Source organism: Mobula birostris, chromosome 2 (assembly GCF_030028105.1).
Source record: "Mobula birostris isolate sMobBir1 chromosome 2, sMobBir1.hap1, whole genome shotgun sequence".
Classification (NCBI taxonomy): domain Eukaryota; kingdom Metazoa; phylum Chordata; class Chondrichthyes; order Myliobatiformes; family Myliobatidae; genus Mobula; species Mobula birostris.
Genome location: NC_092371.1, coordinates 92,928,948 through 93,069,519, shown reverse-complemented (window position 1 = coordinate 93,069,519; position 140,572 = coordinate 92,928,948). Strand labels below are relative to the sequence as shown.

General features: G+C 45.2%; 1 protein-coding gene across 1 annotated transcript; it reads left to right on the top strand.

Moving 5' to 3' along the window:
• Positions 1 to 20,442: 20,442 nt before the first annotated feature.
• On the top strand, positions 20,443 to 127,083 carry sxph (saxiphilin). Its single transcript, XM_072279949.1, is given in 17 exon segments — positions 20,443 to 20,641; positions 30,093 to 30,292; positions 36,535 to 36,634; positions 51,803 to 51,979; positions 67,967 to 68,129; positions 75,525 to 75,589; positions 94,579 to 94,736; positions 98,434 to 98,620; positions 101,062 to 101,210; positions 102,942 to 103,032; positions 111,980 to 112,162; positions 114,123 to 114,285; positions 116,153 to 116,162; positions 116,164 to 116,236; positions 116,881 to 117,065; positions 126,760 to 126,946; positions 127,040 to 127,083. Coding segments are annotated over 17 exon segments (2,334 nt in total).
• The last annotated feature ends 13,489 nt before the right edge of the window (positions 127,084 to 140,572 follow it).

Below are 140,572 nucleotides of genomic sequence, written 5' to 3'. Positions count from 1 at the left end.
AGAGTACCAAAAGATACATAAAACCTAATCAAAGCCAGGAGCATCAGAAGACGAAGGAAGCTGGACGCCGAGTGAGGCAATGTGGGAAAATCAGAAACAACAGAGAAGTATATTTTTAAAAATGACAGGAATGTGGAATTTGCTCAAAACTGAAATATAGAGCTCAGCAAAAAAAAGGATGGAGACTCATGAGGAGATCAGTGATGGACAGGCGATTGATGAAACAACACTGACAAAGGCTAAGTGAGAAGATGCAACAGGGTCTGAAGGACCCAGTTCTATAAGGGGTCACATCTGGGATATATGTGATTGGTCCATTATAAGGAACTGGTCAGGTTGAGTATGTGGTTTAAAAGAAAAGCTAATGTTCTGTTGTTGCTGCTGCTTGTGTTGTTCCGTTGTGTCTTGTGTTATCTTGTTGTGTTGAACATGGTAGGCGTGCTATGTTGGTGCTGGAACGTGCACTGACACTTGCGGGCTGCCGCCGGCTAACCCTTGGGTACGTTGGTTGTTGATGCACATGATGCATTTCTCTGTCTGCTTCCATGTACTTGTGATAAATAAATCGGAATCTGGATCGAATGTGATTCTAGGCTTTATAATAGTACAAGAGCAAGGAAGTTACAGGGAACCTCCTCAGAAGAGGGGTTCAGCCATAACTGTTCTACTAGGCCCAGTTCTATGCACGACATGTTAGGCTTAAAGATTTACTAGTATGATTCCAGGAAGAGACTAAACCATGCAAATTCTGAGTCAAATACTCCAGTAAATGCTCCTAGACCCAGGACACAATGGGTAGTTAAGGCAGGATAGTGGGAAAATATGCCCGCTGTGGCTACACTGGATGAACACACGAAAACAGGGACTAAACAAAGAAACAATAAACACTGGAGAAATTCAGCAGGTCAGGCAGCATCTATGGAGGGGAATAAACAGTCCATGGTTCAGGCTGAGACCCTTCATCAGGATTGGAAAGGAAGGAGGAAGACACCAGAATAAGAAGGTGGGGGAGGGGAAGGCGTACAAGCTGGCAGGTGATAGGTGAAACCGGATAAAGTAAAGAGTGTAGATAAGAGCCGACAGTACCTATGACGGGGATATGGGGAAATGCCACCAGACTGGAATAAACCTGAGGTTAAACGGGGAAAGTATTGCAGACTTGAGGTCAAATATCTGCAGACTGATGTTAACCTGGAGAGATACCCACAGATTTGGGTATTACACAGTATGTACCATGGATAAATGGGGTAAGTCACACTGTATAAACCAGGAAACAACCAATGTGTGCTAATAAGGGAAGTGACACTGTGGACAATCAGCAATAGTTTTATATAATGGGGTAGGCTGAATGGCCTTCTCCTGCTTCAGTTGGTAAACTTAGAAAACATTCCCAACCCGAGGCTAAGCTGGGTAAATTCCCCAAGGGGAGGGATAATTTGAGCAAGTACTGTCCAACTGTGTCTTCAGGAGCTCCCTGCCTGCAGCTAGGCTTAAACCTACCCAGACTGGGACTCCTAGGCCTAAATCCACCCAGACTGGGACTCCTAGGCCTAAATCCACCCAGACTGGGACTCCTAGGCCTAAACCCACCCAGACTGGGACTCCTAGGCCTAAATCCACCCAGACTGGGACTCCTAGGCCTAAACCCACCCAGACTGGGACTCCTAGGCCTAAACCAGGGAAAAACACTTGGAGTTATACTCAGCCATTTAATACATCTGGGTGGCAGTGAAATCACAGAATGGTTGAGACAAGAAAGGGGACCATTTGGCCCTTCAAGTCTGATCCAGCAGAATGTAGTAGGAATCCAGCTGAGATCTCTTCTTTCCACAGCCCTCCCAAGTTCTTTCACCTTGGATACGTATCCAGCTTTTCAACACTGCAAGTGAATCTGCCTCCACCCCTACCCTTAGCAGTATGTCCACATCCCCGTCACTCACTCGTGTAAACAAAATTACTCACATCTTTTGTTTGGTTCTTTTCAGTTGTCTTCATTCTCTTCACTGGCTTGACCATTCATTCCACATAACCCCAGTCACACTTCCCTGGAGAAATTTTGGTGACAGGATTGCTGTAACTTGAAATTACATTAATGACTTGTACTAAGGAAAAGTAACCCTGCAGAAGCTACGAAACCAGCAACTGAGCTGACACTGGGCAAGAATGGAATGTCATTATAGAAGATATTGGAAATGTAGTGTTGGATTTGACAACCTGAGTGGTGGGGCATTACTCTTTAGAAAGGTCAAGGTGCCATTGCTGCAGTCTCCATCAAGATTGTGACTCAGACCTACAGTAGTTATTTTAACCATAGAAACCATAGAAAAAAAACTACAGCACAGAAACAGGCCCTTTGGCCCTTCTTGGCTGTGCTGAACCATTTTCTGCCTAGTCCCACTGACCTGCACACAGACCATATCCCTCCATACACCTCCCATCCATGTATCTGTCCAATTTATTCTTAAATGTTAAAAAAGAACCCGCATTTACCACCTCGTCTGGCAGCTCATTCCATACTCCCACCACTCTCTGTGTGAAGAAGCTCCCCCTAATGTTCCCTTTAAACTTTTCCCCCCTCACCCTAAACCCATGTCCTCTGGTTTTTTTCTCCCCTTGCCTCAGTGAAAAAAGCCTGCTTGCATTCACTCTATCAATACCCATCATAATTTTATATACCTCTATCAAATCTCCCCTCATTCTTCTACGCTGCAGGGAATAAAGTCATAACCTATTCAACCTTTCTCTGAGTTTCTCAAGTCCCGGCAACATCCTTGTAAATCTTCTCTGCACTCTTTCAACCTTATTTATATCCTTTCTGTAATTTGGTGACCAAAACTGCACACAATACTCCAGATTCGGCCTCACCAATTCCTTATACAACCTCATCATAACATTCCAGCTCTTATACTCAATACTTTGATTAATAAAGGCCAATGTACCAAAAGCTCTCTTTACGACCCTATCTACCTGTGACACCACTTTTAGGGAATTTTGTATCTGTATTCCCAGATCCCTCTGTTCCACTGCACTCCTCAGTGCCTTACCATTAACCCTGTATGTTCTACATTGGTTTGTCCTTCCAACGTGCAATACCTCACACTTAGCAGTATTAAACTCCATCTGCCATTTTTCAGCCCATTTTTCCAGTTGGTCCAAGTCCCTCTGCAGGCTCTGAAAGCCTTCCTCACTGTCTACTACACCTGCAATCTTTGTATCATCAGCAAACTTGCTGATCCAAGTTACCACATTATCATCCAGATCATTGATATAGATGACAAATAACAATGGACCCAGCACTGATCCCTGTGGCACACCACTAGTCACAGGCCTCCACTCAGAGAAGCAATTCTCTACCACCACTCTCCGGCTTCTTCCATCGAGCCAATGTCTAATCCAATTTACCACCTCTCCATGTATACCTAGCGACTGAATTTTCCTAACTAACCTCCCATGCAGGACCTTGTCAAAGGCCTTACTGAAGTCCATGTAGACAATATCCACTGCCTTCCCTTCATCCACTTTCCTGGTAACCTCTTCGAAAAACTTCAACAGATTGGTCAAACATGACCTACCACGCACAAAGCCATGTTGACTCTCCCTAATAAGCCCCTGTCTATCCAAATGCTTGTAGATTCTGTCTCTTAGTACTCCCTCCAATAACTTACCCGCTACTGACGTTAAACTCACCGGCCTATAATTTCCCGGATTACTTTTCGATCCTTTTTTAAACAACGGAACAACATGAGCCACTCTCCAATCCTCCGGCACTTCACCCGTAGACAGCGACATTTTAAGTATTTCTGCCAGGGCCCCCGCAATTTCATAGAAACATAGGAAATAGGTGCAGGAGTAGGCCATTCGGCCCTTCGAGCCTGCACCGCCATTTATTATGATCATGGCTGATCATCCAACTCAGAACCCAGCACTAGCCTTCCCTCCATATCCCCTGATCCCCGTAGCCACAAGGGCCATATCTAACTCCCTCTTAAATATAGCCAATGAACTGGCCTCAACTGTTTCCTGTGGCAGAGAATTCCACAGATTCACCACTCTCTGTGTGAAGAAGTTTTTCCTAATCTCGGTCCTAAAAGGCTTCCCCTTTATCCTCAAACTGTGACCCCTCGTTCTGGACTTCCCCAACATCGGGAACAATCTTCCTGCATCTAGCCTGTCCAATCCCTTTAGGATTTTATACGTTTCAATCAAATCCCCCCTCAACCTTCTAAATTCCAACAAGTACAAGCCCAGTTCATCCAGTCTTTCTTCATATGAAAGTCCTGCCATCCCAGGAATCAATCTGGTGAACCTTCTTTGTACTCCCCCTATGGCAAAGATGTCTTTCCTCAGATTAGGGGACCAAAACTGCACACAATACTCCAGCTGTGGTCTCACCAAGGCCTTGTACAACTGCAGTAGTACCTCCCTGCTCCTGTACTCGAATCCTCTCGCTATAAATGCCAGCATACCATTCGCCTTTTTCACTGCCTGCTGTACCTGCATGCCCACTTTCAATGACTGGTGTATAATGACACCCAGGTCTCGTTGCACCTCCCCTTTTCCTAATTGGCCACCATTCAGATAATAATCTGTTTTCCTATTTTTGCCACCAAAGTGGATAACTTCACATTTATCCACATTAAATTGCATCTGCCATGAATTTGCCCACTCACCCAACCTATCCAAGTCACTCTGCATCCTCTTAGCATCCTCCTCACAGCTAACACTGCCACCCAGCTTCGACACTAGTCTCCTTCAAGGTCCGAGGGAACACTCTGTCAGGTCCCGGGGATTTATCCACTTTAATTTTCCTCAAGACAGCAAGCACCTCCTCCTTTTCAATCTGTACAGTTTCCATGGTCTCACTACTTGATTCTCTCAATTCCATAAATTTCATGCCAGCTTCCTTAGTAAATACAGACGCAAAAAACCTATTTAAGGTCTCCCCCATTTCCTTTGGTTCCGCATATAGCCAACCACTCTGATCTTCAAGAGGATCAATTTTATCCCTTACAATCCTTTTGCTCTTAATATACTTGTAAAAGCTCTTTGGATTATCCTTCACTTTGACTGCCAAGGCAACCTCATGTCTTCTTTTAGCCCTCCTGATTTCTTTCTTAAGTATTTTCTTGCACTTCTTATACTCCTCAAGCACCTGATTTACCCCCTGTTTCCTATACATTTCATACAACTCCCTCTCCTTCTTTATCAGAGTTGCAATATCCCTTGAGAACCAAGGTTCCTTATTCCTATTCAATTTGGCTTTAATCCTGACAGGAACATACAAACTCTGCACTCTCAAAATTTCCCCTTTGAAGGCTTCCCACCTACCAATCGCATCTTTGCCAGAGAACAACCTGTCCCAATCCACGCTTTTTAGATGCTTTCTCATTTCTTCAAATTTGGCCTTCTTCCAGTTCAGAACCTCAACCCTAGGACCAGATCTATCCTTGTCCATGATCAAATTGAAACTAATGGTGTTATGATCACTGGAACCAAAGTGCTCCCCTACACAGACTTCTGTCACTTGCCCTAATTCGTTTCCTAACAGGAGATCCAATATTGCATCCCCTCTAGTTGGTCCCTCTATATATTGATTTAGAAAACTTTCCTGAACTCATTTTACAAACTCTAAACCATCTAGACCCCTAACAGTATGGGAGTCCCAATCAATGTATGGAAAATTAAAATCCCCTACCACCACAACTTTATGTTTCCTGCAGTTGCCTGCTATCTCTCTGCAGATTTGCTCTTCCAAGTCTCGTTGACTATTGGGTGGTCTGTAATACAATCCTACTAATGTGGCCATACCTTTCCTGTTTCTCAGCTCCACCCATAAGGACTCAGTAGACAAGCCCTCTAATCTGTCCTGCCTGAGCACTGCTGTAATATTTTCCCTAACAAGCCATGCTACTCCCCCACCTTTCATTCCTCTGCCTCGATCACATCTGAAACATCGGAACCCTGGAATAGTAAGCTGCCAGTCCTGCCCCTCCTGTAGCCAAGTTTCACTAATTGCTACAACATCATAATTCCACGTGTCAATCCACGCCCTCAACTCATCAGCCTTTCCCGCAATACTCCTAGCATTGAAATATATACACCTTAAGTTCGTAGGGATGGTTTTAGGAGTTAGAGGTCAGGTTAGGGTTGAGGGACAGTGATATGGGGAAGTTAAAGGTCAAGCCTCAGCTCTTCATTCAAAGTCTAGGGGATGGGTGACAAAGGATGTGCGGAATCGAGGCCTCCGCTCCATGCTCACAGGCCAGTTTCGTGGATGTGAGACGAAGGACATCTGTGGTTGTCAGCTGTTCCAAGCTGCTAGATCCCTGGATGTCTGTCAAGCCAGAGGTGTGAGGAAGCAGGAGGACTTGTCATTCAGCACACCCAGAGTTCAGGGTGCTGTCATTGGCAATTCCGAGGGTCAATAACAAAGCTTGGAGCCTGGAAATCGATTGGAAGTGCGTAAGTCAAAGCCTGATGGCCGGAGGCTGGCAGCCTGTTTTGGAGTTGGAGGACTCTCCGTGTATGGGAGGGAGGCAAGGCTGGGAGGGTGGAAAGGGGGATTGTTCTGTTGTTCATTGTGTTCCTTGTTGTTCTGCTCAGCATCGTAGACATACTTTGCTGTCACTGGAGTTGGAATCTGTGGCAACCCCCAGCACATCCTTGGGGTGTGTCGGTCATTACACAAATGATACATTTCACTATATGTTTCACTGGATGTGATAAATAATTCTGAATCTAATGCTAAATCTAATCTGGAATCCAAGGGCAACAGAGAGACCACCTACGCTTTAAATGAGGGCAGTCGCTAGATGGAAGCACAAAGGGATTTCAGGACATTAGTGAGCATGTTGTTAAGAGCAGATAAAAAAATGTTAATGCTGAACTATATTCCAATTCCAGGGGCATAAATGTCAAAAATGGGGAAGCTGCTTTGAAGTTACAGGTCTTCCCCAGATTACAAGTGTGTTCAGTTGCTGAAAACTGTCTGCAACTTGAACAGTTCACAGATTGGAAACAAGGCAGTCCAGCAATATATGTGAATAAAAACATCAGCCAGCCAAAGGCAGTGTGTAGTTAAACAGAGTGTTTAACTCTACCAGTCAGACATAGCCACAAACTGAGTTCTCACACAGCAGAAGATGCCTGGAACCACCAAATCCACCCCAACATCCCAGTCTCCCAAACACCAGTTCGTACATATCTTCATGCTATATATTAATCAGGTGGTCATTACTTGGGGAGAACCTGTTTAGGAATCCAGCCAGACTTTGCTTTGTATACACAGTCAAGTACTGACTGTAACCTCAACTCCTCATTCCTGACTATACCCACTAACGTTGCAACCCTTTGTTTATCGATACTCCACCTACAAAGCCTTGCTCTGAGCTGATGGTGTTAGTGGAGGGGTGGGAAGGTTGTGTTACTGGTCAATTCTATATACTTCAGCAATGACGCTGAGTTCTATAATGGGGGTCTGTTCTGAACTCTAATGGTTACAGACCTACTCTGTCCCACTGGACAACCAGATATTAGTCTGCCTGGTGTACACGGTGTGGCCCTGCTCCCCATTGTCTGAGAACAAAGTTCAAAGTAAAGTTATTATCAAAGTACACATATCAGCTGAGATTCATTTTCTTGCAGGCATTCACAGTAGAACAAAGGAATAGAATAGAATCAATGAAAAATTACACACAAAAAATGGACAAACAGCGCTAATGAGCAGAAGAAGACAAACTGTGTAAATACAAAAAAAAATAATTATAGATAATAAATAACATTGCGAAGATGAGTTGTCGAGTCCTTGAAAGTTAGTCCATAGGTTGTGGAATCAGTTCAGGGTTGAGGTGAGTGAAGTTATCCGCACTGGTACAGGAGCCTGGTGGTTGAACAGAATGAGCCCAGAGCTGATCATTTGGAAAAGATGGAGCAGAGAGAGAAGAGCTCCTGTGAGAGCAGCTTTAATATGGATTGGACAGGACTGATGAAGAGGGAATATTACTATCTCGGAACACTCCACAACCAGGACCGGAAACCCATGGGATTCTGAAGGGAAAACAGTGGAGTGTTGCTTCTGCTAGAACTGGAAATTACCCTGCTACAGAAAATGGTCAAGGCAAAGGGCTTGCATGCAATTAAAGGGTGAGTTGGTGAGAGAGAAGGAAGCAGAAAATGCTGAAGATACTCAGCAGGCCAGGCAGTGTCAATGGGGGGAGATGACAATAGGTACAGTAAATGTGAATGCACAGCAGTTGGTTGGATGGAATAGTGAGTTAACACCAGCAGGGAAGAGTTAGATCTTGTGTTTCTATTTAGTGTAGAGCAGTGAGGTATAGAGAGCGTTAATCATCTCGTCCCAGTTTCATGACCCTGAGGCCGATAGTGACACAAAGACTGTGACCTGGCTTCAGAAATCACTGTGAAACGTGGCTTTTCTACGTTCTACTCAGTGGAACACATTTCCTAAGCCAACAACCAGAAGAGCTCCACTCAAAACTTCTATAGTTGTACCGTGGTGAGCATTCTGAGAGGCTACATCACTGTCTGGTATGGAGGGGCTACTGCACAGTACCAAAAGAAGCTGCAGAAGGTTGTAAATTTAGTCAGCTCCATCTTAGGTACTAGCCTACAGAGTACCCAGGACATCTTTAGGGAGCAGTGTCTCAGAAAGGCAGCGTCCATTATTAAGGACCTCCAGCACCCAGGGCATCCACTTTTCTCACTGTTACCATCAGGTAGGAGATACAGAAGCCTGAAGGCACACACTCAATGATTCAGGAACAGCTTTTTCCCCTCTGCCATCTGATTCCTAAATGGACATTGAAGCTTTGGACACTACCTCACTTTTTTAATATACAGTATTTCAGTTTTTGCACATTCTTTTAAATCTATTCAATATATGTAATTAAATTACTTGTTTATTATTATGTTTTAATTTTAATTATTATTTTTCTCTCTGCTAGATTATGTATTGCATTAAACTGCTGCTGCTAAGTTAACAAATTTCATGTCACATGCTGGTGATATTAAACGTGATTCTGATGCAGTTCCACCTCCTGTTCACTGACACAAGCTTGGCTCTTCCACTCTGGGGCCCTTGTTGCCTGAAGTGTGGCTGGCTGGCAGACTGTGCTTTTCTTGAGTGAGTAAAGATGGCCACTAGCAGCAAGGTGGGGGTGTTTGCAATGTTTTATGTGCCACCACTGGGCATACTGTGGGACTTCCTGCCATCAGATTGTGTTCCGCAAACTTCCACAACACACAAATCACACAGGTGGGGTGGCTCGGTAGCTAGCGGTCACCGTAACACTACAGGGTTCAGTTTCCACCACCGTCAGGAGCTTGTACATTCTCCCTGTGACCGCGTAGGTCTCCCCCCACGTTCCAAAGATGTACGGGTTAGGGTTACTGAGCTGTGGGCATGCTATGCTGATGCCGGAAGCCTGGTGACACTTGCTGATTTGAGTTGATGCAAACCATACATTTCACTGTATGCTTCAATGTCCGTGTGACAAACGAAGCTCATCTTTCTCTCTTTTTTGGTGGCACAAATAACCCTGTCCTTCTGATAGAGTTTATCTGTTCTCTATACCCACCTGTTGGTTTAATTTTCAACCTCACCGACTGTCTAGCTTTGTTATAAAACCCTCGAATAAACTTCTTGTACAATAGAGATGAGCTCTGGAGCTCTCAGCCACCTCATTGTGTCCCTTGCACTTCATTGTCTACCTGCACCAGACTTTGTTACTGCAGTGAGATAATCTGCATTGTGCGATTTATCCCATTGAACTACCTCGACATGCTGGTGTTCGGAATGATCTATTTGGATAGCATGCAAACAAAATGATTTCCACTGTTTTAAGCTGCGTGTGACAATGAAACCAATTGTCTTGTGTATGAGTGGTGAGGTGTCTAATGTCGGACCTCAGAGGCGAAAGAGCTGGCAAACTGAGCTTTCGTGGTGATGCAGTGGTTATGTGGCCAGGCCTGGGTTCAAGCCCAGCAGTAGAAGCTTTGGAATTTACACTCAGTTAATACTTTGGTGCTTTTATATATTTAAAAAATGAGTAATGATCACAAAGTGATGGGGTAGTCACTAAAAAGCAGCTGACTCACAGATATACTTCAAGACCCAGTCAGACATATTTGTGACTTCATACTCGTCAGCTGGTTTGTTCTTCAAATTACCCAGGTTGCCTCTCTGGTCAATGGGCAGTTAGGGGTGGAAAATAAATGTCAGCAATGCTCAGATTCCAGAAATTAATATATTTAAAAATAAGTTCACTGTGGTTCATTTATCTTCAATTAATCCTACATTTAGTTAAAACAAAAAGGTTACCAGGCAACCTCACAGTTCCCTAAGGAAAGGACATCTATCCAACTTCCCTGCATTCTCTGTCTTTTATCCAAGTTCCTAGCTCAGTCCTTTCTTCAAAAGCTTTGACATTTGCAAGTATATCCCTAATTTGCTTTTGTAAATTGCAATCAAATTTATTTCCTACAGGTCCTGCAGTGTCAAAAGCTTCCCCCGTTCTGATGAAGGGTCTCAGCCTGAAACATCGACTATTGACAGCTGCCTGGCCTGCTGAGTTCCTCCAGCATTGTGTGTGTGTGTGTTGCTTTGGATTTCCAGCTTCTGCAGATTTCCTTGTGATTGTGCTTCCCACTATCCTCTGATCAGTACAAGTATACCCCTTCTCCTTCCTTCTCCTCTTCTTCACATTTTAACTTTAAACCAATGAGCAGAGTGGGGCATTTAGCTTCACACAGAATTCCAGTGCACAAATAAAGCAATATACCAATCTGAGATTTGTTCCTCCGCTTTGGTGCTTCTCTCCTTCTTTGAAGAATGTTTAGTTTTTGTTATATTACTCAAAATAAAGTCACTGGCCAACCCATCTGGACCACTCTTTGCATTTCTGTTTAGTGAGTTGGCTTCCACTTGACTGTGGAGGATGTTACAGCCAAACTTCAACATTGTATAGTGATCAGGGATATGATCTCTGCACATTTTAAAATAGTTTGACCACTTACAGTGTTAGTTTTGTAGGAATTCAGTTCAGGAAATCATGGGCCCGTACTGTCCGATCTTCTGAATTAGAATATGACCTGCATTAACAACTGTGACTGTAATTTCAGAAGAAACTAACGGGCTAACGGAAATTACTGAGCTGATCACTGTCAAAGTGGCAATCTTAAGATGATCTAGGGAGAAGGCAGCACTTGTAAGAGGCAGATCATGTTTGATTTAATTGGATGAATCTATGTTTGAAATAAAAGGAACACTTACTGTATGTGTGTGAATGGATTTTAAGAGAGCATTTGACAGAATCTCATTAACAAAATGATTCACAAAATCAAGTCTTAGGGTGCAGATATCAGTGTTGGCTTGGGTAAAATACTGGCTGAAAGATGGAAAATAGCCAATTGTGGTAAACTGTTGTTTTTTTGACTGGAGATGTTAGCTTGTGGCATTCTCTAATCGGATCTCTGACCATTGCTTTCTTTGTGTACATTAATGACTTGGATGCTGGAATATTTCAAAATTAGCCAAAGGTGCCAAACTTTGTGGAATGGCAAATGGTGAAAATGATATCAGTTAAAGACAACGGTGTGGAACAGGTGAGTGGAATAGAGTTTAGTACAGAGCTATGTCATGATGCATTCAGACAGAAAGAGGGGAAGAGGCGGTCTGGGTGTAAAGAGACTGTGGGGTTCATGTATGTGGACCTCTTGAAGGGCAATAATGTGCAAGCTTGGACCTGAGGTGTTTCTAAAGTGGAACTGCTATGGTGAATCTTGGTAAATTCTGGTTAGGCCACAGCTGTATGATACTATGACCAGCACACGACAGGAAGGATATGGAGGTTCCAGAGGGAGCTCAGAGGAAACCTGATGGTCACAGGGAAAACGCAGGCAGCCCCAGAAATCAGAATTGCATCTAAGTTTTGGGAAGTATTGGGTGGCAGCTCTGCCAGCCGCATCACTATGCCAGCCTTAACAATTAATAGCTTTAATATTCTTTATTTAATATTGAACATACAGGAAAAAAAAACAAATCTCTCAATCACAGATGTGCACAATTAAATCACTTTTTCCAGTGCATGGGCAGGGCCGCGAATCAGAAACAGATTTATTAAATAAAAATGGACTGTAAAAGCTTTTATAGATATGTGAAAAGGAAAAGACTGGTAAAGACAAATGTAGGTCCCCTGCAGACAGAAACAGGTGAATTGATTATGGGGAGCAAGGACATGGCAGACCAATTGAATAATTACTTTGGTTCTGTCTTCACTAAGGAGGACATAAATAATCTTCCAGAAATAGTAGGGGACAGAGGGTCCAGTGAGATGGAGGAACTGAGCGAAATACATGTTAGTAGGGAAGTGGTGTTAGGTAAATTGAAGGGATTGAAGGCAGATAAATCCCCAGGGCCAGATGGTCTGCATCCCAGGGTGCTTAAGGAAGTAGCCCAAGAAATAGTGGATGCATTAGTGATAATTTTTCAAAACTCGTTAGATTCTGGACTAGTTCCTGAGGATTGGAGGGTGGCTAATGTAACTCCACTTTTTAAAAAAGGAGGGAGAGAGAAACCGGGGAATTATAGACCGGTTAGCCTAACGTCAGTGGTGGGGAAACTGCTGGAGTCAGTTATCAAGGATGTGATAACAGCACATTTGGAAAGCGGTGAAATGATCGGACAAAGTCAGCATGGATTTGTGAAAGGAAAATCATGTCTGACGAATCTCATAGAATTTTTTGAGGATTTAACTAGTAGAGTGGATAGGGGAGAACCAGTGGATGTGGTATATTTGGATTTTCAGAAGGCTTTTGACAAGGTCCCACACAGGAGATTAGTGTGCAAACTTAAAGCACACGGTATTGCGGGTAAGGTATTGGTGTGGGTGGAGAGTTGGTTAGCAGACAGGAAGCAAAGAGTGGGAATAAACGGGACCTTTTCAGAATGGCAGGCGGTGACTAGTGGGGTACCGCAAGGCTCAGTGCTGGGACCTCAGTTGTTTACAATATATATTAATGACTTGGATGAGGGAATTAAATGCAGCATCTCCAAGTTTGCGGATGACACGAAGCTGGGTGGCACTGTTAGCTGTGAGGAGGATGCTAAGAGGATGCAGGGTGACTTGGATAGGCTGGGTGAGTGGGCAAATTCATGGCAGATGCAATTTAATGTGGATAAATGTGAAGTTATCCACTTTGGTGGCAAAAATAGGAAAACAGATTATTATCTGAATGGTGGCCGATTAGGAAAAGGGGAAGTGCAACGAGACCTGGGTGTCATTATCCACCAGTCATTGAAAGTGGGCATGCAGGTACAGCAGGCGGTGAAAAAGGCGAATGGTATGCTGGCATTTATAGCGAGAGGATTCGAGTACAGGAGCAGGGAGGTACTACTGCAGTTGTACAAGGCCTTGGTGAGACCACACCTGGAGTATTGTGTGCAGTTTTGGTCCCCTAATCTGAGGAAAGACATCCTTGCCATAGAGGGAGTACAAAGAAGGTTTACCAGATTGATTCCTGGGATGGCAGGACTTTCATATGAAGAAAGACTGGATGAACTGGGCTTGTACTCGTTGGAATTTAGAAGATTGAGGGGGAATCTGATTGAAACGTATAAGATCCTAAAGGGATTGGACAGGCTAGATGCAGGAAGATTGTTCCCGATGTTGGGGAAGTCCAGAACGAGGGGCCACAGTTTGAGGATAGAGGGGAAGCCTTTTAGGACCGAGATTAGGAAAAACTTCTTCACACAGAGAGTGGTGAATCTGTGGAATTCTCTGCCACAGGAAACAGTTGAGGCCAGTTCATTGGCTATATTTAAGAGGGAGTTAGATATGGCCCTTGTGGCTATGGGGGTCAGGGGGTATGGAGGGAAGGCTGGGGCGGGGTTCTGAGTTGGATGATCAGCCATGATCATAATAAATGGTGGTGCAGGCTCGAAGGGCCGAATGGCCTACTCCTGCACCTATTTTCTATGTATGTTTCTATGTAAATCTGACTTATGTTGTGAAATGTGTTGGTTTGCAGCAAATGTCAAGGGATACAGGCCAAGTGAGAGCAACTCGGATGGGCATCTTGGTTGGCAGGTTGAGTCAGGCTGAAGGTCATGTTTCTATGCCATGTTACTCTATAACTGTGAAACATACAATTGGACCCAAAGTTAAGGGACTTTAGCTGAACTGTTATGTTGGACAGCTAGTGTGTTGGCCTTCATTAGTCGGAGGATTAAGTTCAAAAGCCTCAAGGTAATGTTGCAGCCCTATAAAACTCTGGTTAGACCAAACTTGGACTATTGTGTTCAGTTCTGGTCACTTCATTATAGGAAGCTTTATAGAGGATGCAGAGGAAATTTACTTAGGATGCTGCTTGGATTAGAGAGCATGTCTTATGAGGACAGGCTGAGTGAGATAGGGCTTTTTTCTTTGGAGTGAAGGAGGATGGAAGGTGACTTGATAGAGGTGTAAGATAGAGGCATTGATTGAAGGGATAGACTTTCTCCCAGGATGGAAATTGCTAATACAGTGGTGGTGGTGGGGGTGGAGGGTAATTTTAAGGTGATTGGAGGAAAGCATAAGGGGGTTATCAGAGGTAGATTTTTTTATTACACAGAGTGTGGTGAATGTATGGAATGCCCTGACAGGGGTTGGGGTAGAGGCAGAAACATTAAGGACATTTGGAAATTCCTCGATAGGCACAAGGATGATAGAAAATGAAAGGCAATGTACGAGGAAAAGCTTAGATTGATCTTTTTAAAGGTCGGCACAACATCATCGGCCAAAAGACTGTTTTGTTCTATGTTCTATCATGGACAAATCTCCAAAGGTTTAGTTTTGACAGTGCAAATCAATAAAACACACAGAACAGGGTGTGCCCATGTGATCCTGGTCTGGGGATGTGGTAAACCATGTATATAGGTTGTAACTGGGTTACCTGTCTGGACATGCCTGGACACGCCCCTCTGCTGACTGCTCCTGTGGCTCCTCCCACAGACCCCTGAATAAAGGCGATTGTACCACTGCTCCTCCCTCAGTCCAGGACAGACACAGCATGGACGAAGACCCATTTTACTGTTAATAAAAACCTTTCAGTATTTACTCTACTTCCAGTCTTTTGGAGTAATTGATAGTGCATCAGGGGACATCTTTCGTCTCCACCTTACCTCCATCCTCTGACTGATCTCTCCTGCTCATCTGACCCGATTTCTGCTTCAGGGCAGCTGTGCGAATAGAATCCTACATCAACTGGGTATTATGTCCAACCTTCTGATCACAATCTTGGGAAAGAATTCCATATTGAACTTTGTTAATGGTGCATGGATTGGAGTCTCCCACGTGGAAACTTCTGTCTCCTAATGAATTATCAGAGGATTTGTGAATGGTAATTGGTTTAGTATTGTCACATGTACTGAGGTTTAGTGAAAAGCTTTGTTTTGCATACCATCTATACAGATCATTTCACCATATCAGTACATCAATGTGTACAATGGAAAACATTCACAGACTGCAGTGTCACAGTTACAGAGAAAGTGCATTCAGGCACTTGTAAACAAAAAGATGCAAAGCCATAAGAGTTAGATTGTGAGATCAGGAATCCAGCTTATCATACAAGAGTTCAGAATTTCAAAGTAAATTTATTGTCAAAGTACATATATGTCATCATGCACTACCCCGAGATTCATTTTCCTGCAGGCATTCACAGGGACGTAAAGAAATACAATAAGCTTCTGAAAAATATGCATAACAAAGAGCAGCAACAACTAATATGTAAAAAAAAAACAAATTGTTCAAATAAATAAACAAATAATACGACAGCATGAGTTGTCGAGCCTTGAAGTTGAGTCTATAGTTTGTAGAATCAGTTCAGTGAAGTTATCCATGCTGGTTCAGGAGCCTGATGTTTGCATGGTAACAGCTGTTCCTGAACCTGTTGGTGTAGGACCCAGGGATCCTGTACCTTCTTCCTGATGGCAGCAGTGAGAAAAGAGCCTGGCCTGGATGGTGGGGGTCCTTCATGACAGATGCTGCTTTCTTGTGACAATGCTCCTTGTCGATGTGGAGAGCTTTTCCTGTGATGGACTGGGCTACATTCACTATTTTTTGTAGGCTTTTCCATTCAAGGGCACTGGTGTTTCCACACCAGGTCATGATGCAACCAGTCAGAACACTTCCACTGTGCATCTATAGAAGTTTGTCAAAGTTTTAGATGGCATGCAGAATCTGTGCAAACTGCTGTGCCTTCTTTGTAATAGGACTTATGTGCTGGTCCCAGGACAAATCCACTGAAATGATAACGCTGAGGAATTTAAAGTTACTGACTCTCTCCACCTTCGATCTCTTGATGAGGACTGGCTTATGGCCACCCTGTTTCCTCCTCCTGTAGTCAATAAACACCTTTTTGGTTTTGCTGACATTGTTGCTGTGGCACCACTCAGCCAGATTTTCAGTCTCCCTCTTATATGCTGATTCACCACTAGCTTTGGTATCATCAGCAAACTTGAATATGGCATTGGAGCTGTACGTAGCCTTATAGTCACAAGTATAAAGAGAACAGAGCAGGAGGCTAAGCACACAGCCTTGTAGTGATTGTAGAGGAGATGACTGGGGTCTGTAAGTGAGGAAATCAAGGATCGAGTTGCATAAGGTGGTATTGAAGCATAGGACTTAGAGCTTATTGATTGGTTTTGAGGGAATAAGAATGCTGTAGTCAATGAAGGCATCCTGATGTATGTATCTTCACTGTCCAGATGTTCCAGAGCTGAGTGAAGAGCTAATGAAATGCATTCTGCTGTTGAGTTGTTATGACTGTAGGCAAATTGCAGCGGATCCAAGTCACCCCTTGGGCAGAAGTTGATATGTTGCAAGAACAACCTCTCAAAGTACTTCATCACAGTGGATGTAAGTGGGACCGGATGATGGTCATTGAGGCAGGTTACCACGTTCATCTTGGGTACTGGTAGGATTGAAGCCTGCCTGAAGTAGGTGGGGACCTCAGAATGCAAAAGCAAGAGGTTAAAGATATCAGTAAACACTCCAGCCAGTTAATTAATATGGGTCTTCGGTACTCAGACAGGTACAATGTCTGGGTCAGATGCTTTCCGTGGGTTCACTCTCCTGAAGGATGCTCTAATGTCAGCCTCAGAGACCGAAATCACAGAGTCATTGGCGGCTTTGGAGTTCGTGAAGGTGCTTCCATGTTCTGTTGATCAAAGCGAGCATAAAAGACATGAAGCTCATTTGAGAGTGAATCGTTGTTGTCAGTTATGTTACTTGGTTTTGCTTTGTAGGATGTGATGCATTCAAGGCCTGCCACAACTGTTGAGGATCCCTCTATGATTCAAGTTTGGTCCAGAATTTGCACTTCACAAGTGAGATGATTTTGTGGAGAATGTACCTGGGCCTCTTATGCTTTTCTCAATCATCTGACCTGACTACCACCAAACTAGACTTCAGCAGATTATCGATCTCTTGGTTCATCCAGGGCTTCTGGTTAGAGAAGACTCTGAATGATTTTGTGGGGACACACTTGTACGCAAGTATCTTTATAAAGCCTGTGAGAACCCATGCCATATTCGTTCAGACCCTCTGATCCATTCAACAACCAGATAGAAGCTGTCCTTCAGTCTAGTTGTACGTGCTTTCAGGTTTTTGTGTCTTCTGCCTGATGGGAGGGGGAGAAGAGAGAATGTCCAGGCTGGGTGGGGTCTTTGATTATGCTGGTGCTTTACTGAGGCAGCGAGAAGTGTAGACAGGGTTTATGGAAGGAAGACTCATTTCTGTGATGTGTTGAGCTGTGTCCACAGCTCTCTGTCTTTGTGGTAACAGCCTGAGCAGTTGCCATAGGAAGTCATGATGCCTTTGGATAGGGTGCTTTCTGTCGTGAATCTATAAAGGTTTTCAGAAGGTTTGGTGAGTAAAGCTGAGGATTGAAGATGTGAAAGTTTCAAGTAAGTTTATTATCGAAGTACATATATATCACCACATACAACTTTGAGATTCATTTTCTTGTGGAATACTCAACAAATCCATAATAGAATAATGACCATTATAGTATCAATAAAGACCGTACCAAATGGGCGTTCAACCAGTATGCAAAAGACAACAAACTGTGCCAATTAAATAGAAAGAATTAATAATAAGTAAGTAAGCAGTAAATAGAAAGGACATGAGATGAAGAATCCATAGATTGGAACATTTCAGTGATGGGGCAGGTGAACTTTGGTACAATGGTTGAGGGATAATAACTGTTTCTAAACTTGGTGGTGTCAGTCCTGAGGCTCCTGTATCTTCTTCCTGATGGCAACAGCAAGAAGAGGGCATGATTTGGGTGATGGGGGTCCCTGATGATGGATCTGCTTTCCTGCCATAGTGTTTCATGTGGATGTGCTCACTGGAGAGAAGAGCTTCACCCAAGATGCACTGGGTTGTCTCCACTACTTTTTGTAGGATTTTCTGTTCAAGAGCATTGATGTTTCCATACCAGGCTGTGATGCAACCAGTTAAAATACTCTCCACTGCACATCTGTAGAAGTTTGTTAAAATTTTATATATCATGCCAAATCTTTGCAAAGCCCTAAAGAAATAGAGGTGCTTTCTTCATAGTTGCACTTATGTGCTAGACCCAGGACAGGTCCTCTGAAATGGTAACAGCGAGGAATTTAAAGTTGCTGACCTCTCCACCTCTGATCCTCCAGTGAGTACTGGCTCATGAACCTTCGGTTCCCTCCTTCTGAAGTCAATAATCATCTCCTTGGTCTTGCTGACATTGAGTAAGAGGTTGTTGTTTTGGCACTGCTCAGCCAGATTTTCAATCTCCCTCCTATGCTGATTCATCACCACTTTTGATCCAGCCAATGACAGTGGTGTCGTCAGTAAACTTGAATATGGCATTGGAGCTGTGCCTATCCTCGCAGTCATAGGTGTAAAGTGAGTAAATTATGGGACTAAGCACACTGCCTTGTGATGCTCCTGTGCTGATGGAGATTGCGGAGGACATGTTTTTGCCAATCTGAACTGACTGAGGTCTGCAAGTGAGAAAATCGAGGATCTAATTGTATAAGGAGGTTTTGAGACCAAGGCCTTGAAGCTTATTGATTAGTTTTGAGGGAATGATAGTATTGAATGCCAGACTGTAGTTGATAAAGAGCATCCTGATGTTTGCATCCTTGCTGTCCAGGTGTTCCAGGGTTGAGTGAAGAGCCAGTGAGATGTCATTGAGGCAGGTCACCACGTTGTTCTTAAGCACCAGTATAACTGAAGCCTGCTTGATGTAGTGAGGGGTTAAAGATCTCCGTAAGCTCTCCAGTCAGTTGATAAGCACAGGTCTTTAGTACTTGGCCACATACCCCATCTGGGCCAGATGCTTTCCATGTGTTCACCCTTTTGAAGGATGTCCTCATGTCAGAGACTGAAATCACAGGGTCATTGGGGACTGAGGGAGTTTGTGAAGGTTCCTCCATGTTTTGATGGTTGAAGTGAGCAGAAGATTGAGCTCATCTGGAAATGAAGCCCTGTTGTCCCCTATATTGCCTGATTTTACTTTGTAGGAGGTAATAAGAGATACCTTATAAAGATTTCGGCTGAAATTGAGACCTTTGGTGGAACTTTACCTGTCTGATCGCTGGGATTTCATTCCATCTTTACAAGAGAGGAGACTAAAGTGGAGAAGAATTATCTTATTATAATTGTTTGGGGAAAGTGTCATTTCAGTCAGACACCACAATGTATTTGAAAAACAAAATAAAAGCCTGCAGATGCTGTCAATCTGGAATAAATACAGAAGACGCTGGAAATACTCTTAAGGTCTGTGGAGAGAGAAACAGATTGATGAAGTCAGTGTATGGTAGTGTCTCGCTGGCTGATATATGACGAAATTTATGTCAGGGAGTATTGTCTGAATGACTTATGACTGGTTGAGAAGTTCCTGGAGGCATATTTATTTCATTTTCCAAGCACTGGATTGTGTTATAGAGTCATAGAGCACTACAACATAGAAACAGGCCCTTTGGCCCATCTAGTCTATGCCTGGTCCATCCACCTGCACCCTGACTGCTTCCTCATATCTCCCTCATCCATGTGCTCATCCAAACTTCTCTTAAGTGTTGGGGCAAGTGGTAGTGTGACGCCGTTACAGCACCAGTGACCCAGGTTCAATTCCGCCGCTCCCTGTAAGGAGTTTGTAAAGTCTCCCTGTGGCTGCGTGTGTTTTCCTCCAGGTGCTCTATAATGGGATCCATGGGCCGGAGACAGTTAAAGGCTGCAGACCAGAGCACTTGTGAAGCTTTGACAAGTGGATACAAAGCTGCCAGATTCCATTCTGTTAACTTCTGAGAAACATCTGATTATAATACAAGAAGGCAGATAATTGCTTCCACATGAAGACTGTTAATTTCAAACACCAGCAGCTTCCAAATGTCATTTCCCAGCAATGGATGGAGCACAACCTTCCACTGTTGGAGCCAGCGGCTGCCAGGCATTCACTGTGATGTTATCGGTACACTGTCGCTCTCTCACTGATCTCTGCTTGACATCCTTTACTGGAGCTCAGAGTGAAGTGGAGACAAACATTGATAGTCCCACCATGAAGGGAGGAATTGTTCTCGTCTTCTTCATTGCAATAGCTTTGGGTAAGAGTGAAGTTCTCCTCTCGCCAGAGCTGGCCATGTGTAATTTATTGTCAGTTTAGTCGTTTCTGTGTTGTTTAACTATCTCTCTGACTCCAACAGGTATTTCAGCTTATTCATCGACAGAGAACACTGCATCACACCATAGAACCTGTGACCCATGGTGTTATGCCTGTATTTTAACCAGCTCTAAGGTCAATCTAACCCTTCCCTCCAACATCACCCTCTATTTTTCTATCACCCATGTGCCGATCTAAAGTTTCTTAAATGCCCCTAATGTATCTGCCTCTACCATCACACTTAGCAGGACATTCCACACACCCACCCACTGTGTAAAAAAAACTTACCTTTGACATCCTCCCTATACTTTCCTCCAAATACCTTAAAATGATGCCCTCTCATATTGGTCGTTTCTGCCCTGGGATAAAGGTCTCCGGCTGTGAACTCGAACTGTGCCTCTTATCATCTTGTACGCCTCTGTCAATTTGCCACTCATCTTCCTTCACTCCAAGCAGAAAATTCCTCGCTTGCCCAGCCTTTCCTTGCAAGGCATGCTCTCCAATCCCAGCAGCATCGTAATAAACCTCTGCACCCTCTCTAAAAATTACACTTCATTGTTTCATGGCAGATGCAATTTAATGTGGATAAATGTGAAGTTATCCACTTTGGTGGCAAAAATAGGAAAACAGATTATTATCTGAATGGTGGCCGATTAGGAAAAGAGGAGGTGCAACGAGACCTGGGTGTCATTATACACCAGTCATTGAAAGTGGGCATGCAGGTACAGCAGGCGGTGAAAAAGGTGAATGGTATGCTGGCATTTATAGCGAAAGGATTCGAGTACAGGAGCAGGGAGGTACTACTGCAGTTGTACAAGGCCTTGGTGAGACCACACCTGGAGTATTGTGTGCAGTTTTGGTCCCCTAATCTGAGGAAAGACATCCTTGCCATAGAGGGAGTACAAAGAAGGTTCACAAGATTGATTCCTGGGATGGCAGGACTTTCATATGAAGAGAGACTGGATGAACTGGGCTTGTACTCGTTGGAATTTAGAAGATTGAGGGGGGATCTGATTGAAACGTATAAGATCCTAAAGGGATTGGACAGGCTAGATGCAGGAAGATTGTTCCCGATGTTGGGGAAGTCCAGAACGAGGGGCCACAGTTTGAGGATAGAGGGGAAGCCTTTTTGGACCAAGATTAGGAAAAACTTCTTCACACAGAGAGTGGTGAATCTGTGGAATTCTCTGCCACAGGAAACAGTTGAGGCCAGTTCATTGGCTATATTTAAGAGGGAGTTAGATATGGCCCTTGTGGCTACGGGGGTCAGGGGGTATGGAGGGAAGGCTGGGGCGGGGTTCTGAGTTGGATGATCAGCCATGATCATAATAAATGGCAGTGCAGGCTCGAAGGGCCGAATGGCCTACTCCTGCACCTATTTTCTATGTATAATGGAAATTATAACAGTGACTATGTTTCTAAATATTTATAACGAGGTGGAGACATTTGAATGTTGTGTTATGCAGAATATAAATGCACTATTTGTTTCTTACATTGACCTAAAGGGCCGTCTGTTAGAATGATGCAGGGAAAATGAAGATTAATGTGACAGCTTCCACAGACCAGATGTAGCTGGGGGTGTCTGTCCCATCTAGACAGTTTCTGTGTGGTTCTCCTGTAGAACAGAACAGACCAGGAGTGGCTGGGGTTGTCTGTCCCAGTCTGGATAGTTTCTGTGTGATTCTCCTGTGGAACAGAACAGACCAGGAGTGGCTGGGAGTATCTGTCCCAGTCTGGATAGTTTCTGTGTGCTGTCTCCTGTGGTAGAACAGTGACCTGTTCCTCATCATTGAACAACATTGCTGTGGAGCTGAACTGTTTGACCAATTGTGCCAAAAATAGCTCTAGGTAAGAGCCTTTGTGGTTAATCTCAGGCCCACTTCACCATTGCTCCTGGTCAGCTTTCCCTTTTCCCAAAAGTAAACTGTTTACTAAGAAAATATTGGTCATTGCTGTGGTAAGTTAGGTCTCACAAATAGGTCCAGATAATACAAATCCTGCAGTCTTCCATCACTGCAGGACTCACCTATGTTCAGGGTAGACAAATGGGCAGTAAAACCATTGTGGACGCTACCCACCCTGAAAACTGCCTTTTCCAAAAGCTCCCTTCTCGAAAGTGCTAAAGGGTTATTAAAACAGAAACTTTCCTCCCCAAAGCTGCTAATCTGATCAATCATTCTATTTACCCTGCCCATCTATTACCCTCATCACAGCACTGCTCTGTAAACACTTAAAACCACTTTTCATAATATTGTTTATATTGCAAATACATGCTGGTATTTTTAGATTATGAGAACACTCAGTCCTCTTTTATTGTCATTTTCAAATGCATACGTGCATTAAGAAATGAAACAATGTTCCTCCAGAGTGATATCGCAGGTGATATTTATGTATTTATGCATATTTCTGTCCATATCCACACTTTATTTTTATATAATTCTTTATTCTTTATAATCGTTGAATGTTGCTTTTGTTGCATGTTGCACCAACACACCACAGCATATTCCTAATGCCTGTAAATATATATATATATGGTGAATAAAGTTGATCCTTGATTAGGTATATTTGCACTGAGTGTGTGGGTGTACCTTTGTGTGGGTGTGCTCCCCCAGTGCCTTGTACCTCCACCAGGCAAGCACAAGGCACTAGGGAACACCCTGCACTAGTAGCCCCTGGCCCCCTCCCACTCACATTGCTGGTCCTTCACCACTACTGGGTCTGGAATTCCCTGACCTAACAGCACCTTGAGAACTCCTTCACCTTAGGGACTTCAGCAGTTCATGGAAGTGGCTAACTACCCCGTTTTGCAAAGGTAACTCGGAATGGGCAATAACCGATGACCAGATTCAGATGATAGATTGAAAACAAAACCAAGCGCTGATGTCTTCACTTTGCTTCAAACAAAAATCAGTTTGTCTTCTGTGCAAATGTGGAATGGGGGTTTGGATGAGGAAGTAGGAGATGATGCTGTTAGCATTAGTAAAAATCAGCACACTGCAGTAGCATTGTACAGGACAGATGCAGGCCCTTTGGCCCATCTTCTCCATGCTATCATACAGTATCTATGGTAACCCATTTGCCTGCATTTGGCCTGTATCGCTCTGCTCCTTTTCTGTCAAGAACTGTACCTGTCCAAATGCTGTCTAAACACTGTATTTGTACCTCCGTATAAACCTGATTCTGATTTGAAATATTTATTATTTATTTGGAGATAAAGCGTAGTTACAGGCCCTCCTAGCCCAATGAGTCCGCACCACCCAATTACACCCATGTGACCAATTAACCTACTAACCCCATGCCTTTGGACTATGGGTGGAAACCGGAATATCCACAGGAAACCCATGCAGCCACAAGGAGAACGTATAAGCACCTTACAGACAGTAGCGGGAATCGAACTTGTGTCACAGGTGCTGTAATAGTACCATGCCAACCACTACGCTACCATGACACCCTCAATACACGCCACCTGCTCTTGCGGGGAAAAATGCCCCTCAGATATTTAAACTTCTCCCATCTCAACTTAAACTTATGCCCTCTAGTTTTACACTGAGAGGAAGACCTGACTATCTATCCTTTCAATATGCTTCATAATTTTATAAACTGTTCTGTTAATTGGACCCGATCAGATTCTTCCAGAGTTATTCAAAAATGTTGCCGTGTGCTGGATGTCTTCACAATTCCCTCTACAATGAACAGTCCTCACTTTGCTCTAAAATACACTTTGTTCATTTTTGCTCTAAATCCATTTTCTTATAAAACCTGTTTATGATTTGAGTTTAATTGATGCGTTTCTGGTGAATGCTGCTTGTGAGATGCTCTGTGCTTGTGATGTGGCTGCAAGTAAGTTTTTCTTTGCAGCGCGCGTAGGGGAGGGGGTTGTGGCACAGCGGTTGGCCTCGTGCTATGAATCAGAATCAGGTTTAATATCACCGGCATGTGCCGTGAGATTTGTTAACTAGCAGCAGCAGTTCAATGCAATACATAATATAGAAGAAAAAAAACAAAATAAAATAATAATAAATAAATAAATAAAATACAGTGTATGTATATTGAATAGATTAAAAATCATGCAAAAAAACAGAAATAATATATATTCAAAAAAAATGAGGTAGTGCTCACAGGTTCAATGTCCCATTTAGGAATCAGATGGCAGAGGGGAAGAAGCTGTCCCTGAATCACTGAGTGTGTGCCTTCAGGCTTCTGCATCTCCTACCTGATGGTAACAGTGAGAAAAGGGCATGCCCTGGGTGCTGGAAGTCCTTAATAATGGACACTGCCTTTCTGAGACACGGCTACCTGAAGATGTCCTGGGTACTTTGTAGGCTAGACGGAGCCCACTAAATTTACAACACTCTGCAGCTTCTTTCGGTCCTGTGCAGTAGCCCCTCCATACCAGACAGTGATGCAGCCTCTCAAAATGCTCTCCACGGTACAACTATAGAAGTTTTTGAGTGCAATTGTTGACATGCCAAATACCTTCAAACTCCTAATGAAGTATAACCGCTGTCTGTCCTTCTTTATGACTACATTGATATGACAGCGTCAGAAACCTGTGTTCAATTCTGCTGACTGCAAGAAGAATGCACATTCTCCCCACGGCCATGGGGGTTTCCTTGCATGTTCCAAAACATATGAGTTAGTAGGTTAACTAATCACATGGGCATAATTGGGTGCTGCGGGCTCGATTGGCTGGAACTGCCTGTTACTGTGCAGTATCTCGAAATAAAGGGTTTTTAGTTAGATATCCTTTAAAATGCAGGAGGAACTCAGTTGGTCAGGCAGCATCTATGGAGGGAAATAGACAGTCAATATTTTGGACTGAGACACTTCATTAGGACTGGAAAAGAAGGGAGCAGAAACCAGAATAAGATGGTGGAGGGAGGGGGAGAAGTACCAGCTAGCAGGAGATAGAAAGATTTTCTTTCCACCATGCACATGTGTGGTTGTGCGAATGACAACAAACTCAACTTTGACTTTACATGATAGAAATTGTGGGCTCGACTGAGTTAGTGTGCAAGGGACTGGAAGGGGATGAAGTTTATTCTGCCAAGTTGGGCTGGGACTGAAAGGGTACGAAGTTTATTTGGGCAGGTTGGGTTGGGCTGGGACTAGAAGGGAATGAAGTTTATTCTACCAGGCTGGGCTGGGACTGGAAAGGGGTGAAGTTTATTCTACCAGCTGGGCTAGGCAGAGCAGAAGATGGCAGAAGTACAGGGTAGTATCTGCAATGAGGAAATGATCTGAGCACTGCCATTTGTGAAGGAATATTCCCTTTGAGAGATATACGCCTGACAAGGACGGGAAGGATGCTGGTGAGTAACATGATCAACACAGATCAGCAATTTGAAAACTCCCCAAGAGTGGGGACTTCAGTTACACCAGAACTGATGCCCTCATTTATTGGAACCCAGGAGACCATTTGGCCCATTGGAGCTGTACTATTTCTCAGCCCATCAGTCCAGTTGCCCTTCTAAATCCCCTTACCCCTGCACCCAATTCCATCCCACACATCCCCATCAGCTTATCGTTGATTCTCTGCGGCCCCTTGTCTATACATGAGAGACAACTATTCCCCTGCATAATTGCTGCCTGATCTGCGGAGTTCCTCCGGCATTTTGTGTGTGGAGGTACAAGCTGAGATGTGTAAAGGAATCATGTCAACACATACAGAACGTGTTTCTGGGTGGGTTCCCTCTGACGTTGAAGGACCTAAACAACGCAGCTGAAGTGTGGTACGTGTTTGTGGAATAAGGAACTTTCATTTCAATGTTTAATTGTGACAAAATATATTGACAGGAAACTAAGCCTCAAAGACACACTGGCTATAAAGTAGAATAAAAAGGATTTTATATGGCATATTGAGTATCGCAAAGTAAAAGAAAACAACAAGAAACTGCTGGAAACATTCAGATTAGTTATACAGTTATACAGAGAACGGTGTTATTTTGTGTCAATTCAAATCAACATTTGGATCAAAACACAGCATCTTTTCCCAAATGTCACCAAAACTGGTTTGGATGCATAAATAAAAAGATAGCCAGGACCTTTTCCCCCAGCACGGGGAAGTTTAGAACTAGACGACCCAGGTTTAAGGTGAGAGGGGAGAAATTTAAAGATGGTCTGAGTGGTTAATTGGATGAGGTGTCGCTTCACTTCTGGTGTCAATATGGCATGCCACAATTTACCAACCCTAGCCTGTACATCTTTGGAATGTAGGGGGGAAACTGGAGCACTCGGGGAGAATGTACAAACTCCTAACAGACATCAGAAGGAATCAAACCCCGCTGGGTGATTGGTAGCATTGAAAAGTGATTGTGCTAACCGTTCACTACAGTGCTGCCTCGCACAACCAGGCAGCATCTGCCATGAGGAACACAGAGAAGGCATGGGCTCTGGCTTTCCTGACAGTTTCCCAGTGCACCAGTTCCTCCCCGATACACGATGACTCTGAAATAACTGTGTGTGCTGTGGTCAGGAGTGTTATTGGGAGGTAGAGAGGAGGTATTGAAATCAGTCAAGTCCTCCAGCCACCGACACAGCTTCTGGTGGGGCGGGTGGGATTGAACATCATTGAACAGTTCCAGAGCTGTCATATGAGGCGAGGTTAAACAGGTATGCTCTGTATTCACTGGGAGGAGGAGAAGACTTCCTATGCAGCTAGAAAAAAGGCACAACGGCAGCTATATTTCATTAGGAATTTGAGAAGATTTGGTACGTCATCAAAAACACTGGCAAATTTCTACAGATGTACCATGGAGAGCATTCTAACAGATTGCATCTCTGTCTGGTGTGGCAGTGGGGGGGGCGGGGGGCGCGGCCACTTCACTGGATTGAAGTAAGCAGCAGAGAGTTGTAAAATTAGTCAGCTCTATCATGGTCACTAGCCTCCACAGTATCCAGGACAACTTCAAAGAGCGATGCCTCAAAAGGGCTGGGTCAACTCAAAATGCCGAGGGAACTCAGTAGGTCAGGCAGCATCTACAAAAAGGAATAAAGAATGGACATTTCAGGCTCAGGCTCTTCATCAAGACTGGGCATCTCTGCACAAAATATCGACTGTTTATTCCTTTCCATAGTTGCTGCTGGATTCCTCAAGCATTTTGTGTGTGTTACTCTGGCCTTCCAATATCTGCAGAATCTGTTGTATTTGCACATTAGGTGACCATGTGCACGCACTGGGAACTTGGATCAAACAAAGTCTTCCATCAGTTGCCTTTAACATATCAATATCCACAGAGAAAAGCTCCATGCCCAATGCACCAGATGCATGCAACACATTCAAAATGCCGGAGGAATTCAGCAAGCCAGGCAGCAGCCATGAAGGGGAATAAACAGTCAACTTTTTGGTTTTAAATGTCTTTTAAATGTTCTCATTGTACTTGCCTCAACCACTTTCCCAGGTATCTTGTTCCATTTACCCAGTAATCTGTGTGTGGAAAAAAATTGCCCTTCAGGTCCTTTTTAAATCCTTTCCCTTCTCACCTTAAACCCATCTCCTCCAGATTTCGCTTCCCTTTCCCTGGGAAAAAGACCTTACTAATGCATCTCATGATTATATACACTTCTAGTAAGGTCTTCCCTCTGTCTCTTACATTCCAACAAATAAAGTCCAAACCTACCCAGCTTCTCCCTATCTCAGCCCTTCGAGTCTTGGCAGCATCTTTGTAAATCTTCTCCACAGTTTAGTAATGTCTTTCCTAAACAGGATAATCAAAGCTGTCCACAATACTCCAAGTGCAGTCTTAGTAACGCAATGAAGAGGGGTAATAGAGTGCCCCAGTTTCTATGTTCAATATGAACCAGTGTTCTGACAGAATTTAAAAAAGATATGTTATTCATGCATAGAAATGACTGTTGGACCTGGAGATGGTATTGTCCAGAAGATCGTTTGGAAGTCTAGACAGAGATGCAAATCTTGTGGTTACAGCTGTTTATTAGGTGCTCATACAAAGGAAAACACTGATCTCAAACCTCTGCTGCCTTGTGGATCTACCCACAAATGGGAAAGATCTTGGGAGTAAATCCCAAGGAAAAACCTGGAGCTGGAGTCCCCAAGGCAGTCCCACGTTAAATTCAATGTTGACTGGCCACACTTGCGACGCCACTGGTGGCAAAATGTATCAGTCTCTGCTGTTCCTTTGGATTCATCAACTGCATGGAGAGTAGGAGCCTGCTGCATGGGCAACAGCTTGCTCCCGTATTGCATTTGCTCCCTATATCGCATTGCCCTGACGTGTATCAGGTATCAGGTGGCTGGGATGCAACATCCATAGTCTATGCTGACCAATTCAGGCCTCCGACATAACAGAATGACAGTAACCAATGCACTCAGTAAGAACCAGAAGAAAAAGACAAAGTAGTCATGGTCATCTTATACTGAAAACTCGTTTAAATTAGACAGATAAGGAAATTCTTTGACAAGAACCCCCTTTGAGACAGTTCGATTTAAGGTGTGACGCAGGCTGAAGGCAAAGATGCTACAAAAAAAAAACAGAACCAGCTGTGCTACAATTTACTAAAATTCCAAATGTTTATAGACGAACAGATTATAAACATAAAAAAATTAAGCTACAAGAAAAATAAGAATTTAGACCCAAGTCCAACATGGCTGATGCTGTTTAATTGAGGCTTCCATTTTCTGTGTCCTCTAACTCCATCTCCAGCTGTATCTTTCCAGGTCCCCATTCCATCACTTCTCTTCTTCCCACACTGTCTTTTCTCTGCAACTTAAAACTTCTGCGATTTCTAATTTTTCCCATTTCCGATGCAAGGCCATCAACATGCAACATTAACTCAGTTCCCCTCTCCACAGATGCTGCCTGACCTGCTGCGTACTTCCAGCATTCTCCAAAGTAATTATGCAAATTCAATGTTAATGCTTTTGATTTGCATTGGTCACCATGTGGAAAGGGGGCATTCAGCCCTTGAACCAGCTATGACCTAGTTCTTGTCACTCTCCAGTTCCAATGTACTGAGAGAAACTGTGGTTGCAGAGGAATGGTCAGTGGCGATGCGGGGCGGGGATGTAGACTGCGAGTAGCAGAAGGAACAGTTTCTTCAGAAAAGGTGAGGAGAATGTGTCTGGTGGTGGACTTTCAGAGATAGCACTGAATTGTGGCAGCACCGAAATTCAGCTGGTAGAGCTGCACCATTACAACTCCAGGCTCCTGACCTTGGACACCCCGTTTCCGTGGAGTTTGAAAGTTCTTTGTGAATACATAGCTTCCTCCTGGATGCTTCAGTTTCCTCTCACATCCCAAAGGCGTCCAGGTAGGTAGCTGGCAGCTTAAAAATGACCCTCGGTGCAAGTGGGTGATAGGAGAAAGGGCTGGGGTGTGGGGGATGGAGAAATGAGTGGAGAATGAGACAGATAGGATGTTGTGCATTTTGAGCAGAGTTCCCTAGTTACAATCCCCTTTCTGAAATTGCAGCAAAGAAGTTCAGATGGTGTAATATATCAGACATGGAACAGAGGAAGTGTGCCAAACTCTCCAAGGCTCTCCAGACAGTGCTGACTCCCAGAGCAAGGAACTCCCTCACCAAGCTGTCCTGCATCAAAGCACATAATGTCGAGGACTGCATCAAGAAGATACGGGTAAGGAAGCAAAGGTCAAGGAAAGGCCCTTGAGCATATCCTGTTAGAGAAATGAACCTGTTTGCATCTGATGCTCCCACTATACCCCTCGTGGTGCTCCATCATTGTAGCAGGCTGTTGATCAGGGCGGCTCACTTGGAGAATTGTGAACGGTTCTGGGCCCCTCATCTATGAAAAGATGTGCTGGCATTGGAGATGGTCCAGAGGAGGTTCACAAGTGCGATCCTGGGTGTGAAAGTGTTAACATACAAGGAACATTTGATGGCTGTGGGCCTGTACTCACTGACGTTTAGAGGAATGAGGTGGGGAGGAGATCTCATTGAAACATCAAATATTGAAAGGACCAGATAGACCGAACATTGAGAGGATGTTTCCAATAGTGGAGAAGTCTAGGACCACATGGCACAGCCTCGGAGTACAAGGGCGTTCATTTAGAACAGAACTGAGGAGGAATTTCTTTAGCCTGAGGGTGGAAAATCTATGGATTTCATTGCCACCGATGGCTGTGGAGACCAACGACAGGGTAAGTGGAGGCTGATGGGTTCTTGACATAGGTTCAAGGGCATCAAAGGTTACCAGGTAAAGGCAGGAGAATGGGGTCGAGAGGAAAAATAAATCCCATGATAGAATGGACGAGCAGATTAAATGGACCAAATTGCTTAGTTCTATTCCTTTGTCTTAAGATCTTATGGAATGCACAACTGCTGAAGGGGTCCCAGAGAGTGTGGAGGTACTCTGCATTGGGCAGGAGTTTTTTAGTTTGTTCCTCCTCAAGTTGTTGAAGTCACTCAATGGCAGGATTTATTGTCCGCCCCAATTCCTCCTCGAGTAGTCACTGAGATAGATATGGGTGGGCAGGAATCACACAGAGACCCCGATTCTCTCTCTGGACCAACAGTCCCTGTTTCTGTGGTCATGCTCACTGAAACTGGCTTCATTTTAGCTACAGGTTACGAGAGTGCAAGTCCACCAGCTGCCTCAGTGAGGTTTGAGCTTGGGTCTCCAGAAACATGGGACAACATCCCGGTTATTATGCCATTAAGATCACACAAAGTGCTGGAGGAACTCAGCAGGTCAGGCAGCATATCTGGAGGGGAATGAACAGTCAACATTTCAGGCCGAGACCCTTTATCAGGAGTGGAAAGTTAAGGGAAGGAAGCTACCGATTACCCCAGTAACATCCCCACCACACGGCTACGCCCTTTGTACTGGGTGAGAAGTCGGAAAGCACAATGCAGGTGACAAAATTCACCTCTCAAGTTCACCAGAGGAAGCACTTGAACAGCCTCAAAGAGTTCAGGGTAAAGGCTCACCTTTCAGAATGGGGTTTCTTCACAGTGAATGGGAAGGTCCACAGGAATATTGTAGAGTGGGTGGGGTTGGGAGGGGGTTGGAAACTCAGTGAAATCTATCGAATATTGAAAGGTAGAGCAGACATTACAGGCTGTTTCCTATAGTGCGGGAGTCTAGGACCGGAGGGCACGGCGTCAGAGTACAAGAACGTCCCTGCAGAACAAAGAAGAGGACGAATTTCTTTAGCCAGAAGGTGGTGAATGTGAAGAGATCCCTTTACGAGGAAGGTTTGGACACAAGTGCTGGAGTATCCGGGGCTGGAATCAAGACACGGTATAAAGCTGGACCAAGTAATGGGCAAAAACAAAATGCCAGACGAACCTTGGTTCAGGTGCTCTTTAAATACTCAGTTCTTGGCACCCAAAACCTGACTGCCAATAGCCAGACTGCACCAGCTATCCGTACTTCGATGAGTTGGAGCGTCTAAATCCCTGAAGCTGGCACGGTTGGGAGTGTCTTGTAACAGGACCCCCTCCCCTTACGGCCAACTCCTTACGGTCCTGGCTGCTTGGAGAGATGGTGACGATGGCCGTGGGTCAGAGGCGGATCCAAGATGTCCTTTTCAGGCCCCCAGCACTGTCCCTCGCGTCAGAATCCTTCCCAGTCCACGAGGTGTTGCCGAACAGTACGGGGCTCCAAAAGTCTCCTCACCATGAAGCCCTGGCCTCCATCGATAAATCTGGGTGATAGATAGTGGGGCTAAGTGGCTGGTGCAGACAGGTTTTAATCTGGTGATGTGGAAGGTGCAATTGAACTTGAGGGTCTTGGGGAGCTTCAAAGCGCAAGCCTCTGGTTTTACTTTCCTCTGGCTTTTGAAGGGTCCAATAACTTGGGTGCCAATTCTCTTGACTCCACCAAATCGAGCGTGGACAGCCAGGGCTGCAAAGTGGGTCCTTGCCTTATCCTTCGGTTCGCCTTGGTTTCCGTATTCTGGGTAGAGACCAGCAAAATCTCTTGCCCCGGTCCAATTTTGCTTGCAGCGGTGGATGAGATCTTTGGCCACAGGGACCCTAACCTTGGTCTCCTGTTCCAGAAAGGGGTGGAACACAACCAAACTGGCACTTGAACAGCAGCATCCTGAGCGCAGAATGCTGCTAGATGTTGTGGGTGGCCTCTGCCCCCATCAGATGGTCGCACCACTCATCAGGCCTTTCTGCCGCCAGGCATCTTAGGATATTCGGTTGGTCCACTCTGTCTGGCCATTAGACTGCAGGTGAAACCCAGAGAAAAGGCTTGCAATTGCTATCAGCTTACAGAACGCTCTCCAGAAATGTGATACAAACTATGGACCATGATCCGAGACAATGTCCACCAGGAATCCATGGATCCTGAAGACCTGATCCAGGACAATTTTGGCTGTCTCTGTCGCAGACGGTAGCTTCTCCAAGGCAATGAACTTGTAGGCTATTGATCAACAATTACCATGATGACAGTCTTTCCCTCGGGTGGTAAAAGACCCGTGACAAAGTCCAAAGTCCATGGAGATGTGTGCCCATGGCCTTTTCGGAACAGGTAGGGTGTGGAGGAGCCCTTGAGGTCTGGTACTGGGCTTTTGCTCCTGGCGCACACCTGCATGTACTGTTGAACCTCTTGTCATTCTGGGCCACCAATACCTTCTGTTGATAAACTCGTCCCAGCAGCCCCTGGATGGGCAGTCATTCTCGATGAATGGCCCCAAGAGTGCATGGGGAACTCAGTGAAATGATGTTGAAAGGACTAGATACGATGGATGTTTCCTGTGCTGGGGGTATCCAGAATTAGAGGGCACAGCCTCAAAAGTGAGGGGCGACCTTTTAGAACAGAATTAAGGGGGATTTTTTTAAAGTCAGAGAGCAGTGAACCTGTGGAATGCTCTCCCACAGACTGCGGTGAAGGCCAAATCCATGGGTATATTTAAGGCAGAAGTTGATAGTTTCCTGATCGGTCAGGGTATCAAAGCATATGGCAAGAAGGCAGGTGTGTGGGGTTGAATGGGATATGGGATGGGCCATGATGAATGGTGGAGCAGACTCGATGGGCTGAATAGCCTAATTCTGCTCATGTGTCTTATGGAGATAGTCCAAGATTGGCAGAGCAGAACCACAGTGGTTTGGGGCCGGCCTCACGCTAGCGGCCAAGAAACTCTGTTAACCGGCTGAATCCATGTTGGCTTAATCGTACTTTGGCGAGGATGGTTTGGACTCCAAATGCTGAGGTATCTGAGGCTGGAATTGGGACATGGTATAAAGCTGGAATGAGAACTGAGCAAAAACAAAACACTAGTTAGACTTACGATTGAGCACTGAGCCTCAGTTCAGGTGCTAAATACTCAATTATTGGACTCCTCCCCCCCCCCCACCAACCCCAAACATGATTGCCAGTTAGTGTGACCGTCCTGAACTCTTTAAGAGGCCATGCCAGCTATCGGTACTCCGGACAGTTAGAGGGTCTAAAGCCCGGACGATGGTGTGGTTGGGAGCATCTCATAACAGCGAATCTGTGGAATTCATTGCCACAAACGGCTGTGGAGGCCAAGTCTTCGGCTGTGTGGAATGGGGTTGGGAGAAATAATAAATTAGCCATGATGGAATGGCAGAGCAGACTCGATGGGCTGAATGGCTTAATTCTGTTCCTATGTCTTATGGTCTTATGACCTTGGAGACAAGTACGTGGGTCTCTGAGAGTAGTGTCACAGGTTGACAGGATGGTGATGAAGATGTTGGAAACACCGGCCTGGACGTAGAGCAGGTTAGGACCTTTTTCTCTGTACTGCAGTAGAATGAAAGGTGACCTTATAGAGGAATATAAGATCATGAGGGTCTTAGAGGGTGAGTGTGTACAGTTACAAGAAAAGTGTATAAGGATATGGAACAAAAATGGGCCAGTGCGAGTCACTTAGATTGGCATTTTGTTTAGTAGTGTGGAAAGGCCTGTTTCTGTGCTGTTTGACCCCAGAACTTTGACTCTTAGTGTTTGGTGAATCTGTGGAATTCTCTTTCCCAGAAAGCTGGGAGACTGGTAGAGTTTGACAGATACACTACAGAGGAGCCTGGGTGTGGGGGTGGGGCCTGTACCTTACTGTACTGTGCACATGACAACAAACTTGACTTGAATCTCCAGAATTTTCTTCCTCGGTGGATTGCAGCGGTTAGATCATTATAAGTATTTAAGATGGAGGTAAGTAAATTTTCACAAAAAATTTTCTCCTTGGAGTGACGGAGGATAAGATGATGAGAGGCATTGATCTTGTGGATAGCCACAGGCTCTTTCCCAGGGCTGAAATGGCTAACACTAGAGGGTCATAGTTCTAAGGTTCTTGGGAGTAGGTACAGAGAGGATGTCAGGGGTGAGTTTTTCACACAGAGATTGGTGGGTGCGTGGAATGCACTTCTGGTGACGGTGGTAGAGGGCAGATACGATAGGGTCTTTTAAGAAACTCTTAGATAATTAGAAAAATAGAGGGCTATGCAGTGGGGAAATTCTAGGCAGCTTCTGGAGTAGGTTACATGGTCAGCACAAAATTGTGGGCCGAAGGGCCTGTAATGTGCTGTAGATTTCTATGTTCTATCAGCAGTAGAGGACAATACGGCACAAGAGTTGAAGCCAGCATCAATCAGTCATGATCATAGAGAATGGTGGCCCAGCCTTGAGAAGCAGAGTGGCCTACTCCTGCTCCTATATAAAGAATGGTTCAGATCCACTTGGAAACTTAACCCTGATTAATTAGAGCCCACTGTATTACAAAGATGCCCAACTATTTCAAGCAGACTAATTGGATGTTTGCAATGCAGAGTGGCTTAGTTTCCTTCATTTGCCTTTAACTATATAATCAGAATCAGGTTTATTATCACTGACATATGTGGTGAAACTTCTTGTTTTGCAACAGCAGTACAGAGCAATACATAACAAATACTATAAATTATAAGAAAATATATGAAAAAATTAAATAAGTAGTGCAAGAAAGAGCAAAAATAGTGAGGTAGTTTTCATGGGTCCATTGTCTATTCAGATATCTGATGGCGGAGGGAAGAAGTTGCTCCTAAAATGTTGAGCGTGTGTCTTCAGGCTCCGGTACCACCTCCCTGATGGTAGCAATGGGAAAAGGGATCTTCAGGCTCCGGTACCTCCACCCTGATGGTAGCAATGGGAAAAGGGATCTTCAAGCTCCGGTATCTCCTCCCTGATGGTAGCAATGGGAAAAGGGATCTTCAGGCACTGGTATCTCCTCCCTGATGGTAGCAATGGGAAAAGGGATCTTCAGGCTCCAGTATCTCCTCCCTGATGGTAGCAATGGGAAAAGGGATCTTCAGGCTCCGGTATCTCCTCCCTGATGGTAGCAATGGGAAAAGGGATCTTCGGGCTCCGGTATCGCCTCCCTGATGGTAGCAATGGGAAAAGGGATCTTCAGGCTCCGGTATCTCCTCCCTGATGGTAGCAATGGGAAAAGGGATCTTCAGGCTCCGGTACCTCCACCCTGATGGTAGCAATGGGAAAAGGGATCTTCGGGCTCTGGTATCTCCTCCCTGATGGTAGCAATGGGAAAAGGGATCTTCGGGCTCTGGTACCTCCTCCCTGATGGTAGCAATGGGAAAAGGGATCTTCAGGCTCCGGTATCTCCTCCCTGATGGTAGCAATGGGAAAAGGGATCTTCGGGCTCTGGTATCTCCTCCCTGATTGTAGCAATGGGAAAAGGACATGTCCTAGATGGTAGGATCCTAATGATGGATGCTGATAATAGTGGACTATGAAGTAACTGGTTGTAAAGTACTTTATGTAAAAAAATAGTTCTGAATCGCTTAGAAATGTTTCCTCGATTGCAAGCTTATCCCTGATTATTTTGAGCCCAGTATAGTCCTGCGTTCTTGCAGTCAGGCGTATCGAGAGAACTAAACAGACTCTTCTATCTGCAGGGAAATTTGGCAGATGCAATGTCTTTGGATGCCACTGATGCCTACACTGCAGCGACATTTTATGACCCCACTATTGTGGCAAAGGAAGTGTATCCAGATGGTGAGTTCCTTATTCATAATCCACTGAGGTTTACACTCTCCCCATAGCGAAGGCCAGTGACCCAGGCACCTCCTGATCCCTGCCATACTCTTGAAAAAAGTCCTCTGGAAGCTTATTTTTTGTGATTTGTGCATTTTCAGGATTCAACAACAGCATACCCCGGGCGTGACCTTGTTCATTTAGTGCCTCCAAAATGATAATCTTGTTAGAAGTACAGCTGTGGAGAAAGGGGGTTGTCCTGCTGCGTGGTCTGTGGAACCATTGGGATGAAAAGTAAAATTTAAAGACATTGACCAGGAATTGAATTGAAATGAAAGGCAGGGAGGCACAATGAATTGGAAATTGTGTTATTTTCTTGTAGGAGCACAGAAAATGGGGCAGCAGTAGGCCATTCAGCCCATGAAACCTGCAGTGGGATCATGGCGGATTTTCCAAATTAGTACCCCCTCCCTGTCTTCTCCTTCTATCCCTTGGTCTCTTTAACCATGAATACTACATCCTTCTGAAGGTTTGGCCTTAACTACATTTTGTGTTGGAGAACTGTACAGTTCACCATTTTCTGGATGAAGAATTTTCTCTCCATATCGGTATCCTGTGCCTGTGACCCCTGATTCCGTCCCTTTGCTCCATCAGGAACATCTTTCCTGCATCTCACCTCTCCAGTGGTGTCAGGGGGTTTGGTTATTGTCACATGCATCATGCTGAGATACAGCGAAAAGCTTGTCTTGCCTACAAATCAAATGATTACGCAGTGCATTGAGGTTGAGCAAGGTAAAACAATAACAATGCAGAATAAAGTGTAACAGCTATAGAACAAGTCCAGTGCAGGTAAATGACAAAGTGCAAGATCATAACGAGGTAGATTGAGAGGCCAAGAGGCCATCTAATCGTACAAACGATAAGTTCAGGAGTCTGATAACAAGAAGCCATTCTTGAGCCTTGTGGTATGTGCTTTTGCATCTTCAGCTTGTTGGGAGAGGGGAGGAGGAAGAATTCCCAGGGTGGGTGGAGTCTTTGATTATGCTGGCTGTTTTAGTGCGGCAGCGAGAAGTATAGACAGAGTCCACAGAGACAAGGGTGATTTCCATGATGTGCTGAGCTGCGTCCACACTCTCTGCAGTTTTCGTAGCCTTACCAAGCCACTATGCATCCAGTGCATTGATTAAAATTTGTAAGAATCAACAGAGGCATGCCAACGGTCTTTATCCTCCTAAAGCAGTAAAGGCGTTGTTGAGTTTTCTTGGCTGCGATATCAGTGTGGTTGGATGAGCACAGGCCCTTGATGATGCTCACACCTGGAACCTGGAGCTCTCCATTCTCTCATCCTCATCACTGCTGATGCAGAGAAGAGCCTGTGCACTGTCCCCCTTCCTGAAATCAGTGAACAGCTCTTGTTTTGTTGACATGGAGGGAAAGATTGCTGTTACAATAAGCTCTCTATCTCCTTCCTATACTCCAATGCATTGTCATTTGTAAGTTTTGATGAGGTCTTATCTCCTGCTTCTCAATGAACAGCAGGTCAAACACAAGTGGCTGATTGCCCTCTCAGAATCAGAACCAGGTTTAATATCACTGGTATATGTCGTGAAATCTGTTGTTTTGCAGCAGCAAGACAGCTCAGTACATCAAAAACCTGTAAATTAACAAATATACATATAAAAATACAAATATATATCTAAAAAATTAAATAAAATTTGTGCAAAAAGAGAGCAAACAAGTGAGGAAATATGCAGTAATGTGCATGGGTTGGTTCATTGTCCATTCAAAAATCTGATGCCAGAGGGGAAGAAACTGTGGTTTCAGGCTGCTGTACCTTCTCATTGTATAAATTAGTAATGAGAAGGGGGCATGCGCTGGCTTGGGTATTGGACGTCCCCATTGATCGATGCTGCCTTCTCTCTAGGTTCTTACAATGTGAACGAGGCAAACGTCTGGCTGTGTTTGTTAACCATGCCAACTCAGTAACTAACTAATACCCGTAGCAGGCAAAAAGCTGCAGCTGTTACTCAGAGGCTCCATCTTCCTCTCACCCCAACCCTACCCTCTCCACTGACACCCTCAGCCTCCCCCTTCCCCCCTCTGATCCCAGCTCTTATCTGTGCCGGGTCTTTACCATCCCCTCTGATTTTCAGCTGTTTGAGGCAGAACACTCTGTCCTCAGTAAGGGCCTCACCTTTGTCCCCTTTCGCCCGCACCTCAGTGAGTTTCGTGTTCGCCATGATGCAGAACTCTTCTTCCGCCGTCTCCGTCTCCGAGCCTATTTCTTCGGCAAGGACTCTTCCAACCCCACCGATGACCCCTTCTCCCATCTTCAACCTTCCTCTTCTTCATGGACACCCCGCTCTGGTCTTCTGCTGGCTCTGGATCTCTTTATTGCTAACTGCCGACGGGATACCAACAGTCTCGACTTTACCGCACCTTGTTCCTATTCCAACCTCACTCCTTCTGAACGCTCTGCTCTCCACTCCCTCCGCACTAATCCTAACCTTACTATTAAACCCGCCGATAAGGGGGGTGCTGTTGTAGTCTGCCGAGGCACAGCGACAACTCGCGGATACCTCCTCTTATTTACCCCTTGATCATGACCCCACTAAGGAGCACCAGGCCATTGTCTCCCACACCATCACCGACTTTACCTGCTCAGGGGACCTCCCATCCACTGATACCAACCTTATAGTTCCCACACCTCGCACTTCCCGTTTCTACCTCCTACCCAAGATCCACAAACCTCCCTGTCCTGACAGACCTATTGTCTCAGCTTGCTCCTGCCCCACCAAACTCATTTCTGCATACCTTGACACGGTTTTATCCCCCCTTCTTCAATCCCTTCCTACCTATGTGCGTGACACTTCTCATGCTCTTAAACATTTCAATGATTTTAAGTTCCCTGGCTCCCACCACTTTATTTTCACCATGGATGTCCAGTCCCTATATACTTCCATCCTCCATCAGGAAGATCTCAAAGCTCTCCGCTTCTTTTTGGATTCCAGACCCAATCAGTTCCACTCTGCTCTGTCTAGCGGAATTAGTCCTTACTCTTAATAATTTCTCCTTTGGCTCCTTCCACTTCCTCCAAACTAAAGTTGTAGCTATGGGCGCCCGTATGGGTCCTAGCTATGCCTGCCTTTTTGTTGGCTTTGTGGAACAATCTATGTTCCAAACCTATTCTGGTATCTGTCCCCCACTTTTCCTTCGCTACATCGACGACTGCATTGGCGCTGCTTCCTGCACGCATGCTGAGCTCGTTGACTTCATTAACTTTGCCTTCAACTTTCACCCTTCCCTCAAGTTTACCTGGTCCATTTCTGACACCTCCCTCCCCTTTCTAGATCTTTCTGTCTCTATCTCTGGAGACAGCTTATCTACTGATGTCTACTATAAGCCTACTGACTCTCACAGCTATCCGGACTATTCCTCTTCTCACCCTGTCTCTTGCAAAAATGCCATCCCCTTCTCACAATTCCTCCATCTCCGCCACATCTGCTCTCAGGATGAGACTTTTCATTCCAGGACACGGGAGATGTCCTCCTTTTTTAAAGAAAGGGGCTCCCCTTCCTCCACCATCAACTCTGCTCTCAAACACATCTCCCCCATTTCTCGCACATCTGCTCTCACTCCATCCTCCCACCCCCCCACGAGGAATAGGGTTCCCCTGGTCCTCACCTACCACTCCACCAGCCTCCGGGTCCAACATATTATTCTCCGTAACTTCCACCACCTCCAACGGGTTCCCATCACTAAGCATATCTTTCCCTCCCCCCCCCTGCTTTCCGCAGGGATCACTCCCTACGCGACCCCCTTGTTCATTCGTCCCCCCCCATCCCTCCCCACCGATCTCCCTCCTGGCACTTATCCTTGTAAGCGGAACAAGTGCTACATATGCCCTTACACTTCCTCCCTTACCACCATTCAGGGCCCCAAACAGTCCTTCCAGGTGAGACGACACTTCACCTTTGAGTCAGCTGGGGTGGTATACTGTGTCCGGTGCTCCCGATGTGGCCTTCTATATATTGGCGAGACCCGACGTAGACTGGGAGATCGTTTTGCTGAACACCTACGCTTCTTCCGCCAGAGAAAGCAGGATCTCCCAGTGGCCACACATTTTAATTCCACATCCCATTCCCATTCTGATATGTCTATCCACAGCCTCCTCTACCATAAAGATGAAGCCACACTCAGGTTGGAGGAACAACGCCTTATATTCCATCTGGGTAGCCTCCAACCTGATGGCATGAACATTGACTTCTCAAACTTCCGCTAATGCCCCACCTCCCCCTCGTACCCCATCCGTTATTTATGTACACACATTCTTTCTCTCTCTGTCCATCTGACTATACCCCTTGCCCATCCTGTGGGTTTTTCCTCCTCCTCCCCCTTTTCCTTCTCCCTGGACCTCCTGTCCCATGATCCTCTCATATCTCTTTTGCCAATCACTTGTCCAGCTCTTGGCTCCATCCCTCCCCCTCCTGTCTTCTCCTATCATTTTGAATCTCCCCTCCCCCTCCCACTTTCAAATCTCTTACTAGCTCTTCCTTCAGTTAGTCCTGACGAAGGGTCTCAGCCTGAAACGTCGACTGTACCTCTTCCTAGAGATGTTGCCTGGCCTGCTGCGTTCACTAGCAACTTTGATGTGTGTTGCTTGAATTTCCAGCATCTGCAGAATTCCTCGTGTTTGAGCTGTTACTTCCATGTATGTCATATGTTAGCAGACGTGCATGATATAATACACATATGGAGAGCGGTAGGTGCACATCATTACTTGTCCAATGTTTGACCTCCCCCTTTGACAAATGAAGGAACACACAGCCCCCTCAAGTCTATCTCTGCTCTCTAATGAGCTGATTTGTCACCTCAACTCCATATTTCAGTAACCTTCTGCCCCCAGTTTAAAGATAACCTGTCTGCCCTGCTTTGAAAATATACCCGTTGGCCAATTTATTAGGTGCCTCCTGTATCTAGTATAGTGGCATTCATGGTCTTCTGCTGCTGTAGCCCACCGCTTTGAAATTCAACATGTTGTGCATTCAGAGATGCTCTTCTGAACATTAGGCATTTGAATTACTGTATCCTTCCTACCAACCTTGTCATCTTGAACCAGTCTGGCCATTCTCCTCTGACCTCTCTCGTTAACAAGGTGTTTTCTCCCATGGAACTGACAGTCACTGGATGTTTTTTTGTTTTTTGCGCCATTCTCTATAAACTCTAAAATTGTTGTGTGTGAAAGTCCCAGGAGATCAGTAATTTCTGAGATGATCAAACCACCCCATTTGGCACCAACGGTCAATCCACAGTCAAAGTCACTTAGATCACATTTCTTCCCCATTCTGATTTTGGTCTGAACAACAACTGAGCCTCTTGACCATGTCTGCATGCTTTTATACACTGAGGTGCTTTCAAATGATTGGCTGATTAGATATTTGCATTAACGTACAGCTGTACCAAATAAAAGTGTAGATTGTGAGGTCAAGAGTCTATCACTTTATTCTGCATTGTTATTGCTTTACCTTGTTCTACCTCAGTGCACTGTGACTGTGTAATGATTTCAACAGTATGTAAGACAATCTTTCCACTGTATCTCAGTACATATTAAACCAGTTCCAATACCAATATTATTTAGACAAGGTCTGGGCCTGGAGATGATCTGTCCTAGAGCTGGAGCCTTGTCTGGGTGTGTGGGTGGTTGGCTGGGATGATAGGGAAGGAGTTTGTTTTGTTTTCATGTTGCTGTTACTGCTTGTGTTGTTTCACCAGACACTGTGGGCTTGCTATGTTAATGCCAGAATGTATGGCGACACTTGTGGGCTGGCCCCAGCACATGTTTGGGTATGCTGGTTATTAATGCAAATAACACATTTCACTGTATGCTTGTTTTATGTACATATGACAAATAAATCTGAATCTGAAATCTGAGATGACATTATAAATGTAAGGAAGATCATAATAGAAACATAGAAAAGGTACAGTACAATACAGGCCCTTCAGCCCACAAAGTTGTGCCCAACATGTCCCTACCTCAGAAATTACTAGGCTTACCCATAGCCCTCTATTTTTCTAAGCTCCATGTACCTATCCAAAAGTCTCTTAAAGGACTTTATTGTATCCGCCTCCACCACCGTTGCCAGCAGCCCATTCCACGCACACACCACTCACTGCATAAAAAAACTTACCCCAAACATCTCCTCTGTACCTATTCCCCAGCACCTTAAACCTGTGTCCTCTTGTGGCAACCATTTCAGCCCTGGGAAAAAGCCTCTGACTATTCACACAATCAATGCCTCTCATCATCTTATGCATCTCTATCAGATCACCTCTCATCCTCCGTCGCTCCAAGGAGAAAAGGCTGAATTCACTCAACCTGTTTTCATAAGGCATGCTCCCCGATCCAGGCAACATCCTTGTAAATCTCCCCTGCACCCTTTCTATGGTTTCCACATCCTTCCTGTAGTGAGGTGACCAGAAATGAGCACAGTACTCCAAGTGGGGTTTGACCAGGGTCCTATATAGCTGCAACATTACCTCTCGGCTCCTAAATTCAATTCCATGATTGGTGAAGGCAAATACACCGTATGCTGCCTTAACCACAGAGTCAACCTGCGCAGCTGCTTTAAGCGTCCTGTGGACTTGGACCCCAAGATCCCTCTGATCCTCCACACTGCTAAGAGTCTTACCATTAATACTATATTCTGCCATCATATTTGACCTGAATTACTTCACACTTATCTGGGTTGAACTCCATTTGCCACTTCTTAGCCCAGTTTTGAATCCTACCAACATCCCGCTGTAACCTCTGACAACACTCCACACCATCCACAACACCTCCAACCTTTGTGTCATCAGCAAACTTACTAACCCATCCCTCCACTTCCTCATCCAGGTCATTTATAAAAATCACAAGGAGTAAGGGTTGCAAAACAGATCCCTGAGGCACCGGCCTCCATGCAAAATATGAATCGTCTACAACCACATTTTGCCCTCTGTGGGCAAGCCAGTTCTGGATCCACAAAGCATTGTCCCCTTGGATCCCATGCCTCCTTACTTTCTCAATAAACCTTGTATGGGGTACCTTATCAAATGCCTTGATGAAATCCATATACAAACGGTGATTGATAAGTTTGTTGCCTAAGGTACAAGGAGTCAATTTTAGAAAACCTAGCACATTTATTTTTCCTACATTTACACACTTAGTCCAGCGATGTTGGAGCATACGGATCCTTTCCTTGTAGAAGTCGGCATCTTGGACCTCCAGAAGTGGTCCACAGCAGGGGTAATTAATAAGTTCGTGGCCTAAAGTAGAAGGAAATGACGACAAACTTCAAACTTCCTGCATTTTCACTCAAAGAGTTGAACTGCACGTGCATGTAACGAGAACTATATAACTCATCTCCTTCCACTTTAGGCCACAAACTTATCAATCACCCCTGCTGTGGACTACTTCTACAAAGAAGGGACCCGTATGCTCCATGACTGCTGGATGAAGTGTGTATCTGTAGGAGGGGACTATGTTGAAAAATAAATGTGCTAGGTTCTCTAAAATTGACTCCTTCCACTGAAGCCACAAACTTATCAATCACCCCTCATGCACTGCTCTTCCTTCATCAATGTGTTTAGTCACATCCTCAAAAAATTCAATCAAGCTCGTAAGGCATGACCTACCCTTGACAAAGCCATGCTGACTATTCCTAATCATATTATACCTCTCCAAATGTTCAAAAATCCTGCCTCTCAGGATCTTCTTCATCAACCACTGAAGCAAGACTCACTGGTCTATAATTTCCTGGGCTATCTCTGCTCCCTTTGTTGAATAAAGGAACAACATCCGCAACCCTCCAATCCTCCGGAACCTCTCCGTCCCCATTGATGATACAAAGATCATTGTCAGAGGCTCAGCAATCTCCTCCCTCGCCTCCCACTTTAGCCTGGGGTACATCTCATCCGGTCCCGGTGATTTATCCAACTTGATGCTTTCCAAAAGTTCCAGCACATCCTCTTTCTTAATATCTACATGCTCAAGCTTTTCAGTCTGCTGCAAGTCATCTCTACAATCACCAAGATCCTTTTCCATAGTGAATACTGAAGTAAAGTATTCATTAAATACCTCTGCTATTTTCTCCGGTTCCATACACACTTTCCCACTGTCACACTTGATAGGTCCTATTCTTTCATGTCTTATCCTCTTGCTCTTCACATTCTTGTAGAATGTTTTGGGGTTTTCCTTAATCCTGCCCGCCAAGGCCTTCTCATGGTTCTTTCTGGCTCTCCTAATTTCCTTCTCAAGTTCCTTCCTGTTAGCCTTCTAGATCTCTAACATTACCTAGCTCTCTGAACATTTTGTAAGCTTTTCTTTTCTTCTTGACTAGATTTATTACAGTCTTTGTACACCACGGTTCCCTTACTCTACCATAAATTCCGTCTCATTGGAACGTACCTATGCAGAACTCCACACAAATATTCCCTGCACATTTGCCACATTTCTTCCGTACTTTTCCCAGAGAACATCTGTTCCCAATTTTATCTTCCAATTTCCTGCCTAATAGCCTTATAATTCCCCTTACTACAATTAAACACTTTTCTAACTTATCTGTTCCTATCTCTCTCCAATGCTATTGCAAAGGAGATAGAATTATGATCACTATCTCCAAAATGCTCTCCCACTGAGAGATCTGACATCTGACCAGGTTCATTTCCCAATACCAAATCAAGTACAGCCTCTCCTCTTGTAGAACATAGAATAGTACAGCACAGTACAGGCCCTTTGGCCCACGATGTTGTGTCGACCCTCAAACCCTGCACCCCATATAAGCCCCCACCTTAAATTCCTCCATATACCTGTCTGGTAGTCTCTTAAACTTCACTAGAGTATCTGCCTCCACCACTGACTTAGGCAGTGCATTCCACGCACCAACCACTCTCTGAGTAAAAAACCTTCCTCTAATATCCCCCTTGAACTTCCCACCCCTTACCTTAAAGCCAAGTCCTCTTGTATTGAGCAGTGGTGCCCTGGGGAAGAGGCGCTGGCTATCCACTCTATCTATTCCTCTTATTATCTTGTACACCTCTATCATGTCTCCTGTTATCCTCCTTCTCTCCAAAGAGTAAAGCCCTAGCTCCCTTAATCTCTGATCATAATGCATACATTCTAAACCAGGCAGCATCCTGGTAAATCTCCTCTGTACCCTTTCCAATGCTTCCACATCCTTCCTATAGTGAGGTGACCAGAACTGGACACAGTACTCCAAGTGTGGCCAAACCAGAGTTTTATAGAGCTGCATCATTACATTGCGACTCTTAAACTCTATCCCTCGACTTGTGAAAGCTAACACCCCATATGCTTTCTTAACTACCCTATCCACCTGTGAGGCAACTTTCAGGGATCTGTGGATCTGTACCCCCAGATCCCTCTGCTCCTCCACACTACCAAGTATCCTGCCATTTACTTTGTATTCTGCCTTGGAGTTTGTCCTTCCAAAGTGTACCACCTCACACTTCTCCAGGTTGAACTCCATCTGCCACTTCTCAACCCACTTCTGCATCCTATCAATGTCTTTCTGCAATCTTTGACAATCCTCTACACTATCTACAACACCACCAACCTTTGTGTCGTCTGCAAACTTGCCAACCCACCCTTCCACCCCCACATCCAGGTCGTTAATAAAAATCACGAAAAGTAGAGGTCCCAGAACAGATCCTTGTGGGACACCACTAGTCACAATCCTCCAATCTGAATGTACTCCCTCCATCACCACCCTCTGCCTTGTGCAGGCAAGCCAATTCTGAATCCACCTGGCCAAACTTCCCTGGATCCCATGCCTTCTAACTTTCTGAATAAGCCTACCGTGTGGATCCTTGTCAAATGCCTTACTAAAATCCATATAGATCACATCCACTGCACTATCCTCATCTATATGCCTGGTCACCTCCTCAAAGAACTCTATCAGGCTTGTTAGACACGATCTGCCCTTCACAAAGCCATGCTGACTGTCCCTGATCAGACCATGATTCTCTAAATACCTATAGATCCGATCTCTAAGTATCTTTTCCAACAGCTTTCCCACCACAGATGTAAGGCTCACTGGTCTATAATTACCCGGACTATCCCTACTACCTTTTTTGAACAAGGGAACAACACTCGCATCCCTCCAATCCTCCAGTACCATTGCAATCTCTTCTCTTGCCTCGTGGAGCAGCCTGGGGAAATATTCCGTCAGGCCCCGGGGACTTATCTGTCCTAATGTATTTTAACAACTCCAACATCTCCTCTCCCTTAATATCAACATGCTCCAGAACATCAACCTCACTCATATTGTCCTCACCATCATCAAGTTCCCTCTCATTGGTGAATACTGAAGAGAAGTATTCATTGAGGACCTCGCTCACTTCCACAGCCTCCAGGAATATCTTCCCACCTTTCGGTCCTAATCAGTCCTACCTTCACTCCTGTCATCCTTTTTTTCTTCACATAATTGAAGAATGCCTTGGGGTTTTCCTTTACCCTACTCGCCAAGGCCTTCTCATGCCCCCTTCTTGCTCTTCTCAGCCCCTTCTTAAGCTCCTTTCTTGCTTCCCTATATTCCTCAATAGACCCATCTGATCCTTGCTTCCGAAACCTCATGTATGCTGCCTTCTTCCACCTGACTAGATTTTACACCTCACTTGTCACCCATGGTTCCTTCACCCTACCATTCTTTATCTTCCTCACCGGGACAAATTTATCTCTAACATCCCGCAAGAGATCTCTAAACATCGACCACATGTCCATAGTACATTTTCCTGCAAAAACATCATCCCAATTCACACCCGCAAGTTCCAGCCTTATAGCCTCATAATTTGCCTTTCCCCAATTAAAAATTTTCCTGCCCTCTTTGATTCTATCCTTTTCCATGATAATGCTAAAGGTCAAGGAGCGGTGGTCACTGTCCCCCAGATGCTCACCCACTGACAGATCTGTGACCTGACCCGGTTCATTACCTAGTACTAGATCTATGGCAATCCCCCTGGTCGGCCTGTCCACGTACTGTGACAGGAATCTGTCCTGGACACACTTAACAAACTCTGCCCCATCTAAACCCTTGGAACTAATCAGGTGCCAATCAATATTAGGGAAGTTAAAGTCACCCATGATAACAACCCTATTATTTTTGCACCTTTCCAAAATCTGCCTCCCAATCTGCTCCTCTGTATCTCTGCTGCTACCAGGGGGCCTATAGAATACCCCCAATAGAGTAACTGCTCCCTTCCTGTTCCTGACTTCCACCCATATTGACTCAAAAGAGGATCCTGCTACATTACCCACCCTTTCTGTAGCTGTAATAGTATCCCTGACCAGTAATGCCACCCCTCCTTCCCTTTCTCTGCCCTCTCTATCCCTTTTAAAGCACTGAAATCCAGGAATATTGAGAATCCATTCCTGCCCTGGTGCCAGCCAAGTCTCTGTAATGGCCACTACATCATAATTCCATGTATGTATCCAAGCTCTCAGTTCATCACCTTTGTTCCTGATGCTTCTTGCATTGAGGTACATACATTTCAGGCCTTCTACCTTACTGTCTTTACACCGTTTATTCTGCTTCTCTTTCCTCAAAGCCTCTCTGTATGTTAGATCTGGCTTTACTCCATGCATTGCTTTCACTGCTCTATCGCTGTGGGTCCCATCCCCCTCGCAAATTAGTTTAAACCCTCCCGAACCATGCTAGCAAACCTACCTGCAAGGATATTGCTCCCCCTCGAGTTCAGGTGCAACCCATCCAATCTGTACAGGTCCCACCTTCCCCAGAAGAGATCCCAATGATCTAAAAATCTAAAACTCTGCTCCCTGCACCAACTCCTCAGCCACGCATTCAACTGCCATCTCTTCCAATTCTTACCATCGCTATCATGTAGCACTGGCAGCAATCCTGAGAACGCCACCCTTGAGGTCCTGTTCTTCAGCCTTCTGCCTAGTTCCCGAAACTCACACTTCAGGACCTCATCCCTCCTCCTGCCTATGTCGTGTAAGCTATGTAAGCTGACATTTTGTGTCAAGGAACTTTCCTGAACACACCTAACAAAATCCACCCCATCTAAACCACTTGCTCTAGGGAGATGCCAATCGATATTTGGGAAATTAAAATCTCCCACCATGACAACTCTGTTATTATTATACATTTCCAGGATCTTAAACACGAAACACTCTGCAGATGCTGGGGTCAAAGCAGCATGCACAACACACTTGGGGAACTCAGCAGGTCGGGCAGCATCCATGAAAACGAACGTCAACGTTTCGGGCCAAGACCCTTCGTCAGGACTGAAGAGGGAAGGGGCAGGGACCCTATAAAGAAGATGGGGGGAGGGTGGGAAGGAGAAGGCTGGTAGGTGCCAGGTGAAAAACCAGTAAGGGGGAAGATAAAGGGATGGGGGAAGGGGAAGCAGGGAGGGGATAGGCAGGAAAGGTGAAGAAGGAATAGGAGAAAGCACAATGGTTAGTAGAAGGAGGTGGAACCATGAGGGAGGTGACAGGCAGCTGGAGGAGGGGGCAGAGTGAAACTGGGATGGGAGAAGGGGCGGGAAGGGAATTACTGGAAGTTGGAGAATTCAATGTTCATGCCAAGGGGATGGAGACTGCCCAGACGGTATATGAGGTGTGCCTCCAACCTGAGTTTGGCCTCATCATGGCAGTAGATGAGGCCATGTATGGACATATCAGAATGGGAATGTGAAACAGAATTGAAGTGGGTGGCAACCGGGAGATCCTGTCTGTTGTAGCGGACAGTGGAGGTGCTCGACGAAGCGGTCCCCCAATCTGCATCGGGTTTCACCGATGTAGAGGAGGCCGCACCAGGAGCACCGGATGCAATAGATAACCCCAACAGACTCACAAGTGAAGTAACACACACACAATGCTGGTGGAATGCAGCAGGCCAGGCAGCATCTATAGGAAGAGGTACAGTCAACGTTTTGGACCGTGACCATTCGTCAGGGCGCGTGGCCAAGTGGTTAAGACGTTCGTCTAGTTATCCCAAGATCACTAGTTCGAGTCTCAGCTGTGGCAGCGTGTTTGTGCCCTTGAGCAAGGCTCTTAATCACACATTGCTCTAGTGTCTGTGCAAGGAGTGGCGCCTCACACAGACTTCCAATCTGCGCCTTGTAAGGCATGAAAATGCCTGATGCAGGCCTCTCATGGTCTGAGTCGAAGTTCCCCCCTTTGTCAGGACTAACTGAAAGAAGAGCTAGTAAGAGATTTGAAAGTGAGAGGGGGAGGGGGAGATCCAAAATGATAGGAGAAGACAGGAGGGGGATGGATGGAGCTAAGAGTTGGAAAGTTGATTGGCAAAAGGGATACAAGGTTGGAGAAGGGAGAGAATCATGGGACAGGAGGAGAGGAACACCAGAGGAAGATGGAGAGCAGACAAGGAGTTATAGTGAGAGGGACAGAGGGTACAGAAAGAGAGAGAGAAAGAAAGGGGAAATAAAAGATAATAAGTAAATAAGGATGGGGTAAGAAGGGGAGGAGGGGCATTAACATAAGTTAGAGAAGTCAATACCTGGACTCCATTTTGTCACCCATAGTTAAGTCCCTCCCCACCTCCATCCGAGATACATCCCATGCCCTCCACTTCTTCAATAACTTCCAGTTCCCCAGTCCCATATTGCCCCTCTCTCCCCATACACCATGGTGCCTTTGCCACCAAGAAATTTATTTCTTAAACATACTGAGCAGCCAAGCATCTCCTGTCCTCAGTCCGAGTGAGTTCCGTGGGCTAAATCTTCAAAGTGAAGAAATGCCTTTCTCTCAGTCCTAAATCCCCTTTTTCTTTATCTTGTGTTCTGGACACCCAGGAGGGAAAACACATTCTCCTATGATGTCCTATGATGTCCATTCACCTATGATGTCCAGCCCTATCAGAACTTAAATCAGTTTAAACAAGAACTCCTTTGACTTTTCCAAACTTCAGTGAATACAAATTTAGTTGGCACGATTTATCCTCACATGGCAATCTCACCAACCCAGCAATCAGTCTGATGAATCTTTGCTGCACTCTCTTCATGGCAAGAATGTCATTTCTTAAGCAGGTCAAGGTATAGTCTCATCAAGGCCCAACAGAATTGCACTGTTACTTTGGTCTTGTACTCAATTTTTGCTTTGAATACCAGTGGTTCATTTGTCTTCTTAACCACTGCAGGTTTTCACAAATAAAATGAGGAGAGGCATTTTATGTTTAAGAAAAAACTATAAAAACTCATTTATTGAACTTCAAAAAACTGAACACAAAGCGCGTAACACACACAAAATGCTGGTGGAATGCAGCAGGACAGGCAGCACCTATAGGAAGAGGTACAGTCGATATTTCAGGCCGAGACCCTTCGTCAGGACTAACTGAGATTCCACCAGTATTTTGTGTGTGTTCCTTGAATTTCCAGCATTTGCAGATTTCCTTGTGTTTGCATTTTTAAATTCACAAAGTGCGTAAAGTCCTTTACGTAATTACGTCATCACGTCAGACCAGCATCTTAAAGCGAACCGTAACTCAAAGTCAGTGGTTGTTTCCACCAATTATTTTACCAAACAAGTCTCTTTATACATCAGCATTTCCCAATCTATTGAAGCCTCTTCTCACAACCAACCGACCCACCTCTGTTACGTATGTGCGGAGCAAGAACAACAACGGAGTCTGAGATTAGATGTTTTTACTGAGTCATGTTAGCACGGGAGCGATGAAAAGGTGCTTTGAAAGCCGACACCAAATGCCAGAGCCCTCTGTGCGTCGCACTTGCCACATTCTCAAAATTGATCCAATACCGTTCAACCGCATTGAGAGTTGCCAGCACTTTCTGTTTTAATTTCACATTCCTGGCCTTTGCAGCATGTGTTGATTTTAATCAACGAACTTTGCTGCAATCCCTCCAATGCAAGGTAGGGAGGCCAAGTCAGTGCACTATATTCTGGGGTCATCTATTCTTACCGAGTAAGACGTCATTATTTTAATGATTAAATGCCATTTCAGTAAAGGCCAACGTACCATTTTCCACCTTTATAGCTTGCTATTGAGTTCCAGTGATACATCAGCAAGGCCATCTCTGTCCCTCTGAACAACTATAGCTCTCAACTCCTCATTATTTCCAACATGCCCTCTCCACACTTGTCTCTCCCTATATGAATGAGCTCACTCCTTTGACCTGCCATCCTATCTGCAGGAGGCTGTCTGTATTCCGTAGCAGTCACGCAGGACCAGAGCCTCGACGTTCGGCGGCTGAGGGGGAACAGGAGCTGTCATGATGGTGCTCGGCGCACAGCAGGCTGGAATATCCCACTGGGCTTCCTGCTGTCCCATCGCTTCCTCCAGTGGAGAGAGAATCAGTCTGTGGCTGAAGGTAACTCAATGTCTGCTCTTTGACTTTTGCATGTTGTGCCAACACACCACAGCATATCTGTAGTACATGTAACACCAGATATTCTGCAGATGCTGAAAATCCAGAGCAACACACACAAAATGCTGAAGGAACTTAGCAGGTCAGGCATCATCCATGGAAATGAATCGATGTTTCGGGCTGAGACCCTTCTTGATTAGGAAACCAGTTCCTCTAAGAGCTCTTTTTTGTTTCCCTCTGAGCCCATTGTTGTAGATTCGTGGCAGCCCTGGTGTTGAGAGGGTTGTCAATATGCAGGTAAACTGGGAAAATTAAGTTGGTGCTGGATCCCAAGAGGGAATTTGTAGAACGCCTATGAGATGGCTTTTTATAGCAGTTCATGGTTGAGCCCATGAGGGAAAAGGCAATTCTGGACTGGGTGTTGTGTAGTGGCCCGGCTTTGATTAGGGAGCTTCAGGTGATGGAACCCATAGGAGTGAGTGATCACAATATAATAGAATTCCCTACAGTTTGAGAGGGAGAAGCTAAAATCAGATGTATAAATATAACAGTGGAGTAAAGGGAACGAGAGCATGAGAGAGGAGCTGGCCAAAGTTGATTGAAAGGGGACACTAGCAGAACAACAATTAAACATAGAAACATATTAAACCTACAGCACAATACAGGCCCTTCCGCCCACAATGCTGTGCCGAACATGTACCTACAGTACTTAGAAATTACCTAAGGTTACACACAGCCCTCTGTTTTTCTGAGCTCCATGTACCTATCCAAGAGTCTCTTAAAAGACCCTATTGTATCTGCTTCCACCACCATCGCTGGCGTCCCATTCCACACACTCACCACTCTCTGTGTAAGAAAAACTTACCCCTGACATCTCCTCTGTACCAACTTCCAAGCACCTTAAAACTGTGCCCTTTCACGTTAGCCATTTCAGCCCTGGGAAAAAGCCTCTGACTATCCACACGATCAATGCCTCTCGTCATCTTATACACCTCTAACAGGTCACCTCTCATCTTCTGCTGCTCCAAGGAGAAAAGGCCAAGTTCACTCAACGTATTCTCATAAGGCATGCTCCCCAATCCAGGCAACATCTTTGTAAACAACATCCACGCTCAGACCGAAGGTTTGAGATGTGTCTATTTTAATGCAATGAGTATTATGAATGAGCTTAGAGCGTGGATCAGTACTTGGAGCTATAATGTTATGGACATTACAGAGACTTGGATGGCTCAGGGGCAGGAATGATTACTTCGAGTGTCAGGCTTCAGATGCTTCAGAAAGGACAGGGAGGGAGGCAAAAGAGATGAGGGCGTGGCACTGTTGATCAGAGATAGTGTCAGGGCTGCAGAAAAGGAGGAAGTTATGGAGGGGTTGTCTACGGAGTCTCTGTGGGTGGAAGTTAGGAAATGGATGGGAGACAATAACTCTACTGGGTGTTTCTTATAGACCATCCAATAGTAACAGGGACATCGAGGAGCAGGTAGGGAGACAGATTCTTGAAAGGTGTAATAATTACAGGGTTATGTGGTGGGAGATTTTAATTTCCCAAATACTGATTAGCATGTCCCTAGGGCATGGGGTTTAGATGGGGTGGAGTTTGTTAGGTGTGTTCAGGAAGGTTTCTTGACCAAATATGTAGATAAGCCTACAAGAAGAGAGGTTGTACTTGGTCTGATATCCGGAAATGAACCTGGTCAGGTGTCAGATCTCTCAGTGGGAGAACATTTAGGAGATGGTGTTCATAATTCTATCTCCTTTACTGTAGCATTGGAGAGGGATAAGAACAGACAATTTAGGAAAGTGTTTAACTGGAGTAAGGGGAAATGTGAAGCTATCAGGCAGGAACTTGGAAGCATAAATTGGAAACAGATGTTCTCAGGGAAATGTACGGCAGAAATGTGGCAAATATTCAGGGGATTTTTTTAATATTATAAGGACACACAGTCCTCTTTTATTGTCATTTAGTAATGCATGCATTAAGAAATGATACAATGTTCCTCCAGTGTGATATCACAGAAACACAAGACAGACCAAGACTGAAAAACTGACAAAAACCACATAATTATAACATATATGTAAAGGGGTTTCGTCTCTTATGTTACTGTGTAGGCTAATTAAAATGGCTTCTTTGTTATGTTATACTTGGGAATGCTTCTTTGTTATGTTAAACGCTGCGAAAGTTTTTGGGCTGGCAGCTTGTTTTGGGTTAGGAGTGTGATAAGAATATGTTACGAACCAATTGGGATAGTTGTTATGTTTTTGGTGTATTTGAAGATACTGTATGCGCGGGGTTTTGGGGCAGAAGGCGGGAGAGATGACAGAGGATGGACCAGGTGCTGTGATGTCTGCTAACGGGGTCGGACCCCGAGGAGGGCATTCGGCAAGGAGATGGAGACAGACTCATGTGGAGTGTCTGGCCGGCCACCGTTGTTGGTCCCAGGTGGCCAGGCAAGGTGGTCCGAGGGGTCGCAGGGTGAAGAAGAAGGGTCCTGAGCTCCAACTGCTTGTGCACGACGAGATTGAACTTTGATAAGTGTGGCTTCTTTTATTTTCCTTTTATATTTTATTCTCTATTAATTATATAGTTCCAGTAATATCTATAAACTGTTTAATCGTATCTGGTGTATTGTCTGTTATTTGGGCAGAGTGGAGTACATCACACAGCATCCACACAAACTAATTAACCAGTTTGGCGGGGTTGAGGGCTGTTTCCCTAGACAACAGCGAGCTGAGCGACCCTGAGATTGGCCAGGGGGGCTACATATAGTTACAACAGTGCAAGCAATACCTTAATTTGATGATGAACATACCATGGGCACGGTAAAAGAAAGTCTTAAAGTCTCTCCAAAGTCCCATCATCTCACGCAGACAGGAAAAGGAAGAAAACTCTCCCTGCCATGTGCTTCCAGCGTCGCAAGCTTGCCGATACAGCATCCTGGAAGCACCCGACCACAGTCTGACTCTGAGTCCGTCTGAAAACTTCGAGCCTCCGACTAGTCCTCTGACACCGAGCACCATCTCTGCCGAGTGCTTCAACCCCAGCCCCGGCCGCCAGCAACAGGCAAAGCCGAGGATTTGGGGCCTTTTCCACCGGAGACTCTCAATCGCACAGTAGCAGTGGCAGCGAACCGGGCATTTCTGAAGTTTCTCCCGATGTTCCTCCGTGCTTCTCACGTCTGTCTCCATCAAATCAGAATTGTGCACGGCATCCTACTTACAAATACGATATCATTCACTGGAGAGACCACGCGCGCTGCGTCGCGCCGCCGTCTTCTCCTCCCTCCAGTGGAGTTCTGCATAGGTATGTTCCAATGAGACAGGGTAAGGATGGTAGGGTACAGGAACAGTGGTGGAAATCTATTCAATAAAAAAAGAACTTAGGAAAGGTTCAAAAAACTAGGTAATGATAGAGACCTAGAAGATTATAAGGCTAGCAGGAAGGAGCTTAAGAATGAAATTGGGAGAGCCAGAAGGGGCCATGAGAAGGCCTTGGTAGACAGGATTAAGGAAAACCCCAAGGCATTCTACAAGCATGTGAAGAGCAAGAGGATAAGATGTGAGAGAATAGGACCAATCAGGTGTGACAGTGGAAAAATGTGTATGGAACAAGAGGAGATAGCAAAGGTACTTAATGAATGTGGGGGTAGAAGGGCGTGTTGGCAAGTTTGCAGATGACACAAAGGTTGGTGGTGTTGTAGATAGTGTAGAGGATTGTCGAAGATTGCAGAGACACATTGATAGGATGCAGAAGTGGGCTGAGAAGTGGCAGATGGAGTTCAACCCGGGGAAAAGTGTGAGATGGTACACTTTGGAAGGACAAACTCCAAGGCAGAGTACAAAGTAAATGGCAGGATACTTGGTAGTGTGGAGGAGCAGAGGGATCTGGGGGTACAGATCCACAGATCCCTGAAAGTTGCCTCACAGGTGGATAGGGTAGTTAAGAAAGCTTATGGAGTGTTAGCTTTCATAAGAGTTTGGGATAGAGTTTGAGTCGCGATGTAATGATGCAACTCTATAAAACTCTGGTCAGGCCACACTTGGAGTACTGTGTCCATTTCTGGTCACCTCACTATAGGAAGGATGTGGAAGCATTGGAAAGGGTACAGAGGAGATTTACCAGGATGCTGCCTGGTTTAGAATGTATGCATTATGATCAGAGATTAAGGGAGCTAGGGCTTTACTCTTTGGAGAGAAGGAGGATGAGAGGAGACATGATAGAGGTGTACAGGATAATAAGAGGAATAGATGGAGTGGATAGCCAGCGCCTCTTCCCCAGGGCACCACTGCTCAATACAAGAGGACATGGCTTTAAGGTAAGGGGTGGGAAGTTCAAGGGGGATATTAGAGGAAGGTGTTTTACTCAGAGAGTGGTTGGTGCGTGGAATACACTGCCTGAGTCAGTGGTGAAGGTAGATACTCTAGTGAATTTTAAGAGACTACTAGACAGGTATATGGAGGAATTTAAGGTGGGAGGGTTATATGGGAGGCAGGGTTTGAGGGTCGGCACAACAGTGTGGGCAGAAGGGCCTGTACTGTGCTATTCTATGTTCTAATACTTTGCTTCAGTATTCACTACGGAAAAGGATCTTGGCGATTGTAGAGATGAGTTATAGTGGACTGAAAAGCTTGAGCATGTAGATATTAAGGATGTGCTGGAGCTTTTGGAAAGCATCAAGTTGGATAAGTCACCGGGAACAGACGAGATGTACCCCAGGCTACTATGGGAGGCGAGGGAGGATATTTCTGAGCCTCTGGCAATGAGTTTTGCATCATCAATGGGGATGGGAGCAGATCCGGAGGATTGGAGTGTTGCAGATGTTATTCCCTTATTCAAGAAAGGGAGTAGAGATAGCCTTGGAAATTATAGACCAGTGAGTCTTACTTCAGTGGCTGGTAAGTTGATGGAAAAGATCCTGAGAGCAGGATTTATGAATGTTTGGAGAGGCATAATATAATTAGGAATAGTCAGCAAGGTGTTGTCAAAGGCAAATTGTGCCTTACGAGCCTGAATGAATTTTCTGAGGATGTGACTAAACACGTTGATGAAAGTAGAGCAGCTGTTGTGTATACAGATTTCAGCAAGGCATTTGATAAGATACCCCATGCAAGGCTCATTGAGAAAGTAAGGAGGCATGGGATCCATGGGGACATTGCTTTGTGGATCCAGAATTGGCTTGCTACAGAAGGCAGAGTGGTTGTAGATGGGTCATATTCTGCATGGAGGTCGGTGACCAGTGGTGTGCCTCAGGGATCTATTCTGGGATGCCTACTCTTCATGATTATTATAAATGACCTGGATGAAGAAGTTGAGGGATGGGTTAGTAAATTTGCTGATGACACAAAGGTTGGGGGTCTAGTGGATAGTGTGGAGGGCTGTCAGAGGTTACAGCGAGACATTGATAGGATGCAAAACTGGGCTGAGAAGTGGCAGATGGAGTTTAACCCAGATAAGTGTGAGGTGGTTCATCTTGTTAGGTCAAATATGATGGCAGAATATAGTACTAATGGTGAGACCATTGGCAGTGTGGAGGATCTTGAGGTCTGAGTCCATAGGACACTCAAAGCTGCTGTGCAGGTTGACTCTGTGGTTAAGAAGGCATATGGTGCATTGGCCTTCATCAACCATGGGATTGAGTTTAGGAGCCGAGAGGTAATATTGCAGCTATATAGAATCCTGGTCAGACACCACTTGGAGTACTGTGCACAGTTCTGGTCACCTCACTACAGGACGGATGTGGAAACCATAGAAAGGGTGCAGAGGAGATTTACAAGGATGTTGCCTGGATTGGGGAGCATGCCTTATGAGAATAGGTTGAGTGAACTTGGCCTTTTCTCCTTGGAGTGGCGGAGGATGAGAAGTGACCTGATAGAGGTGTATAAGATTATGAGAAGCATTGATCATGTGGATAGTCAGAGGCTTTTTTCCAGGGATGAGATGGCTAATACATGAGGACACAGTTTTATGGTACTGAGGAGATGTCAGGGCTAAGTTTTTTACGCAGACAGTGGTGAGTGTGTGGAATGGGCTGCCGGCGATGGTGTTAGAGGCGATTATGATAGGGTCTTTTAAGAGACTCCTGGATCGGTACATGGAGCTTAGAAAAATACAGAGCCATGGGTAACCCTAGATGATTTCTAAGGTAAGGACATGTTTGGCACAGCCTTGTGGGCTGAAGGGCCTGTATTGTGCTGCAGGTTTTCTATGTTTCTAAATCTCCTCTGCACCCTTTCTATAGTTTCCACACCCTTCCTGTGGTGAGGCGACCAGAACTGAGCACAGTACTCCAAGTGGGGTTTGACCAGGGTCCTATGTAGCTGTAACATTACCTCTCGGCTCTTAAACTCAATCCCACAGTTGATGAAGGCCAATGCACCGTATGTCTTCTTAACCACAGAGTCAACCTGCGCAGCAGCTTTGAGTGTCCTATGGACTCAGACCTCAAGGTCCCTCTGATCATCCACACTGCCAAGAGTCTTACCACTAATACTATATTCTACCATCATATTTGACCTACCACTTATCTGGGTTGAAATCCATCTGCTGCTTCTCAGCCCTGTTTTGCATCCTATCAATGTCCTGCTGCAACCTCTGACAGCCCTCCATACTATCCACAACACCCCCAACCTTTGTGCCTCAGCAAATTTACTAACCCATCCCCCCACTTCCTCATCCAGGTCATTTATAAAAATCATGAAGAGAGGAGGTCCCAGAACAGACCCCTGAGGCACACCACTGGTCACTGACCTCCATGCAGAATATGACCCGTCTCAACTACTCTTTGCCTTCTGTTTGCAAGCCAGTTCTGGATCCACAAAGCAATGTCCCCTTGGATTCCATGCCTCCTTACTTTTTCAATAAGCCTTGCATGGGGTACCTTATCAAATGTCTTGCTGAAATCCATAAAAATGATAGCTGCTGCTTTACCTTCATCAATGTGTTTAGTCACATCCTCAAAAAATTCATTCAGGCTCGTAAAGCATGACCTGCCTTTGACAAAGCCACGCTAATCATATTATGCTTCTTCAAATGTTCATAAATCCTACCTCTCAGGATCTTCTCCAACATCTTACCAACCACTGAAGTAAGACTCACTGGTCTATAATTTCCTGGGCTATCTCTACTCCGTTTCTTGAATAAGGGAACAACATCTGCAACCCTCCAATCCTCTAGAACCTCTCCTGTTCCCAGTGATGATACAAAGATCAATGCCAGACGCTCAGCAATCTCCTTCCTCACCTCCCAAAGTAGCCTGGGGTACATCTCATCCGGTCCCGGAGACTTATCCAACTTGATGCTTTCCCCAAACATCCTGGACAATAGTTATGCCAACCAACATAATCTAGTCATTGAAACCCATCAAACTGTTGTTTGTGAGGTCTTGCGGTGCATACATGACAGGGTATCTTGAATATTAAAAGGCTTGTGTGGAATGGATGTGGAGAGGATGTTTCCTACAGTGTGGGAGTCTAGGACTAGAGGACTCAACCTCAGAAAAGAGGAACGTCCTTTTAGAACAGATATAAGGAGGAATTTATTTAGCCAGATGGTATAAGTGTATGGAATTCATTGCTACCAACAGTTATGGATGCCAAGTTATTGGGTATACTTAAAACGGAGGTTGATAGGTTCTTGATTAGTCAGGACATCAAAGTTTATGAGGAGAAGGCAGGAGAAAGGGTTTGAAAGGGATAATAAATCAGCCATGATTGGAATGGCAGAGCCTAATGGCCTAATTCTGCTCCTATGCCTCATGGTCTAATGGAAATGAAGTCATCGAACAGAAACTGGGAAATTGCCCACATTAATCAGTTAAATATTTGTGCATGCAGACTGGGGCCGCAGTGAGGAGGCAGCATGGGACCTGGACCAGCACAGGGCTCTCAGCCAGAGGCGGCTGGGTGGAAATCCTGGCTGTCTCAGCTCCATGGAGCTGGGGACCGAGTCGTCAGGCGGCGGAGAGCAGCTGAAGTGTCTCATGCACGGCTTGGAAACCAGCTCCTCCCTCTCCAGGCATTTCCTGCATTCTGGTCTGGAGAATCTGAGCAATGTCCCATTTGTGACAGGCCTCTTCTTAATGCTTTCTATTACAGTGCTTCTACATGGACAAACAACATGGAGGGCTTTAGCTCTTCAGATGGGTCTTGGTGAGAACCAGAAGCACCCTGGCATCAGGATCATGTGGTGGAAATGTGATTAATATGGATGGATACCTACTGGCCAGCATGGTCATGACGGGCCAAGGGACCTGTTTCAGTGCTGTATGACTCTCTGGCTGGGCTTGTTTTCCCTGGAAGGGTCACCTGGTATCAGAATCTGGTTGAGTGGGTCATGAAATTTGTTACTGTGGCAGCAGTACATAATAAAAACTGTAAATTACATTATTTACATTATTTTAATTATACAAATTAAAACTGGAAATAGAAAAGGCTTGTCAGAAAGGCGGTGTTATGATAATTGTGGGGGATTTTAACATGTGAGTGGATTGGGAAAATCAGGTCGGCACTGGATCTCAAGAGAGAGAGTTTGTAAAATGTCTGCGAGATGGCTTTTTAGAACAGCTTGTTGTTGAACCCACTAGGGGATCGGCTGTACTGGATTGGGTATTGTGTAATGAACCGGAGGTGATTAGAGAGATTGAGGAGAAGGAACCCTTAGGAGACAGTGATCATAACATGATTGAGTTCACTGTGAAATTTGAAAAAGAGAAGCCAAAATCTGATGTCTCGGTATTTCAGTGGAGTAAAGGAAATTACAGTGGCATGAGCGAGGAACTGGCCAAAGTTGACTGGAAAGGGACACTGGCGGGAAGGACGGCACAGCAGCAGTGGCTGGAGTTTATGCAGAAATGAGGAAGGTGCAAGACAGGTATATTCCAAAGAAGAAGAAATTTTCGAGTGCAAAAAGGATGCAACCGTGGTTGACAAGAGAAGTCAAAGCCAAAGTTAAAGCAAAGGAGAGGGCATACAAGGAAGCAAAAATTAGTGGGAAGACAGAGGATTGGGAAGTTTTTAAAAGCTTACAAAAGGAAAACAAGAAGGTCATTTAGAGGGAAAAGATTAACTATGAAAGGAAGCTAGCAAATAATATCAAAGAGGATACTAAAAGCTTTTTCAAGTACATAAAGAGTAAAAGACAGGTGAGAGTAGATATAGGACCGATAGAAAATGATGCTGGTGAAATTGTAATGGGAGATAAGGAGATGGCAGAGGAACTGAACGGGTATTTTGCATCAGTCTTCCCTGAGGAAGACATCAGCAATATACCGGACACTCAAGGGTGGCAGGGAAGAGAAGTGTGCGCAGTCACAATTACGACAGAGGAAGTACTCAGGAAGCTGAATAGTCTAAAGGTAGATAAATCTCCTGGACCAGATGGAATGCACCCGCGTGTTCTGAAGGAAGTAGCTGTGGAGATTGCGGAGGCATTAGCGATGATCTTTCAAAAGTTGATCGATTCTGGCATGGTTCCGGAGGACTGGAAGATTGCAAATGTCATTCCGCTATTTAAGAAGGGGGCAAGGAAGCAAAAAGGAAATTATATACCTGTTAGCTTGACATCGGTGGTTGGGAAGTTGTTGGAGTCGATTGTCAAGGATGAGGTTACAGAGTACCTGGAGGCATATGACAAGATAGGCAGAACTCAGCATGGATTCCTTAAAGGAAAATCCTGCCTGACAAACCTATTACAATTTTTTGAGGAAATTACAAGTAGGCTAGACAAGGGAGATGCAGTGGATGTTGTATATTTGGATTTTCAGAAGGCCTTTGACAAGGTGCCACACATGAGGCTGCTTAACAAGATAAGAGCCCATGGAATTACGGGAAAGTTACATAGGTGATTGGCAGGAAACAGAGAGTGGGAATAAAGGGATCCTATTCTGGTTGGCTGCCGGTTACCAGTGGTGTTCCACAAGGGTCCGTGTTGGGGCTGTTTCTTTTTACATTGTACATCAACGATTCGGATTATGGAATAGAAGGCTTTGTGGCTAAGTTTGCTGACGATACGAAGATAGGTGGAGGGGCCGGTAGTGCTGAGGAAACATAGAGTCTGCAGAGAGACTTGGACAGATTGGAAGAATGGTCAGAGAAGTGGCAAATGAAATACAATGTTGGAAAGTGTATGGTTATGCACTTTGGCAGAAAAAATAAATGGGCAGACTATTATTTAAATGGGGAAAGAATTCAAAGTTCTGAGATGCAATGGGACTTGAGAGTCCTCGTACAGGATACCCTTAAAGTTAACCTCCAGGTTGAGTCAGTAGTGAAGAAGGCGAATGCAATGTTGGCATTCATTTCTAGAGGAATAGAGTATAGAAGCAGGGATGTGATGTTGAGGCTGTATAAGGCGCTGGTGAGACCTCACTTGGAGTACTGTGGGCAGTTTTGGTCTCCTTATTTAAGGATGTACTGACATTGGAGGGGGTACAGAGAAGATTCACTAGAATGATTCTGGGAATGAGAGGGTTAACATATGAGGAACGTTTATCCGCTCTTGGACTGTATTCCTTGGAGTTTAGAAGAATGAGGGGAGACCTCATAGAAACATTTCAAATGTTGAAAGGCATGGACAGAGTGGATGTGGCAAAGTTGCTTCCCATGATGGGGGAGTCTAGTACGAGAGGGCATGACTGAAGGATTGAGGGGCGCCCATTCAGAACAGAAATGCGAAGATTTTTTTTAGTCAGAGGGTGGTGAATCTATGGAATTTGTTGCCACGGGCGGCAGTGGAGGCCAAGTCATTGGGTGTATTTAAGGCAGAGATTGATAGGTATCTGAGTAGCCAGGGCATCAAAGGTTATGGTGAAAAGGCAGGGGAGTGGGACTAAATGAGAGAATGGATCAGCTCATGATAAAACAGTGGAGCAGACTCGATGGGCCGAATGGCCGACTTCTGCTCCTTTGTCTTATATTTAAGAAGTTAAATAAGTGCAAAACGAGAGAAAAAAAGTAACGACGTAGTGTTCATGGGTTGAAAGTCCATTCAGAAATCCAGTGAAATATTGTTGCTGTAGTGTCTTCTTTGTAACTGCATCGATATGTTGGGATCAGGATAGATCCTCAGAGATGTTGACACCCAGGAACTTGAAATTGCACACTCTTTCCACTTCTGATGCCTTGATAAGGACTGGTGTGTGTTCCCTCGACTTCTCCTTCCTGAAGTCCACAATCAATTCTTTAGTCTTACTGACATTGAGTGTAAGGTTGTTGCTGTGACACCATCACCGAGGCCATGCCCTCTTCTCATTGTTACTGCCAAGAAGGAGGTACAGAAGCCTGAAGGCACACACTCAGTGATTCAGTAACAACTTCTTTCCCTCTGCCTCTGATTTCTGAATGGACATCGAACCCATGAACCTCACTACTTTTTTATTTATGTTTTTGCTCTGCTTATCTAGATTTAATATATATGTTCACTGTAATTGGTGTACTTTTTTCTATATTATCATGTATTGCATTGTACTGCTTCTGCTAAGTGAACAAATTTCACGACATATACCGGTGATATTAATTCTGATTCTGAAGTCAGTGACAGCTGTGCCGTATTCATTCAGACTTGAAGATGAATCCCTGAATACAGTTGAGTTCACCAACTCAAAGCAGTCCTGTAAAGTGATTCTCTGCCTCCCTTGTCCATATCTTCTTGGTCTACTCTACTGATGCTGTGGTCTTCAGTCTCTGTCTATACTCAGGCAGTAGAAGTACAGCTAGGTGATCAAACTTTACGAAGTGTGGAAGTGGATAGCATGGTAAGTGCCCTTAATGGTAGTGTAACAGTGGTCCAGTGTGTTGGCTCCTCTGGTTCCACAAGTGATTTGTTGGTGATAATTGCTTAGAGGCATTTTCAATCTGACCTGAAGTGCATTATTGATAGAGAGTGCATTGTCAGAAGTTTATTCCATGGTAGGGGAATCAAAAACAAGAAGGCACAGGTTTAAAGAGGGGTGAGATTTTTACAGAGAGAATGGTGGAGTGCAATGCTGGAGAAGGAGTTCTCAGAGACCTGTAGACAGACATTGTATTGGCAAGGCATAGAAGGCTATGGTCATAATGTGGACAGGTGGGATCAATTAGATGGTCAGTTTGGACATGGTGGGATGAAGGTGTTGGTTCTGAGCTGTTTTACCCTGTGACTCTGATTCATTAAAAACCAGGGTCTCTCCAGGCCCTCTGGCCTCTGCTTAGCCCTTCAGGGACTGGTGAGAATGTGTGCTTGTGCATGCGAGTGTGAATAGAACATTACAACACAGAATATTCCCTTTGGCCCATGATATTGTGCTGACCTCTTAACCTGCTCTAAGATCAATCTAACCCTTCCTTCCTACATAGCCCTCCGGTTTTCTATCATTCATGTACCTATCTAAGAGTCACTTAAATATCCCTGATGTATCTGTCTCTACCACCACCGTGACAGGGTGTTCCATATACTTAGCCCCCTCTGTGTAAAAACAAAACTTACCTCTGATATCTCCCCTACACTTTTCTTAAAATTATGGCTACTGGTATTTGCTATTTCCACCTTGAGGAAAAGTCTCTGGCTGTCCACTTGAACTGTGCTTCTTTTCATCTTGTACATCTCCACCAATTCACCTGTCATCGTCCTTGGCTCCAAGGAGAAAAGCCCTAGCTCACTCAACTCTAGCCTCCTGATGTGGATCAGGAAGAAAGTATAGGAGCCTCAGGACCAACACCAGCAGGTTCACTAACAGTTAATTATCAGGGTCTTGAATCCGTGGGGATAACCACTTAACTTCACTCGCCCCATCACTGAACTGCTCCCTCAATCTATGGACAATCTTTCAAGGACTCTTCATGTCATGTTCTCAATATTTATTGCTTATTTACTTATTATCATTATTTATTGTATTTGCACAGTTTGTTGTGTTTTGCACACTGGTTGTTTGTCCGAATTGATGGGTACGCTCCTTCATTGATTCTATTATGTTGCTTGGATTTTCTGAGTATGCCCACAAGAAAACAAATCTCAGGGTTCTATATGGTAACATATATGTAGTTTGATAATAAAGTTACTTTGAACTTTGATCCTCTCCTCATAAGACATGCTCTCCAATCCAGGCAGCAAACTGTAAATCTCTGCACCCTCTCTAAAGTTTCCACATCCTTCCTATAATGAGGTGACCAGAACTGAACACCATTCCAAGTGTGGTTTAACCAGGGTTTTAAGGAGCTTCAGCATTGCCTTGCGGCTCTTGAACTCAATTACCAGAGATGAACACACCATATACTTTCTGAGCAGCCCTACCAAATTGAGCAGCAACTTTGAGGGATCAGTTAATGTGGATCCCAGTGTGTTCCTGTAGATAGGGTTCCAGGAGAGGCCGGAACTCTGACATCCTGGCTTTGCGGCCAAAAACTGACAACTCAGCCTGATGGGCTCACAATCTCCATTGCTTCCTGCATTACAAAGTGGATTGTGGTGAGCACGTACCTGCAGCATCGCAATTGGAACACAATAGCATTGGCGCAAGTCACCCACACAGCCCTGTTATGCCTCCTGTTAAGCACCAATTATTTCTAGTCTGCAGGGTTACCATGTGCCAATGAAGTGTGGTTTGTATGACCAGAGAGATCTAGCATCAGGCATGCCTACTAAAGCATCACACAATCCTCCAATCTCTATCTGCCTCTTCCAATAGGGCTACCTGTCAGTGGTGTAAAATCACTATTTTAGAATGTGTGCTTCCTAGTTTGAATGTTTTGCACCTTGGCTTCAGAGGAATGGTGTCTCGTTCAGCTGTATCTATGTATGGTTTGAATGATAAGTAAACTTGATTTGATAAGCACTCAGCAGGTCAGGCAGCAGACAAGGGGAGAGAAATAGCATCGAAAGTTTAGACCAGGGGAACCCCTCTACCAATGACCTTTCATCAAAGTCGTGTTCATTCTGTTCCTCCTTCCATAGTCACTGCCTGACCTGCTGAGTGTTTCCAGTGTAATTGGTTTGGCTTTGTTGCCAAGTTTGCAGACTATATAAAGATAAGTGGAGGGGAAGATAGTGTTGAGGAAGCAGGGAGTCTGCAGAAGGATTTAGACAGATTGGGAGAATGGACCAGGGCATCAAAGGATATGGGAAGAATGGGGATGACTGGAAGAATTGGGTCAGCCCATGATTGAATGGTGGCGCAGACTTGATGGGCAGAATGACCTTCTTCTGCTCCTATATCTTATGGTCTTATGGATAAGGAAGTGGCAGATGTAATATAGTTTAGAGAGGTGTATGGTCATACGCTTTGATAGAAGGAATAAAGGTGTAGAGTATTTTCTAAATGGGGAGAAAATTCAAAGTTCAGAGATGCAAAGGGACTTGGGAGGCCTTGTGCAGAATTCCCTAAAAGTTAACTTGCATATTGGATCGGATGTGAAGAAGGCAAATGTTAGCATTAACTTTGAGAGCACTACAATATAAAAGCAAGGATGTGATGCTGGAGCTTAATTAGGCCTTGGTCATATCATGCGGAGTATTGTGAGCAGTTTTGGGTGCCGTGTGTATGAAAGGGTGTGTGTTTAGAACAGAATTGAGAGATTTCTTTAGCCGGAGGGTAGTGAGTCTGTGGAATTCATTGCCATGGAGGTCAAGTCACTGGGTATACAGTGTTTAAACCAGAGGTTGGTGAGCTTTTTGATTAGTAAGGGCAACAAAAGTTACGGGGAGAAGGCAGAAGATTGAGGCTGAGAGATAATAAATCAGCCATGATAATAAATCAGCAGGGCAGACTTAATGGACTGAATATTCTGCTCCTATTTCTTATGGTCTTATGTACCAAGGTACAGTGCAAAGCTTTCGTTTGCTTTCCATCCAGGCAGATTATTCCATACCTCAGTACACTGAAGAGTAAAACAGAATTCAGAATGCAGAGTTACTGTTACAGTTAAAATGCAGTGCAGGTAGACAGTGAGGTGTGAGGGCCATGGTAAGGCAGACTAGGGGATCAAGACTTCACCTTTGTTGTATAGAACAACTCTTCAAGAACCTTATAACAGTGGAATAGAAGCTATCCCTGAGCCTGATCATACCTGTTCAGGGATTTGTATCTTCTGCCCAACAGGAGGGGAAGTGAATGGGATCCAGAGACAGCGAGAAGTGTAGACGGAGTCCATGGAGGGGAGACTGGGTTCTGTAATGTGTCGATCTGTGTTCATGACTTTCTGTAGTTTCTTGTGGTGTCAGGCAGAGTAATTGCCATTTTCTGTTTTTATCTCAGATTACCCACATCTGCTGTGTGTTGATTTGCAGTTACGAGTTAAGCGATTTAGTTTCTGGACAACATCCGGTAGTCATCTCTGACAACATGATTTATTGCGTTAGACTCCAAACACAACACAGCATGGATCTGAGCCAACACACTCTCTTCTCTGCACAAACATGTCAGTCTTTATTTCCATTAACCATACACAGATGTGATCCTTTGGCCAAAGTATTTACATTCTTACTGACTACTCTAGAAATTATGCAGACACATTCTCCAGGTGAAAATTTTAAATTGATGGCAGTTCATATGTAATCCTCAACAGAAGAAATAGTGTAGCTCACCCTGTCAACACAGCGAATGTTTTTAAAAGCCTCTTCCACTCCCCTGGTCCAGTTTTAGTTGTAGTGCTGTGCCAGAATTATTTGCCCTCATTGCAAAACTGAAGTCAATTGAAGTGATGGACTTCAACCATGTGAACAGTGGAGCCAAGGGATTCTTGTCAGGTGGGAGTATCAAGGAACAATAGAACATGTTGGAAGAGCAGAATGGCCACACCTTGCTCCTGTAGTGAGACCCCAACTAGATTAGAGTGTCCCCACTATCTGCAACACGAGCAGGACAATAGTGAACATTCCACTGGCCTCCAACTCAACTACTTGGTAATTTATCAGTAGTCCTAGCAAATAAACCAGGAATGAATCTGTGTTGTGTGTACCTGTACCCCTATGCCATGTGTGCTCGACCCTGTGCCCCTGTAATTGCTTGTGTTTTGCTCCCACAGCTGCTAGCAGCTTCTTCAGTGCATCCTGTGCTCCTGGAGCCGGTGCCTCCTTCCCGAATCTTTGTGCACTCTGCCGGGGACAGAAATCCTACAACACGGCCAGAAACTACTTCTGTGAAACCACCGACAACGAGCCGTACTATGGTTCTGAAGGAGCTCTCCGGTATGTACCCGTGACAGGGTCCAGATCCAAACCTGACCCATTACCACCTGCTCCCTGTGGGTTAGAATTTCCTCAAAGTATCTCCACACCCAGGAGACTGGTCCTGGCTCTGTTCTGGTTAGCCCAACTGTTCTCCCACATAACATGTCAGCCATCCTCTGTGGTCCTTACCGTTACAACTTTTCCAAACATTCTGTGGGTCAGGCATTGTCTGTGGAGAAAGAACCGGCTGACATTTCAGAATCAGGTTTATTATCACTGGCATGTGACGTGAAATTTGTTAACTTAGTAGCAGCAGTTCAAAGCAATACGTAATCTAGCAGGGAAAATAAATAAACAAGTAACTCAATTATGTATACGTGGGAATATATATATTAGTGGGAAGCCAGAGGATTGGGAAGTTTTTAAAAGCTTACAAAAGGAAACTAAGAAGGTCATTAAGAGGGAGAAGATTAACTGTGAAAGGAAGCTAGCAAATAATATCAAAGAGGATACTAAAAGCTTTTTCAAGTATTGTTACGTACCCCGTAACTGGGTTGCCAAACCAGCAGAAATGGATCACTCAGTTGGAGTCTGGATTACTAGAACTAAGAAAGTTTTATTAAAGAAACAAGCAACACAGTAATCGAAAGGATAATAAATGCAACAGTTCAGCAATGATAAACACACATGTGCACAGAATTAAAATAACAGCATCAATCAAGCTCGATCGTTGTCTAAGGGTAAATGACCAATTTCAAAGTGACACAAAGTTCAGTCCAATTTAGTTCAGTTCGCAGTAATCGTTGCCATGGCGATGGACAACGTGGGGGAAGGGAGAGAGAGAACGAGAACGACTGATCATTCAGAACGGCTTCCACTCACAGACCGGCGATATTGCTCACAAGCAGCTTTTGGGCGGGTCCTTGGTGATGTCACCTGAGGTCACTGACTGTGACCCCTTCTCCAGATGCAGTCGATCCTCTGCAGTGAACCCGGCACCCAAGCAAGGGCGGACACACACCGGGTTCCCGCTGATCGTACCTTTCCACCCTGTGTGTTTAAGGCTGATCCCCCGATCAGCCGTCCAACAGCTTCCCACCGACTCCTGAGAGGCGCACCGCTTCCAGGGTCTCGTTACCTCGAGTGTTGTGTGTGTGCTGCCTTAGCGAACCTGTCCCTTTTTATTCCCCTGCTGGGGTATCGCCTGTCCATCACTTCAAACAGTTCAGGGTTCAAAGGGGGAGCCGCTCTAGATAGCTCTCTCTCCCGTCCCTTCATTACACATCTCCAGATGCTGCTTCATTGTTCCTTATCTCTCCTTCCCCTGAGGACAGGTGGCAGACCAACTGCTGATGCCACTGATGCTAGCCCAGGCCAGCAAACATCTTAATTTATGTGTATTCTCGTCATAGTATATAAAGAGTAAAAGACAGGTGAGAGTAGATATAGGACCGATAGAAAATGACGCTGGAGAAATTGTAATGGGAGATAAGGAGATGGCTGAGGAACTGAATGAGTATTTTGCATCAGTCTTCACTGAGGAAGACATCAGCAGTATACGGGACACTCAAGGGTGGCAGGGAAGAGAAGTGTGCACAGTCACAATTACGAATGAGAAAGTACTCAGAAAGCTGAATAGTCTAAAGGTAGATAGATCTCCCGGTCCAGATGGAATGCACCCTAGTGTTCTGAAGGAAGTAGCTGTGGAGATTGCAGAGGCATTAGCGATGATCTTTCAAAAGTTGATAGATTCTGGCATGGTTCCGGAGGACTGGAAGATTGCAAATGTCACTCCATTATTTAAGAAGGGGGCAAGGAAGCAAAAAGGAAATTGTACACCTGTTAGCTTGACGTCGGTGGTTGGGAAGTTGTTGGCGTCGATTGTCAAGGATGAGGTTACAGAGTACCTGGAGGCATGTGACAAGATAGGCAGAACTCAGCATGGTTTCCTTAAAGGAAAATCCTGACAAACCTATTACAATTTTTTGAGGAAATTACCAGTAGGCTAGACAAGGGAGATGCAGTGGATGTTGTATATTTGGATCTTCAGAAGACCTTTGACAAGGTGCCACACATGAGTCTGCTTAACAAGATAAGAGTCCATGGAATTATGGGAAAGTTACATACGTGGATAGAGCGTTGGCTGATTGGCAGGAAGCAGAGAGTGGGAATAAAGGGATCCAATTCTGGTTGGTGTTCCACAGGGGCCTGTGTTGGGGCCGCTTCTTTTTATGCTGTACATCAATGATTTGGATTATGGAATAGATGGCTTTGTGGCTAGTTTGCTGATGATACGAAGATAGGTAGAGGGGCCAGTAGTGCTTGAGGAAACAGAAAGTCTGCAGAGAGACTTGGATAGATTGGAAGAATGGGAAAAGAAGTGGCAAATGAAATACAATGTTGGAAAGTGTATGGTTATGCACTTTGGCAGAAGAAATAAACGGGCAGACTATTATTTAAATGGAGAGAGACTTCAAAGTTCTGAGATAAAATGGGACTTGGGAGTCCTCGTGCAGGATACCCTTAAGGTTAACCTCCAGGTTGAGTCGATGGTGAAGAAGGCGAATGCAATGTTGGCATTCATTTCTAGAGGAATAGAGTATAGGAGCAGGGATGTGATATTGAGGCTCTATAAGGTGCTGGTAAGACCTCGCTTGGAGTACTGTGGGCAGTTTTGGTCTCCTTATTTAAGAAAGGATGTACTGACGTTGGAGAGGATACTGAGAAGATTCACTAGAATGTTTCCGGGAATGAGAGGGTTAACATATGAGGAACGTTTGTCCGCTCTTGGACTGTATTCCTTGGAGTTTAGAAGAATGAGGGGAGATCTCATAGAAACATTTCGAATGTTGAAAGGCATGGACAGAGTGGATGTGGCAAATTTGTTTCCCATGATGGGGGAGTCTAGTACGAGAGGGCATGACTTAAGGATTGAAGGGCGCCCATTCGGAACAGAGATGCGAAGAAATTTTTTTTGCCAGAGGGTGGTGAATCTATGGAATTTGTTGCCACGGGCAGCAGTGGAGGCCAAGTCATTGGGTGTATTTAAGGCAGAGATTGATAGGTATCTGAGTAGCCAGGGCATCAAAGGTTATGGTGAGAAGGCGGGGGAGTGGGACTAAATGGGAGAATGGTTCAGCTCATGATAAAATGGCGGAGCAGACTCAATGGGCAGAATGGCCAACTTCTGCTCCTTTGTCTTATGGTCTTATGGTATATTGAATAGATTAAAAAACATGCAAAAACAGAAATACTGTACATTGAGAAAGTGAGGTAGTGTCCAAAGATTCAATGCCCATTTAGGAATCGGATGGCAGAGGGGAAGAAGCTGTTCCTGAATCGCTGAGTGTGTGCCTTCAGGCTTCTGTATCTCCTATCTGATGGTAACAGTGAGAAAAGGGCATGCCCTGGGTGCTGGAGGTCCTTAATAATGGACGCTGCCTTTCTGAGACACTGCTCCCTGAAGATGTCCTGGGTACTTTGTAGGCTAGTACACAAGATGGAGCTGACTAGATTTACAAACCACTGCAACTTCTTTCGGTCCTGTGCAGTAGTAAGTCCTCCATACCAGACAGTGTTGCAGCCTGTCAGAATGCTCTCCACAGTACAACTATAGAAGTTTTTGAGCGTATTTGTTGACATACCAAATCTCTTCAAACTCCGAATAAAGTACAGCCGCTATCTTGCCTTCTTTATAACTACATCGATATGTTGGGACCAGGTTAGATCCTCAGAGATCTTGACACCGAGGAACTTGAAGCTGTCACTCTCTCCACTTCTGATCCCTCTATGAGGATTGGTATGTGTTCCTTCGTCTTACCCTTCCTGAAGTCCACAATCAGCTCTTTCATCTTACTGACGTTGAGTGCCAAGGTTGTTGCTGCGGTACCACTCCACTAGTTGGCATATCTCACTCCTGTACACCCTCTCATCACCATCTGAGATTCTACCAACAATGGTTGTATCGTCAGCAAATTTATCGATGGTATTTGAGCTATGCCTAGCCACACAGTCATGTGCATATAGAGAATAGAGCAGTGGGCTAAGCACACATTGTAAGGTATGCCAGTGTTGATCATCGGTGAGGAGGATATGTTATCACCAATCCGCACAGATTGTGGTCTTCCGGTTAGGAAAATGAGGATCCAATTGCAGAGGGAGGTACAGAAGCCCAGGTTCTGCAACATCTCAATCAGGATTGTGGGAATAATGGTTTTAAATTTTCAGTCAGGATTGTGGGAATGATGGTTTTAAATGCTGAGCTATAGTCGATGAACAGCATCCTGACATAGGTGTTTGTGCTGTTCAGGTGGTCTAAAGCTGTATGGAGAGCCATTGAGATTGCATTTGCTGTTGACCTATTGTGGCAATAGGCAAATTGCAATGGGTCCAGGTCCTTGCTGAGGCAGGAGTTCAGTCTAGTCATGACTGACCCCTCAAAGCATTTCATCACTGTAGATGTGAGTGCATTGGAAATGAGAAGGGAGGATCCAGAAAGTGCTGTTTCAAGCTACGGAGAAGGAATGGATAGGACAAAGGGAATATTGGTGATGGGGCGGGTTCCTCTGCCCAATGGGAAGGTGCACCTTTATGTGCGTTACTACATAATTGTCCCCAATTAACTAAATGATCAGGTAAACCCTGCCTCAGATACTGTCCCATCCCTCCATCCCCGCCACCTTCTCTACAACCTAAAACTTTCCGTTTTAACAAAGGCTCTGTGGCCTGAAACATTAACTCTATTCTCCCTCCGCAAGTGCTACCTGATCTGCTGAGCTTGCCAGCACTTCCCCGTTTTTATTTCCCATCTCCAGCTCCTGCAGGTTTTTGAGTTCCGCCCTGAGGTCTGTTCTCTGTCAATTGGAAGGTCACTAGCAGTACTAGTTTGGGATCAAACATTAAACTAAATGGGGGAGAAAATTCAGAAATCAGAGGTGAAAAGGGACTTGGGAGTCTTTGCAACACACACAAAATGCTGGAGGAACTCAGCAGGCCAGGTAGCATCTATGGAAAAAAGTACTGTCGACGTTTTAGGCCGAAACCCTTTGACAGGACTGTACTTTTTTCCACAGATGCTGCCTGGCCTGCTGAATTCCTCCAGGATTTTGTGTGTGTTGCTCGGATTTCCAGCATCTGCAGATTTTCTCTTGTTTGGGAGTTCTCACGCAGGATTCCCTAAAGGTTAACTTGCAGGTTGAGTCGGTGGTAAGGAAGGCAAATGTGATTTTAGCATTTATTTTGAGAGGACTAGAATATAAAAGCAAGGGTGTAATGCTGAGGCTTTATAAGGCGTTGATCAGACTGCACTTGAGGTCTTGTGGGTCGTTTTGAGTCCAGTTTGTTGGCATTGGAGAGGATCCAAAGGAAGATTATGAGAATGATCCCAGGAGTGAACAGGTTAATGTATGAGGAGAGTTTGATGGCTCTGGACTGTACTCACTGGAGGTTAGAAGAATGGGGGAGGGGTGATTTCTTTGAAACTTCTCGAATATTGAAAGGTCTGGATAGAGTAGATGTGGAGAGGACGTTTCCAGTAGTGGAAGAGGCTAGGACCTCAGGGCACAGCCTCGGAATACAAGGACATCCCTTTAGAACAGAGACGAAGAGGGAATTCTTTAGCCAGTGGTTGTTCAATCTGTGGAATTCATTGCCACGGACAGCTGTGGAGGCCAAGTTGTTGAGTATATTTCAAGCAGAGGTTCTTGATTAGTCAGGACACCAGAAGTTATGGGAGAAGGCATAATTATCTCAACCAACATAATCTAGTCATTGAAACCTATTGAACTGTTGTTTGTGAGGTTTTGCTGTGCACACATCAGCTGCTACATTCTCTGTGTTATCACAGCGCTTTCACTGGGTGGTCAATGAAAGCTTATCAGGTGTCAAACAGTGTGGTGAAACCCGTAATAATATAGCCTATTTTAGATGCCACAATGGATGAGATTATTGGCCTTGGATCTTATAGGAGCAGAATTAGGCCATTTGGCCCATTGAGCCTGCTCCACTGATTTTGTTTTCTCAACCCCATCCTCCCACCTTCTTCCCATAGTTCTTAAATCCCTTCCCAATCAAGAAACAGTCAATTACTGCCTTAGATTCTCCTCCTTTCCTGTAAACAGCCTTCCTTCTCTTGCTGCTGGACTCTGTTCTGGACAAGGTCTGGGTGCCACACTGTCCATGCATAAATACTTGCCTGCTAACTCCTCTGACCTTGGGTCATGTGGACACAGGACAGTGGATCATCACACAGGAGACTGAGGGAGATATGAGTGACCCTGCCTCCTCTTCACAGTCCCGATGCATGGTAGGGTAGTGTAGTGGTTAGCGCAATTACCCAGCAGGGTTATGATTCCTCAGCTTCTGTGCATTCTCCCTGTAACTGCATAAGTTTACTCTGGGTGCTCCAGTTTCCTTTCACATGCCGGGTTAGGGTTAATGAGTTGTGGGGATGCCATGTTGGCACCAGAAGCATTGGGGTTGCCCCTAGCACAATCTTTAATGATTTGACTGTGTGTTTCGATACGTACGCGACAAACGAAGTGAAAGAATCATTCTGCCTGTCTCTCCCTCCAGATCCTGGGCCGGGTGAGTCCGACATCTTCTGCACTACTAACTGAGATAAATTGCTAGTTTTACACAAGGCCCCTTACCACTTGCGTCACAGTGAAGCAGTCAGTTTCAAACACACACTGAAATGTTTACAGAAAGCTTTATCCCACGCCTGGACCCATCATGCTTTTAGCTTGATACAGTCCCTCACCTGACAAACCCACCCACACTCCTGGGCTATTTAGTCAGAGAATAGTCATCACATTCTAGTTAACCCCACCCCCCACCCTATTATCTCAGTCTGTGAAAACTTTAAACAACTGTTTACGTTGTAAATACACGCTGTTATTTACGCACATTATATTCCATATAGGTACCTAGCCTCTAACTTTATTTATAGTGTACTGCATATAAGTTATTCTTTATAATTGTTGGATATTGTTTTTTTCTGTTGCCCATTGCACCAGCACACCACAGCACATTCCTAATACATGCAAAAGTATATTGCAAATGAAGTTGGTCTTTGATCCCGGTTTTACTGGGCGAAGCAGCCTGTAGAGATGCCTGTCAGAGAGCAGAGCTACATGCCAAGGTTGACTCTTCTTCCATTGGGTGGGATGTCTGCCTCACAGAGATCGACTGCCCTATCTCAGCAGCTGTTCATTCTGTGACTGTTCCAGAACTGGAAGGGAGGCCACGAAAGAGAAGAGGCACCCAAACTTGGGGCAAGTGATCCTCATGAGGCCTAGTACCAAAGTAACACAGAACCAAGATGGCAGCCCTGCACCCGACAGGCCTTCAGCAGGGGTGGACGAGCTTGGGCTAACAAGCCTCACTCTAAGATGTACTAATGTTTCCTTGCAGATGTTTGGAACAGGGGACTGGTGACGTGGCTTTTCTGGACAATTCGGCCCTTGCCAGCATGAGCGGTGAGTCTGTTTCTCCTACAGTTGCCATGACAGCAGAAGAATGAAGAGGGAGAAACGTGCCCACCAATCATGTTCTTCCTGCCTGATCTGCTGATCTATCTATCCTAGGCCACCAGACAAAGCTTTGAGCCAATGTTTTCATTTTGATCAAACCTAAATGACTGGCACATAGCTCCTCCAACATTTGGATGGAGGAACAACTCTCAATCTCCACATAAGGCAATCCCTGTCAAGGGCAGGTTCATCCTGGCACTGGTAAAGTCAAGTCACTTCTTACTGTCATTTCAACCATAACTGCTGGTACAGAACACAGTAAAAATGAGACAATGTTTCTCAGGACCATGGTGCTACATGAAACAATACGAAAACTACACTGAACTACGTAAAACAACACAAAATCTACACTAGACTACAGACCTACCCAGGACTGCATAAAGTGCACAAAACAGTGCAGGCATTACAATAAATAATAAACAAGACAATAGACACAGTAGAGGGCAGTAGGTTGGTGTCAGTCCAGGCTCTGGGTATTGAGGAGTCTGATGGCTTGGGGGAAGAAACTGTTACATAGTCTGGTCATGAAAGCCCGAATGCTTTGGTGCCTTTTGCCAGATGGCAGGAGGGAGAAGAGTTTAATGAGGGGTGCGTGGGGTCCTTCATAATGCTGTTTGCTTTGCGGAAGCAGCGTGTGGTGTAAATGTCTGTAATGGCAGGAAGAGAGACCCTGATGATCTTCTCAGCTGACCTCACTATCCGCTGCAGGGTCTTGTGATCCGAGATGGTGCAATTTCCGAACCAGGCAGTGATGCAGCTGCTCAGGATGCTCTCAATACAACCTCTGTAGAATGTGGTGAGGATGAGGGTGGGAGATGGACTTTTCTCAGCCTTCACAGAAAGTAGAGACGCTGCTGGGCTTTCTTTGCTATGGAGCTGGTGTTGAGGGACCAGGTGAGATTCTCCACCAGGTGAGCATCAAGAAATTTGGTGCTCTTAATGATCTCTACGGAGGAGTCGTTGATGTTCAGTGGAGAGTGGTCGCTCTGTGTCCTCCTGAAGTCAACAACCATCTCTTTTGTTTTGTTCACATTCAGAGGCAGGTTGTTGGCTCTGCACCAATCCATTAGCCACTGCATCTCCTCTCTGTATGCTGACTCATCGTTCTTGCTGATGAGACCCACCACGGTCATGTCATCGGCGAACACGATGATGTGGTTCGAGCTGTGTGTTGCAACACAGTCGTGTGTCAGCAGAGTGAACAGCAGTGGACTGAGCACACAGCCCTGGGGGGCCCTCCATGCTCAGTGTGATAGTGTTGGAGATGCTGCTTCCAATCCAGACTGACTGAGGTCTCCCAGTCAGGAAGTCTAGGATCCAGTTGCAGAGGGAGGTGTTCAGGCCCAGTAGGCTCAGCTTTCCAATCAGTTTTTGAGGAATGATTGTGTTGAATGCTGAAATGAAGTCTATGAACAGCATTGGAACGTGCATATCTTTTTTGTCCAGGTGTGTTAGGGCCAGGTGGAGGGTGATGGCAATGGCGTCATCTGTTGAACGGTTGGGAACTGCAGGGGGTCCAGTGAGGGAGGGAGCAGGGTCTTGATGTGCCTCATAACAATGGGGGAACTGGAATTTCTGCTGCACGTTCCAGCCATTTTGGGTGGCAATGTAGACCTGAGACAGTGTGGGGTCTTTTCTGGTTTTCTTCTGGATCATCTTGGCCGTAAAAGGGAGACTTTCAATTTGTACTAGAGAGAATACATTAAGAGGAGTGTCCTCTTTTGTAAACTTTACAGGTATTTCCTTTTCCAAGGGTAAACTCCAATCCATCGGCATTTCTATGCTTAGTTGTCCTCCTGAATTTGCTCGTGTAATTGTGTCCTCCAACAAACAGAGCCCATCTCAGCATTCGTGCTGCTGCTGCTAGTGGAACAGCCTTCTCTAGATTGAAAATGGATACTAATGGTTGATGATCAGTAATGAGTACTGGTTGAAACACTTTACACCCCAAAGCAGACTCCAGGCCTCTGTCAATTTGTGTGTAATTTTTCTCTGCAGTGGTAAGGTAATGCGATGCAAAAGCTATGCAGTGTTCATCTCCATCACTCATAACATATGACATGACTACACCTATACCATAACATGTGACATAACTGTACCTATACCATAACATGTGACATGAGGATGTGACTAAGCATATTGATGAAGGTAGAGCCGTAGATGTAGTGTATATGGACTTTAGGAAGGCATTTGATAAGGTACTCCATGCCAGGCTTATTGAGAAAGTAAGGAGGCATGGGATCCAAGAGGACCTTGCTTTGTGGATCCAGAATTGGCTTGCCCACAGAAGGCAAAGAGTGGTTGTAGATGGGTCACATTCTGCATGGAGGCTGGTGACCAGTGGATCTGTTCTGGGACCCCTACTCTTTGTGATTTTTGTAAATGACCTGGATGAGGAAGTGGAGGACAGGATAGATTAGAGGGCTTGTCTACCAAGGCCTTATGGGTGGAGCTGAGAAACAGGAAAGGTATGACCACATTAATGGGGTTGTAGTATAGACCACCAAATAGTCAGCGAGAATTAGAGGAGCAAATGACTGCAGACAACTTCAGGAAACATAAAGTTGTGATAGTAGGGGATTAAATTTTCCACATATTGATCGGGATTCCCATACTGTTAAGGGTCTAGATGGGTTAGAGTTTGTAAAATGTGTTCAGGAAAGTTTTCTAAATCAATATATAGAGGTACCAACTAGAGAGGATGCAATATTAGATCTCCTATTAGGAAACGAGTTAGGGCAGGTGACGGAAGTGTGTGAAGGGGGACACTTTGGTTCCAATGATCATAATACCATTAGTTTCAACTTGATCATGGATAAAGATAGATCTGGTCCTTGGGCTGAGGTTCTGAACTGGAAAAAGGCCAAATTTGAAGAAATGAGAAAGGATCTAAAAAGCGTGGTTTGGGACAGGTTGTTCTCTGGCAAGGATGTGATTGGTAAGTGGGAAGCCTTCAAAGGAGAAATTTTGAGAGTGCAGAGTTTGTATGTTCCTGTCAGGATTAAAAGCAAACTGAATAAGAATACGGAACCTTGGTTCTCAAGGGGTATTAGAACTCTGATAAAGAAGAAGCAAGAGATGTATGACATGTATAGGAAGCAGGAAGCAAATAAGGTGCTTGAGGAGTATAAAAAGTGCAAAAAAAAAACTTAAGAAAGAAATCAGGAGGGCTAAAAGAAGACATGAGATTGCTTTGGCAGTCAAGGTGAAGGGTAATCCAAAGAGCTTCTACAGGCATATTCAGAGCAAAAGGATAGTAAGGGATAAAATTGGTCCTCTTGAAGATCAGAGTGATCAGCTATGTATGGGACTAAAAGAAATGGGGGAGATCTTAAATGGATTTTTTGCATCTGTATTTACTAAGGAAATTGGCATGGAGTCAATGGAAATAAGGCAAACAAGTAGTGAGGTCATGGAACCTATACAGATTGAGGAGGAGGAGGTGCTTGCTATCTTGAGGCAAATCAGAGTAGATAAATCCCCAGGACCTGACAAGGTATTCCCTTGGACCTTGAAGGGGACTAGTGTTGAAATTGCAGGGGCCCTGGCAGATATACAAACGCATTTAAAATGTCGGTATCTACGGGTGAGTTGCTGGAGGATTGGAGGATAGCTCGTGTTGTTCCGTTATTTAAAAAAGGCTCTAAAAGTAATCTGGGAAATTATAGGCCAATAAGTTTGACGTTGGTAGTAGGTAAATTATTGGAAGGAATACTGAGACATAGGATCTACAAGTATTTGGATAGACAGGGACTTATTAAGGAGAGTCAACATGACTGTGTGTGTGGTAGGTCATGTTTGACCAATCTATTGGAGTTTTTCGAGGAGGTTACCAGGAAAGTGGATGAAGGGAAGGCAGTGGATGTTGTCTACATGGACTTCAGTAAGACCTTTAACAAGGTCCCGCATGGGAGGTTAGTTAGGAAGATTCAGTCACTAGGTATACATGTAGAGGTGGTAAATTGGATTAGACATTGGCTCAATGGAAGAAGCCAGAGAGTGGTAGTAGAGAATTGCTTCTCTGAGTGGAGGCCTGTGACTAGTGGTGTGCCACAGGGATCAGTGCTGTGTCCATTGTGATTTGTCATCTATATCAATCATCTGTGTCACGTACCCCGTGACAGGGATAAAGAAACCAGCAGAAATAGAACCACTATGGAGTCTCGTATTGCTATAAACTAATAATATTTATTAGTAACTACACAATACAGTAATATCAAAGTAAATAAATCACACAGGTTAGCAATGATTATATATAAAAGTAAGTGTGGAATATATATGTATGAAAAAACCAAGCTTCTTTAAGTCTAGGGGTAAAAAGATACAGTCTTACGATGTTGAGTAAAGTTCAGTTCAGTTCAGTTCGTGGTATTTAGTTGAGTAGTGATGGAGAGAGAGAGAGAGAGTGAGTTGAGTCTTCAGGTGAACTGATGCAGTCGATCTTCTTGTCGTCCTCTGAAATCCTTCACAGGTCACCGACTGTGACTTTAACCAGGGGGACCGGTTTTCCTGTGGTGGAGCTATCACCCCGGCAAGGGTGGACACATAGACAACTCCCTGCCAGTCAACCCCTTCTTCACCGTCGGAATAGCAACTTGGATTGATCCGCCTGATCGATCCTCCAAAAACCCACTTGCTCTGTGGGCACAACAATGCTCATTCAATGTCCAGATCATGTGTCTGAGGTCTGTATCGTCTGACCTCCCATTTATTTCACCAGGCTGAGCATCACCTGTCATTCAAAGAGTCCCTCCCTCCTTTGTCTGTAAAGAAGTGCGCAAGCAGTCAACAAGTCCTTGAAAGTAACATCAACAATCTGCCTTTGGTCACCATAGCGACTTTCGAGCTGCTCGGTTCTGTCTCCAACCCCAAACTCAGTAAAAATCCTAAGTTACTTCCAATACCTTAAAATGACAGTCCAACCGTTAATCTTTGTCTCTCTCTCTCTCTCTTTTCAAAAGCAACATATCAGTGGTAAATAACTCTGTCTCTCTCTCCTTTCCAAACAAACCATCAATGTCTCTCTCCAAACAGTTAATAGGGGCACTCCTGGATCTCTTCACACCTGGATGATAATGTGGTAAACTAGATCGGCAAATTTGCTGATGATACAAAGATTGGAGATGTAGTGGACAGTGAGGAAGGTTTTCAAAGCTTGCAGAGGGATTTGGACCAGCTGGAAAAATGGGCTGAAAAATGGCAGATGGAGTTTAATACAGATGAGTGTGAGGTATTGCACTTTGGATGGTCAAACCAAGGTAAAACATACAAGGTAAATGGTAGGGCACTGAGGAGTGCAGTAGAACAGAGGGATCTGGGAATACAGATACAAAATTCCCTAAAGGTGGCACCACAGGTAGATAGGGTCATAAAGAGAGCTTTTGGTACATTGGCCTTTATTAATCAAAGTATTGAGTATAAGAGTTGGAATGTTATGGTGAGGTTGTATAAGGCATTGGTGAGGCCGAATTTGGAGTATTGTGTACAGTTTTGGTCACCAAATTACAGGAAGGATATTAATAAGGTTGAAAGAGTGCAGAGAAGGTTTACAAGGATGTTACGGGACTTGAGAAACTGAGTTACAGAGAAAGGTGGAATAGGTTAAGACTTTATTCCCAGGAGCGTAGAAGAATGAAGGGAGAGTTGATAGAGGTATATAAAATTATGATGGGTATAGATAGAGTGAATGCAAGCAGGCATTTTCTGCTGAGGCTGGGGGAGAAAAAAACCAGAGGACATGGGTTAAGGGTGAAGGGGGAAAAGTTCAAAGGGAATATTAGGGAAAGTATGGGAGTGTGGAATGAGCTGCCAGATGAAGTGGTAAATGCGGGCTCACTTTTAACATTTAAGAAAAACTTGGACAGGTACTTGGATGAGAGGTGTATGGAGGGATATGGTCCAGGTGCAGGTCAATGGGACTAGGCAGAAAAATGGTTTGGCACAGCCAAGAAGGGCCAAAAGGCCTGTTTCTGTGCTGTAATGTTCTATGGTTCTATGGAGGGATGGGTTAGTAAATTTGCTGATGACACAAAGGTTGGGGGTTTTGTGGATAGTGTGGAGGGCTGTCAGAGGTTACAGTGGGACATTGATAGGATGCAAAACTGGGCTGAGAAGTGGCAGATGGAGTTCAACCCAGATAAGTATGAGGTGGTTCATTTTGGTAGGTCAAATATGATAGCAGAATATAGTATTAATGGTAAGACTCTTGGCAGTGTGGAGGATCAGAGGGATCTTGGGGTCCGAGTCCATAGGACACTCAAAGTTGCTGCGCAGGTTGACTCTGTGGTTAAGAAGGCATACAGTGCATTGGCCTTCATCAACCATGGGATTGATTTTAGGAACCAAGGGGTAATGTTGCAGCTATATAGAACCCTGGTCAGACCCCACTTTGAGTACTGTGCTCAATTCTAGTCACCTCACTATGGGAAGGACGAGGAAACCATAGAAAGGGTGCAGAGGAGATTTACAAGGGTGTTGCCTGGATTGGGGAGCATGCCTTATGAGAATAGGTTGAGTGAACTTGGCCTTTTCTCCTTGATGCGACTGAGGATGAGAGGTGACCTGATAGAGGTGTACAAGATAATGAGAGGCATTGATTGTGTGGATAGTCAGAGGCTTTTTCCCAGGTCTGAAATGGCTAGCACGAGAGGGCACAGTTTTAAGGTGCTTGGAAGTAGGTACAGAGGAGATGTCAGGGGTAAGTTTTTTACGCAGAGAGTGGTGAATGTGTGGAATGGGCTGGCGGCGGCAGTGGTGGAGGTGGAAACGATAGGGTCTTTTAAGAGACTCCTAGATGGTTACATCGAGCTCAGAAAAATAGAGAACTATGGGTAAAGCCTAGGTAGTTCTAAGGTAAGGAAATGTTCAGCACAGCTTTGTGGGCTGAAGGGCCTGTATTGTGCTGTAGGTTTTCTATGTTTCTATGACTACCTATACCATTACATGTGACATGAATATGCCTATTGCATAAGGCAAGGCGTCACTGGACGATGTGGATCATTATGTGTGAGAACAGTGTCTGACTTCAACCTTTCCCCTACCTTTTAGAAAGCCTCACATTGCTTTGTCCACTACCATTTCTTCCCAATCTGTAGTAATGAGTTCAGCACAGTAATAAGTGAAGCACAGTGGTCAGGCATGGCAGAAACCTGTCATAGTAATTGATAAATCCTGAAAACAACCACAACTGTGACACATCCTTTAGTCTTGGGGCATCTACCACCGCTTGAATTTTCTCAGCACTTTTAGTGATAAGGCCCTTTCTGAGTGTTTGTGGTGAGCAATACTTTGGACTCTTTTTCCATCTCCATTTGTAGGTAGGCCTACTAAGTCCACTTTGCTGAAGTGTTTTTCTGCCAAAAGGTTTGCAAAGATATCCTTTATCCTGGGCAGAGGGTATTGATCTTCTTTCAGTACTGTGTTGACAATGACCTTAAAATCACCACAGATCTTGACAGACTCATTCTTCTTGGCTTCTGGGACCACTGATGTTGCCCATGGGCTCCACTCAACGTTGAAAAGAATTCCTTCAGCCTCCATGTGACCTAACTCACTGGCTGCTTTATCACAAATGGTGTAAGAACCAGACAGGCTTTGTAAAACTTGGGTGTGGCATTTTCAATTAACACTATTTTACGATACGTTTGAGTTTTCCAGTGCCATTCTTGAACACTGCTGTTGCATCATCCAGCACGTTTCTTAATTGGCTTTCGGTTGACTATTGCAGGGATGTGTCAGGCAAATGGTAAGTGGATCTGCAATCAAGTTGTAGCTGTCTCAGCCAATCATGACCCACAATGCTGACCCTCCTGTTATCTCAGCTAATCATGACCCACAATGCTGGCCCTCCCCAATATGGCTTGTTGGTTGTTGTATTTCACTGTTATGAATGTCGTTCCCACAGGAGTTACCTTTTCTCCAGTCTGCTTTTAATTGGATATCTGCAGGCTTTAGTTCAGTATCTTTGAATGCCGTTCAAATGACTGAAACAGCCGAGTCAGTGTCCAGTTCCATTTTACTTCTGCTGTGAGCCATATTGCTTGTCTCTTATTAGTTTTCACATTGTAAATCTCAAGACTACCCAGCCCTGTGTAATCTCAGATTTTTTTTTATCAGCAGCATGCAGATTAGTGCTCTTTTTGAAACTGCAACTTGAGATTTTAAAAAAATCTTTTTCTCTTCCCTGTGCAGTCATGTATTTTTGTCTGCCTGAAATGTTCTTTGTATGTGTCCTACAACAGCCTATGCGGGCCTCTAAACCTGCATTGGTCTGGTGTATGTGAGCCCCTACCACAATGGTAACAGTTTGTTTGGCCAGGCAGGTTTCTGTTTAGACATTGCAATTTTGTTCACGCTCTCTTTCATTCCTGACTGTGACACAATTGTGTCTCTGTCTGCTGTTTCCATTGATACAGCAGTTTTAACTGCTCTTTTAAATCTGAGTTGTGCTTCAGGTAGGAGCCGTTTTTGAATGCTCTTTTATAAGATTCCACAAACTAATTGATCCTCAGAGCATCATTAAGCCCATTACCAAGCTCAAAAACACAAAATAATCTGCAGGTGCTGGGATCAAAGCAACACTCACAGCACGCTCAGCAGGTCGGGCAGCATCAGTGGAAACGATGAGTCGACGTTTCAGGCCGGAACCCTTTGTCAGGACTGAAGAAAGAAGGAGGGGGAAGGATTTGAAGAAAGCTTATAGGTTCAGTTGAAAAACCAGTAATTTGAAAGACAAAGGGGTGGGGGGAGGGGAAGCAGGGACATCATAGGCAAGAAAACAATGGGTAGTAGAAGAAGGAGGCGGAACCATGAGGGAGGTGATAGGCAGCTGGGGCAGGGGGAAGAGTGAAATAGGGATAGAGGAAGGGAGGGAGAGGGAATTACCAGAAGTTGGAGAATTCTATGTTCATACCAAGGGGCTGGAGACTACCTAGACGGTATATGAGGTGCTGCTCCTCCAACCTGAGTTTAGCCTCATCATGGCAGTAGAGGAGGCCAGGATGGACATATCTGAATGGGAATGGGAAGCAGAGTTGAAGTGGGTGGCTACCGGGAGATCCTGTCTGTTGTGGCGGATGGAGTGGAGGAGCTCGACGAAGCGGTTCCCCAATCTGCGTTGGGTTTCACCGATGTAGATGAAGCCGCACCAGGAGCACCGGATGACTCCAACAGACTCAGAACTGAAGTGTTGCCTCACCTGGAAGGACTGTTTGGGACCCTGAATGGTGGCAAGAGAGGAGGTGTAGGGACAGATGTAGCAGTTACGCTTACAGGGATAAGTGCCGGGTGGGAAATCCGTGGGGATGGACGTGCAGATAAGGGAGTTGCAGAGGGACCGATCCCTGCAGAAAGTGGAGAGGGGTGGAGAGGGAAAGATGTGCTTAGTGTTGGGGTCCTGTTGAAGGTGGCGGAAGTTGCGGAGGATAATTTGTTGGATCCCGAGACTGATGGAGTGGTAGGTGAGGACAAGGGGAACTCTGTCCCTGTTGTGGTTGCGGGAGGATGGGGTGAGGGCCGAAGTGTGGGAAATGGAGGAGATGCAGGTGAGGGCATCATTGATGACTGTAGAAGGGAAACCACGATCCTTAACGAAAGAGGACATTTGGGATGTCCTGGAATGGAAAGCCTCATCCTGGGAGCAGATGCGGCAGAGATGGAGGAACTGGGAATAGGGAATGGTATTTTTGCATCTGGCGGGGAGGGAAGAGGTATAGTCGAGGCAGTTATTAAATCATTTTTTAAAAATTTAAATAATTATTAAAAAAAACAGAAAATAGACACCTTCAGGGAGTCAAGAAAACAGTCAGTACTGGATGATAGTAAACATAATTTTTTTTAAAGAGATGAAATGGCTGGCTTCCTCGGAAAAATAGCCGTGTTTGATTGCACAAGGGATAACTGGATAGTGTATACAGAGTGAATTGAGCAGTATTTTAAAGAAAATAGAATAGCCAATGAGAAACAAGTGCCAGTTTTACTGAGATAGATTCATAGGTGGGAAAGTGTAATTATTAAATAAAAATTTAATAATTTCAATAATCATCTATTGCATCCAGTGTTCCCGGTGCGGCCTCTTCTACATCGGTGAAACCCGATGCAGATTGGGGGACCGCTTCGTCGAGCACCTCTACTCCATCCGCCACAACAGACAGGATTTCCCGGTAGCCACCCACTTCAACTCTGCTTCCCATTCCCATTCAGATATGTCCATACATGGCCTCCTCTACTGCCATGATGAGGCTAAACTCAGGTTGGAGGAGCAACACCTCATATACCATCTAGGTAGTCTCCAGCCCTTGGTATGAACATACAATTCTCCAACTTCTGGTAATTCCCTCCCCCTCCCTTCCTCTATCCCTATTACACTCTGCCCCCTGCCCCAGCTGCCTATCACCTCCCTCATGGTTCCGTCTCCTTCTTCTACTACCCATTATTTTCCTCCCTATGACATCCCTGCTTCCCCTCCCCCACCCCTTTGTCTTTCAAATTACTTGTTTTTCAACTGAACCTACAAGCACTCTTCAAGTCCTTCCCCCTCCTTCTAGCTTCAGTCCTGACAAAGGGTTCCGGCCCAAAACACCAACTCATCATTTCCACTGATGCTGCCCAACCTGCTGAGTTCCTCCAGCATGCTGCGAGTGTCACCAAACTCAAAATGCTTGGACAATTTCTTCAATCAGCCACAAGTATTGCAATGGACTCCCCTTCCTTTTGATTCTGACTATGAAACCGAAAGTGTTCTGCAATCAGCAATGGTTCTGGTTTTTCTAAATGTTCCTACATTACTTTTACAATATCAGCAAAGCTCATTTTGGCAGGTATGGTTGGAGTAATTAAACTTCTAAGCAAAGCAACACTTTCAGTACACTGGATGAACTCAGCAGGTTGGGCAGCATCAGTCAGAAATGATGAGTCGACGTCTTGGGCCGGAACCCTTCGTCAGAACCTTCCTGACGAAGGGTTCTGGCCCGAAACATCGACTCTTCGTTTCTGACTGATGCTGCCCGACCTGCTGAGTTCATCCAGCGTACTGAAAGTGTTGCTTTGATCTTTTACAGCATCTACAGATTATTTTGTGTTTAAACTTCTAAGCAAACTGTATGCTTTCCCATCTATGAATCTAACTCAGTAAAACTGGCACTTCTTTCTCATTGGCTATTCTATTTTCTTTAAAATACTGCTCAATTCACTCTGTATACACTATCCAGTTATCCCTTGTGCAATCAAACACGTCTATTTTTCCGAAGTAGCCAGCCATTTCATCTCTTTAGAAAAAAATTATGTTTACTATCATCTGGTACTCACTGTTTTCTTGACCCCCTGAAGGTGTCTATTTTCTGTTTTTTTAAAACTTAAATGTCTTCTCAGCCAAAGAAAAAAAAGCGCTGCATTTTTTAAAAAACTCTAACATCTCGCTGCACTTTTTATAACTTTAATGTCCCTTTTCCATTTGTGGAAAACAATGTGCTGTATCTCAACAGGTAGGTAGATGTTAACACAAATGATGTATTTCACTGTACACGTGATTAATAAACTTGAATCTTGTATCAAGTTGCCTATCTCAGCTGGACCCCATTTGTCTAAATTTGGCACAAACCCATCTATTTTCCTATCCACGTACCCACCTCAACCATTTCCTCAGGCAGCTCATTCCACATAATGAAGGTTTTGTTCTTTCTCGTTCCTTCCCTGAAGATAGACAAGCAACATAAGCCTTCACATATTCCCTCCCTCCTATTCAATGGTTTCAGTTTCTGAGTTGACTCTTAACAAGTCAAGTTTACTGTCATTTGGACAGGTACAGGTACGATGCTTGTACCATGTATTCACTGGAAAGGGGGGGATCTCATTAAAACCTATCGAATGTTGAAAGGCCTAAATAGAGTACACGTGGAGAGGATATTTCCTATAGTGGGAGAGTCTAGTACCAGAGTACGCAGTTTCAGAATAGAGGGACATCCATTTGGAACAGAGATGGTGAATCTGTGGGATTTGTTGCCACAGGTGGCCTGGTCATTGGGTGTATTTAAGGCAGATGTTAATAGATTCTTGATTAGTCAGGTTATGAAGGGTTACAGGAAGAAGGCAGGAGATTGGACTGAGAGGGAAAGATGCACCGTAGAAAGCATTCTTCTAGGGTGCATCACAACCTGGTATGAAAGTTGTCCTGTCCAAGACTGAAAGAAGCTGCAGAAGATCGTGAACACGGTGCAGCACACCACACAAACCAATCTTCCGTCCATGGACTCACTTTACACCGCACACTGTCGGAGCAGTACTGCCAGGATAATCAAGGACACAACCCACCCAGCCAACAGACTTTTCATCCCTCTTCCCTCCGGGAGAAGGTTCACACGGCCAGATTTGGGAACAGCTTCTTTCCAACAATGATAAGACTGCTGAACGGATCCTGAGCTGGATCTGGGTCATACTCTCCAAGTATCCGGACCTGTCTCTCGGTTTTTTTGCACTACCTTACTTCCCATTTTTCTATTTTCTATTTATGATTTATAATTAAAATTTTTAATATTTACTATTTTTAATATTTAATATTTGTATTCCAGGGAGTGTGAAGCACAGAATCAAATATCGCTGTGATGATTGTACGTTCTAGTACCAATTGTTTGGCAACAATAAAGTATAAAGTATGAAGTATTGATCAGCCATGATGAAATGGAGGAGCAGACTCAATGGACCGACTGGCCTAATTCTACTCCTATATTTATGGTCTTATGATTTTATAATTTATTTTCTTTATTATGTATAATTTATATTCAGAGTTTAGGTTCAGACAACACAGAACATGAATTCTGCAAGACAGTGGGGAAAAAAGACTGCTGAACAAAAATAACTTTATTATCAAGTACCTTATACAACCCTCAGATTCATTTTCTTGCAGGCAAAAACAGTAAATCCAAGAAACACAATAGAATCAATGAAAGACCACACCCGATAAACAGACAAACAACCAATGTGCAAAAGACGACAAACTGCAAGTAAAAAGAAAAACAAAGTAACAATAAATAAATAAGCAAATGTTGAGAACATGAGATGGAGAATCCTTGAAAGTGAGTCCACAGGTTGTGGGAACAGTTCAGTGATGGGTGAGTGAAGTTATCCCCTCCGCTTCAAGAGCCTGATGGTTGAGGTTCCTCCTGAACCGGGTGGTTTGGATCCTTCTTCCTGATGACAGCTGTGAAAAGAAAGCAAGGCCTGGAAGTTTTACCCAAGATAGATAGGGCTATATACACTACTTTTTGTAGGATTTTCTTTTCAAAGGCATTGGTTTCTCCATACCAGGCTCATGATGCAACCAGTCAATGTACTCTCCACCACACAACTATAAAACTTCAGATATCATGCCAAATCTTCCAAAACTTCTAAGGAAGTAGAGGCACTGCTGTGCTTTCTTCACAGTGGAACTTGCATGCTGGACCCAGGACAGGTCCTCTGTGAAGATAACAGCAAGGAATTTAAAGTTGCTGACTCTCTCCACCTCTGATTCCCCAGAGGGGACTGGCTCATGGACCTCTGGTTTCCTCGCCCTGAAGTCAATAATCAGCTCCTTGGTTTGCTGACTGGTTAAGAGGTTGTTGGTCTGACACCACTCAGCCAGATTTTCAATCTCCTTTCTATATATTGATTCATCACCACCTTCAATTTCGCCAGCGAAAGTGATGTCATCAGCAAGCGTAAATATAACATTGGAGTGGTATTTAGTCACACAGTCATAGGTGTAAAGTGAGTAGAGCAGGGGGCTAAGCACACAGCCTTGTGATGCACCTGTGCTGATGGAGATCGTGCAGGAGATGTTTTTGCCAATCTGAACTGACTGGGGTCTGCAAGTGAGGAAATCGAGGATCCAATTACAGAAGGAAGGCATTGAGGCCAGGGTCTTTAACCTTATTGATTCATTTTGAGGGGATGTTAGTATCGAATGCCCAGCTGTAGTTGATACAGAACATCCTGATGTATGCGTCTCCACTGTCCAGATATTCCAGGGTTGGGTAAAGAGCCAATGAAATGGTTTCTGCTGTTGACCTGTTGAGTCGGTGAGCAAATCTAAGTCGGTTCTCAGGCAAGAGTTGACATGTTTTATCACCAACCTCTCAAAGCACTTTATCATAGTGGATGTAAGTGCTATCGGGCAATAATCGTTGAGTCAAGTTATCATGTTGTTCTTAGCCACCAATATAATTGGAGTCCGCTTGAAGTAGGTGGGTAACTTAGACTGCCGAAGCAAGAGGTTAAAAATATTGGTGAACACTCCAGCACGAGGAAATCTGCAGATCTTGGAATTTCAAGCAACACACACAAAAAATGCTGGTGAACGCAGCAGGCCAGGCAGCATCTATAGGAAGGGGTACAGTCAACATTTCGGGCCGAGACTCTTCGTCAGGACTAACTGAAAGAAGAGATAGTAAGAGATTTGAAAGTGGGAGGGGGAGGGAGAGATCAGAAATGATAGGAGAAGACAGGAGGAGGAGGGATGGAGCCAAGAGCTGGAAAAATGATTGGCAAAAGGGATATGAGGCTGGAGAAGGGAGAGGATCATGGGACAAGAGGCCTAGGGAGAAGGAAAGGGGGAGGGGGGAAGCCCAGACGATGGGCAAGGAGTATAGTGGGAGGGACAGAGGGAGAAAAAAGGAGACAGAGGAGAAAAAGATTAATAATAATAAATAAATAACGGATGTGTTACGAAGGGGAGGTGGGTCATTAACGGAAGTTAGAGAAGTCAATGTTCATGCCATCAGGTTGGAGGCTACCCAGATGGAATATCACCGCACCAGGCCATTGTCTCCCACACCATCACCAACTTTATCCGCTCAGGGGACCTCCTATCCACTGCTACTAACGTTATAGTTCCCACACCCCGCACTTCCCGTTTCTACCTCCTATCCAAGATCCACAAACCTACCTGTCCAGGTAGACCCATTGTCTCAGCTTGCTCCTGCCCCACCGAACTCATTTCTGCATACCTCGACACGGTTTTATCCCCGCTTGTTCTATCCCTTCCTACCTATGTTCGTGACACCTCTCACACTCTGAATTTTTTCGATGATTTTAAGTTCCCTGGCCCCCACCACTTTATTTTCACCATGGATGTCCAGTCCCTATATACCTCCATCCCCCACCAGGTAGGTGTCAAAGCTCTCCGCTTCTTTTTGGATTCCAGACCTAACCAGTTCCCCTTTTCCACCACTTTCCTTCATCTAGCAGAATTAGTCCTTGCTCTTAATAATTTCTCCTTTGGCTCTTCCCACTTCCTCCAAACTAAAGGTGTAGCCATGGGCACCAGTATGGGTCCCAGCTATGCCTGCCTTTTTGTTGGCTTTGTAGAACAATCCATGTTCCAAGCCTATACTGGTGTCTGTCCTCTACTTTTCCTTCGCTACATCGACGACTGCATTGGTGCTGCTTCCTGCACGCATGCTGAGCTCGTTGACATCATCAACTTTGCCTCCAACTTTCACCCTGCCCTCAAGTTTACCTGGTCCATTTCCGACACTTCCCTCTCGTTTCTTGATCTTTCTGTCTCTATCTCTGGAGACAGCTTATCTACTGATGTCTACTATAAGCCTATGGACTCTCACAGCTACCTGGACTATTCCTCTTCCCACCCTGTCTCTTGCAAAAGTGTCATCCCCTTCTTGCAATTCCTCCGTCTCCGCCACATCTGCTCTCAGGATGAGGCTTTTCATTTTAGGACGAAGGAGATGTCCTCCTTTTTCAAAGAAAGGGGCTTCCCTTCCTCCACCTTCAACTCTGCTCTCAAATGCATTTCTCCCATTTCATGCACATCTGCTCTCACTCCATCCTCCCGCCACCCCACTAGGAATAGGGTTCCCCTTGTCCTCATCTACCACCCCACCAGCCTCTGGGTCCAACATATAATTCTCTGTAACTTCCGCCACATCTAACGGGATCCCACCACCAAGCACATCTTTCCCTCTCCCCCTTTCTGCTTTCCGCAGGGATCGCTCCCTAGGCAACTCCCTTGTCCATTTGTTTCCCCCCATCCCTTCCCACCAATCTCCCTCCTGGCACTTATCCTTGTAAGCGGAACAAGTGCTACACATGCCCTTACACTTTCTCCCTCACTACCGTTCAGGGCCCCAGACAGTCCTTCCAGGTGAGGTGACACTTCACTAGTGAGTCGGCTGGTGTGATATACTGCGTCTGGTGCTCCCGGTGTGGCCTTCTGTATATTGACGAGACCTGACGCAGGCTGGGGGACCATTTCACTGAACACCTACGTTCTGTCTGCCAGAGAAAGCAGGATCTCCCAGTGGCCACACATTTTAATTCCACGTCCTATTCCCGTTCTGATATGTCTATCCACAGCCTCCTCTACTGTTAAGATGAAGCCACACTCAGGTTGGAGGAACAACACCTTATATTCCATCTGGGTAACCTCCAACCTGATGGCCTGAACATTGACTTCTCTAACTTCCATTAATGCCCCACCTCCCCCTCGTACTCCATCCGTTATCTATTTATTTATTTATTCATTCATTCATTCTCTCTCTCTCCTTTTTTCTCCCTCTGTCCCTCTCACTGTACTCCTTGCCCATTCTCTGGGCTTCCCCTCTCCCCCTTTCTTTCTCCCTAGGCCTCCCATCCCATGATCCTCTCCCTTCTCCAGTCTCATATCCCTTTTGCCAATCAACTTTCCAGCTCTTAGAGCCATCCCTCCCCCTCCTGTTTTTTCCTATCATTTCGGATCTCCCCCTCCCCCTCCCACTTTCAAATCTCTTCTTTCAGTTAGTCCTGATAAAAGGTCCCGGCCTGAAACGTCAACTGTACCTCTTCCTGTAGATGCTGCCTGGCCTGATGCATTCACCAGCACTTTTTGTGTGTGTTGGTGAACACTCCAGCCGGTTGATCAGCAGAGGTGTTTAGTACTCTGCCAGGCACCCCATCTGGGCCGGTTGCTTTCCATGGGTTCACCTTTTTAAAGGTTGCTCTTACATTGGCCTCCAAGACTGAGATCACAGGGTCACCAAGGGCTGTGGGAGTTTGTGAAGGTTCCTCCATGTTTTGATAGTCAAAATGTACATAGAAGGCATGGAGCTCATTTGGGAGCGAAGCCCTACTGTCATCTGTGTCGCTTGGTTTCACCTTGTTGGAGGTGATAGCATCCAAGCCCTCTGCAGCTGCCAACCATCCTTCAGTAATTCAGGTTTGGTCCAGAATTGCCACTTTGCAAATGAAATGACTGTCTGGAAAGTGTATCTGGACCTCTCGCATCGCCAGAGCTGAAAGCCACTGATCTGCCCCTCAGCAGATTGTCAATCTTATGGTTCATCCAGGGTTCTAATCAGGGAAGACTCTGAATGATTTTGTGGGACATATTCATCTATGACCTTTTTTTAAGAAAGTCCATGACAACCGTGGTGTAGTTGTTCAGATCCTCTGATATTTGAACAAGGCCAGGTCTACCGATTTGTAGCCATTCCTCTGCCTCTTGTGATCACCTCTTTGTTGTCCTTAAGGCATTAGTGGAAAACAAACACAATCAGAGACAATTCCATGATAGTACAAAAGATTCCCCATAGAGTTTCTTTGCTGAGGGAAAGATAGGGCTGTGCAGGTCGGTTCAAGAATCTGGTGGTTGAAAGGAAGTAGCTGTCCTTTAACCAGGTGACGTTGGACTTCAGGCCTGATGATAACGGTGAGAAGAGGGCATGGCCTGGATAGTGAGGATCCTTGATGGCATATGTCTCCTCCTTGAAGCACGGTATACCTCCTGTAGATGCTGTCGATGATGGAGGTGGTTGTGTCCCTGATAAACCAGTCTGTGTCCACTACACTCTGCAGTCTCTTGGGCCCCTGTGCTTTAGAACTACTGTACCAGTCTATGATGCAACCAGTCAGGGTGCTCTCAATAGTGTATCTGTTATGTCAGTGTTGGTGAGGTCGATTTCACCATTGCATCATTGAAGTACTAAAAGGAACTAAGATGTCACCATCAGTTGTTAGTAAATGGGATTGCACAGAGATACAGTGGATAAATGTTTTCCTAATACTGCAGGGAACAGCACTTCAAGGCATTGTTCAAAAGGCGAAAATGGTTTACATTTGTCCTGCACCTTCCCTAAACTCAGGTTGTCCCAAAGCATCTCAATCCCTTGGAGTAGTTTAGAATTGCTGTCTGTCTGGAAGCCCAGTGGGGGCCAGTGTGTGGTAATAGTTCCGTTGTGCTAAGTGTGGGATAAATACCAGCTACTCACCACAGCTTGCCTCCTTTTCCTTGAATTTTTCCGCGTTTTTATCTAGGGTAAAAGACATTCTCTTTTCTCCCCTCTTCCATTGAGCAGAATATACAAAAACCTGAAAGTCGTCCCACTAGGCTCAAGGACCACTTCTATTCTGCTGTTAGACTCTTGTGCATGGACCTCTTGAACGATAAGATGCACTCTTGACCGCACAATCTACCTCGTTATGACCTTGAATTTTATCATTTCCCTACACTGCACTTTCATTGCACCTTTACATTTTATTTTTGCATTGTTATTGCTTTACCTAGTTCTTTCTCAATGCACTGTTTGATGACTTGAACAGCATGCAAGTCAAGCTTTTCACTGTATCTTGGTACATGTGACAGTAATAAACCAAATTTATTTAGGGGCAGCATGAGAGTGTAGCAGTTACCATAACACTATTACCTCAACAGCAACCTGGCTTCAATTCCTGCCACTGCCTGTAGGGCGCCTGTACTTTCTCTCCCAGACCACGTGGGTTTCCTCCCATACTCCAGATATGTAAGGGATAGTAGGTCACATGGGTGTAACTGGGACACAAAGGTGAATGTAGAGATCAGCTTGACATTTACTATACTGGAGATTAAGTTGTTTACAATCATCTGTAGGTATTTCCACAACAGTTCTATGCCTTCTAGACCTAACAAGGTGTTGTCCCTTTCTTCTCCTCAGTATCTGAAGCGGCCAAGTACAGACTGCTGTGCGCTGACGGAACACAGGCCAACGTTACCGATGGGAGAAAATGCCACCTAAGTCGCGGTCCTGGGAACGCAGTCGTGACTAGATACAACTACAGGAAGAGCGCCCGGAAATTCCTCACCCTGGTCCAGGTTCCATCTCCTCCTCCATGTCATGTAAAACCAGAAAGATACTGGAAATGCTCAGCACTTCAGGCAGTGTCTGTGGGAAGAGAAATAGGGTAAACTTCAAACTTCAACCTAAAACAACAATTACCACAGATGCTGCTTGACCCGCTGTGTGGTTCCAGCATTTTCCATTTAGTTTTTATTTCACTTGCTTGCTGCCCCCATGACTGTTTGACCAGGTTATAGAATATAGAATATAGCACAGTACAGTAAATGCCCTTTGACCCAAGACTTGGTGATCTAATGACCTTGTACTCTAATAATCTTATACTCTAAGATCAATCTAACCCTCCATTATTATATCATCCATCTGCCCATCTAAGAGTTTCTTAAATGTCCCTAATGTATCTGCCTCTACCACCATCCCTGGCAACACGTTCCACGTGTTCACAATTCTCTGTGTAAAAAAATCTTACTGTACTCCTGATTTCCCCTTGACTTACCTCCCATCACTTTAAAATGATGCCCCCCATTACAATCTAGAGTATAGGAAGTTTCTCTGGCCACTCAGATCTATGCCTCTTATCATCTTGTACACCTCTATCAAGTCACCTCTCGTGCTCCTTCACGCATTAGAATCAGTTATATTAATCTGCTGAGGGGTGTCATATAATGGACTGTTTGACCTAGATATCTAAACCCATTTAGGCAACAGGACTTGGGCTGTTCACAGACACAACGATGGATTCATATGTGAGTGGACTTTATTTCCTTGATCAATGATTGATTGGCTTACAGCACAGGACAACTGCACTGCTTTCTGAAAATGCAAATGGGTCTGGTAAATGTTAGTAAATGCAGTGAACACAGCATGTGGACCATGGACCATGAACAGGACCATGTTCAGCACAGCTAATTAAGCTAATAATGCCAATTTACACTAATTCCATTTGCCTGAACAATGTCCATATCTCTTCATTCTCTGCACATTCATGTGCCTTAGAGCCTCTTAAATGCTTCTGTTGTATCTGCTTCTGTCATTGCAGAATAACTAGACTCTGAAAACTCACACTTGTTCCTCAATCACATTTTATTTAACTTCAGAATCAGGTTTATTAAAATAAGTAATTAAATAAGTAGTGCAGAAAGAGAGCAAAAAGACTGAGGGAGTGTTCATGGATTCATCGTCCATCAGAAATCTGATGGAGGAGGGGGAGAAGCTGCTCCTGAAATGTGGAATGTGTGTTTTCAGACTCCTGTACCTCCTCCTTGATGGTAGCAATGAGAAGTGGGCTAGTCCTGGGTACTGGGGATCCTTAATGAAGGATCCCCACCTTTTTGAGGCATCACCTTTTGAAGGTGCCCGGATGCTGGGGAGGTGAGTGCCCCCTGCCCCTCAGGGGAGCCTGTTGCAGAGCACATAAAGGCTTGTCGGCGGGTGGGGTGAGACCCTTTCCCTGGATATTACCATATATGGGCTGGTTGTACCTTCTGGCACTGACCAAACCCCTCGCAGCCGCCTTCCTCTACTTCTCCCTCTTCTTTTAAAATATTGTCAAACCACATTTTGTCTGCTGTTCAGTGTGAGAATCAGAATCAGTTTTATAATCACTGATGAAATTTTAACACAAGAGATTCTGCAGATGCTGGAAATCCAAGCAACACACACAAAATGCTGGAGGAACTCAGCAGGTCAGGCAGCATCTATGGAAGTGAATAAACAGTTGACCTTTTGGGCTGAGAACCTTCATCAGGACTGGAAAGGAAGGGGGAAGAAGCAGAATAAGAAGGTAGAGGAGGGGAAGGAGTACAAGCTGAAAGGTGATAGGTGTAGCCAGGTGCGTGGGGGGGGTGGTCGAAGTGAGAAGCTGGAAAAGATGGCTAGTGAAGAAGGAATCTGATATGAGAGGAAAGTGGACAACGGAAGAAAATGATGAGGAGGGACCCCAGGGGAAGGTGATAGGCAGGTGAGGAGAAGTGGTAGGAGGGGAGCCAAAGTGGGGAATGGAAGAGGGAATGAGGAGTGAAAAATTACTAGAAGCCAGAGAATTCTATATTCATGCCATCCAAATGGAATATGAGGTGTTGCTCCTCCAAACATGGTGGCAGTAGAGACTGACATGTCAGAATGGGAATGGAAATGTCATGAAATTTGTTGTTTTGTGACAGCAGTACAGTGCAAGATGTAAAAAAAAAGACTATAATTTACAATAAAAATAAATAGTGCAAAAGAAGAATATTGAGTAAGTGTTCATGGCTTGCTGGACCATTCAGAAGCTTGTGGTGGTGGGTAAAAGCTAAATGGTGAGAGTTCTTTATGATGGATCCCCCTTCTTGAGGCACCACGTCTTGAAAATGTCATTGGTTGTGCCATCAAGTGGTGCCCTGATTTCAAAAGCAATCACTCCTGCAATTCATTTCTTTGGTTTACATTGGGATTTCCAACTCTTATCAAATCAGAGGGAGCTGAATCTTTTAAGTCTTTGAATACTTTTGAGGCAGGAGTATGTGATGCTTTATAATCAAGGAGAAAGGTTACCATGGGAAGTTAGGGATGTCAAGTTGAGGTTGCAAATGGATCAGTTGTGATCTAATTAAATAGTAGAGCAGGCTTGAGGGACTAAGTAATCTACTCCTAATGCATGTTTGGAACCCCTTCCTACATGCATAATCACTAAGCTGTCAAATCCGAGTGCTGAGACAGGAGATGCCTAGTCATAGTGATGACATCGGGCGTATTGTCCAACATATCTGAGTTTACCCGGATGTTGCTTAATTCACTTTCAGGATAATTCTGTTTACATATCAATCCCCAAATATTGATGAGAATTATTTTGCAAAGTTGATTGGGTTAAACATGTCTCTGAAGTGACTATCCAGTGGTGAGGTTGATGCTGAAGATCCACGTTGTGTTATTCTTTCTCCTTTGTATCGTAGCAGTTGAGCCACTTTGGAGGACAGTTAATATTCCTATGTTCCTAGATGCTGTGATCAGAATCAGGTTTATTGCCACTGGCACATGCCATGAAAGTTGTTGTTTTGTACAGCAGTACAGTGCAAGACATAAAAGATGCTATAAATTCCAATAAGAAATATTTTAAAAATGTGTGTTGCCAGCCTGGTGCCAAGATGAATGCTATTCCCCCCCCCGCCCCCAGTGATGGTGAGGAGTTTGCAGCGGTGGGGCAGGGGGAGGAGGGGATTATGGTGGTCCATATAGTCATAGAGCATAGAAACAAGCCCTTCAGCCCTCTGAGTCTGTGCTGACCATCCACAAATCCCATTCTCATCAGCCCTCACACCCCCCTCCCCAATTCCACCACTCACCCACACACTACGAGGACTATACAGCACCCAATTAAATCTATTGACCTGTACAATTTGGAGAAAACCAGAGCACCCGTAGGAATCTCACTCAGGAAGTGCGTGCAGACTCCAGGCAGAGAGAACCTGAGGTCGGGTCAAACCTGGGTCTCCAGAGTGGTGAGGAGGCAGCACTGACACAAGTCTTCTACCTTGAATCTGTCAAAGTAAATTTATTATCAAAGTGCATATATGTCACTGTATACTACCTTGAGATTCATTTTCTTGCAGGCATTTACAGGAAAATAAATACAATAGAATTTATGAAAAACTATAAATAACAAACAACCATTGTGCAAAAGAAGATAAATAATGAGAGTAAATGAATAATACTGGGAACCGTCACTCCCCACTGCAGTATCTCTTCGGCCTGAACGGAAAGCACCGACAACTTTTCCAGTTGTTCAGCTCAGCTGGTTTCAACAGGAAGAACCTCATGTTTCGGGACACCAGAGTGAAGCCGCTGCTCCTTGCCGACAACACAGACATCAGCCAGGTGTTGGGATTAGACTACGTCACTCTCTTGAAGGGTTTGGGCCATCAAGGTAATGCCATTGGTGTTGACCAAACATTGCCTCTTGTATTATCTATAAAGATTGGAACTGTTTGCCTTATGACCTCATACCATTTAAGGCAGGTACCAAAGAACCAAAAGATTGCAACCTGGGGAGGTGGCAGTTTGGAGAGGACCAGGTGTAACGGGTTATTTCAGCCACGCCGGTGGGATGGCAGAGAGGAAGGTCGATACCCTTACCTTTATCCAATGGCCTATAGGTCCTATTGCTGAGGTTCCCACTCCCATTTAGTAAATGCTGGAAACTGAATCCTTTGAAAAGAGTTCTAGCCTCACCAAAGCAGAATGGTTCATCCAGAAGGCAAGACTCCTTGGAGGTTTCATCTTGTGTTGGCTGGTCCTTGCTGTCAAGGAGTTATACAGCAGGAAAACAGGCCCACTGATCCAGATTGTCCATGTTGACCAAGGTGCCTTCCCATTTTCCATGTTTGGCCCATATATGTTTAAACCATGTATCTGTCCTAAAGTCTTTCAACCTGCTTCTACTACATGTGGAAGCTCAGTCCATATACTGTACCCACCACCTTCTGCCCTCAGGTCCCCTTTAAATTCTTCCCTCCTTACCTTAAACCTACACCCTCTAGTTTAAGATTACCCCTACCCAAGGAAAAAGACTGATCATCCATTATATCTATGCCCCTGATAATTTTGGTAACATCCATGTGAATTGATTCGGTGCTCTCCCTAGTCTAATCATATCCTTCCCAACTCCATGATCCAGAAGGGCAGCTTCTCTGCACAGAGGGTCATATGTAATTGGAACGAGCTACCAGAGGAAGGAATTGAGACAGGTACAACAATATTCAAAAGACATTTGGGTAGATACATGGATAAGAAGGATATGGATCAAATGCTTGCAAATGGGATGAGCTTAAATACACATCTTGGTTGGCATGAATGAGTTGGGGTGAAGTACTGACTTCTGGGCTGTGTGACTCTCACTAACATTCTGTATAGATGTAACATGATGCCCTAACTCTTGTACTCAATTCCCTGTCTGATAAAGACACCTTCATTACCACCCTGTCTACCTGTATCACCACTTTTAAGGAACTATATATTTGTACCCTTTGGTCTCTTTATTCTACAACACTCCCCAGGGCCCTGTTGTTTACTGTGTATGACCTGTCCTGGTTTCATTTTTGAAAATGCATCACTTCACGTCTGTCTGAGTTAAATTGCATCTGCCATTTCTTTGCCCACATTCCCCAGTTGAAGCCTAGACAACCTTCTTCACTGTCCATGACTCCACTAATTCTGGTGTTGGCTGCAGACTTGCCAACCATTGCGCCCGTACTTTCATCCAAATAGATCATATATGGACAAACAACAGTACCAAGTCCTGTGCACACCACTGGTCACAGACCTCCAGTTTGGAACACTACAACACAGTGTAGGCCCTTTGGCCTGTGATATCCTACCAGTCTTTTAACCTACTCAATGATCAATCTAGCCCTCCTGCCCTAGATAGTCCTACATTTTCCTATTATCCATGTGCCTACTTAAGGGTTTCCTAAAATATCCCTAATGTATCTATCTCGACCATTACCTCTGGCAGGGCACTCCACCTACCTCTGACACTCCCCCCTGTGCTTTCCTCCAATCACCTTAAAGTTATACTCCCTTGTATTAGCTGTCTCTGCCTTGGGAAAAAGTCTCAGCTTATGCCTCAAATCATCTTGTACACCTCTAGTAAGTCATCCTTCATCCTCGTTCGCTCCAGAGAGAAAAGCCCTAGCTCATTCCACATATCCTCATAAGACATGTTTTGTAATCCAGGCAATATCCTTGTAAGTCTCCTATGCATTTATATCCTATAAATCTCCAAAGCTTCCATACCTTTCCTATAATGAGGTTACCAGAACTGACACACTATTCCATGTCTGGTTTATAGAGCTGCAACATTACCTCACGGCTCTTGAACTCAAATCTCCTGACTAATTAAAGCCAAGACACCATACATCTTCTTAACCACTCGATCAACTTGCATGGCAACTTTGAGGGATCTGCGGAGGTGGACCTGAGGTCTCTCTGTTCCTCCACACTGATAAGAATCCTACCATTAACCCTGTATTCTGACTTCAAATTCCACCCTGGCAATGACAAATTAATAAAGAACCCCCTGCCAACACCTCTGACTCCTTTCACTAAACTAATTTTGTATCAGATTGGCTAGCTCACCTTGTATCCCATGTGTCAATCAGTTCCTCGTTCTTTCCTGGGGTCTCACCAATCATTGTGTATACCCTAGACTTGTTAGGCACGGGGAGGACATGCCATGATGGAATTGCCTGGAGTTCATACAGCCAGACTTAGCTATTGAGGGGAGCGCATTGCTGTGGGTCAGCTTGGTGGTCTGAGGGCTGAGCTGAGCACGTTCTGATGGTGGCCTTGTGCTGTGGTTTCTGTCAGGGAGCTCTCTGGAGAACAGCATTGTGCGGTGGTGCTGTATAAGCAAAGCGGAGCAAAGCAAGTGCAAGGACTGGGCACTGAATGCAAAGTCCACGCTCCTGGTCTGCATCAGAGCAACATCAGCAAGACACTGCATAGAAATGATAAAGGTACTGACTTCAGTGAATGTAATCTAGTCCATGCAACATCCACCACTGGTTCTAAATGACCCAGGGGTACACCTTCCTAAGTGTGCTCTACCACACTTTGATGAAAATAGTTCTGCACATAGAGTCATAGAGCATGACTTCACAGAAACAGCCCCTTCAGCCCATCTAGTCCATGCCAAACTACTATTCTGCCCAGTCCCTTTGACCTGCACCTGGACCATCACCCTCCATACCCCTCCCCCATCGATGTACTTATCCAAACTTCTCTTAAAAATTGCAGTTGAACTTGCATCCACCACTTCCACTAGCAGCTCATTCCACACTTGCACCACCCTCAGAGGGTAAGTTCTTCTTCAGGTTCCCCTTAAATATTTCACCTTCCAGTCTTATTCTGAGAGGTTTTCTTGGGTCCAAAGAACTTATTCCTCAGATCTACCTCCTGCATCCCACCCACCAAGGAGAGACCTCCTCCTGGTTTCAACCCCTCATGAGTCATTGGAGAACCTTTCTCATTGTGGGAAGCTTTGTTACGTCACCCCAACTATCTAAACTTGGGTCCCGTGATGTTCTGCCCAGGGATACCAGTAAATTACCCACCATGCTGCTTCTGTTCCCTCTAGTGTCATGTTTCCATTCACTCGGTCTCTAGTTAGCAGCAGGTCTCAATGAGCCTGGCATCAACATTCTGTGGAGCCTGCACCTGAGCTGCCTTATCCAGGTACCTGCCAGCAGGGTCCATCCATCGGTGTATACTTCATGGCTGTTGCATGCCAGGGATAACCATGGCCACGCTCTCCAGGAATGATTCCAGGCCAACCACACATTTTGGCCACCATTCAGATAATAATCTGTTTCCCTATTTTTGCCACCAAAGTGGGTAACTTCACATTTATCCACATTAAATTGCATCTGCCATGAATTTGCCCACTCACCCAACCTATCCAAGTCACCCTGCATCCTCTTAGCATCCTCCTCACAGCTAACACTGCCACCCAGCTTCGTGTCATCTGCAAACTTGGAGATGCTGCATTTAATTCCCTCATCCAAGTCATTAATATATATTGTAAACAACTGGGGTCCCAGCACTGAGCACTAGAGGTACCCCACTAGTCACCGCCTGCCATTCTGAAAAGGTCCCGTTTATTCCCACTCCTTGCTTCCTGTCTGCTAACCAATTCTCCACCCACACCAATACCTTACCCCCAATACTGTGTGCTTTAAGTTTGCACACTAATCTCCTGTGTGGGACCTTGTCAAAAGCCTTTTGAAAATCCAAATATACCACATCCACTGGTTCTCCCCTATCCACTCTACTAGTTATATCCTCAACAAATTCTATGAGATTCGTCAGACATGATTTTCCTTTCACAAATCCATGCTGACTTTGTCCGATCATTTCACCGCTTTCCAAATAAATCACATCCTTGATAACTGACTCCAGCATTTTCCCCACCATCGACGTTAGGCTAACTGGTCTATAATTCCCCGGTTTCTCTCTTCCTCCTTTTTTAAAAAGTGGAGTTACATTAGCCACCCTCCAATCCTCAGGAACTAGTCCAGAATCTAACGAGTTTTGAAAAATTATCACTAATGCATCCACTATTTCTTGGGCTACTTCCTTAAGCACTCTAGGATGCAGACCATCTGGCCCATTTGACTCCTATTGACTGGAAAAATCCCTTCCTCCAGACTGGGAAATTATTAGCCACAGAATTTCCTTCTATTTTCCAGAGGGATGAGGTGGACGCAGCTTCTTTTGATGCTACTCATGCCTACATCGCTGGGAAGTGTGGTCTGGTTCCTGTGGTAACAGAGCACTACGGTGAGTGACTGGTCCCTTTGACAAACTCCCTCAACGACAAGAAATAGAACCATAGAACCATAGAAACTACAGCACAGAAACAGGCCCTTTGGCCCTTCTTGGCTGTGCCGAACCATTTTCTGCCTAGTCCCACTGACATACACACGGACCGTATCCCTCCATACACCTCCCATCCATGTATCTGTCCAATTTATTCTTAAATGTTAAAAAAGAACCCGCATTTACCACCTCGTCTGGCAGCTCATTCCATACTCCCACCACTCTCTGTGTGAAGAAGCCCCCCTTAATGTTCCCTTTAAACTTTTCCCCCCTCACCCTTAACCCATGTCCTCCGGTTTTTTTCTCCCCTTGCCTCAGTGGAAAAAGCCTGCTTGCATTCACTCTATCTATACCCACCATAATTTTATATACCTCTATCAAATCTCCCCTCATTCTTCTACGCTCCAGGGAATAAAGTCCTAACCTATTCAACCTTTCTCTGTAACTGAGTTTCTCAAGTCCCGGCAACATCCTTGTAAACCTTCTCTGCACTCTTTCAACCTTATTTATATCCTTCCTGTAATTTGGTGACCAAAACTGAACACAATACTCCAGAGACTTATGACAACTCTGGAGGAATTACAAGACTCACTGGCTGAGATGGGAGAGACTACACATCCAAAACTGTTGCCCCTGTGTTTCACCAATCACAGCTTTATGGGAGAGTGGCAAAGAGAAAGCCTCTGTTGGGAAAAAAACACATGAAATCTCAGCTACAGGTTGCCTGAAGGAATGTGGGAGACTCTGGAGTCTGCTAAATGAAGGTTCTATGATCTGAAACCAAAACTGAGCTTTTGGCCAACAGACTAAATGCTATGTTTGGCTTAAGTCAAACGCTGCATTCATCAAAAACACACCATCCCTACCCTGCATCATGTTGTGAGGATGCTTCACTGCAGCAGACCCTGGAAGGCTTGTGAAGGTAGAGGCTAAAATGAATGCAGCAAAATACAGGGAAATTCTGGAGGAAAACCTGATGCAGTCTGCAAGAGAACTGCAACTTGGGAGAAGATTTGTTTTCCAGCAAGCCAATGACCCCAGGCATACAGCCAGGGCTACACAGGAATGGCTTAAAAACAACGAAGTTAATGTCCTGAAGTGGCCAAGTCAGAGTCCAGACCTCAATCCAATTGAAAATTTGTGGCTGGACTTGAAAGAAGCTGTTCACCCATGATCCCCATGCAATCTGACAGAGCTTGAGCAGTTTTGCAAAGAAGAATGGGGAAAAATTCTGGTGTCCTGATGTGCAAAGCTGACAGAGACCTATCCACACAGACTCAAGGCTGTAATTGCTGTCAAAGGTGCACCTACTAAATACTGACTTGAAGGGCATGAATAATTATGAAATCAATTATTTTCACTTTGACACGAAAGAGACTTGTCCTGTCCACCAGTGTCAAAGAGCCAGATTTAATCCACTGTGATTCAATTTTGTAAAACAATAAAACATGTAAACTTCCAAGGGGAGTGAATAGTTTTTATAGGCACTATATACCAGCATGCATTTGCAATATAAGCAGCATTATAATGAATGATTTAAACAGAAGTGGAGTGTAGATTCTAATTGGCATCCTGGTTTATTATCAAACTTTGAGTATTGTCAGCTTTTACTCTCCTTATTTCAGAACCCTGGACCCAACACTATTCCACATATTCCCTGCATCCCTTTCTCTGCAACTTACAACATGCTTATTTTCTCACTTTTCCCCTTGTTTATGGACTTAACCCAGACAAGAAATAACTGGGGTGTGGAACTGGCATTTCTCTAACTTGCAGTACAGCTGGTTTTCAAGGAGATGCTGAACGACTGAGCAGATGTGACAGATATGGTCTTGGGGAAGATGAGGATGTCTTCGAGGTAAATAACTGCCATGGAGGATCTTGTAAATGAAAGCTTGGAAAACACTGGATCGTTGGAAAGTACAAAAGGCATCACCAAGTATTCTTAGTGGCCAGTGTGTGTATGAACCCCGTATTCCACTCATCCACCCCCCCAACCCCGGTGGATGCAAATCTGGTTGTAAATTCTCTGTAGATCCAGTTTGGTGAAGATCTGGGCTCTTCAGAGTTTTTTCAATGTGCTACCTGTCAAGGGGAGAGGGTAGCAGTGCTTACTGGTGATTTTATTGAGTCCACTGTAGTCAATACAGGGATGAAGTCTCCCATCTTTCCTTTTGACAAAGAAGAATCATGCACTAGCTGGTGTGATCTGTGAGGTGGCAGCGTGTTGTCTTCCCTTTTATTGAAGGCGATGACTAAGTCATGGTATTCCTGCGAGAGTTTGGTGAGGTTGAAGGTTTCCTCACTCTCCACTGATTTATGAGGTGCAGCCTACAGAGGTTGCAGGCAGGTGGGTCCCCAACTCAGCGGTGAACTGGATGACCAGTCGAAGTGAGGCTTGTGAGTGGGGAGCCGGGGTAACCCAAGATGAGAGGAGTGTTGAGTGAGTCAATCAGGAGGAATTGGGTGGACTCATGGTGCTCTCCGATGCCCAAGTGCACAGGCCGTGTGCACGCTCTGACCATCCCAGACGCCAAGGGATGTCCATCAATGGCTGTGATGTGGACAGGCTGAAAGATGGGCTCTGTTGTGAGTCTAAGCTGCACACACAGAGTCCAGTCTAGAAAGTTGCCCACTGTACTGGAATCCATCAGAGCCTCCTGTGCACGTAGAGCAGTCGGGGTGTAGGGGAGAACAGAGAGAGCGAGTTGGACAATGGTGCTGGAACGAGGGGCTGGGGGAAGACCCCTCATCTCTACCTGGTGACACTGTTTTCCCAGACGCAATAGAAAAGTTGTATCTCCGCCAATGCTCACGCTCTTGGGAGGTGAGAACAGGCTAAGGGAGCTCTCCCTAACTGCACAGGACCTGCAGCCTGAAATGGTTTGGGGAATGGAACTGGGCTTCTGGCTGGTGATCTGGATGGTCGTTCAATAAGGTGCTTGGAGGGTCTGAGAGACGAGGCTTTCATGGTTGGTGTAGACATCTTTCAAGGACTCTGAGATGCCGTGATGGTAATGGGCCAGGAGTGCTTCTACACTCCATTCACGCTCCGCTGTGAAGGTCTTGAATTCCATGGTGTAATCCAGCTCCAAGCATGAAGGTGAGGTATCCGATCTGCTGCCTCCCTTCCATTTCCCAGGTGGTCAAAAACCCGGCACATCTCAGCTTCCTACTTATTGTAGATTATAGTTTAATTGTCCCAAGTTAGTGGTGGCCCAAATCAGAGCTCGCCCAGTCTGTAGAATCTTGGCCCAGTCTGTAGAACACAGAGGTGGCTGCAACTCAAAGTGCAAGATGCGCTGGGACAGGAAGTTGCAACATTGGGTTGAGGATCAGCTGAAATGTTCGGGCACTGCAGTATGGGGTTCCAAGGGAGGAGGTTGACTGGTGCTGGGTTGCTGTAATGAGATGGAGAGTTGGTTGAGAGTGGTGAACAGAAGGTCGATGGTCTCCTGCTGCTTCTGGTCTGTGTACTCATTAAGGTGGATGACTTCCTTTAGGTGAGCAAACTCTGATTGGTCAGTTGCTAGTTCACCCATCCTATCAGGAAATATAGAGGAGGCTTGACTCAAACGCAGAGCCACAGAGACTATTCAGCAGCGAATGACCACATTAATACTAAACTGCAAAATAAGAAGCCAGGAGGGGTCACAAGATAAGAGAGGTAACTGAAGGCTAGGAGCAACTGGTTGAGGCTGGCTGGTTCAAGAACTGTGAATAGGAGCTGGGTTTAAATAGGTTGAAGGTGATGAGTTGAAAACAAGAGGCAGGTGACTCTTGTTAGCTGGGTGGAGACCGGGTGCTGCCTGCCTGTGCAGGCTTGAAAACCTTTAACACCTGGAGTAATCAAGAACCTGTCAACCTCTGAATGTTCTCAATAACATGGCCTCCACTGCCATCTGCGGCAATGAATTTCGCAGACTCACTATCTCTGGCTAAAGAAATTTCTCCTCATCTCTGTTCTAAATGGATGTCCCTCTACTCTGAGGCCCTCTGGTCCTTGACTCCACCACTATAGGAAACATCATCTCCACATCCACTCTATCTAGGCCTTTCAATATGCGATACGTTTCAATGAGATTCCACCCCTCTCCCCATTCTTCTGATCTCCAGCGAATACGGGCCCAGAGCCATCAAACTTTCTTCATATGCTAACCTTATCATTCCTGGAATCATTCTTGTGAACCCTCCTCTAGGCCTTCTCCAATGCCACTGAATCTTTTCTTAGATAGGAGGTGGAAAACTGCTCAGAATACTCCAAATGCAGTCTGACTAATGCCCTATAAAGCTTCAACATTACATCCCATGCTGTTATATTCTAGTCCTCTCAGAAAGAAAGCGTTATCACCAACTGAATCTGCAAATTAACCTTTAGGAAATCCTACACATCTCTTTGCACCTCTGCTTTTTGAATGTTCTTCCCATTTAGAAAATAGTCTACACCTCTATTCCTTTGACCAAAATGTACACTTCACTGCATTACATTGCATCTGCCACTTCTTTGCCCATTCTCCCAAATTTTATAAGTCCTTCTGCAGACTCCCTACTTCCACGATACTACCTGTTCCTCTACCGGTCTTCATATTGTCAAACAGTCACAAAGCCATTCAAGTCATTGACATATAACACGTGCCACCTTGTCAAAGGCCTTCTGAAAATCCAAGTGAGCAACTTCCACTGACACACCTTTGTCTATCTTGGCTGTTATTTCCTCAAAGAATTCCAATAGATCTGTCAGGCAAGATTTCTCCTTAAGGAAACAATGCTGCTGTTGGCCTATTTTATCATGTTCCTCCAAGAACCCATCCTTATTAATGGACTCCAACATCTTCTTCACTGAAGTCAGGCTAACTGATCTATAATTTCCTTTTTTCTGCCTCCCTCCCGTTAAGAGTGGAGTGACATTTGCAATTTTCCAGTCTTCTGGGACCATTCCAGAATCTAGTGATTCTTGAAAGGAGACCCTTGCCCCATTCTTCTAAACTCAAATGAGTACAGGCCCACAGCCAACAAACGCTCCTCATATGCTCCCCCGTTTCATTCCTGGGATCATTCTCACAAACGTCCTCTGCAATGTCAATACATCCTCTCATAGATATGGGGCCCAAAACTGCTTGCAATACTCCAAATGTGAATGCCCAATGCCCTGGCATTGCATTCTTGGTTTTATATTCTAGATCTCTTCAAATGAATGCAATTACATTGATATTACAATTTTCTAACAGATCGAAGAGTGACCAGCTCTCATTGAGATTAGGAACTGTATACACAGAATGGGGAGTGCACTGGTGGGAATTGAACTGTGAATAACGTCAACATGAGACACATTGAGATTGAAAGGTGTATGATGTACAAAGTACATACATAGAGCAGAGCAGAGACATTGGATTCCAGGTTGATACCATTCCCTCTAGAATGAAGTGTGTGGATCTATATACTCTGAACAGTATGGAGTCATGGAGTTGTACAGCACTGAAACTCGCCCTTTGGCCCATCTATTCTACACTGACTTTAATGTCTAATGTATTTCAAAGGTTCAAAGGTTACTTTATTACAACTCTGAAATTCTTCTTCTCCAGATAGCCACAAACCCAAGAAAGAAAAGAACGGCAGCATGATTCCCTCCTCCCCGCACAATTATAGGAAGAATATAGAAGCTTTACAGAGGGTGCACAGGAGATTTATCAGAATCCTGTCTGGATTACAGCACATGTCTTATGAGGAAAGGTTGAGTGAGCTTGAGCTTTTCTCTTTAGAGAGAAGGAGTACAATGGATATAGATCAAGTGGATAGCCAGAGACTTTTTCCCAGGGCAGAAATGGCTAATACAAGGGGCATAATTTTTAGGTGATTGGTGGAAAGTATGGTGAGGATCTCGGAGGTAGATTTTTTACACACTCAACGTGGATGCATGGAACACCCAGCCAGGGGTGGTGGTAGGGTCTGATATATTAAGGACATTTAAGAAACTCTTAGTTAGGGATATAGATGATAGAAAAATGGAGGGCTCTAAAGGAGAGAAAGGTGGGGAATCTTAAAATAGATTTAAAGGTTGCATAAGATCACGGGCTGAAGGGCTTGTACTGTGCTGTAATGTTCTATGTTCTACGTGCCAACAATGCTGCTGCAAAGTAAGTTTTTCATTGCACTGGTGCATACATGTATTTGTGCAGAGGACAATAAACATGACTTTGACTTTAACACGCTAATCCTGATTGACAATATCTCTCGACTCCTTTCCGATCTAGGTTCTTGTCCAAATGCCTTGGTAGTGTAGTTCTATCTGCTGCCACCTTCTTCTCAGGCAGCTCATTACAGATATTCACTATCCCCTGTATGAAAAATTCAACCATTGTTATCAGACTCCTGAATGTATTTCTTGTATAGTAAAAGAAGAACTCTTGATCTCTCAACTGAATAGCCTTGAAACTTGTGTGCTTGCCTGTGCTGCACTTTCTCTGTAACTGTAACTCTGCATTCTGTTATTGTTTTCCCTTTTCTAGTTATTTTTTGTACCTGTGTACAGAATGATCTATGCATGGTATGCAAACAAAGGGTTTATGCAGTTTCTTGGTACCTGTGACAATAATATACCAATTATCGATTGCTCTTAGTCATTCTATAACTCTGTGTTATGGGTACATTCTCACAAAGGACACCGTAACATACCAGAGAGTGTGGCAGTAAGGTAAGTCATGTGTAAAACCTCCCACTTATGTGCCAGCTCCGAGACTTCACTGATAATGGGATGTTGCTTCTGTCTTCTTTGGGGGAGCTGTGCATCAGGCAGTGAGAGCAACAGGGACGTTCACAAGGTAGAGTACTTGGGGAATTTAAATCATATACTATATGTGTAGAGCCTGAATGTTTGAGCAACGTGGACATTGCCTCTGACTCATTGTTGACCATTTTCAATGAGTCCCATTTGACTATGCAGCAAAACTGTCCAGTGCAGGTATAGTGGGCTGAAGGGCCACTTGTATAGAGGTGTACAAGATGATAAGAGGCATAGATCGAGGGGATGGCCAGGGACTTTTTCCCAGGATGGAACTGGCTAATACTGAGGGGCATAATTTTAAGTTATAGGGGGATGTCAGAGGTAAGTTCTTTACACAGATTGGTGAGTGCATGGAACTCCCAGCCGGGGGAGTGGTAGAGGCAAGTACAATAGAGACATTTATGAACTCTTAGATAGGCACAGGGATGATAGAAAGATGTAGGAAGGAAACTTAGATTTATCTTGCATTATGTTATAAGATTGGCTCAACATGATGGGCCAAAGCTCCTGAAATGTGCTGTAGTGTTCTATGTATGCTGGATGTTCCTATCCTCTCTGATAATACCCCGGTTTCATGCGGCGTTTCACTGGAATATCTCCAGCTTACGGTTGCTCAGAGACGTCCGTGTTCTCCTTGTGCTTCATCAACTTCTTCAGCTCTTTCCTCCTGACATGATGCAAAATGAACAGAACACTGAATATAAGTACAAAGTGCTCAGTGCCTCAGAGACTGCCCATATATCCAGGACTTGTACTTTTCAGCTAACGACCACCTTACAGAATTTCTCCATCATCAAAACCACTAGGTGTGTCATAGAACATAGAAAACTACAGCACAGTACAGGCCCTGTGCTGACCTTTTAGCCTACTCCAAGATCAATCTAACCCTACATAGTCCTCCATTTTTCTTTCATCCATATGCCTACCTAAGATATTTCTAAATGTTCCTTGCGTATCTGCCTCTACCACCACCCCTCGCTCTGTGTAAAGAACATAGCTCTGATATCTCCCTATACTTTCCTCCAATCACCTTAAAATTATGCCCCTCCTATTAGCTCTTTCCGCCCTCAGATAAAGCTTCTGGTTGTCCACTCAATCTCTGGCTCTTGTCATCTTCTACACCTCTGTTAAGACATTTCTTAAGAAAGAGTGCAGAGGAGATTTACAAGATGTTGCCTGGATTGGGGAGCATGCCTTATGAAAACAGGTTGAGTGAACTCGGCCTTTTCTCCTTGGAGTGATGGAGGATGAGAGGTGACCTGATAGAAGCGTATAAGATGATGAGAGGCATTGATCATGTGGATAGTCAGAGGCTTTTTCCCAGGGCTGAAATAGCTGCCACAAGAGGTCACAGGTTTAAGGTGCTGGGGAGTAGGTACAGAGGAGATGTCAGGGGTAAGTTTTTACGCAGTGAGTGCTTGGAATGGGCTGCCAGCAACAGTGGTGGAGGCAGATATGATAGGGTCTTTTAAGAGACTTTTGGATAGGTACATGGAGCTTAGAAAAATAGAGGGCTATGGGTAAGCCTAGTAACTTCTAACGTAGGGACATGTTCGGCACAACTTTGTGGGCTGTAGGTTTTCTATGTTTCTCTCTCTCATCTTCCTTCACCCCAGAGAGAAGAGTTCTAGTTATTCAACCCACCCTGAGATTAGTGTAAATAGATGGTTGGTGGTCAGCACAGATGGGGTGAGCTGATGGGCCTGCTTCCATACTATATGGCTCTCTGACACTTGGACCACCAAGCAGCTGCTTGGTGTGAGAAGGCAGGACGTCACCCATCATCTCCTGCCATCTGCAGCCGGTTGTCCTCAGAGGGAAAGGGATGCAGTGATGACGGGAGAAGGGGAGCTGGGGCTGGTGGTGGTGGATGGTCAGTGAGAGGTTGAGGATGAAAGAGTTACTGGCTGACCACTGGGCAGCTGAAAGTGGGCAGCCAACTTGCTGATTCAGGTGAGTCAGTGCCTGATGACAGGTGCCCATCACAGGGTGAGGTAGCGATAATGGTTGTCATCCTTCTCACTTCTAGCATAATGACCAGTGGGTTTGATACGACATTGTGGATGAAAGGGTTTGTTCCTGTGCTTACTGTTCTATGTTCTATGGTTCTCTTACCTTGAACTGTAGGGCCACTTCCTGTCTACGCAGTCTCAGTGGTGAAGAAGGCATCCTGGGGCAAGAACTTATTTAACCTGGCAGGGAGGCGAAGCTGTCACAGCCATGTGTACAGCCCCGCTGGATGGCTGCTATTGGCAAAGTTCACTGTCCACTCTCACAACAACGGCACGAATACCTGCGACATCAATGAAGGTGAGGGTGCCTTGAGAAACTCTGTAGGCTCTGTCTCTGTCTCTGTCTTTCTCTCTATCTCGTGAGATAGAGTTGTTTTTGTGTGTGTAAGTAGCTGAAGAGACTGTGGAGATATTAGTAATCTTTTAAGAAGCACTAGGTTCTGGAATGGCTCCAGGGAACTGGAAAATTATAAATGGCACTCCACTCTTTAATAATGGAGTGAGGCAAAGCACAGGAAATTATAGGCTAGTTAGCCTGACTTCAGTGATTGGGAAGGTGTTAGAACCCATTATTAAAAATGAGGTCTCAGGGTACTTAGAGGCACATGATAAAACAGGCAAAGACAGCATGTCCTTAAGGGAAAATCTTGCCTGTTGGAATTCTTTGAGGAAATAACAAGCAGGATAGACAAAGGAGAGTGAGTGGATTTTGTTTACTTGGACTTTCAGTAGGCCTTTAATAAGGTGCCACACATGAAGCTGCTTAACAAGGTAAGAGCCCATATGGTACAACAGGAAAGATACCAGCATGGATAGAAGATTGGCTGACTGGCCAGAGGCAAAGAGTGGGAATAATGGGGGCTCATTCTGGTTGGCTGTTGGTGACTAGTGGTGTTCTGCAGGGGTCTTTGTCGGGACTGCTGTTTTTTACGTCATATGTCAATGATTTGGATGATAGAATAGATAGCTTTGTGGCCAAGTTTGTGGATGATACAAAGATAGCTGGAGGGACAGGTAGTGTTTAGGAAGTGAGGAGTCTGCAGAAGGTTTTAGACCAGGGGTTTCCAATTTTTTTATGCCACGGACCCCTACCATTAACCGAAGGGTCAGTTAACCAAGGAACCCCTGATTTAGACAGATTAGGAGAATGGCAATGAAGAAGCAGACAGAGTATAGTGTAGAGAAGTGTATGATCATTCACTTTGGTAGAAGGAATAAAGGAGTAGACTATTTTCTGAATGGGGAGAAAATTCAGAAATTGTCATGGGAGTCCTCTTGCTGATGCCAAAACCCTCTCACTCCTCATGCTCATTCTGGTTACCTCTTTGCTCCTTAGGATGGACCATGGTCACCCAACACCTGGTCCACTGGTCAGGCGGACATGGTCACCCAACACCTGGTCCACTGGTCAGGTGGACATGCCAGGGTGTTCCAGGTTAAACTCCAGCGCACTGTATCAAACACCCAGGAGTAAAGTCACAGGAGCAATGACAGAATTCTGTGGTTGCTTTTTATTATTATTTCATTCGAATACATTAGATCATAGAGTAATTGGATTGGAGATGGGTGAAAGGTAGTTGGAAGAGGTAAACGTTTTTGAGGGTGGGAGTGGCAAGACCTCCAGGGTTATGTGTGTCTTCGGCAGGTTCTCTATTCCCTCCTGTGTCCATCCCTATCCCCCTCTCCCTCCCATTCCTAGCCTAGCCCTGAGTCCGGAGAGTGTCTTCATACGGCTGTCAGGATAATAACTCCCACAGTGCTGGCAGACTGTTGTACTATAGAAGTCATTATCCTGACACCCACACACAGCCACTGTACACATGGAGGAAGAATGGCAATGGAGAAGCAGGATTAAACATTTACTGAATCACAGTACACACAGGGCAACTTGCAGTGTGGGAGTGACGAACTAAGCCCACGGAGATGAAAATACCCACTCAAATACCCACGCATAAAGAGAAGAGCCTTGTGTGCATAGGAGGCCCAGTCATTCGAATCACCGAGTGGTGAAATGGGCACATACACACTTACCTCATTCTTACAATCAACCTAAAACCATCCAGCTATCACAGGAGAGGTACTGTTGGCAGTAGGCAGGAGGCATGAAGCACCAAATGAACTTTGGCCCTTCAGCCTCTGGGAAAGCCCACGGTACCAGATGCCAGTACGGTTAGCCTCAATCATACTCAACCAGCCAATGTTCCCAGAGGTGCCCAATGCACATTCTGACCAAACACCTCTCTCTCACTGACCTACAGCCTACACAAGTTACTTCCGTAAGGCCTGCATGCCTGGCTCCAGAAGGATGGGCAAACTTTGTAAAGTCTGCGTTGGCAGGGAGCAAGCTGGTTCAAAGATCTCCGGTCTGCGGTGTGCTGCCAACCACGATGAACTCTACTATGGAAACTTGGGCACACTGCGGTAAGTACCACTCCAGGTGTTTTTTGGTATTGGTTTATTATTGTCTCATGCCCAGATACAGAGAAAAGCTTGTCCATAGAGCATACGGTCTATGCTGATCAAGTCATCACACAGTAAATGAGGTAAAACAGTAACAATGCAGAATAACGTGTAAAAGCTATCGAATAGGTGCAGTGCAGCTAAACAATAAAGTGCAACATCATAACAAAGTAGATTGTGAGGTGAAGAGTCCCTCTTATCGTACAAAAGGCCCATTAAAGAGTCAGATAACAGTGGAATGGAAGCTCTGATGGTACGTGTTTTCAGGCTTTTGTACTTCCTGCCTGCTGGAAGAGGTAAACTTAATGCCTGTTTTCATTCATTTCAGCTGCCTGGGCAGCACTTGGACCACCCAGATAGACAGGACAACCGTGCAAGCGTAAGACTTCTGTGTTGCTTGTCTTCTCTCAGTTTTTTCAGGATGGCACCAAGCTGTGGTCTCCATCAAGATTATGGCTCAGAGCTAGTTGTTTACCTTTAGGGTCAGAGGGGTGGTTTTTGGGACAGAGAGAGTAGTTAGAAGTCAGATTAGGGACAGGAATGTGGGGAGGTATGGGGTCAGGCCTCCATTCTGCTCCGTGTTCCGCAATCAAAGTCCAGACAGGTGAAGGATATCAGTCCAGGTCTTAACCCTGTGCTCAAAGGCCAGTGGCCAGGAGTCCACACAAGCAAGAAGCCCAAGGGCTGGCTAATTGGCATGTCCAGAGTTTGAGCCTGAAGTTCGGGGTCCCATCATCAGTTAGTCCAGTGGTCAATACTGAAGATCGGAGCCAGTAAGTCAATCGGTACCCTGGCGCCGGAGGACTGTTTGTGTACGTGGGTGGGAAAAGGGTTTGCTTTGCTGCCTGTTCTGTTTCATTGTGTTCTTCGTTGTTCCACTGAGCACTCTGGGCATGCTATGTTGATGCTGGAATGTACAGCAACACTTGCAGGCTGTTAAAACACGTTACTGTAGGTTTTGATGTCTATGTGATAAATGCATCTGAATCTGAATGGTGAAAGGACGCAGAGGCCATGAACCTGCCCCTTTGGGTCCACCTCCTTCTCTCATGCTCTGAGTTAGGGAGAAGACATCAGAGTTCTCCATCTGGAATCCTTCCCATACATAAGGGTGGGCATAGAAGGATGCCATTTCTACCTCTCCTATACCTGGGGCAATAGACCTTCAGTCCCAGAGCAAGCTCGCTTCTGAGTGGATGTCCAAGTCTCAGCCCACAACACACACTATTCAGGGAACAGCTGCGTTGAGGACTAGATTATAGCCTATCTCCTCGCAGGCTGTGCGTTTGCAAAGCTGTGGAGATGGACGCAAGGATCCATGTCCCAAGGCATCCAGAGCCGCTGCCTAACAGCTGATCTATGGGCTGTTCCCAGGGACACACACACAGACAACATCAGGTGCTACTGGAAGATCATCAACTCAGTGAAAGATGCTCTTTGGTCTTTCTGTTGGTCTTCCCGTTCACCGAGGTGTCTGTGAGGACATGCTGAGGGGTGTACTCAAGCTCAGTGCAACTACTGCTAAGGTTTTGCTGGGGAAGAACAGCTATCTGGGGTTCTGCTGTTACTGAACACTGAGGGGCTGTAACTCAGTCCCTTATCATTTGTCCTGTTCAATCTCCACGGGTCGTGCCCACATGCTGCTCATCAGCCACCTGTAGTCAGCCTTCCCGGGGAACCCAGATCAGCCACCAGAGCTGGAGCTGTGACAGACTGGAAGTGGTGGATGGCAGAGTGTAAGTTTGATCATAGGACACAAAGTGGGGTATAAGTGGGAAGAAGTATCACAATGAACAGAGGGAGAGATTAACTGCTGGTCTTTCTCCAGGTGTTTAGTTTGGGAATTCCAATCAGAAAAACTTTGGAGACGTCGTCTTCCTGCAGCATCACAACTTAATGGAAAACATTGAGGGTAAGATAGATTTCAGCTTCTGTTCTAAATAGGTTAAAAAATGAAAGTGTGTCAGCTGTGAACAGATGGGAATGTATGGCGATGATTGGATTGGGACGGGGGTTACACTGTTCAGAACCAGTGGAATGCAGGGCAGTAGATATAAGGAGAGTTTAGATACAAAGGGTTTGTTCTCACTGGAACGATGGGGGATAGAGGAGACCTTGCAGAGATTTATAATATTATTAGAGGCATAGATAGGGTAGATAGAGAGTATTTTTCTCACAGGAGGGGAGGCTAGAGCAAAAGAGCACTTGTGTAAAGAGAAATTTAAAGGCGATCTGAACAGTTTCTCTCACACAGGGTGTTGGAATTGTGGAAGGAGCTTGCATACTAAATGATGGAGGTGGATTTTATTCCAACGTTGGAACAGATACCTGGACAGGAAAGGATAACAAGGAAATAGACAGGAGCGAACAGGGAGTGGAACAAATGGCTGAGGTCTTCCCAGAGCCAGCATCACACATTTCACGGGTTCACTGTGATTCCACCTCCGTGAACAGATTCATGTTGGCACAACCTGAAGGACAGAAATTAGGAATTACTGAAATTCTTCTCAGCTTTCAAATGAATGATGTTCATTAATTGAGGTCCTTCCCCTGCAGCTCTGGGCAGGAGTGGCTGGGCCACAGGTTGGACTGTTGATGACTTCGAGTTGCTCTGTCCGGGTGGAGGCCACACCCCAGTCACAGACCGGGACTCTTGCAACCTGGGAGCCATCCCTCCAAACATGGTCATGACCAGGTCTGTCATCGCCACCAAAACGAAAGACTTCCTGATGAACTCCCAGGTTTGTATTTGATCAGTGACATACATCTCATCATTTCATCCTCAGGGATCAGGTGCAGTGGTGGCGGGGGGGGGGGTGGTGGTGTCAGGAGGAGGAGAGAGGGGATAGTGAATTTGTTAGAAAGTCAAAACTAGAGTCATGGAGATCTACAGCACAGAAACAGGCCCTATGGCCCAATTCATTCACGCTGCCTACGTTGTCTTACTGAGCTAGTCCTATTTGCCTGCATTAGGCCTCTAAGCCTTTCTTATTCTTGAACTTGTCTGAATGTTGTAATTATAGCCACCTCAACCACTTCCTCTGGCAGCTCATTCCACCTACCTGCCACCCTCCGTGTGGAAAAGATGCCCCTCAGGATGTTTTAAATCTTCCTTTCTCACTGTGATGCTCTATCCCTCGTTTTGGACTCTCTACCCGGGGTAAAAGTCTGTGACCATCTCCCTTATCTATAACCTTCAGGTTTTATAAACATCTATCAGGTCAAAAGAGAGCAACCTGACAGGGGCAACATGTGCTGTGCCCTGAGCAGTCCCTGCTATAATACTGTTTCACCAACCACATGCCTCATTCCACTGGCGGGGTGAAAGGAACTGCTTTAACCCCAGCACCTGATACACTGTTTTCACATCCTGGGACATGTTGCTGCCAGTTAGCTTCCTCTAGCCCCCTCTCTCTGCCATCGTGGGTGATGCCAAGCTCCTTGAGAGGTGATGCATTTGCACTCACCCAGATAAATTGAGAGAATCCGATCACATTCTGGTCTTGGCTCACCTGCTGCAGGAGACCTGGCCTCTGTTGTGCTTCTGTGGCCACCATGTTAATGTGACTGGCCAGTTGAATGTCTTTCTCCACTGCTTCCCTGGGCAGAGGATTCTACAGATTCATTATTCTACGGTGGAAAAACCGTTCCTTGACATTTCCATTCCAAAACTACTCACCCTGAAATTTGAGGCTACGTCCCCTAGTTCTAGATTCCTCTGTCCCTTATATCTCCAGAGATTCAGCCTCTCTGAGAGAAGAAATTTCTACATACCTTGGTTGTCAATAACCATGCACTGTTCAACAAATCTCTCCCATTATGACCTCACACTGTGCATTGTTAGACAAGTCTCTCCCATTATGACCTCTCAGGATATTTAAGGCGAGGGTTTGGTAATAATAATGCCATTCGATACCCAGGTAAATTGTTAGGATGGTTAGACCCTCTCTTGGAGATTGCCACTCTCTTTTCCTTTCATGCATGAACTGAAGAGCTGTGCACAGAATTGAACATGGTATAATTGTCATAGAAATTCCCCACTCCTGACTGATGGAGTGTTTAGCCAAGGACACTGTCCCGAGGAACAGTGGTGATGTCACGGAGCTGGAATGATTGACATCCAACAACCTGGTGCGACGTGTGACTCCATCCACTGGAGGTTCTGGCTCTATCAGGGTCTCTGTAACTCTGGATCTACATCTGGATCAAGGTTGTGGTCAGGTCTGGAGCTATGTGGCTTAAACAATCCAAACTAGCTATCAGTTGGCAGATTATTGGAGAGTGAGTGCTGTTTATTAGTATTTCCAATGACCACAATCATCACATCGCCAACGATTGGTGGGTTTTGCTTGTCCAGCATCATGTGATCAGGATAATCCTGGGGGGATCTTCCCACGTTGTCTAGTAGATCCAGTGGTGTAAGTGGATGGGACCAGATTGTTAGATGCGCAACTATTTGAGGAGCGCAGATCTCAGTACCATGATATGTGGGTGTTTAAGCCACTCTTTGGCACAGAGTAGCTGAGTTTGACTACATGGCAGGTTTAGAATGCAGATGGTTGACCAAGTGCCCTAGTTTTCTGGAGAGACAACACCCATATATATAGGTGTATCCCGATGCTTTAGATCCAGATATTGTTGTATTTAATCTCAAAGAGGAACATTCCCTTGGCTGAACAAGCACTGTGCCCTAGTCTAAGGTACGGAGAAGGCACCTTCCTCTGCACCCTTGCAAAGCACTTACAGCACAGGAATGGGCCATTCATACCAACAAATATGTACTGCCTCCACTCATCACTCTTTATGCAGCCAGGTTGACATTACTGCCTATCTCTCTTCCATCTGGATGTGCTCTGCTCTGCTGCACCATACACTGACTACTCTCTGGGAAAGGAAGCCTCTCTCACATCCCCCAATGGATCTTTACTAGTTTCCCCTCTGTCTCCAGCCGTGGATCCAGTCTCACACGCAGAGAGCTCTTCCCTACGTTACTCTTTCAAACTCTTTTGTAATTGTGAAGACCTTGGCAGCCAGGATCTTGTACTGCAGGTATCTGAGTGCCCTGAGAAGCATTTTTGTGTACACTCCATAGCAGAAAGACTTCACAGGTCGATTGATAAGTAGGCCATTTGGCCCATTAAGCCAGTTCTGCCATTCAATAGGATCATGGCTCATGTGACCATGGACTCAGCTCCACCTTCCTGCCTTTTCCCCAGAACCCTTAATTCCCAGTCTAACTGCGTCTCAAGTGTCTCAGGTACCCTCCACTGTATCCCGAGGCAGGGGACCCCACAGATTCTTTTCTCTTTTACAAAAGCAATTTCTCTTAATCTCCATCCCAAATCAACTGCCCTGAATCTTGAGGCTAGATCCCCTACTTCTAGATTCTTCCGTGCCTTGTATCTTCAGAGATCCAGCCCCTCTGAGAGAAGAAATTTCTACATATCTGCTTCCAATGACTGTGTATCATTACATAAACCTCTACCCTAAAAAGCCACCCCCCCTATTTGAATATGCTCACCCCTCCCCCTCCTAAGCTCAAAAGAAAACTGGGCCAAAGTACTGAGTTTCTCTTTGTAAGATTTGAGATATGGTCAGACAACTTTGTTAGTTGCTCACTTGACTGGTTTGGACTGGTAATGAGGTACCAACAGCCCCAATGGCACAAGCTGCCCCAGGTACGAATATTACTGCTGTCTAAGGCAGTGGCAGCGCCAGAGATTTTTTCTTGCTGGTGCTACAGTGGGGCTGAATTATTCAGTGATGGTGCTGAGGGATGTACCCTATGGTAATAATTATTCGCAAGGCCAGACACGTGGCATTCAAAAGTCAGTTTCAAGCATTATGTGCCCACTATAAATGCCTCTGTTGATTCACAAGCAACAGCAATTGATAGATCTAACAATTGATAGAAGTGAACAGCAATTGATAGAAGTGAACTGTGACAGTGTCAACAGCATCGGAGGCAACCCGGGCTACACAGAGCACAAACAAATCAACAAAGCACCCGACCCACAGCGCACAACGTGAATCACGCACCAATCCCGCAATCAGTGTCAAATGCGTGCTTTTCAACTGAAAAACACAACACTAACCCACAGTGTCCACAGCTATTCGCATTACATAGACAGACAATGCCAAAAGATACACCGTTATTAAAGTCAGATAAGGCAAACAACAGATGCAAGGCTTTACCAGGAGTTGGACAAATCGTACTCTGACCATACAATTCCTCAATTAATTTGGCTATTGAATTTAAAACAAAAATCAACAGAATCACCGCTTGGAAGTCTAAGCAAAACCAGTAGGCTTAATAGCAGTAAATGTAATAGTTTAGGATTTGCAGGAAACATAAGGACTATGGGGTATCCACCACAAAATAATAATAATAATCAGCATTAGTCTTGCCCCAAATTTTTAAAAAAAATCAACTGCGCTCACCATTGATGTTTTCAGAGAAGCACAATCCGTCTGTTGTTGTGATTGGTGGCGAAATTTTCGTAATTTTTTTTCTCCAACGGCGTTCTGAGAGGCGGGACTGCGCAGGCGTGTGACGTCGGGCAGTGCAGCGCGGCAGATTTAAAAGGGCAGACATCCTGCTTCGGGTTTGATTCAAAGGAGGAGTCTGAGAGTCTGAGTGGGAGTGCCGAGAAAGACATTTTTGAAATTTTCGTTATTTTTTTCTCCAACGGCGTTCTGAGAGGCGGGACTGCGCAGGCGTGTGACGTCGGGCAGTGCAGCGCAGCAGATTTAAAAGGAACAGAGCCTCATAGAGCGGGCAGCGTAGTTTGCGGGCTGTGGAGTGAGCCGGGAGCAGAGTGAAGACTTAAGGGCTTCGGCTCAACGGGCTTAGGCGGAAACAGGCGAGGAAGGTTTGGCATTCATTTTCTGTTGTTATTTGAGGAGAGGGGCAGTATGAGTGTGAGGGCAGTTTGCTGTTCTTGGTGTCGGATGTGGGAGGCCCTGGAGTCTCCAAGCCTCCTGGATGTCTACATCTGCGCCAAGTGCATCGAGATGCAGCTCCTAAGGGACCGCGTTACGGAACTGGAGCTGCAGCTCGATGACCTTCGTCTGGTCAGGGAGAGTGAGGAGGTGATAGAGAGGAGTTGCAGGCAGGTAGTCACACCGGGGCCACGGGACGCAGACAAGTGGGTCACGGTTAGGAGGGGGAAGGGGAAAAGTCAGGTAATAGGGAGTACCCCGGTGGCTGTGCCCCTTAACAACAGGTACTCCTGTTTGAGTACTGTTGGGGGGGACAGCTTACCCGGGGGAAGCGACAGTGGCCGTGCCTCCGGCACAGAGTCTGGCCCTGTAGCTCAGAAGGGTAGGGCAAGGAAGAGGAGGGCAGTTGTGATAGGGGACTCGATAGTAAGGGGGTCAGATAGGCGATTCTGTGGAAGCAGTCCAGAGACCCGGATGGTAGTTTGCCTCCCTGGTGCCAGGGTCCGGGATATTTCTGATCGTGTCCAAGATATCCGGAAGTGGGAGGGTGAGGAGCCAGAGGTCGTGGTACATATAGGTACCAATGACATAGGTAGGAAAAGGGATGAGGTCCTGAAAGGAGAATATAGGGAGCTAGGAAGGGAGTTGAGAAAAAGGACCGCAAAGGTAGTAATCTCGGGATTACTGCCTGTGCCACGCGACAGTGAGAGTAGGAATGCGATGAGGTGGAGGATAAATGCGTGGCTGAGGGATTGGAGCAGGGGGCAGGGATTCAAGTTTTTGGATCATTGGGACCTCTTTTGGCGCAGGCGTGACCTGTACAAAAAGGACGGGTTACACTTGAATCCTAGGGGGACCAATATCCTGGCAGGGAGATTAGCGGGGGCTACTGAGGTGACTTTAAACTAGAATGGTTGGGGGTTGGGAATCAAATTAAAGAGGCTAGGCGTGAGGAGGTTAGTTCACAACAGGGGGATGGGAACAAGTGCAGAGAGACAGAGGGGTGTAAAGTGAGGGTAGAAGCAAAAAGTACTAAGGAGAAAAGTAAAAGTGGAAGGCTGAAAAATCCAGGGCAAGCATTAAAAAGGGCCACTTTTCAGCATAATTGTATAAGGGCTAAGAGAGTTGTAAAAGAGCGTCTGAAGGCTTTGTGTGTCAGTGCAAGGAGCATTCGTAATAAGGTGGATGAATTGAAAGTGCAGATTGTTATTAATGATTATGATATAGTTGGGATCACAGAGACATGGCTCCAGGGTGACCAGGGATGGGAGCTCAACGTTCAGGGATATTCAATATTTAGGAGGGATGGACATGAAGGAAGGGGAGGTGGGGTGGCGTTGCTGGTTAAAGAAGAGATTAACGCAATAGAAAGGAAGGACATAAGCCGGGAAGATGTGGAATCGATATGGGTAGAGCTGCGTAACACTAAGGGGCAGAAGACGCTGGTGGGAGTTGTGTACAGGCCACCTAACAGTAGTAGTGAGGTCGGAGATGGTATTAAACAGGAAAATAGAAATGTGTGCAATAAAGGAACAGCAGTTATAATGGGTGACTTCAATCTACATGTAGATTGGGTGAACCAAATTGGTAAAGGTGCTGAGGAAGAGGATTTCTTGGAATGTATGCGGGATGGTTTTTTGAACCAACATGTCGAGGAACCAACTAGAGAGCAGGCTATTCTGGTCTGGGTTTTGAGCAATGAGGAAGGGTTAATTAGCAATCTTGTCGTGAGAGGCCCCTTGGGTAAGAGTGACCATAATATGGTGGAATTCTTCATTAAGATGGAGAGTGACATAGTTAATTCAGAAACAAAGGTTCTGAACTTAAAGAGGGGTAACTTTGAAGGTATGAGACGTGAATTAGCTAAGATAGACTGGCAAATGACACTTAAAGGATTGACGGTGGATATGCAATGGCAAGCATTTAAAGGTTGCATGGATGAACTACAACAATTGTTCATCCCAGTTTGGCAAAAGAATAAATCAAGGAAGGTAGTGCACCCGTGGCTGACAAAAGAAATTAGGGATAGTATCAATTCCAAAGAAGAAGCATACAAATTAGCCAGAGAAAGTGGCTCACCTGAGGACTGGGAGAAATTCAGAGTTCAGCAGTGGAGGACAAAGGGCTTAATTAGGAAGGGGAAAAAAGATTATGAGAGAAAACTGGCAGGCAACATAAAAACGGACTGTAAAAGCTTTTATAGATATGTAAAAAGGAAAATACTGGTAAACACAAATGTAGGTCCCCTGCAGACAGAAACAGGTGAATTGATTATGGGGAGCAAGGACATGGCAGACCAATTGAATAATTATTTTGGTTCTGTCTTCACTAAGGAGGACATAAATAATCTTCCAGAAATAGTAGGGGACAGAGGGTCCAGTGAGATGGAGGAACTGAGTGAAATACATGTTAGTAGGGAAGTGGTGTTAGGTAAATTGAAGGGATTGAAGGCAGATAAATCCCCAGGGCCAGATGGTCTGCATCCTAGAGTGCTTAAGGAAGTAGCCCAAGAAATAGTGGATGCATTAGTGATAATTTTTCAAAACTCGTTAGATTCTGGACTAGTTCCTGAGGATTGGAGGGTGGCTAATGTAACTCCACTTTTTAAAAAAGGAGGGAGAGAGAAACTGGGGAATTATAGACTGGTTAGCCTAACGTCGGTGGTGGGGAAACTGCTGGAGACAGTTATCAAAGATGTGATAACAGCACATTTGGAAAGCGGTGAAATGATCGGACAAAGTCAGCATGAATTTGTGAAAGGAAAATCATGTCTGACGAATCTCATAGAATTTTTTGAGGATGTAACCAGTAGAGTGGATAGGGGAGAACCAGTGGATGTGGTATATTTGGATTTTCAAAAGGCTTTTGACAAGGTCCCACACGGGAGATTAGTGTGCAAACTTAAAGCACACGGTATTGGGGGTAAGGTATTGGTGTGGGTGGAGAATTGGTTAGCAGACAGGAAGCAAAGAGTAGGAATAAACGGGACCTTTTCAGAATGGCAGGCGGTGACTAGTGGGGTACCGCAAGGCTCAGTGCTGGGACCCCAGTTGTTTACAATATATATTAATGACTTGGATGAGGGAATTAAATGCAGCATCTCCAAGTTTGTGGATGACACGAAGCTGGGTGGCAGTGTTAGCTGTGAGGAGGATGCTAAGAGGATGCAGGGTGACTTGGATAGGTTGGGTGAGTGGGCAAATTCATGGCCGATGCAATTTAATGTGGATAAATGTGAAGTTACCCACTTTGGTGGCAAAAATAGGAAAACAGATTATTATCTGAATGGTGGCCGATTAGGAAAAGGGGAGGTGCAACGAGACCTGGATGTTATTATACACCAGTCATTGAAAGTGGGCATGCAGGTACAGCAGGCGGTGAAAAAGGCAAATGGTATGCTGGCATTTATAGCGAGAGGATTCGAGTACAGGAGCAGGGAGGTACTACTGCAGTTGTACAAGACCTTGGTGAGACCACACCTGGAGTATTGTGTGCAGTTTTGGTCCCCTAATCTGAGGAAAGACATCCTTGCCATAGAGGGAGTACAAAGAAGGTTCACCAGATTGATTCCTGGGATGGCAGGACTTTCATATGAAGAAAGACTGGATGAACTGGGCTTGTACTCGTTGGAATTTAGAAGATTGAGGGGGGATCTGATTGAAACATATAAGATCCTAAAGGGATTGGACAGGCTAGATGCAGGAAGATTGTTCCCAATGTTGGGGAAGTCCAGAACGAGGGGCCACAGTTTGAGGATAGAGGGGAAGCCTTTTAGGACCGAGATTAGGAAAAACTTCTTCGCACAGAGAGTGGTGAATCTGTGGAATTCTCTGCCACAGGAAACAGTTGAGGCCAGTTCATTGGCTATATGTAAGAGGGAGTTAGATATGGCCCTTGTGGTTACGGGGGTCAGGGGGTATGGAGGGAAGGCTAGGGCGGGGTTCTGAGTTGGATGATCAGCCATGATCATAATAAATGGCAGTGCAGGCTCGAAGGGCCGAATGGCCTACTCCTGCACCTATTTTCTATGTTCCTATGAAAGCATCAATGATTTTCTGGATGTCAAGTGCTTTGGTCCTCCGACTGTTTATGGCCAACAGGGCCAAGTTGCTGTTCCGAGCATCACCGCTGCTATTCCTTAGGTAGTTTTTGAGGCGTCTGAGGCAAGAGAAACTCCGTTTGCATGAGGCAGATGTCACAGGTAGAGACAGTGATATGCAGATTAGTTTGTATAAATCTATAAATGCATCGTGGTGGGGTCTCATTAGAGCTAGAAATTCCACTGTGTCATTCACTGTCTGTCCTTGCTAGAGACTCAACCACAGCTCTCATAAACTCATGATTTTCTTGGACAAACTTTGCATGTCCTTTGTCAAGCATATTTCCCAATCTTGAACCGTCTTGTTTTCTCAATCTGAATTTCCCCTGTGCCTCCATAGCAAACTTCTGAGCTGCACTTACATGGTGGGATTTAAAAGCTGTTGTAGCTTTCCGCCAGTTGCGGTAACCGGTGACAGTGAAGGTAGACTCAGAATGGAACCCATGTCCTCCACACAGGAAATGCCTGCTTGCAAAGCAGAACGTAGTATCTTTCGTGATCGGATATTCCAGCCAGTCAAAGCAGCCATGAATAAAACTCCTTTGCTGATTGCTAAACTGTTGCGTGCAGCGAAGGGTACTTTTTCAATGCTGGCTGATGGGGTCCTTCCTCAGGCTGCTGGCTAACATCGCTAACAGTATTCCCACTAAGTATTCCCACTAAGAGCAGCTTCATCCACGTTCTCTTCCGAATCCCGCTCCATTTCTTGTTCCTCTACCTCGCCCTCACACTTTCGATGAACTGCTATTGTCCTCATCCCCACTTACTTCTTTCTGCATGTCACTTTCAATTAGGACAGGCTCAGGCTGAGACACCACTGATTCCTCTGGATGAAGTCGTTTTCTCACTAAAAACCGATCCATTTTTCACACCACAAAAAATAATGCATGTGGCAGGCCCACGCTGGCTTGTAAAAGTACTGTGTGTGTGTGTGTGTGTGTGTGTGTGTGTGTGGCATCTGTTAGTCTCGCGAGACCACGGATCTGCGCCTGGATGTATACTATCAATCTCTCATGTGAGTGAGTGATATCACCACCTTAAGTGATCTTAGATCAGTTTAACTGATCTGAGGACAGTAACGGCGAGACATTGACAACAAACGAAGTGTAGAGTGGATCTGACAGAGTTGATAACTTTATTGCTGCGTGGGTGCTCTGGTAATTGGGGGCGCTGTTTCACTAGATCAACTGGAGAAACAAGCTGTATTCAAAACTATACAGAGAAAGCAAAGCAGCTGCAATTTGTATGTGAAATTTCAGTTATTTTCTTGGTGGTGCTACGCTGGTGCTATTGCAATTTCTGCTGGGGCTGTAGCACCACCTTAGCGCCGCCCCTGGTCTCAGGACCTACTGCTCTCAAGAGCTGCTCACCAGTTCCTTCCCATATTTTTTCAGGAACATTTTGGGCCCAGCTCCCTCTCGGAATTCCAGCTTTTCCAGTCCAAAAAATATAAGGAGAGTGACCTGCTCTTCAAGGATGCAACCCAGTCTTTGAGCCAAGCAGCTCACCTGAGTTACACTGACATCCTGGGCGATGCATTCGTCAGCCTGGCTGAGTCTGTCTTCAGCTGCACGCACTCAGGTAGCGTACTCATTTAACTGCAGGATTATCACAATCAATAGTCATCTCCCTCCGAAAGATTTCAAACACATCTTCCATCCTCTTGCTCCACAGAAATCCTGGAATTCTGTCACCAGGACGTTTGCAGCCATTGGTGAAGCTGGTGTCAGCAGTCACAGGGGGAAGAGCCCAGAACCTCCCTGCTCCACACTGCCCCATGTTCAATTCCCTCTCCATCCAGACTGGACATTGACAACACTCCTCGCTGGTGTCCTAAATGAAATGAATAATCATAGCTAAGGGCCTAGCGGGTGGGGGAGGTTGTGTAAAATGGCGGGGGGCATTGAATTAACTTCTCTGTTTGCTTCTGCACTTGCCCGCCGTTGGACACGCAAGTCACTGTATTACCCCTTGACAGACTGACAGGATGGGATCCCACCACTGAATCTGCAGGAATGTTGTTTGTCCATCCTCGTTGTCAATGGTGTCCATGATGGTGTCGAGACTAGCGCGTGATTTGGATTTAAGTGAGGGAGAGTTGCGCAGCGTCAGCCTCACTCTCTCTTCCCAATTCCCATCTGGATCCAGTGGCAAGACAAGAGTCAAGACGGCTGGAGATGGGACTAGGCGCAGTGGATGACCAGGACGTCTTCAGTGTCTTGTCGTGTTCTACACGTTCCATGACGCTTGCAGAGACCGCCTTCTTGACCGTTGAACCTTCCATTGGTCTCGTCCACTCAGTCTGCCAGAGTCTGTCTTCACATGCTGGGATAGACAACTCCCCATCTCACCAAGGGTTTGAGACCCGTCGGCTACCGTCACCTGGCTTAGCTGGCTTGTCGAAGCCGTTGCCCAGTGAGTGGCCGCTGTCGCAAGCAAACAGCTACGGGGAGTCACAGGTGAGAGCTGAGTGCCAGGTGGGGACCAAAGGTGGACTAACCACCTTGAAAAGGACGCGACATGCTCCCCCACCAGAGGTGCTACCCCTCCCTGACACCCCATCATCAGGAATAACAGTGACCTTGTCAGCCCTGGTTCCTGAACTGTGGCCCAAGGGGACCAGTCTCCTGGATAGGTTGGAAACCCAGGAGAGGCTGGACCTCTCCAAGCACAAGATCGACAGCTGGAGGTGATTCCCCAACCTGCAGAGTGAGAGAGGACGCTGCTGTACCCACTGACCCCCGACCAACATACCCTCTAACTTTTACTTACAGCTGAGTAGACCGACCATTGCTCTGAGCAGGACGCTTTTAAACGGCCTGAAAACTGTGCGCCACATTATATGAAAGAAAATCCCAGCTGCACAGCAACGAAGGCTGTGTGTGTGGGAGCATTTCAGTTCCTGTGCAGCCGGGAACAGTTCCCCCGACCGCAGCCAGTAGTTCCTGGTATTGAGAGCCACTGAGCTGGTTTGGAAGCTCCTCCAAGTAAGGGTTGTAGCAGGGCGAGGACCAAAGAAAGCTGTTCCAGTCTGTGCAGAATGAACCTCCATACTTGAATGAGTTTAACTGGATCATGCGGATGTGCTACAGTAGTGGTGGTGGGGGGGAGCAGGGCAGAAGGGAAACAGTTTCCTGCCTCATTCTACACAGTTGGACACAGATTTCTCTTATGTCACTGCCACGACACTAAATACACAACACAGAACAGAAACAGTCCCACATAAGAGATTCTACAGATGCTGGAAATCTAGACACACACGTGCACAGTACTAGAGGAACTCAGCAGGTCAGGCAGCATCTATGGAGGGAAATGAACAGCTGACGGTTTGGGCCAAGACCATTGGGGCTCAGAACCAGGCCCTTCAGCCTAAACCATAGTAGCAGATTAACACCACATCTGCTTGTACACACGTGGTCCGTATCCCTAATTAGGGACAGTCAGCGTGGCTTTATGTAGGCCAGGTCATGTCTTACTAACCTGATTGAGTTTTTGAAGAGGTGATGAATGTAATTGATGAGGGTACAGCTGTGAATGTTGTCTACATAGATTTTGGTAAAGCATTTGACGTGGTCTCTTATGGTAGGTTCATCCACAAGGTGAAAACACTGGGGGATCCACAGCGAATTTGACCATAAGACAAAGGAGCAGAAGTCGGCCATTCGGCCCATCGAGTTTGCTCCGCAATTTTTTTTTCACTGCAACTCATCCCAATGGCTACAAATTTGCCCCATCACCTGCCTGTCTCTCCTGACATCTTTACTGCTCACTATCTTAGATTTATTTCTGTTTTCCCCTTCCTCCGCTCTGTCATTCCGGTTCCCATCCCCCTGCCAAATTAGTTTAAACCCTCCCTAACGGCTCTATTAAACTTTCCCGCCAGGATATTGGTCCCCTTCAGGTTCAGGTGTAACCTGTCCTTTTTGAACAGGTCATACTTCCCCCAGAAGAGATCCCAATTATCCAAGAATCTGAAGCCCTGCCCCCTGCACCAGTCTCTCAGCCACGCATTCATCTGCCTGATCCTACTATTCTTGCCCTCGCTAGCATGTGGCACAGGTAGCAATCGCGAGATTACTACCCTGGAGGTCCTGCTTCTCAGCTTCCTTCCTAACTCCTGGAAATCTCTCTTCAGGACCTCCTCCTTTGTCCTATCTATGTCATTGGTACCAACATGTACCAAGACAACTGGCTGCTCACCCTCCCCCTTCAGAATATTCAGGACCCGATCTGAGACATCCCATACCCTGGCACCTGGGAGGCAACACACCATGCGGGTATCTCTATCAGGCTCACAGAATCTCCTGTCTGTTCTCCTGACTATGGAATCCCCTACGACTACCGCATTCCTCTTCTCCCTCCTTCTCTCCTGCACAACAGCGCCAGGCACAACAGTCACCGTGGGCGTCCCCTGTCAGGTCATCCCCCTCAACAGCATCCAGAACAAGATATTTGTTGCTGAGGGGGACAGCCACAGGTGTGCTCTCCACTATCCGGGCATTTCCCTTCCCCCTCTTGACAGTGACCCAGTTTTCTGACCCCTGTAGCCTAGGCATGACTACCTCCCTGTAGCTCCTGTCTATCACCTCTTCACTTTCCCTGATAAGCAGTAGGTCATCAAGCTGCAGCTCCAGATCCCTAACACGGTCTCTGAGGAGCTGCATCTCGGTGCACCTGGCGCAGATGTGGCCATCAGGGAGGCTGGAGATCTCCCAGGATTCCCATATCTGACACGTTGAACAAAGCACTAACCCTGCAGGCATGCTATCTAATTCTACAGGAATGAAACAGGAAAAATAAGTCTACTCACCCACTTACCTCACCAAACAGACAAATTTTTTAAACCGTTAGCTTGTACCGTTAGCTGTGAGAGCCCTGCTGTTCCTGTCTGTCTGGGCCGATTTGCGAAAGCTGGGGGGGGGGGGGGGGGAAGAGAAAAAAAAAAGAGTTGGTGCTTTGCTCTCGCCTCTGCCCGTTTACCGCCGAAGCCCATTGAAGCCAAAGCCCTACACTCTGCTCCCACTCACTCTGCTGCCCGCTGTATAGGGTTGTCTCCTTTTTAAACTTTCCGCGCTGTCCTATTGATGTCACGCGCCTGCACAGTCTTGTTCTTCTTGCACTTGAAGAAGTTTTTAAAAAAACTGCCTTCCTTCAGAATTCAGCTCCCACGACGCTCTGTAGTCCGGATCCAATTTGCCACTTGATTCAAAAAGGCCTTGCCCAAAGACAGAGGGTGGTGTCCATAATTAGTCATCTGCAGGGATCTGTGCTCAGACCTCTGCTGCTTGTCATGTGTATAAACAACTTGCTTGAAAATATGGACAGGTGGGTTGGTGAATTCAGAGATCGGTGGCATTGTTGATAGTATAGAAGATTGCCAAAGGCTACAGCAGGACAGAGATGAGTGGAGAAATGGCAGATAGTATTTAATCTAGACAATTGTAAAGTTTTGCAGTTTGGAGATTAAATGTAAAAGGGAGAATACATTGTTCATGACAATGCACGAACAACAGTGATGTACAGAGGGATCTTGGGGGCCAAGTTGACAACTCCCTGAAGGTGGCTGCACAGGTTGATAGGGTGGTGAAGGAAGCACCATCCTTGCCTTAGTGAGCTGAGGCTTTGAGTTAAAGTCAGGAAATTATATTACTTCTTTATAGAACTCTATTCAGCCACATGTGCAGTGTTGCATTCTGATGTGGTAACCCCATTACAGGAAGGATTTGGAGGCTTTAGAGAGGGTGCGGAACAGGTTTACCAAGATGCTGTCTGGAGCAAGGCATGTGCTGTAAGGAGATGGATAAATTTGGGGTTGTTTTTCCTGGACTGGTGGAGGCTGAGGAGTGACTTAATAGATGTTAATAGGATTATGAAAAGCTAGTATCTACCCCCCCCCCCCCGAGTCAAACTGTCTAATACTAGAGGGTATGCACTTAGAGAGGGGTAAGTTGAAAGGAGATGTGCAGAGCAAGTTTGGTGGGTCCCTGAAATTTACTGCTAGAGGTAGTGGAGTAGACAGATACAAGGTGTTTAAGAGGTTCATAAGATGGGAGGATGTAGGCAGAAGGGACTGGTTTAGATAGGCGTCTCATTACTAGCTTTATTAGTTGGACACAACACTTTTGGGCCGAAGGGCCTGTCCTGCACTGTACTGCTCTTTGTCCTACTCATCTCGGCAAATTCATTGGATAACAACCATGAAAGTCCACCTGGATAATAGAAGAACTGAAAGTAGTTACCGGAGCAAAGGTAAAGACAAAAGAAAATGATAGTTGAAAGTGGAAGAGGAGGAGAATGAGTAGACACTCAACTTCCACTGTTGCTGACTACTGACCATTCAAGAGGAGGTACCCTGGAGTGGACTAAGTGGGGATCACACAGGGTGCGACCACCGGCCGGGGTACCTGCTCCCAGCAGCTGGAGGTAGAGGTCGCTGCTACTGGGAAGCAGGTGGTAAGAGCCAAGGTAGCTTTTCAACAGGAGCCACGGAGGACCGGCTGAGGATTTAAAAGATCCTTCCCCGTGGGGCGAGTGAGAACTCAGAGGAAAGGGACCCAGTGCAGGGGTGGGGTCGGAAGCACCGAGGAGCGTGAAACGGAGAGCGCGGAGTGACCGATCGGAGCTTCTGTGACTGTTATGGAACCACAGGCAGACCCAAGTCGCAGCCCAAGAGACGATGGGCTTCCTCTGACTTCGCGTTTCTCCCACCTGTTAACACATAGCTGTCTGCAAGCAGTGATGGAACCAGTGTTGGTTTCTTCACCCAGCTAAAGCTGCCTGGCTTGGAAATACATCTTATGCCAATGGTGGGAAAGTGGCGTGGCTGAATCAGACTCCCTCTCCGTATTTAACAGACTTGTTAAAGACACATTTAATTTTTCCACTATAGCAGGGGACTATTATATTTCCATGCTGCAGAAAAGGAAACCGATGGATCTTGTGAGCTGATCAGTCTGAATAGGTTTAATACAACTGGCACGTGTTATAATGCGGCAGCAGTGCATTGCAATACATAATAACACTAAGTTACAGTAAGAGTGTATGTACATTAAAAAACTTAAACAAGTAGTGGAAAAAGAGGGGGAAAAAAAGGTAGTGAGGTTGCGTTCATGGGTTCAATGGTCATTCAGAAATCTGCTAGCAGTGCCATAAAGGAGCTGACTGAGTTTACAACTTTTTGCAGCTCATTTCAATCCTGTACAGTGCCCCCTCCCCATATGAGAATGTGATGCAGTCGGTTAGAATGCCCTCCATGTTACAGCTGTAGAAATTTGCAAGTGTCATTTGTGACACACCAAATCTCCTCAAACTCCTAACTGTTGTGGTGCTTTCTTTGTAACTGCATCAATACGTTGGGCCAAGGACAAGTCCTTAGAGATGTTGACACCCAGGAACTTGAAATTGCTCACCCTTTCCACTTCTGATCCCTTTTTGAGGATTGGTGTGTGTTCCTTTGAAGTCTACAATCAATTGTTCAGTCTTACTGATGTTGAGTGAAAGGTTGTTGCTGTGACACAACTTGGTTGAGCTGACCTAGCTCACTCCTGTACACCTTCTCGTCACCATCTTCAGTTCTGCCAACAGTAGTCATGTCGTCAGCAAGTTAATAGATGTCATTTGAGCTGTGCCTAGCCACAATATCACTTTTTCTGCAAAACACCTCCTCCCCTTTCCATTGTTCCCTTAATTTCTTCGGTGAGCAGTTTTAGGTCTAAGAGCAGCAGTCAAATGGAGATCCGAAGTGCGAGAAGACGTAGCTCACTCAAGTTTGCTGATTAAGTACATGAGGCATAGATTCACGGCAGTTTGATGTTCTGAGCAGGGGCCAATCAGCAATGAGGATTGTTGGAGTGGATCGAGTTAGAGTGGGGTTTTGAGATTTTAGCTCTTTGAGGCTTCAGTCAGAGAAAGTGAAAAGCTGTAGGTCATTCTCCCCCCCCCCACCCCCACAGTCTATTGTATTTCCTTCTTTTTATTTTCTCAGTTAAAACAGTAGAGATGCTCTTCTTGGTGGATATGAGAAGGCAGGGAGACCTCTAGTCTCCCTGACAACTACAACTGCGAGAAGTGCATCCAGCAGCAGCTTCTAAATCTGCATTAAGGAGTTGGAGCTGGAACTGGATGAACTCCGGATTATTCGAGAGGCTGAGGGAATGATAGATAGGACATATAGAGAGGTAGTTGCACTGGAAACTGGGTGATGGTCAGGAAGGGAAAAGGGCTTAAACACCTAATGCAGAGTACCCCCGTGGCCATCCCCCTCAACAACAGGTATACCACTCTAGATACTGTTGGGGGTGGGGGGTGGAATGACCAAGCAGAGGAAAGTCACAGTGGTCGGGTCTCTTGCACTGAGTCTGGTTCTGTCACTCAGAAGGGAAGGAGGAGAAGAGGCATGCTGTGGTGATAGGGGATTCATTAGTCAGGGAAACAGAAAGGAGGTTCTGTGGATGAGAATGAGATTCCTAGATGGTATGTTACCTCCCAGGAGCAAGGGTCCTGAACTATTTGGATTGGGACCTCAGTAGGAGGGTGAATAGCCGGAAGTCATGGTCCATGTAGGTGCCAATGACATAGGTAGGAAAAGTGACGGGGTTCTGCAAAGTGAGTTCAGGGAGTTAGGTGCTAAGTTAAAGGGCAGGAACTCTAGGGTTGTGATCTCAGGATTGCTACCTGTGCCGTGGGTTTGCAGACAGATGTTGTTAAGACCTCAGACAAAGTTAGGAATCAAAAGGTTGAGTAGGGTGTGACTAATATCCTGAGCTGCATATATCTTAAAGCAAGGAGTATTGTAAGAAAGGCAGATGAGCTCAGGGATCAACACCTGGAATTATGATATTGTAGCCATTTAGTGAGACTTGGTTGCAGGAGGGGCAGGACTAGCAGATCAATATTCCAGGGTTCCATTGTTTTAGACCTGATGGAGTGGGAGGGGTTAAAGGAGGAGGGGTGGCAATACTAGTCAGTGAAAGTGTCATGGCAGTTCTAATTCCACCTGTTAACTAGGACACCCATACTGTAAAATGACAAGATGGAATAGAGTTTGTCAAATATGTTCAGGAAAGTTTTCTTATAACCATATAACCATATAACAATTACAGCACGGAAACAGGCCATCTCGGCCCTTCTAGTCCGTGCTGAACTCTTACTCTCACCTAGTCCCCCTGACCTGCACTCAGCCCATAACCCTCCATTCCTTTCCTGTCCATACAGCTGTCCAATTTAACTTTAAACGACAACATCGAACCTGCCTCAACCACTTCTGCTGGAAGCTCATTCCACACAGCTACCACTCTCTGAGCAAAGAAGCTCCCCCTCATGTTACCCCTAAACTTTTGCCCTTTAACTCTTAACTTATGTCCTCTTGTTTGAATCTCCCTCACTCTCAATGGAAAAAGCCTATCCACGTCAACTCTGTCTATCCCCCTCATAATTTTAAATACCTCTATCAAGTTCCCCCTCAACCTTCTACGTTCTAAAGAATAAAGACCCAACTTGTTCAACCTTTCTCTGTAACTTAGGTGATGAAACCCAGGTAACATACTTGTAAATCTTCTCTGTACTCTCTCTATTATGTTGACCAAAACTGTACACAATACTCCAAATTTGGCCTCACCAATGCCTTGTACAATTTTAACATTACATCCCAACTCCTATACTCAATGCTCTGATTTATAAAGGTCAGCATACCAAAAGCTTTCTTCACCACCCTATCTACATGAGATTCCACCTTCAGGGAACTATGCACCATTATTCCGAGATCCCTCGGTTCTGCTGCATTCTTCAATGCCCTACCACTTACCATGTATGTCCTATTTTGATTAGTCCTACCAAAATGTAGCACCTCACATTTATCAGCATTAAACTCCATCTGCCATCTTTCAGCCCACTCTTCTAACTGGCCTAAATCTCTCTGCAAGCTTTGAAAACCTACTTCATTATCCACAACTCCACCTATCTTAGTATCATCTGCATACTTACTCATCCAATTTACCACCCCATCATCCAGATCATTAATGTATATGACAAGCAACATTGGACCCGGTACAGATCCCTGAGGCACACCACTAGTCACCGGCCTCCAATCTGACAAACAATTATCCACCACTACTATCTGGCGTCTCCCATCCAGCTGCTGTTGAATCCATTTTACTACTTCAATATTAATACCTAACGACTGAACCTTCCTAACTAACCTTCTGTGTGGAACCTTGTCGAAGGCCTTACTGAAGTCCATATAGACAACATCCACCGCTTTACCCTCGTCAACTTTCCTCGTAACCGCTTCAAAAAATTCAATAAGATTTGTTAAACATGATCTTCCATGCACAAATCCATGTTGACTGTTCCTAATCAGACCCTGTCTATCCAGATAATGATATATACCATCTCTAAGAATACTTTCCATCAATTTACCCACCATTGACGTCAAACTCACAGGCTGACAATTGCTAGGTTTACTCTTAGAACCCTTTTAAAACAATGGAACAACATGAGCAATATGCCAATCCTCCGGCACCATCCCCATTTCTAATGACATTTGAAATATTTCTGTCAGAGCCCCTGCTATTTCTACACTAACTTCCTTCAAGGTCCTACGGAGTATCTTGTCAGGACCCGGAGACTTATCCACTTTTATATTCCTTAAAAGCGCCAGTACTTCCTCTTCTTTAATCATTGTAGTTTCCATAACTTCCCTACCTGTTTCCCTTATCTTACACAATTCAATATCCTTCTCCTTAGTGAATACCGAAGGAAAGAAATTGTTCAGAATCTCCCCCATCTCTTCTGGCTCCACACGTAGCTGTCCATTCTGATTCTCTAAGGGACCAATTTTATCCCTCACTATCCTTTTGCTATTACTATAACTGTAGAAACCCTTGGGATTTATTTTCACCTTACTTGCCTAAGCAACCTCATATCTTCTTTTAGCTTTTCTAATTTTTTTCTTAAGATTATTTTTACATTCTTTATATTCCTCGAGCACCTCATTTGCTCCATGCTGCCTATATTTATTGTAGATATCTCTCTCTTTTCGAACCAAGTTTCCAATATCCCTTGAAAACCATGGCTCTCTCAAACTTTTAACCTTTCCTTTCAACCTAACAGGAACATAAAGATTCTATACCATCAAAATTTCACCTTTAAATGACCTCCATTTCTCTATTACATTTGTAGCCCCCCTGGCCACACTCAGGGTCGCTCAGCTCACTGTCGTCTAGGGGAACAGCCTCGGCCCCACCAAACTGGGTAATAGTTTGTGTTGATGCTGTGTGATGTACCCCACTCCGCCCAAATAACAGACATACACCAGATACGATTAGATAATTAACAGTTTAAAGATATTACTGGGACTATATACTTAATAGAGCATAAAATATAAAAGGAAAATAAAAGGCGCCACACTTATCAAAGTTCAATCTCTTCATGCACAGTTGGAGCTCGGGATCCTTCTTCTTCACCCTGCGACCCCTCGGACCCCTCGACCGGCCGCCTGGGACCAAAAACGGTGGTCGACCAGACGCTGCACACGAGTCCATCTCCGTCTCCTTTCCTCACCAAACACTCTCCTTGGGGTCCGACCCCGTTAGCGGACATCACAGCACCTGGTCCATTCTCTGTCTCTCTCTCCCGCCTTCTCCCCCAAAATCCCACGCATACAGTATCTTCAAATACACCAAAACCATAACAACTATCCCAATTGGTTCATAACATCTTCTTATCAGTAACGTGATTCAACAATCTGCTAGCGGGAAGAACTTTCTCAGCGTTTAACATAACAAAGAAGCATCCCAAGTATAACATAACAAAGAAGCCATTTTAATTAGCCTCCGCAGTAACATAAAAGACGAAACCCCCTTACACACTCCCCCCACCAAATAAAGTCATGTCCTCATGACTTCTAAATAACTCGCCAACCAGTCCTGCAGACACACAACACACACATAAACAGATACACACAGTGACAGTGCTCCCCAAACAGTGGACCTTATGCCCGTCCCACGGGCGCTACATAGGCCAACCTATCTGACAGCTTCTTAACCCTCCGACACCTCTGTACCCCCTCACCTAAACCCAAAAGGCTCAGACACTACTAGGGATACCTCGGGCCTGCTTGCCAACTCCTCTTTCACTCAGGCCACCATTACAGCTCGGAGCTCCCTGTCCCGTGTCCGGGGCCCCGCCTCTCCTCCTTCCTGATCCTGCCATAACTCAGCTCGCCCTCCCCACTACACCTGACTCAGTGCGAGAAGGGCCAAAGGTCTCTTCCTCAATCACGGGGAAGTTAGCGAAAGGCAGCATGTACCATATGTGCAGCACATCATCCTTCGAATCTGTATTCTTCCTCATTCCCTCGATCGGTAGCTGCTGTTTAAGTCTCTCTAAACTGAAACATTTAGCCGGGGCTACCCCGTCAGCCTCCTGCAGTCGAGACGTCAGCTTCTTCGGGGACTCCTTCAACTCTCGCCACAGCCTCCGCAGTTCTGACTCAGGTTTCTTGACCATCTCCATCTGGGACGCAGCTACCCTAGCAGCTTCTTCCACCCTGACCTGAAAAGCAGCAGTTAAATCATTGCAACACACCAATATCACTGAAACAACACACATCAAAGTTGCTGGTAAACGCAGCAGGCCAGGCAGCATCTCTAGGAAGAGGTACAGTCGACGTTTCGGACGTATTCTCTGACGAAGGGTCTCGGCCCGAAACGTCAACTGTACCTCTTCCTAGAGATGCTGCCTGGCCTGCTGCATTCACCAGCAACTTTGATGTGTGTTGCTTGAATTTCCAGCATCTGCAGAATTCCTCGTGTTTATGTTTTTAATATCACTGAATCAGTGGGAGCCCTGGGCTTGTTTTCCTGCACCAAGATGGTCCCATTGAGGGGTGACGGGAGACAGCGATACTCGAAGGGAGTTCCTTATGCCCAGTCTATTCCGCAATTTAGTTTTCGTTGCACTCATTGCAGAAAACTCCGCTTCGCAGAAAAATGTTGGAAATGGAAGCAACGTTTTCAGTGGCTATCTCAGGATATTTAGCCTTGACTTTGATCCAGAATGCCAGCAGAGATGTTATGTCAAGCATACCTTTTAGCCCGCCGTCATCTGCAAGCTCGAGGAGTTGATCTCCTTCCCACGCTGACATGGATGACGCGCGGGTAATGACCTCACGTGCGTTCAAGCTCAACAGTGCGTGACAGGGAACGAGGAAAGGTGCAGCTGACTCATATCGCCAAATCATATCGTTTCCTCGCGGCCCGGTACAGCATGCTTTGCAGCCTGGTACCGGTCCGCGGCCTGGTGGTTGGGGACCCCTGCCTTAGCAGACAAGGTGAAGGATAATTCTAAGGGTTTCTACAGATATGTTAAGAGCAAAAGGATTGCAAGGGATCTACCTCCGGAAGATCAGAATGGAGCCAAAAGACATGAGGAAGATCTTAAATGGATTTTTAAAATCTGTATTTACTTAGAAGATGGACACAGAGTCTATAGAAGTGAGGCACAGCAGCATCGACTTCATGGACCCTGTACAGATTACAAAGGAGGAGGTGTTTGCTGTCTTGGGGCAAATTAAGGTTGATAAACCCCCAGGGTCTGACAAGGTGTTCTCTTGGATCCTGTGGGAGGCAAGTGCAGAAATTGCAGGAGCCTTAGCAAAGGTGTTTAATTCATCCTTAATAACAGGTGAAGTGCTGGAGGATTGAAAGAATCCAATCCATTGTTTAAGAAAAGCTCTAAAAGTAAACCAGGAAATTATAGACCGGTGACCCTGACATCAGTAGTGGGGAAGTTATTGGGACATATTCTAAGGAACCGGATATGAGAGTATTTGGATGGGCAAGGACTGATTAGGGAATGTCAGAATGGCTTCATGCGTGGTAGGTCATGTCTAACTAATCTTATAGAGTTTTCAAGGAAATTACCAGGAAAATTAATGAAGGGAAGGGATGTTGTCTACATCAACTTAGCAAAGCATTTGACAAGATCCCACATGGGAGCTGAGTTAAGAATGTTCTGTTGTTCAGCTTTTAAGATGTCGTAGTAAATTGGATTAGGTCTTGATTTTGTGGGAGAAGCCAGAGAGTGGTAGGAGATAGTTGCCTCTCTGACTGGAGGCCTGTGACTAGTGGAGTGCCGTAGGGATCGGTACTGGGTCCATTGTTGTTCGTCATCTATATCAACAATCTAGATGAAAATGTGGTAAACTGGATCAGCAAATCAAAGTATAGAGTACAGGAAATGGGATATTACATTGAAGTTGTGTAAGACGTTGGTGAGGCCCAACTTGGAGTATTGTGTGTGGTTTTGGCAGAAAAGATTTAAATAAGGTTGAAAGAGTACAGAGAAAATTTACGAGGATGTTGCCAGGACTGGAGTACCTGAGTTATAAGGAAAGATTTGAGTAGGTTAGGTTTATTCCTTGGAACGTAGAAGATTGAGGGGAGATTGATAGAGGTATACAAAATTAGGTTGGGTATAGATAAGGTAAATGCAAGCAGACTTTTTTCACTGAGGTTGGGTGTGACTGTCATGGGTTAAGGGTGAAAGGTGAAAAGTTTACAGAGAACATGAGAGATTTCTTCACTCAGAGGGTCAAGAGAATGTGAAATAAGTTGACAGCACAAGTGGTGCATGCGAGCTCAATTTCAATGTATTAAGAGAAGTTTGGATGGTAGGGGTATGGAGGGCTATGGTCCTGGCGTGGGTCAATGGGAGTAGGTAGTTTAAATAGTTTCAGCTCGGACTAGATGGGGTGAAGGGCCTGTTTCTGTGCTGTGTTTTTCTATTACTCGAAAAGATGTGCTGGGATTGAAGAGGGTACAGAGGAGGTTCACAGGAGTTATCCCAGGAAGGAAAGTGTTAACATATGAGGAGCGTTGATAATGGTTCTGGGCCTGTGCTTGCTGGAGTTTAGAAGAATGAGGGGTATCTCTGTGAAACCTATCGAATATTGAAAGGCTTAGATAGAGTGGATGTGGAGAGAATGTTTCCTATAGTGGGGGGAGTCTAAGACCAGAGGATATAGTTCAGAATACAAGGACATCCATTTAGTACAGAGATAAGGAGAATTTTCTTGAATCAGTGGGTAGTGAATCTGTGGAATTCATTGCCACAGACGGTTGTGGAGGCTGTCATTGGGTATGAGAGGCATTGATCGTGTGGATAGTCAGAGGCTTTTTCCCCAAGGCTGAAATGGCTAACACGAGA